Here is a 144179-nt window from a genome sequence, read left to right as displayed (position 1 = left end):
GAGGGTAAAAAGTGTAGAGGGATACTATGGCTTGAAGACAAGAAGCAAGTTCAAATGGATGTAGGAGGTGGCAGTCATCAGAGATTAAGAGGTTTGTGGAGGGTAGTCTAGCATGGGCAAGTGCATCAAGCCAATCTATATTATATTCACCAAAACTGAGCCATAACATAACACTGCTTAATTTCATACAGTTACACAAATTCTAATTTTAAGTCTATGATACTTCCAAAGAATAAATGACTCATTCTCTTCAGAGTGGCCTTCTTAGTGACTGTCAGTAAGGTACATTTCAATGGTTGTGATCTAAAAGTTATATGAATGATCAGAGACAAGAAATTTGAAAATTTATTAGCATCTTGCACTTCATTTTCCTATGCTGCTACTTTGAATCATATTAACTACTCCCATAATCTTTAGTTACTTATCGGTAACTATTTTATACAAAATGTGCTTCATCATATAAAAAAAACAATAGTTTAGTGAAATCAGTGGGTACAACCAGAATCTTTAATATTGAAATCAACAATACCCACACCATACAACTAATTGTAACATCGATTTTCTATTAGCCAATCACACAGTTTTATTTTGAAATTTTAAAATGATGTGGATGATGCAGGGAGGGAATAATAAATAAAACTTTTGAGGTCATTCACTTTGTGAGAGTTTCCTGTTCTTGCTAGGCCATGCCTTGGGATGTCGACGTTTGCATTACTTACAGTATCTTGTTTGTAAACTGTGTCCTGGCAACACATTTACCATTCTTCCTGATGCCAACAGCAGAGTCATAGAGATATCAAAAACTATTAGTATTCTAAGCCTGGTAAACAAATGCAGGCACCACTATATGTTCTGCCTAGCATATTCCACAGATTTTTTTATGCCACTGATATCAGCGCAATAAACATGTATCTGACAAAGGAACCAAAATATGACATACAGAGTGTGTTACAACCAAACACTACTCTCAGTTTACACATAAGGTACAACAATCTTAAGGGCTTTTCTTCCAGATTTGGTTGTTGTGTTTTTCCCAGTTCACTTTCCCATCAACATGAAATTTGGCACGTTTACTTTCCATACTGACTCACAGACATGTACAATGAAAGAGTGTTAAAAATTGAAATTCTGGACAAAGCCCTTCTTCTGAAATAGAAAAACACACACACACACACACACACACACACACACACACACACACACACACACACACAGAGCCACTGTCTCCAAGAACTGAGACATGATCATCTGCTTTTGGCATGAGCAACAATCTGTTAGGGTGGGTTGTGAGGTATAAGGCGGCACGGGCAGGAAGAGAGGGATAGCAATGTAAAGGTGGGCGGAGGGATGGGGGGAAGATAATGTGTATTGTAGGAGGGGAAGGGGAGGAGAGAAAATGAGAAAGGGAAAATAATGAGTGCACAGTGCACTGGGAGTGTGTGTGTGTGTGTGTGTGTGTGTGTGTGTGTGTGTGTGTGTGTGTGTGTGTGTGTGTGTGTGTGTGTGTGTGTTTTTAATTGTATTTTCGTGTTAGTGGTCATGTTTACGTAATGATATCATAGGCGGCATATTGGAGTCTTAGTGTATGGTTGCTTCTGCCATATTTGTGACATCATGGATCATAGTAGATGGGTGGAATTGGACACTTCTGTATTTGTGACTGACAAGACACGGCATGGGAGATCTGTTTCTGGGACAACGCTCTAAAGGAAATTTTAGGCTGTGCAGGCTTCAGTGTGACCCTTAGTATATTCCTTGCAACCACATTGTTTTCCAATATTCTTAGCTGGTGGAGTCTCCTTACATTTCCTTTCCCCATAACACACTGTACCAGAAAAAATCTACCTTGCACTCCTTCAAATTCTTTCATCACCACTACTAGCACCACTAGTGGTATCAACTGCAGTAGTAGAAGTACTGCCAGTATTAACTTTTAGTTCTTAATATTATTCACTGACATTGCTAATTGAGACACCCAAATCATTGTAATACTATTTGTCATTTTAAAACTTAGTTTCAGGAAAATATGATACAAAAAGGGTACAGTATTTGTGAAACCGTGGTCCAATTTAATACAGGGCCTGATGGACCTAATCAGATCATGTTCAATAAACAAACCAAGAAGATCATAAAAATGTCATCAACGAATCGATCTGGTGAAGGGTTTGTGATTCTGGGTGGTTAGAAAGGAATCCTGTAGGTGGCATATGAATGAACTGGCAGAACATGGTGCCACACAAATGCCCTTTGATGTGCTGTAGATTTGTTTGTAGGCGGTGCCTTCAATGGAGAATTGTGGGTGAGAATCTAGTTGGTCATGGCGACCAGGAAGGGGCTGTAGGTTAGGACAGAGTCAGATACTGGGAAAGGTACTGTTCAGTAACAGAAAGCCATGGGTGTTGGGGGATGTAATCATAGAGGGTGATAGCACTGACAATGATGAGCAGGGTGCCCAATGGTAAAGGAGCAGGAACTGTGGAGCTCAGTGAAGGAAATGATTGGTGTCTTTTGTGGCAGGGTAGGTTGAAGATGAGCAAAGATTCCATCTTTGGGAGCACATTAAAAAAAACGCACACACATAACAAGCTTTTCTAAATTGTGCAAATGGAAACTCTTCGTACAACGTATGTCATCCCCATAAGCCTCAACGTTCACTAGTCTGTATGCTCCACCCCACCTATTCCCTACCCTGCTCTCATTCTAGCACTGCACACACCTATCCCACAACTCCCCCCCCCCCCCATGCCCCACACAGCCTCCCAACACTCCACCTAGCAGCCCTATTCTGTCCCCCCATGTCCTTGACCAATACCACAGGCAGCACAGCATCACATCCACCCCTACCCTGCTATCCCTCACTTCCCACCCCACAGCTCCTCTTTACCTCTCACTCCAACAGATTTCTACTCACATTAGATGTGTTCATGGCCTAGTGTTGTTCTGTATTTCATGTGAATTACTTTGTCCGAAAGCTTAAATATTTAGCAGTCAATTCATTCTACCTACCTGCAACCTAAGGTCTCCTCAATGTGTTGAGTTGGAACGCATGCTGTGTATATCATTACTCTATCCTGACATTTCCCATGTTTGATTTTAATTTCTCTGTTCTTTGGAAAACACAACTGAGGCATCTGAATTCTGCTTGTCACCATTGGACCAGTTCAGATACAACCTCACATGAAAAGCTTGAACAGCAATTGCTCAGTTACACAGCTTTGAGCTAATGGAAAAACATACATTTACAATACAGATGTAACACATGATATGAAGGTGCAATATAGTACTCACTTCTGTAGTTGTTCCAAAAAGAAGTGATAAGATTGGTACAGCAAAGGCATGTGTGCTATATCTAAAACTACTTACCTTTACCAACTGCTGACATTTTGATATCAATGCACGAACTACAATATCACTAGAAGAATGAACATCCTGAATGTCAGCACGACACTACACACACCAAGTTCATAGAAAGAAAGGTAAGTGAGGAATTTGAATCACAAAGGTTTCTTTTTGGGGAGGGGGGGGGAGGGGGAGGAAGGTCCTACTTGACACAGACTTTGGCAGCTGACACTAACAAAAACCTGACAAGGCTACTTTTATAACATGACAATATCTAGCGCGAGTGTACATTTGTGTTTTCACTGCTTCTACAGAAACTCTCAAGATGAACGATTCAGAGCAAATGACATCTTTACAGTGTCACAGGAGTGTTTTGATCTAGCTACATAAAACAAATTACAGCACTTTGATGAAGAAAGAAATGAATGATATATTTTCAAAACAAGCTTGATGAGGAATGAACTTTCCATAAAATGTTGATGGCCACACACTGGAAAATTCAAAATCCTGCTAATCTCAGAAAAATTGAATCAAGGAGTGAGCTGTAACAGTAACTTCAGCATGTTTTAATTTGCCTGAAGCTGACAGTGACATTCTGCTATAATTACCTTTAAGCGTATGCTGTATGTTACAGACGGGCCATACTTGAGGGCGCACAGTTTAACTCTGTGATTATATTAACATTTAAGTAATTTATTTGATACTAAATATTTAGAGTGGTAATGTTAAGATCTACTCGTTAAAGAGCACTGCAAACATTCCAACATTCTGTAGTTAAAACTTTAACACTCCTTTTTTCCTGTTAGTATCAGCATCCTTTTTAGGGTTGTACATTACACTACCAACTGCTCTTTCATTTAATAGTATTTAAGCTCCTCAAAGGATTTCATCAACAACTCTTGGTCCCCTACCACTTCCCAATACTTAATAGATTCTGAATACCTACTGAGAAAATAAAAACAGATCAAGAATGGTAATATTGCTAACAATAACTTTGAGGATATAAAACCAATTAGATGAACAATAGTAAAAATTATGCCTGAGGAAAAAAATTTTTTAGGTCACGAGTTTAGATTTCTCCATCAGGCACCATGACGAATAGACTGCCAAATATTGTCTTTGCAATAAATCCACATATATATCCCTCGTCTGAGAAAGCAACTCTGGCTAACTTAAAAATTGACCACAAATATAGCGTATGATCAATTCGTCCAGTAAACCATACAACTGATCTACAGTAGTAGCTAAATCATCTGCACTCTAGCTAGTGGAGTCCATTCATATATTACTTTATCATATACATTAATAATACCTCTTTCTAAAGAAGGAAGCAATCTAGACATTAACAACACACCGAACTAAATCTCAAAGCAGGAAATCAATTTGTAACAAGTGACTGCTAACGTCACAACTCAAGAACATTTGACAATTTCTTAGTAGACAGCAAACATGTGATCATTGACTACTGAGATGCCAACATCACACTAACAATAAGCTGCAGAAATTTTGAAACATTAAATATTAGAGAGCAGCATCATATACTACAAGACACCAATCCATTGCAAATATGTTTCACAGCCAACAGTCAACTTCGTTTGGTCAAGAAGCAAAACCAACAGCCAATACCAAATTTTTCATCTGACAAACAGGACATGTAATCTCCTTGTTTACACACCACATTGCACAAAGAAATTAATGAAACAATGGTAAAAAATACAAGAAGCTATTTACCAAGGATTCTGGTTCAGCATATATTTCATTCTTCTCTTTTTTCACCCAACTAGCTCCCTTGCAGTCCATGATTGCCCTCCTAAGCCACTGAAAAACAAGAAAGCAAAAGTGATATGTTTACAGTGTCATTATTCAACATAGTGCACAGGTAGTATTTTCTGGCTGCAGCAAATGAGTCTATGCATATGAAAAATTCAAAAATGACTGAGGGACAAAGAACCTGACAAAATGAACTGATTGACAACTTGCTGGTTATGAGGACTCTGAAGCCTCAGTGTCATTAAAGGAAAACAAAACTCAATTTGAGAGAAAACAAAAACCCCCACACAATGGAAACAAATGACTTTCAGTTACTGCTGTTCCTTAGTAGCATTTGGTTGTGGTAATCAGTCTTATCCTGAATATGGTAGCTGACTTATCTTTCTTTTTCCACATAAATTTCTAACTGTCATGTGAAGCAACTAAGACAAAGTGAATTTACCAGACAAATCTATTTACTGTAGACAATTTTACGTATGAAGAATAAAAGATTAAAATGAGTCTCGAGCTGTATCTAAGCCTGTCAATGTATCCTGCAAATTCCTTAATATATAGAATAATGTAAGAGGTTTATAATTATGTTCTTAACAACATATGCAAGAACAGAAAAGAATTATTTCTCAATCATATTGGCTGCATTTTCAATCAATCTATAAACCCATATTTGCTCATGGTATTCAGGAAAGCAGAACATGAAAATCCACCCATAGAGGCAGAACTTGCTTGTTTTGAGTCAGTTTAGTATGTATTTTTAACAACTGTTTCCTTATACAGTCATCTATATTCAACGTTATCAACTCAATATAGAGCAATGCTGCAAACCTTACCCAGTCACTAAAAAACACACACTGCTGCCTGCACGTTGCATAGAAAAATAAAAGATTCTTCACTATCAAGATTTAACGATTAAATTCCTCTAACAAGACTTAGTGAATTTATTTTCTCTTAAGCGTCCCATGACGATGTTCTGTGGTTTTGGGATGCTATCGTCGGTGGCAATTACACATACCCATTAGGCCTTACAGAGTCAATTATATTTCCCATATCCTTCCATAGATTGAAACGTGCACATTACTACAAACAGCAATTGAACACTATTTACTAAACTACAGAGCACATAGGCACCTTGAAAATCCATGGAAAACGCAACACAATGAATTCCCTCTACAGCATTCTCTTTCATACCAACATAACCAATCTCTGATACTCTGTATTAACGTGTGCTAACGAATCTGGTGTATCGGCAGTTGTGTCTGCGCTACAACCCGGGCGAACTACAGATCAGATTACAATAAACTCTTACTGTCCCTATTCCTTCCTCCACGAATATTGTTACCGAACTTGGCATGCACAACACAAGTAAATATAACAATATGAATGCAGCATGTGTGTGAACTTCATGAGGGCCTTTTTTCGTCCATGACAAAGTATTTCACATTAACCTTCACTTTCTCTAACCACCACAGCATATAGACACTTTTCCGGTAATTACAGACAACACATCAAAATTTCTGGCGGTTCTTTTGCTAAATCGCGGGAAACATTTAGCAATTTTATCGGACAGAACTAAAACACCAAGCAGATTACATACCCACGCGTCGATCTGGTATTTTTCGTAATTGTCGAACAGCACAGGTACGTAATGTGCGCTAATATGTTTGTCTAAACACTAGTCACCTTCTGCTCGCAATGCGGAAACACAAGCTCACTAAAAGTAAGTGTTTGGTTCTGATACAAATAACCTGAAGAAATAATTACTTACGAAATTCTAAAGCTATCTCAAACCATAACCACAAGCGCCAAAGATGATACAAGAATTAAATGTGATACAAACTTATCGTTCAAATGTGCCCAATAAATGAAATTAAACTAATACAATAATTGTACGAACAGTTAATGTGGCATCATTACAAGGCATTGGCAAACTATGTCATTCGAGGCAATTAGCTGTAATGATAATAAAAATTAAGTATTGACTTAGTACCACACTCAATATGTGTCTTTCCGTGATTTCCTGTCTCCACCATCAAATCACTTACATATTACACAGAAAACGCAACACAATAACGTACGAACGCATGACACGAACTACTAAACTAGTAAACTCTACAGTCATCTGCTGCTGTGGTCAAAGTCAATAAATGCGGAAGAAAGAACCTACCACGGAGGTTGTTCTAACATTGTTGGAATCAGAGCTGCATATCGGCTAGGAAAAAAATTACAGTCGTTTGTTGGTTAATTTGGGGGAGGGCACCAAACAGTGAGGTCATCGGTCCCGTTGCTGAAGAAAGTCGGCCGCGCCTTTTCAAAAGAACTGTCCTGACATCTGCGTGAAGCGATTTAGGGAAGTCACTGAAAACCCAATCAGGAAACCTGGACTCGGGTTTGAACCGTGTTCCTCCGGAATGCGAGTTCATTGTGCTATAACTGCGCCACCTCGCTGTTTCATGAAAGTCGTATGGGAAACTATGTGTTTTTTATTAATTTTTTCATAGTTGCAAGTATGGTTTCGAAATCTACAAATAATTCCACAGTATTTATGGATACTATGGTCACACAAATTAAAAAAAAAAAAAAACATTATTCACCCAATCGGCTATATAACAAAGCTTCAACCAAAACTATATTGCGAAAAATATATGCTGTACTTACTAAATTTTAAAAATAATACTACTAACGAAAACAGAGACTCTCAAGGCTTGAAGTGTAGTGTGGAATGTATGATATGTCAGCTTAATACTGTCTTAAGGAACCATCTACCAGATTTTAAACAAATTTAAGTAAAGCAATGCTTTATACAATTTTAGCATTCAAAGAACCCTCATCCCTATCTTCAGAGCATATCAACATGAACAAAAGTGCATGTCTGAGAGTTTTCTTAAGTTATTAGTGCTGTACGTGAAATAGTTCGTAGTAAATCTTCGTTCATGATTTAAGCCCAGTGCACATGTGCCACTAATATGACGCCCCAGATTATGGAATACTGGACTGACACCACAGTTAAATGAGTAAAGACACGGTTTTCAGTTACATGGCAAAAATTAAGCAACATTTATCTTGTGATATAAAGTTCAACTCCATTCTACTTTGTGACTCCACTTACCAATCCCACCAGTGAATTGCGTCATTTGGCTGCGTCCTTTTGACTGAATTTCAAAGCACCATCCCTTGTGTGTGATGCGCATTCTGGAGTACCAAAAACGTTTAAAGACCTGTTGTTAGCAACATTATTACAGATCCTTAGCTGTAGGGAACGTTCTTTTTCTGGAAGTATAAGAACCATCACCAAAAATACAGAACTTTAGACATAAAAGTTGCTTAAATTATAGATGGCTGAGCCTGAAAATAATGGCAGTGAGATTTCTGGGGAAAATTTAAGAGTATATCGAAAGAATAGGCTAATGAGAAATTCGTTGCAATAGACAAAAAACTCAAAGCCACCATGATGGCAATTGAAGCTGCATGTGAGAATGTTTTGCTTGAACGAAAGTTTCCAAATCATACTGTACTCATTGGGGGAACTTTAGTAATTCAACAATCAACTGGAAAAACTACAGTTTTGTTAGTGATGGGTGTGGTAAGACACCCTGTGAGACATTACTAAATGGCTTCTCTGAAAACTACCTAGAACAGACAGTTAGGAACCTCTCTCATGATGAAAATATATTGTTTCTAATGGCAACAACAAACAGACCTGACCTCTTTGAGGATGTCCACATCAGTGAACATGGTATGGTTGTGACAGCAATAATTTTTTTATTTATTATTATTTTTTAATTTATATGTTGTTCCAGTGATCCATGTTGTGACACTATCACAGGACATGGAAGCTGCCAATTTTATAAGCTTTTGGCCAGAATTTATGGTAATACACAAAACAAAACAAAAACAGTAAACAGTAACTTAAGTCCCACTACAAAAAATACATTTTAGAGACAGATAAAGATTACAAAATAATAAGTGTTACAGAGAAATAGATATTACAAAATATATGTTTACAATAAAAATATTTGGTATTACAAATACAAATTTGGGCATACATTTGCAATTTACAATACAAGAAATGTTAAACACTGTAGTTCAATGACTCTTCTATTGTATAAAATGATCCTTGCAATAGGAACTGCCTTAAGGTTTTTTGAACAAGAGATCATCATCTATCAAACACTTAATTCTTGAAGGGAGGGCATTAAAAATCTTACAGCAACTGAAATGGACTCCTTTCTGCACCATACTTAGATTTAGCTGTTCATAGTGGATATCATGTTTCCTTCTAGTATTGTGTCTGTGATATGCAATATTCAGCTTAACAGAGTACAAAGAATAACTAAAACAAGCATATATATATATATATATATATATACATATATATATATATATATATATATATACGTGTATATCTCATTGAGGAACTGAAAGTTTAAGCACAGGGCAGGAGCATGTAGAGGAACGCTGGCCCAAGTTTAAAAGAATAGCTGAGCATGCACTGGATAGATATGTACCCAATAGAAGAGTTCATAATAGTAGGCACTGTCTACAGTATACAGTTACTGTAAAGAAACTGCTAAACAAACAGAGACTACCATGTAATAGATGTAAAACAAAGCATAGAGCTGCAGCTAGAGAATTGCTGAATAAAACGCATTTGTCTGTCAAGAGATCAATTTGTGAGGCTTTCAATGGCTGCCGTAGCAGTGTTCTGTCAGCTGCCCACGTCGAATATCGATGCTGTGACTCTGAAGTGGAGCTGTGAAGGAATAAACATAGCTGAACCCAGACCAGGCAGACCTCACGTACTGATGGACGGGAATTGCCGGGCATTGTTGTCAAATAATATTTCACAAAACCCAAAGCAATTCTGGTGGTACGTAAAGGCTGTTAGTGGCACAAAAGTTAGTGTCCAGTCCCTAGCGAATGAAACAGGAACTGAAACAGAGAGTAGCAAAGCTAAATCTGAAATGCTTAACTTTGTTTTCAGATTTTACATTGCAAAGAAAAACCCAGGAGAAATCCCCCAATTTATTCCTCATAACACTGGAAAGACGAGGGAAATAAGTACTAGTGTCAGTGGTGCTGATAAACAACTGAAATAGTTATACTTGAATAAAGCCCGAGGGCCCAATGGAATCCCTGCCAGATTCTATACCGAATTTACAGCTGAGTTAGCCCCACTTCTAACTAAAATCTGTTGCAGATGCCTCAAACAAAACATGGTGCTTAGTAGTTGGAATAAAGCACAGGATACATCCATCTATAAGAGGGTGGTAGAAGTGAACCACAAAATTACAGTCTCCAATATCCTTGAGACTGTAGAATCTTAGAACATATTCTGAGCCCAAACAGGATGAGGTATCTCGAACAGAATTACCTCCTCCATGCCAGCCAGCAACGATTCCGAAAATACCAGTCATGTGAAACCCAACTCATTCTTTTCTCACATGACATACTAAAATCTTTGGATCAAGGCAGTCAGGTAGATGCAGTATTTATTGATTTTCGAAAAGCATCTGACTCAGTACCACACCTGTGCTTGTTATCAAAAGTACGTTTGTATGGGGTATTAATTGAATTTTGCAACTGGATTGAGGAATTTTTGGTAGGGAGCGTGCAGCACGTTATTTGGATTGAGAGTCGTCGTTACGTGTAGTAATACACATGTGCCCCAGGGAAGTGTGTTAGGATCTTGCTGTTCATAGCGTATATTAATGACCTTGCAGACAATATTAACAGTAACTTCAGACTTTTTGCAGATGGTGCAGTTATCCATAATGAAGTACTGCCTGAAAGAAGCTGTGTAAATTTTCAGTCAGATCGTCATAAGATTTCAAAGGCATGTAATAACTGACGACTTGCTTTAAATGATCAGAAACATAAAACTGTGCACTTCAACATGAAAAAGCATAATATCCTATGACTATAATACCAATGAGTCACAGTTAGAATAGGCAAACCATAAAAATACCTGGGTGTAACACTTTGTAGCGAAATGAGATGGCTTAGTCGTTGGGAAACCAGAGGGTAGACTACAGTTTATTGGTAGAATACTGGGGAAGTCCAATCAGTCTACAAAGGAAATTGCTTACAAATCAGTCATGTGATTGGTTCTAGCATATTGGCAAGTGTGTGGGACACATACCAGATAGGACTAACAGGGGATATTGAAAGTACACAGAAAACAGCAGCACAAATGGTCACAGGTTTGTCTGATCTTTGTGAGAGTTTCACAGAAATACTGAAGAAGGTGAACTGCACAATTTGAAGATAGACATAAACTATCCTGAGAAAGGCTACTAACAAAGTGTCATGAACCGACTTTGAATGATGACTCTGTGAATATATTACAACCCCTTATGCATAGCTCACATAGGTACACTGAGGGCAAGATTGCTATAATTACAGCACATACAGAGGCGTTCAAACAGTCATGCTTCCCATGTTCCATGGGAATGAAATGGGAAGAAACACTAATAACTGGTATTTGGACATACCCTGTACCATTGACTTCAGGCTGCCTTACAGAGCATAGATGTAGACGTAGGTAAACAGGAACTGTCTACAGTTGTCATTTAGTTGTGCCAAAAGCTAAAATAAGAATTAATCACTATGTCTAAATCAATGAACATAACAAATTGTTAAAATCTTAGAAGACTGGCGTGTGTACAGATTTTCTGAAAATGTTTGGCACTACATGAAAAAAATTATACTTCAGAAACCCGTTATTTTATTTTCTGTGTGTTTACAAAAGCTGCTCACAGAAATTGACAATGGCTGGGAGAATGATGTATTCACCACATGCCCCTCCATTTCCGTATCTGACGATGCCTAAGGACAGAGGATGACACGGCAGCCAGTCAGTACTATTGAACCTTCAAGGCCTGTTTGGATGGTGTTTGTTTGTTCTTTGTGTTAGAAAAACAATCTGCATTTTCTTTAAAATATGGTGCGATAATTTGCGAAAGTTGGGTAGAAATACTGTTGTTACTCTGCTTAGCCGGTGTGACAACAAGAAGATATGAAATGTGGTATCATTCTGTAGGTTGGGTACAAGATGAGTACGCAGCAATTCTTACAACATGATCTGTGTGTTTTTAGTTAAAATATTTCAATAGAAGCATATATCAATTTCCTACTTTCGAAGCTGTTCATAGGCAAAGTTTTTGAGATAGCAGATATGAGCACAAATGGTTAATATATGTGGTGGAAATGTATCGTACCCGTGCTATCTGGTACACGGGTAGGTTCTGGTTGTGTGTAAGCATGTGTAATTGAGTAATTAGTGGAAGGCGATTTGTAGTTTCACTGCAGTTCATTGAATTCTACAAATGTTGAAAATCAATGCAATATTGGAAAATGTATTCAGATCATAGTACTGGCGACATACATTTGAGCATCTATCCAGTGAATTTCAGAAAGGAAGTAACAAAGGTTACTGATAGCAATATACTTTCAACTTGACTCTAGCTTTTAATACAGCAACATGGATATTCAATGTTCGATTATATTATAGTGCACTTAAACAAAGCATAGCTCCAAAATTTATTATAGAGTAACATTAACGTTTTGTCATTTTTAACTGACATTGGGTGCAAGGATGAAAAAATATTAGCTTTCAAATGTGTCTTCTGGTCATAGTAATCAGCATCCAACAGAACATGCCAGAATCCAAAAATTTGTATTTGGGGACATGATATAAATATTGGGGAGATGACAGGTAAATGCCACATGTGAAATATCGAAGTGTTATTTGCAGTTTTACTCGAACTTATAATGCATCTTTAATATGAGTATCTGATTTTTAAATAGTGTCCAATATGTAGCTCTACAGCTATGTAACATTTGTTCTTGTTATTCGAAATTGGTTCACAGATAGAAATTTTATTATGATTGCTACGTCTGTAAACATCATCCAGCATCTCATGTAAGTACCCCAAAATGTATTTTTGAGGATGCTGTAGAGGCACTATAGCGCTGACATGCCAGTATCTACCACCTGCAGTTTCAGGCAAACTGGGTTTGCATCCAAAATTTGTGTTCCTCATCTTTAAATGGAGCTTGATACATGATTCAAGAAGTACTCTAAATTTGTTTTTGTAATTCAGAAATGATTTATAAAACAATTTTCGGGTTTCAATGGTAATTCTTTTAAAGGTGAATGTGTGACTTCCATTTTATTCCTGCCTGAAATCCGTTTTGGTATCCTTTGCATTTTCTTTCATGTGTAATTAATTATTCGAATGCCACGCTCTGTACTACTACATAATACCTGCCTAAATAATTTCAGTTGACACTGATGCTATATAGGAAACTGTAACTATGCAGAAATTGTAGCACCCCGATTACTGTGGCATCACTCAAGTGAAGCCACTTTTAACTATGTCATAAAAGACAAAGTCGTTTTAACAATTTGGCACTACTTTCCTTCACCCACACTAATTAGTGTCAGAAGTAAATCGAGCAATTGCCATTATGATTTCAGTGATTCTGAAGCTAGTATGCAGTATTGGTAGCTTTGATATTTATACCAGTAAATTAGGATAATATGCAGATTCAGTTTTACACCATACCAAAGATCTCTACAAAAAGTGTCGGTTTTAGTACTGTTTGTTGTGCTACAGCCACAGGAAGTGGTGTGTCTGCCAGTCCAACTGGCTCTTATAAAGACTGACTTCTAAACATTGTGTTGCAACTGTATAGTGGCAAATAAGTTATATTATAGCCTACTTAAAGAAAGTACTAGTTAATTTTATGTGCATTTAGAAAAATATCCTACATATTCTTTGAAATGCAGAGAGATAGTTGTGAAAGTTTGATAACAATAATAATGTTACCGTACTTAAGCAAAAAAAGAAAAAGAGACGTGGAGCATGATTTCATTAATGGTGAGTACCAAGTAACTTTGACAACATCATGGGTGCTTTTATTCCAAACAGCATGTGCCCTGACTGTGACTATATGGTGTGTATTTTAACAGCAATATAACTTTCTACATTTGGGGTTGCTAGCAATGAAACGTTTGGCCACTGCAGTTGTGGGCATGTCAATGTTAATTTATACTGTTTATGATGTTCCATTATATGATGCACACTTAAGATTTCTGTCTGAGTAAGAAAGTATTATTGTATAATTAATGGAATGTGATTTGTAGTTGCACATTAGCGCACTCATTTCTACAAATGGTGAAACTAAATACAGAACTGGCAGTATATTCGGATTTTAGGTTTGGCAGCTTCAATCATCTCAATCCTTCCCACTCCAATGGCCAGTGACGCTCGATATTCCAAATATTGCTTTTCATAGCTCTTGTATGCGCCATTCTCGAACCTGATTGCTTCCAATTGAGGGAAGTCTGTGTCAACTCAGTGTCGAACTAGAGCCATAATGTTGAGAGAAAAGTTGTAATTACCATGTTCAAATAGGTGTGAAATGGCTAGTTCTTCACATACATTCCTTTCTGAGGTAGAGATTGCAGAGCTTTTACAGATATCTTAAAGTGAAAACTAGAACAACAACGATTTCCATGACAATGGTCTATATAGTGACAATGATTCATCTGTGAACAATTCGAGTAAAATGATAGTGGAAACACACCACCCTGAAGAGATTCAAAAAATATCACACAATGAATAGTTTTGGATTGTAATGCTTATGTAAATATGTTTGCAAAAAAGTGCACTTCTTGTTTTAATGTATATCCTAATTGTTGGTCAGTGACCTTATTGTTTCCAAAAAGAGTGAAATTCTCTGTGGCACACTCGCCACCAAGTGATGGCGATTTAAATATGAGTGTACACAGTTGCCCTATGTCTCCATTACGGAGTACAAAGCGTTAGACACTGACCTAGTGGATTTGAGGAAGGAAGTAAGGAAGTTTCTGGTGACAGTATAACTTAAGATGGTGGTGGTGGTGGTTAGTGTTTAATGTCTCGTCGACAACGAGGTCATTAGAGACGGAGCGCAAGCTCGGGTTAGGGAAGGATTATGAAGGAGGTCGGCCGTGCCCTTTCAAAGGAACCATCCCGGCATTTGCCTGAAACGATTTAGGGAAATCACAGAAAACCTAAATCAGGATGGCTGGAGACGGGATTGAACCGTCGTCCTCCCGAATGCGAGTCCAGTGTGCTAACCACTGCGCCACCTCACTCGGTTATAACTTCAGATCAAGTATACTTTTTAATAAAGGAAATGAACGATATTAGAGAGAATAAGTGTAGTTTTTGAGAATGCAAATGAATTGTATTAGAGTGTCTTTAAGTGCACCTGCACAAAGCATAATTCCAAATTCGTTATAGAGTAACTTTAATATTTGCTCTTATTTAACTGCTGTGGGGTGCAGGAGTGACTTGCAACCAATGTGATGCGACAGCAAGTTCCATGTGACTTTTCAATGTAAATACGTACATTACTTGTAACTATTATTAACAAAAGGTTTAATGAAGTAATTGTATTTTGAATGCTATTAATCGCTTCCTGAAGCGAAACACGAAACCAGTCACAGTTTTCTCCAGGAAGAAAAGTAGTCTGTAAACTTTTGAAGAGGACATGGCTCAAAAGACGTTAATGTTAGGTGAACCACGAAATTCTTCTATAATGTCGTTTGGATGATTCACCTTTCGAGACACACAAAATGTGGCTTCATCACTGAAAACCAACACTGTCAAAAACTGTCTTCCACTTGTAGTCGCTTGAAGTCGTCGCTTGTAGGTGGTATGGTTTTAAGCCTGTATTACATGATGTACCTAATATGTAGTACTAAGCCTATGCAGCAGAGCCCCAAGCGTACATGTTTGGAACTGCACATTGGTTAACGTCACTTAATTACATGATGCAGACAGAATAGTCCTAGTGTAAGTCCAGGCACTCACACTAGATGGTAATTATGTGCAAATCTTGAGGCGGGCTGTCTGATTTCTTGTAAAGGTGTTCATTCAAATTAAAAATGTCTGAGAACTCGAAGTTTCTATTTATTAAGTAATTGTTTGCATTTCTTGTTATTATTATTTATTAAGTCATTGTTGTTCACTTATGTAACTATCATGGAACTATATTATTTCTGTTCTGAATTATGGGCTTAACTGTTTGTTTTAAGTTATGACATATGGCATCATAAGAATACGTTTGTCTGAACTGCACTGTTACAGCATTATGCACATGGAGGATGCAGTTGTTTTTCAAGCTACTGGACAGGCAGTGTTTGTCACTCTTGGGATTAGGGGAGTATAATGAAGAGCACAAGCCAGATATTGTTGGGTTCAAACCAGGCTGGGAAAAAGGGAGGAAGGTGATGGCATGTATTCCCTATTGATGAAGGAACTGACGCACATCTGCAGGAATTCTGGAACTTCGTGAGAATGGGGTGGCTTATTTCGACAGGCGGTTGTCGATGAAGGAAGTAATTCACTCAACAGATACAGTAATGTTAGAGACACTTTCATCTAGACAGAAGTAAGACTTAAACCAGTATATCATTTTTTGCTCATTTTGTAATCGAGGACTCTCACCTACTCTTGGCAGTTTCTCCTTCCTGGCATGTTGAAATATACCAAAAGATGAAATCAAATCAAACGTGACCTTTCAGCAATTATGGCACTACATATAGAAATCTAAAGTACATATATAATGTTCTACACTTAATTACTCAGAACTAAACGTTTGCCGACGACTTTAATATGATACAGTGGGTTGTGATGACCATACAGACACGATTCTTCACCAAACACATGATTTATACCGCTAAATGCTTGTTTATTTCTTTCTATCTGTAGGATACGAAACAATCAGTACTAAGACTGATTTCCTGTAACAATTTCTCTAAAAGAAAGTTTGTTGGCAAAATATCGCTTTTGTTTAATTATTACGTTTATGGAAATGTAATCACTGAAAACTGTGGTAAATTTACACTATGGAAACCTGAAGTTTAAGTGCGTTTAAAATAAGTGGCGACTCACGACACTTCACTACAGAGCGAGTGGAGGGAAGTGCAGTTTGCCAGTGTGTGCTGGGCGGGTGAGCAGGTGACCACAGTGTAATGCCAGTACAGACCTACTCGGCGCAGAACCAGTCAGGCTCGCTTAACTGCCGCTCAAGCCGGCCAATCTGCGATCTTTCTGAAACGATTTTAAAGAAACTATTCGGTAGTAAATGCTCATTCTCGCGCATCTCATAGCTTAATTCGCCAGCTTCATGATGAACCATCTAGCATTTCGTTAATGGTTATATTTATTGTGATATTTCGCTAGTAGGTAAACTATTCAAGAAATTCTTAGTTTGCAGTGAAAAATAGGTACCGCTATGAATCTGTGTTTGGTTCGTGTCAGATGACATGTTGCTGTGTATTAAATGTAGATAATATATTGAGTCATTCTTTAAACTTGGAAGTATATCGCTGTCTGTTTCCAATCTCGAGATAATGGAATGTATGTAAAGCGCTCCATCACGAACTCGTGTGTCAGTGAAAAACTAGAACGACATATTCAAAATTTCCTCGTACGTCATTAATGGTCTGAGATATCGAAACAAGATTTTGGCAAATGATAGCACGAGAGTGTTTTGGCATATGATTAATATGTAAAATTCAATGTCTGCCTCGATATTCAAGCGACTCCAGACTTTTTCAATTAAATAATGTAATTATTGAGAACCATAGATGTCTTGTGAAATTAGAACTGCTGTAGGTTTTGTAACAGTACATGTAAAAAATTTACAAGTTTATTTCTATACTGAGACACGCCTGTTTCACAAACTATTGACCTGACTTGCACTTAGTTGTCAGTTTAATAATCCAATTTTTCATTATTCTGCTGCAATTTCAACTGTATTAGTCCGTAACGTGGTTTCTTTGCTTGCTTGCAAAAGCTGAGATAGAATATTTAATTTTTTTCATCTTTTGCATATAGTTGAGAGCATGTAGAATCCAAGTTTTCGACTTCCAAAACCCTCAGAACAATTTTTGTGGACAGAAAACCACAAAATTTGGGTACTTTTCTCGGGTTTTCACCTATTACTCGGTCACAATGCGTCCTACTCAGAATTTCACTACTAGCAAAATGAAGGAGCATTAAATTTTGTATCGAATTATTACGTAAATGCCAATATCGGTGTAGCCATCTGGCTGCATTTCTAGCAACTTGTCTAAAAAATCGTCTTCAACTCCTGTAACTCAAAAATGCCTACTCCAAATGGAAAACGTAATCAAAGTTGTAGAACATGAAATTTCATGTTACGAAAGCAGTTTTAGGTACTATAAATTGTTCATACTATTGAAACCAAAGGTATCTATTTTTCTTTTTTGCAAGTTATTCAATAAAATGAGTTTCCAGTGGGAAGACGGCTCTCTAATGAGCACATACGTGTTTCTATGTACATTTTTCATGTTTCTTCATTCGTGTGTATTTTTATCCATTTTTATGCATCGCTTTATTGGTGGTAGTGGATTGCTAAAATGAAAACCAAGTACATAGTAATGGCCAGTATGAGTTTACGTACGAGTAATACACAAGTAAGTACAAATTGCAACGTAACCTTCCAATACTGGTGGTTGTATAAGTCCACCTAAGTAGGTAGATTACCGTCGCTTTTGACACGTCCTACCGCTCCAGCAAGCTACCGTCTGCAGTAAATGGTTTCTTAAATTCGTGTGGTCCACGAAATTACTGGCCCCTCCGAGTTATTGCTGGGTATTAATAATTTCTAGCGGAAGGTTTTAACGAACCGGTAGAAATTTGAACGCAATGGATAACGCATTTTTTCAACCACTACAGAAGGCACCTATACAGGGCTTAATAGGCAATATATAGCTTTTATTTGCTTTCATGACCCACAATTCGACTGTGGTACTGACTGCCACCTATTCTTTATGATGGAAGGAGTAAATAATCAGTTGAGGGTAGAGATTAATTGATATTTATGCAATACCGATGGTATTTCAACAACTAGTCGTGTTTCTCTTGATATGTACATCATCAAAACCGGTCTCTAGTTAACATGCTTCAGTTTCGCCACGTAATTATGAAATGGGACAGATGAGCGCAGACCTGGCTTCAATGTAATTTTATACAACCGCACAATTACACCTAAACCCTCGGTTATTACATTCAGTTACTATAGATTACTCAGAAAAAGTTCCGCAAAGACAATACAAGCAAAACTAGGTCAGGGTGGAAGAGTATTTCGCAAATCTTAATCAAATCAGTGGGCATTAAAATCCGATACTTTTCCTAGTGGCACAAGTATTTTACCTAACGCACAACATCGCCAACAAATCAACTCGTTATGGGGGTGCAGAAGAAACATCACTTCAGTGCTGTTCAACCCACATGGCCAAGTTTCAGTAGCCAACAGAAACCCAGAAAAATATTGACCCACACAATTATTCCTTCCTATTTTACACTCGCTCACTATCGTATGATTATTCATAGTGTACAATATATTTGCAGACCGAAACTACAATTTATCAATGCGGCGGTTGCTCCAACCGACCACGTGGCGCGAAAGCAAGTTCACAAAGAAAACATATGGAAAATAAATAAAAATCCCAAAAATATTACTGTAAATGGAAGAGCACATTAAAATACATTGAATGAGTGAATTTCCGTTAAGCACAGAGCAGTAACGTGACCGTGAGCTTAAGGCACATGGTGCGTTGCCTGAACAAGGCACTGACGCAAGGTCTACTGAAATTCGAGTAAATTAAGAAAATCCATCCTCTTATGGGGTTCGGTGGTAATCTCGCACCTGGTTTCAACATCTGGACTTCATTACAGAGCAGATTTAGGACAATCTAATACCTATGTTAACATTACCAAGACGAGAGCTGCGTCTCCATGTCTGTCCGGCACCACGACCCAGGAACAAGCGCTCTTCCAACCGAATTCGCCTAACCGTTCCGCTTACAAACGTGGTGGGGGTGGCGCGCCAACCTGACAGAGCCAATACGCGCACCTACGTGTCATCTTTGCCCTGACCTGCAAACTTGGTCTCTGCTACACTTGTTCACGCTTGGGGGGTTGGTACTACCCTAAGCCAGAACGAGCATTCATGCAGTGTTACAATATGTGCCTAAAGCTTTCTGCTAGTTCACACACTCACTCATTTATACCGTCCAGGCCGCACAAACGAAAGGAAAATGGGAAACGTGGTACATAACAGAAAAAAATTCAATAAATAACCCTGTTTAGTCCATTCTCTCCTTTCGGACACCAGCTGAGGTATTACCTGCAAGAGAAGAAACTAATAATTTCTGCGTGCTAGCAATTTAATAAAACATTGGAACGGTACAACAAGTTCCGTTTCATCACACTCTGGTATCTTCGAAGAAAATGGACTTGGGGCTGTCTTTCCGATGGAGCGACAGTCCAGAACATTTTTCAATTGATGCCACGGGGAGGAGACCCTAATCTCCACGCTGCACCAATCCGTTTTATATATATAAATATATTTTTAACATGCTATGCTAGCCACTGTTCAAAGTACAACATTGGACAGTTAGTCTGCCAAGACCGCACAAAATAGTATCATTGACACGGTGACAATTGCAACAAATAATCTCAGCATTGTGAATGTTCTATAAGTGACATCATCTCAGGTAATTAATCTCAATTATTAAATACAGATGGGTACACATTATGCAAACATAATGAATTATTGCAACAAATATTCAGAGCATCCTTGAAGGTTCTAGAAACGATATCATCTTAAGTAATTAATCACAATTGTACAATACAGATGGGTACACATTGTGGAAACACACTTAATTGTTTTAACACACTGTGAATTGGAACACTCATAATAAGGGGGGCAGTTAGTGGTTCTCAATAGGCATCACAGAAGTAGTGTTCAAAATATTAAAATGAGTAAATATTCACGTAATTACAAAGACAAATAAATACACATAATGGAAACACTCTTAGCTATGGCAAGACACTGTGAGATGAAACATTTATAGCAAGGGTGGCAGTTACTGCTTAACAACACATCAAAAATGAGTAAACAATCACTTAATAAAAATATATCGCCTTCAGGGGCTACAAAACATTTTCTATTATTCGTCTTATCAGAAACGCTAATAAAAACTCTAATTTAAGTTTCATTAGTTATTGAGTCTGCTAGCCTATCACTAAACCCTTAATAAAGCATTCTCATTATTGATTGCAATAAAGCTACGTGGGCCATCAAAGCAATGTTATGAACAATTATATAGGCACAAATAGCTCACAAAACAATATCCCTCTACACATGTCTTAGGTCCAGTTAAAATCAAGTATCTTATCTCTGCTACACTGAGGCTTATGGCCGCCTTGTCATGACACACACTTAATTCTGGCCAGACAGGACTGAGAGAAACATTGTCGGCCTAGGTTCTGATTAACTCATTAGGCGTACATCTTGCTTTGGGTCAGAAAATTTACCCCATCTTACATCCCCAGTTTCAGGCTGGTAGATGACAGACTAACGACATGCACCTTACTATACTTCTAACTTGAGAGATAATACTTTATGTCAAAGCCAATGGTCCTCTCCTTTTCCTCTCTGCTCAGAATCTGCTACGAAGTCATCAAAGAAGGATACACCAATTACACGACTAACGTAGGACAAGTAACACTTTATACATCTTACTCAACAAAAAATGGTTCAAATGGCTCTGAGCACTATGGGACTTAACATCTATGGTCATCAGTCCCCTAGAACTTAGAACTACTTAAACCTAACTAATCTAAGGACTGCACACAACACCCAGCTATCACGAGGCAGAGAAAATCCCTGACCCCGCCGGGAATCGAACCCGGGAACCCGGGCGTGGGAAGCGAGAACGCTACCGCACGACCACGAGATGCGGGCCTTACTCAACATATTCACATGAATAAGATACAAGATTCTCTCTTGAGGTTAGAGTGGTATGATACAGAAACACTTGAAAGAAGGGGCTAGCTCTCTGGATAGGTCGGTTATCACTGGCACTTCCTACACTTCAGTAGCCACACGCCACTCTTAAGTCACACGCACACAATCTGGGGTTATCGTCGGGAAGGGCTTTCTTCCAAAGTAACTTGGGGGGTAGCCTATTACACTCTGCCGACTCTCATTCCTCACACGCTGTCTCCTTAAGTTTTATTGCGCCCAGCGCCATTGTCTCCTGCGAAATTCTGATGGCAAGCTAGTCATCCATTGGCAGTGAACACACTGTTAAGGGGAGCCGGAGATGGTCAAATCCAAAAAATTACGATTTTTTTTTGCTACCGAAAATTAATTGGAACTATCCTCTTTAATGTAAAGTTTGAATTATTGTTCTACTCGCCCTAGAAGTGGAGTTATTACCATTTTCCCCCACGCCTGCAGAGGAAATGGGCGGCCGCTGAATGGATCTAACACCCTCTCGTGACTTCCTGGCAAACTGCTTGGGATTTTCTCGGCCTGTCACGCATACAGCGAGTGTGCAAGGGTTGGCTACATTGTTTTCTGTGACAAATGAAGCGCTAAGGGCGCGGAACATCGTCTCTTTGCTGTTTACCGTTTCGAATTAGTTCAGTGTTGCGCCTGTTGTTGGTAGTATTATACTTCTTGTGTAAAGCGTTTTTCTGGTTACGATGCCACGTTTTAGTAACCGTGTATATAAGAAGAGGAAGAACGTAGGGAAAAGAAAATTAACACTAATACCAAGTTGCAATACTACAATTACTGAAACAGTGCGTTCTTCTGCTAAGCAACACATGGCTGGCCATAGCCCTGTGACATCTTCTAGCAAATACTACCTTGGTGATGGTGACTCCAAAGGTTTCAAGACTATAGAGGAACTGAAACCATATGGAAATCAATTTGTAGTTGAAAAGTTGGAATGCATTGGGCATGTGCAAAAGCGTATGGGTGCATAACTTCGAAGGCTCAGACAAACTTTGGGTTCGAGTAAGCTCAGTGACGGAAAGACAATAGGAGGGAGAGGCAGGCTTACTGATGAGGTGATTGAACGTCTACAGAGATACTGTGGGTATGCTATAAGGCAAAATACTTGTAATGTTAGTGACATGCGAAAAGCAGTGTGGGCATTGTTCCTTCATACTGCCTCTTCCAATGAATACCCTCAACACAGCCTGTGCCCAAAAGATTCCTGGTGCAAATATAACGCAAAAAAGAACTATGATCACAAACATGGTTTGCCAGCGGCTGTGATAAATGCAATAAAACCAATTTTTCATGACTTAGCACAGCCAGAAGTGTTACACAAATGTCTACACGGAAAGACGCAGAATGCTAATGAGAGCGTAAACAATTTGATTTGGAAAGTGATTCCTAAAAGGGTGTTTGTAAGCATAAAAACACTGCACTTTGGTATTTATGATGCAATAGCAACCTACAACCAAGGGAACAGTGTGAAGTGTGAAGTTCTGAAGGCATTAGGATTTACAGCTGGGGTGAACACTGTACGAGCACTAAGAAATATTGACAGAGAAAGGATAAGAGGAGCAGAAAGAAGAGAAAGGCATATAAAGTATGATGGAACAACAGGCTAGAAAAGAAGACAGAACAGGAAGCTTTTGGAGGATGAAGAAGAAGACCCTCATAATCCATCCTATAGTACAGGAATGTATTGAGAAACTTTGATAGCCATTTCCCGTAAATTAGAATTTTTCGAATATAAGGAACATTTTCTCAAAATCCACTCAAGCTAGAGAGATGAAATTTTTATACAGCACTCCTAGTGTTCAAACTTACATTGTAACACAGCCATTTGGCAATATGTTCAGTAGTTTCATTTCAGTTTAATTATAAAGCAATTATTTGTAAAAAAAATTTGGGTCATTAATAAAAAAATAATTGGAAGGAAACTAGAAGAGATACTCCAAAATCCCTCTGCCATAACTGTAATACTAAACCACTCTATATGTAAAAAAAAATTCAAATTTTTCTATTTGGTAGTTTATTCATAAATGTTCCTCAAACTTAGTGATTTTAACATGGCCAGCATAGGCACCTCCAGCTTCCCTTAAAGTGGTTGCCTTTGTTGTCCTGCAAGCACCATGACTAGTGGAATGGGCTGGACTAAAGGTAAAGCAGTTCCCGTAAGCCCACTTAAATCACCTGTCATACAATCGTTCTGAACGTTTGTTTCCCTTTATGGCTTGAAGTTTTCCTGCTGTCCTCATTCAACTACTTTACATCTTGTATCTAGAGTGTCATCATCTTACGTCAAGATGTCATTTGTGACTGCAGTCAGTACTCCCTCCTGTTACCTCTCTGGGGCTTCCTCTTCATTCAGTCGTGCCTTCATTCCTCTGGATGGTTTACCTCCAGGAACCTTAACTTGCCTCCGTCTGATTATCCTTGCTACGGTCTGTCACATACTCCTTACCAAGTTCAGCTCGCTCTCGGGGTCTCTCAAAGTCATCACCGCATAAGTCGGTAACACTTCATAGCGCTGCGTCTCTGCACAACACTAAAACACAAATACCACAACCACACAAAAAAATTCGGTGCCTTTTGCAACCGACAATTGGTCCCGTTGCTACCTCGGCGCGAGCCATTACTACCACATAAGCGCATCTATGGCGCGTTTCCCCATCAATATACTTTGCAAAGGTCTACCTTTCCCAGCGTAACACTTCTCGTTTCCCTTCCGAGCGATCCTCGCTTCTCCAGAGCAAATCACCACCATAGCGTACGAATATCTTCCTTCGACACTCGTTTTACCCACTTAGCTTCTAGCTTATGACCAGGCAAGGACAGCAAGAAGAGTACCAAATCCATTGCCCAAGATGTTGTGGAGTTCTATGATTATACTGAACTAAATGGTTGCCTGTACAGGATGACCTTCCTGTCCCTTGTTCTTACTCTATTTATTTTTTGATGTTGGATATGTGGTGCAAGCGTCTTGGCTTACGAGACCTGACAGTTTCGATTTCAATGGCGTTCCCTAAAGGGTCCTGAATACACGTTGAAAAACTTACTGCTAACATGCCGGTGTCTTTTGAACAATCTATGAGTCCTCACTATAATGTTATCGCCAATTTCCAGTACTAATTGTCTAACGCGTCCCTTTTGTCGCCTTTTTCTACTTAACGCCTCCTTCCTGATATTTGCAATTGCTAACTCTACTACTACTCTGTGTCGTTGTCGCCTTTCTGGTGGCCAATCAACCAGTTCCCTAATTCTGTTGGGAGGTGACTGATTCTTCAGGACCAGTGTAGGACTGAGCTTCGTCGTCCCATGTGGAATTTCGCTCAGGATTCCTTGGAAGTCTGCCAGATATTGGTCCCACTGACGGAGCTTATTGTGGCAGTAGGCTCTGCACAGTTTTACTACTTCCTTTGTCACCCTTTCTGCGGGATTTCCGGCGGGAAAACAGCGGGAAATGAACACCGGCTTTATCCCTTTCTGCCTCAGAGTGTTTACCCTACATCTCGACCGGAATAGTGGACCATTATCCGAAACTAGTTTTTCCACTCTTCCTACCTCTCTTAGGAAATGTCTCTTAAGAGCAGACACGACTGTTTTTCCGGTCGTAGAGCGCAATGGGGTAAATGTCACAAACTTGGAGACTAACTTCACCGCAACCAGAACATATCTATAACCCTGATTAGACTGCGGGACCGGCCCAAACAGGTCCACCGCCCCTAATTCCTTTAGCCGACTCCGTATTATAGGGTGTAAGAGTGCTCGACAACACTGGGTCGAGTGCTTTGCTCTCTGGCAGACTTACACGTTCTCAATACCCGTTTCATTCTACGCTCCATGCTGAAGCTGCATAAAGCACTTCCGCGCCCCGAAGTGGCTGTAACTGAGATGTGTATACCATATTAATTTATTGATTATTTCTCCCGGCACACAGACCAGCCATTTATCACTGTTGATTTCCCTTCTGCAAAACAACACGCCCTTCCTTAGCGCGTAAAACCGACGCCACTCTCCGGCGCTACCGTCCTGCAGCTGAGTCTTAATGCTGCCCCACACCTCATCGCTGTCTTGCTCTCTTGTCATGCTACTCAGCGCCGCTCTTGAATAGTTTTCAAATGTCACTGGGCTCATGTACATTACATCGAACCTATTGTCCTTGAATTCGTCATCTTTCCCTTACGTCAGTCCAATCAGACCTCGCGATAAGGCATCAGCTACCACGTTTTGCGGGCCAGGAATATGGAAGATTTTGAATGAAAATTCTTGAAAATACAGAGCCCAGCGCAGTAGGCGGTTGTGCGTAAGCTTCGCCGTCATGAGAAACTGCAAAGCCTTGTGGTCCGGATACACCTTAGTAGTTCGCCCAAACAGGTAGTACCGAAACTTAGTAAACCCCGATACAATAGCTAAGGCCTCCAGTTCGGTCACCGTGTAGTTTCTCTCGGCTTGGTTTAAAACGCGACTTGCGAAAGCCACCGTTTGCGTGACAATATTTCCGTCCTGGTTTGCCTCTTGGGAAATGGTGACGGCTATGCGATCACGCGAGCTATCGGACGACATGCAAAATTCCTTCCCCAAGTCGGGGTGAATCAGGATAGGCGCATTTAGCAATGCCCCTTTCAGGGCGTCGAACTCCTCTTGTGCCTTACTGTCCCAATTCCAGGTTGTTCTTTTGCCTGTTATTTTTCACAGTCTTGTGGTAGTAACACTTTCTATATTAATAAAACGTTTGTAGAAGTTGACTAACCGAAGGAAGGCGCGTAACCTGCGCTTTGTCCGTGGTGTCGCATATTTCCAAAGTGCTCGCAATTTCTCGGGGGCAGGACCGTTGCCTTCTGATGAGACTTTATGGCCCAGGAAGTGAATTTCCTTTCTTCCGAATTCAGACTTGGCCATGTTGACACTGACATTTCTATTTCTCAGAGCTTCCAGTAATGACGCCAGCACTTTGTGATGTTCTTCCCACGACTCTTCCGCGATTAACACATCATCGATGTAGCAAGTAATTCTTTTGCGGAGCGCCTCCGGTAAAAACGTGTCCAATGCGCGTCTAAAAGCGGCAGAAGAGACACTCAACCCGAACGGAAGCCGTCGGAACTGGCAAGATCTGCCAAAGCAGAGAAATGCCGTGTATTTCCTACATCCTTTCGCCAATTTTACTTGCCAGTAGCTTTTTCGCAAACAGATTGACGTAAGTACACGTACCCCATGAAATTTCTGGATCAGGGTGTCGAGCATGTCTGGCCGATCGGTTCCCGTCTCAATAATATTATTAATCTGCCTAGAATCCAGAACTAGACGGATCGACCCGTTCTGCTTCGCCACAATGTGTATTGGACTATTGTAAGAACTTATTGCAGGCTCTATTATGGCCTGCTGCAGCATAGTCCTGATTTCCTGTTCCACAGCCGCGCAGTGAACGGTAGGTATCGGATATGTTTTCGCTACAAACGGCGTATGGGGCTTCACTTTAAATTCATACTCGAAATTTTCGATAGGGCCAGGTGAATCTGCAAACACGGTTTGGTACGTTGTGAGAATCTCGCGTAGCTGTTCCCGCAATTCAGTCGAGCCTAAATGACGCGTTTTCTCGTCGATTACCTCCCCGACCGTTTTCGCGTAGGTCTGCTCACAGGCACACTTCGGCGCCACCATCCTCGCCGATCGCACACATACCGAGGGACGCACACCCATCTCCTTCTGCTACGTGACCTTCATCGAAACCAACTTCCATTTTTGTTTTATGACCGCTAAGATGGACGCACATCCTCTCAAAGTCGAGCACGGCCTTATAATGTTTCAAAAAGTCAAGTGCCAGCACTGCCTCAACCGCAAGTAATGGCACAATCAGGAACGCAGCCGTAAGTTCGCACGACTGACAAGTAAAGTCGATACACGCCTCCTCTTTCGTTTCTACACTTTTGTTTCCTACGGCACCCCTTACTCTTGTTTTCTGTAAAGGTAGAGTCGGCCACGTGTAAGTAGGCTGTTTCTGTTTACTTATTGGCAACGTTACGTAGCGCTCTATACGAAAATCACTGACTGTGCTGTGTGCGGTCTGTGGCTAGTTTGCATTGTTGTCTGCCATTGTAGTGTTGGGCAGCGGCAGCTGGATGTGAACAGCGCGTAGCGTTGCGCAGTTGGAGGTGAGCCGCCAGCAGTGGTGGATGTGGGGAGAGAGATGGCGGAGTTTTGAAATGTGTAAGACTGGATGTCAGTTATGACTATTAAGGTAAATACATTGTTTGTTCTCTACTAAAATCTTTCATTTCCTAACTATGCCTATCAGTAGTTAGTGCCTTCCGTAGTTTGAATCTTTTATTTAGCTGGCAGTAGTGGCGCTCGCTGTTTTGCAGTAGTTCGAGTAACGAAGCTTTTTGGTGAGGTAAGTGATTTGTGAAAGGTACAGGTTAATGTTAGTCAGGGCCATTCTTTTGTAGGGATTTTTGAAAGTCAGATTGCGTTGCGCTAAAAAAATATTGTGTGTCAGGTTAAGCACAGTCATGTATAAATTGTTCAAAGGGGACGTTTCACACGGACTGCCCACGCTGCATCGCGTGAAAACATCCTCCCTCATCACCGATGGCTCACTTCCCGAGTCTAGTAGACAAGGAACTGCAAGCCCATTAATTGTAATGCTGATCGCAGGGCACTTGACCGAGTTTACTACCACTGTCTCCTCCAGCAGTACGTCCCGTATGTCCTCGTACTCCAAGCACATTGCACTGACATGGTGAACTTCACCACTCGGCATGGCAATGGTGTCAGCCCCTGTCACCTCTGGTCACGCTTCTCCGTCTCCGCGCTCCGCCCCACCGCGGGAGATACGTGGCTCCTCTGGCCTCCCGCCCGCTGCGTGCCACGAATTCTGCTCGTTACGTCGGCACCGCTCTTCCCTAGGGCGTCCCCAGCCTCTGCTGCGTTGTCGCGGGCTCCAAGGGGCGCGCCCACGCCTGTCATGCCCACGACCGAGATTATTATTACCGGAAAACTGAGGTCTCCAACTCCGGTTGCGCCTTCGCCCGACATTCTCGTCGCGGTTACCTTCAAACCCAACGGCGTTTTGCTGCTCACCTATATTTCTTTCAGTACCCAACTCTTGCAGCAGGTTCTGAGAGCCACTAACTTCGTCCATGCCTCTTCCCGCAATTGTAATTTCTTTACGCAGTTTGCGCGGGAGTTTAGTAAGACAGATTCTATTGAGTTCCTTAGGATCATACGGTGCGTCAAGGAACTGACTGCTCTCGACCATGTCTTAGTAGTACTCTACCGGGTGTCTGAACGTACTGTCTACGTAGTTCTCTCGCATTAAGATGCCTAATTTCACCCGCTCTTGCATGCTCCGAGACCAGAACTCGCTGAGGAAAGCCGCCTTAAAGTCCTCGTACGTTCGACAGTCCTTAAGCATTATTTGCATTCGGTTAGCCGCTTCACCTCGCAGGTGACTGCACGAGAATTCTATTCTTAGCACATCTCCCCAGGAGCGAGGCAGTGAGTGTTCAAACTGATTGAGCCGCATCGAGGGCGCTACGTCGTGGTTCGGGTCGGGGAAAAGAAAATAAGATTGCACTGAGACAAAGTGTCTCCTGCATTCTTCCTCGTCAGTATCAAAAATTCATACCATCATCAGTCGTGCGGGTAGGCGGCTCCGGATTACGCCTTAAATTACCGACTCTCCCTTCAAAATCACGGAATTCCTCTTCTTCTCTACGTCTACATTCACATCTGGAACTTTCTGCTCCCCTAGCCGCATTACTAACAGAATTACTGCCGTTGGCGCTTTGATTTTCCTGCAGCTTATTATGCAGGTCAGCTATCATGTCCCGATTGCATTTGTTAATATCCGCCTGCACCCTTTTAAACTGCAAAAGTGACTGAATTTCTGCGGATTCCGCGACAGGTACTGGCCGTGTCCTATCCGAGTCCGTTCCATTATTCAGCGCGATTTCCTCTACCGCACTCGTCAGGACGCCTACCTGATTGACGACCTTATCAATCTCGTCTGCTTGCGCCGTTAGCTGCTCACCGTGAGCGGCCACCTGTTCGCTCATACGAGCAACCACTTCCCTCTGTTCCGTGCAGACGCTCTCCTATACTTCTCTAACTTGCGACTCGGAAGGAAGCACTATTTCTCGCAGGGACAGATCACTTTCAAGCACTGTGACCCGATTTTCGAGTCTGCTTGTGGCCTCACTGACTTCGGTTTGCACAGACTGTATCCCCTTTAACATGGAGTCAGCCAGTGCCTGGTTTCCAGCAGTGGCTGTTTCGACTCGGGTTTCTAACACTTCTAGGCGTTCCTGTTGGTGCCCTACCTTGTGTTCTTGTTCGTCGAAACGGCTATTAATTGCGGCTATCTGTTCATCTAATTTTCTTGTTAGTTCCTCTCGTAATGCCTTATTTGAGTTATTAATTTGTAAGGTCAAATTATATTATAACGCCTTGTTTGAGTCCAGTAATGCCTTATTTGAGTCTTCTAACGCCTTATTTACCCTCTTCTGATCATCAGCTTGCTGCTTCACGAATTGCAAAATACTTGCTAGCAGTGGGTTCTCGTGGCCCATATTTCCCGCGCTAGCCTGTGCTGTGAAAGTTGGCACGGATGCACATTCCTGAGTCGCACCCTCACTCATGCTGGTGGCTTCCAAGGTCGCCTCTGCACTATAGTCTGTAAACTCAAGAGCGAGCAGTGCTTTTGGTGGGGAAAGCGGCCTTTCCCAGAAGAACCCTGCCACTGGCCTACAGGGGCACCCAAAATCAGTTGCCCGTTACCTGCCTAGCGGTGTAGATCAGCGAGCAGTGATACACGTCGTTCTGTTCGTGGGATCTTAATTGCCAGTGTCAGACAGTTAATTTTGTGTGCTCACTGATATACTTCGGTATCCGGAAGTGATGGATAATCGCCCTGCATTGCAAGAAAATGTGCAGAATATGGAGAAGAGGAGGTATTTATGGAGTAACGAGCGTTCGATTGTCTGTAATGTTACAACATCATGTGTTAAAGAGGCGGCACAAAAGAACTGTGGGCTAATATTACCAGTCCCAATCAGAGGGCTGCAATTTATGCAAATGTCAGCCTCGCCACAATAGGACGCGTAAGGAAGAAACGCGAAAATAAACCGCGTGGTTTACTGGAACCGCCACGAAGGAAAACTGATAATTTTGGGAGGAAACTCTTCGTTATAGGCAGTTTCACAAAATCGGTCATTCGACAAACGATGGAGGACTTTCACATAAACCAAAAAATAATGACGACATTATGGACATTGCTTACTGCCGTCAAAAAAAAAAAATCTGTTTTCTTTGACAGAAAGATGTTTTACGTAAGACACAGTGTAAAATGGGATTTACTTGGAAATTTCTAGCTGTTAATAGAAACAAAGTAAGAACAAGGCTTAAATTCTACAGATTGATTGCACCATATGGGGTTCGTTTTGCGAATAGCAGTAGAGGGTACATACATTCACATGAACAGGCATTCGGTTCTGTATTTGTAGCAGAATCCTGACTTCCGTTCCTACGTTAATATTACTTGCTCTATAATGTTGTGTTTCGGAAGAAGCTATCGTCTTTTGGATTCATTATGGTCTTAACGGATTTGTCTAAAAATAAACGCTGCCCGGACGTATCTGTACACGGCGTCGACAAAGATTTAAAACGCGCGCCGCGGCAGGACCGGTACTAAGTTGTGAAACAGCCTGTAGAAGCGCCTCGTGACGTAGCTGGGTAGGCAGAGTGGGGACTCGCTCGCTCGCTCTTCAGTTTACGGACAGACTATACCTGCCTGGGGCCCGAGTCCCGCTACGAACGCACTGGGCTCCACTGTTTGTCCGTGGCCCGCGGTCAGCTCACCCTCGAAATTCATCGCCCCGGTTTGGTACTCCGCAACAGCCGGCAATCGCTGCATGCTGCACACACCACCATTTTAGTTGTGCAATGTATCCATCTCTGCTATGCTTTTCGCGCGCACTCTAGTAATAATCTGACTCATTACCTATGTTTACGGTTTTAATCACTGACCCCTACACACTATACAACGTACAATAAGATAACCCAGAAATATCTAATTAACCGATCTCATGTACCAAAACACCCGTAAATTCAACTATAGGCCAAGACACAACAAAATCAGCAGAACACAACAAAGATAGAAGCAACGCTGTATTCAGCACAAGCGGAATTGTGCTCCACTATACAAGAAAAAAAATTATTATTTCATTCAATTTTGTTAATTTAATGCAACCTAATTACTGATCAAAAGGACCTGTGACTCGATATCCAGGCGGGGTCACCACGTGCAACATAACCTTCTAGTACTGGTGGTGGTAAAAGTCTACCTACGTAGGTAGGTTACCGTCGCTTTGACATGTCCTACCGCTCCTGCAAGCTACCATCTGTAGTAAATGGTTTCTTAAGTTCGTGTGGTCCACGAAATTACTGGCCCCTGCGAGTTATTGCTGGGTATTAATAATTTCTAGCGGAAGGTTTTAACGGACCGGTAGAAATTTGAACGCAACGGATAACGCATGTTTTTTTAACCACTACAGAAGGCACCTATACTGGGCTTCATAGGCAGTATACGGCTTTTATTTGCTTTCATGACCCAGAATTCGACTGTGGTACTGACTGCCACCTATTCTTTATGATGGACGGAGTAAATAATCAGTCGAGGGTAGAGATTAATTGATATTTATCCAGTACCGATGGTATTTCAACAACTAGTCGTGTTTCTCTTGATATGTACATCATCAAAACCGGTCTCTAGTTAACATGGTTCAGTTTCGCCACGTAATTATGGAATGGAACAGATGAGCACAGACCTGGCGTCAATGTAATTTTATACAACTGCACAATTATACCTAAACCCTTGGCTATTACATGCAGTTGCTATATATTACTCAGAACAAGTTCCGCAAAGACAATACAAGCAAAACTAGGTCAGGGTGGAAGAGTATTTCGCAAATTTTTATCAAATCAGTGGGCATTAAAATCCCATACTTTTCCTAGTGGCACGAGTACTTTACTTAACGCACAACATCGCCAACAAATCAAATCGTTATGGGGGTGCACAAGAAACATCACATCAATGCTGTTCAACCCACATGGCCAAGTTTCAGTAGCCAACAGAAACGCAGAAAAGTATGGACACACACGATTATTCCTTCCATATTTTACACTCGCTCACTATCGTATGATTATTCATCGTGTACAATATATTTTCAGACCGAAACTACAATTTATCAATGCGGCGGTTGCTCCAACCGACCACGTGGAGCGAAAGCAAATTCACAAAGAAAACGTATGGAAAATAAATAAAAATTCCAAAAACATTACTGTAAATGAAAGAGCAGATTAAAATACATTGAATGAGTGAATTTCCGTTAAGCACAGAGCAGTAACGTGACCGTGAGCTTAAGGCACATGGTGCGTTGCCTGAACAAGGCACTGACGCAAGGTCTACTGAATTTCGAGTAAATTAAGAAAATCAATTCCCTTATGGTGTTCGGTGGTAATTTCGCACCTGATTTCAACATCTGGACTTCATTACAGAGCAGATTTGAGACAATCTAATACCTATGTTAACATTGCCAAAACGAGAGTTGCGTCTCCATGTCTGTCCAACACCACGACCCAGGAACAAGTGCTCTTCCAACCGAATTCGCCTAACGGTTCCGCTTACAAACGTGGTGGGGGTAGCGCGCCAACCTGACAGAGCCAATTCGCGCGCCTACGTGTCATCTTTGCCCTGACCTGCAAACTTGGTCTCTGCTAAACTTGTTCGCACTTGGGGGGTTGGCACTACCCTACGCCAGGACGACCATTCGTGCAGTGCTACAATCTGTGCCTAAAGCTTTCTGCTAGTTCACACATTCACTCATCTATACCGTCCAGGCCGGACTAGGGAAAAGAAAATGGGAAACGTGGTACAAAACATAAAAAAATTCAATAAATAACACTTAGTCCATTCTCTCCCTTTGGACACCAGCTATTACCTGCAAGAGAAGAAACTCTTGCAAATAATTTCTGCGTGCTAGCAATTTAATAAAACATTGGAACGGTACAACAAGTTCCGTTTCAATAGGAACAATGATACATTTCTGGAAGTCTGTCGGTATCTCTCCTGTGTTATAGATGGACCTAATAAGTTTAAGCAGCATCATTTTCGTGCTGTCACCAACGTTCTTTATTAGTTCTGCAGGGATGTCATTAATACCCATTGCTTTGTTGTCTCGTAGTTCTTTTAGAGCTCTGTAAAATTCTTCTTGCAGAATGGGTTCTCCCTTGTCATCTTCGTCTACTTGCTCTTCTCTTCCTATTACTTCCTCGGAAAGAGGTGTTCCAGCGTACAACTCCTCTATGTATTCTTTCCATCTCTTCACTAAGTCTTCACCAAACAGCAGTTTCCCCTCTTTATTTTCTATTGTGCCTAAGAGTGTTGTTTTACGTTTGTTAAAAAACTGATTTGCCTATCTGTAGGCTAAATCAGTTTCTTCCGTTTTGCATATTTTCTTCCACTTCCCTGCACATTTCTGTAGAGTGAAAATTTCATTCCAGAAACGTCCCCCAGCCTGTGGCTAAGCCATGTCTCCGCGATATCTTTTCTTTCAGGAGTGCTAGTTCTGCAAGGTTCGCAGGAGAGCTTCTGTAAAGTTTGGAAGGTAGGAGACGAGGTACTGGCAGAAGTAAAGCTGTGGGGACGGATCGTGAGCCGTGCTTGGGTAGCTCAGATGGTAGAGCACTTGGCCATGAAAGGCAAAGGTCCCGAGTTCGAGTCTCGGTGCGGCACACAGTTTTAATCTGCCAGGAAGTTTCAAATTTTCTTTTGCTTTCCTAGATTCTCTATTAACTTAATTCCTTAGTCTTCTGTATTCAGCTTTTCTTTGTTCATCAGTTGCATTTTTGTATAATCTCCTGTTTTCTATAAGCTCAATAATAATACAGGTAGTGCTTCATTAAAAAAAAGAAACAGAAAAACAGGGGATACTGGTAGTGGTCAAAATCACATATTTGTCTGCAATTCCGAGTCAAACCCTGATACATGAAATCAGCCCCTTGAGTATGGAGCATCCAAACTGACAACGTACAGACATCTGTTTGGATGTCTGCCACCAGTGCTGGTGCTATGGTAATGAACTGCTAACTGGTTTTCATCAGTCATTTTTAGCCTACCATGCAGTCTCATTATCATTCTACAGTTTGTTTGACCAGTACTTAATTAACAGATAGTTGCCTCATCGTTTCCAGTGCAAGAAACCGCCTGCTCTAATCCAATAGTTTCTGAGTCGCTGAGTTATTTTTCTGTGATGGACATTTCTATTGGTAATTCCGCACCTCTGTGTGATTGGCTGTTAAGAGGCGGTTAACTAGATTATGTGATCAAAAGTATCAAGATACGTCGCTGAAAATGACTTACAAGTTCTTGGCACTAGCCATCGCTAATACTGGAATTCAAAATGGTGTTGGCCGACCCTTAGCCTTGATGACAGCTTCCAGTCTCGCAGGCATACGTTCAATCAGGTGCTGGAAGGTATCCTGCGGAATGCAGCCCATTCTTCACGGAGTTTTGCGCTGAGGAAAGGTAGTGACGTGGGTCGGTGAGGCCTGGAACGACGTCAGCGATCCACAACATCCCAAAGGTGTTGTATAGGATTCAGGTCAAGACTCCGTGTAGGCTAGACCATTGCACGAATGTTACCGCCGTGAACCACTCCGCCACAGACCGTGCATTGTGAACAGGTGCTCGATGGCGGTGAAAGGTGCAATCGCCATCCCCGAATTGCTCTTCAACAGTGAGAAGCAAAGAGGTGCTTAAGTCATCAGTGCAGGCCTTTGCTGTGAGAGTACCACGCAAAACAACAAGGGGTGCAAGCCTCCCCTCCCGCCGTGAAAAGCCCGATCACACCGTAACACCACCGCCTCCGAATTTTACTGCTGGCACTGCGCACTCTGACAGATGTTCACTGGGCATTCGCCATACCCACTCCCTGCCATCAGATCGCCAGATTGTGTACTGTGATTCGTTACTCCACACAACACTTTTCCATTGATCAATCGTCAAATGTTTACGCTCCTCACACCAAGCGAGGCGTCGTTCGGCATTTACAGGCGTGATGTGTGGCTTATGAGCAGCGCCTCGACCATGAACTCTAAGTTTTCTCACCTCCCGCCTAACTGTCATAGTACTTGCAGTGGATCCCGGTGCAGTTTGGAATTCCTGTGTGACTGTCTGGACAGATGTCTGCCTATTACACATCACGACCCTCTTCAACTGTCCGCGGTCTCTGTCAGTCAACAGACGAGGTCGACCTGTACGCTTCTGTGCTGTACGCGTCCCTTTGCGTTCGAAAACATTGGACTTAGGGATGTTTAGGAGAGTGGAAATCTCGCGTACAGACGTATGACACAAGTGACATCTGTCACCTGACCATATTCGAAGTTCGTGAGTTCCGCTGATACGGAGTAGCTGGCAGTAGGTAGCAGCACACTGCACCTAATATGAGAAACGTATGTTTTTGGGGGTGTCCGGATACTTTTGGTCACATAGTGTAGCAGCGCTGGCCCGCCGCGGGACCGAATGACGTCATCTGGAACGAGGGGCCGGCGCCACGTTTGAAGCTGCCGCTCCCGTCTCTCTGAAAACGTGGAGCGTCCACCGTTGTTTCCTTTCAACATACAGTGCCCGCCCCCACGCCCTGACAACTGTGTTCCCCTCGTCTCTTTTAAAACTGTTGCTGTCCACTCTAATCTCATTCAAAAAATGGTTCAAATGGCTCTGAGCACTATGGGACTTAACTTCTGAGGTCATCAGTCCCCTAGAACTGAGAACTACGTAAACCTAACTAACCTAAGGACGTCACACACATCCATGCCGGAGGCAGGATTCGAACCTGCGACCGTAGCGGTCGCGCGGCTCCAGACTGAAGCGCCTAGAACCGCTCGGCCACCCGGCCGGCTAATCTCATTCATCTCTTTTATAACGGAATCCCAATATGTTGACGCGTGAGCTAGGACTCTCGTGTTTTCGAACTGTAGTTCACGTCCGTTTTCCAAGTAAAGTTCAGTTATGGTCAACTTGACAAGCTCCCTTTGTTTAATATCTTATGCTCAGTACAACGCTCTGCAACTGTGAATTGTCTGACGCATGTAAATGCTGCCACATTTACAAGGAACGCCGCACATACTGGGCACATGAACAGCTGTGCTGTCTTTAAGGGGGTAGGACGTCAAACGGCCCGACTTGTAACAGGAGAGGCACCACAGGACATTTTATTCAGAAATCACACTCATAGCAGTGGAAGTTCAAAAACAGAACAAAATAATTTTCTTCTTACTTGTGGAATTTCAACATTTTTCACCCACTATTGGCTGCATTTGTTGCTATAGGTATACTTTTCTTCATAAGTAAGAGAGATTCTACTATGAATTTGGCACAGCATACAAACCATACTTACAGCTGTATGAAGCTCTAGAGTTTACTTAATTTATGAAAAAATGAGTAAGCTGTTACATTTTAAACTTTATGTTTAGATAAAAAATCTAATTTTATTGTCAATTATCTCAGTTTCTACCAGAGTTTTTATAGATTTGGAAAATTCTAGATTTTCATACAGTTTGGTTTGTACGCTGCGCCAAATTAACAGAAGAGTCTGTCTTACCTATGAAGAAAAGCCAATAGCAAGTGAAAAAATGATGAAATTTAATTACTTTATTTTTTTGAATTTATCAGCAATAATAAAATTATGGGCGACAGTCTTCGTATTACGTTCGCATGTTCTGCGCGAGGTCCCTGGAAGCGCTGCCCCCTGTGTGAGGCCCCGTAGCAGGCTGCAGTTGGTACCTGCCGGCCTCGCAGCCGTTGGCAGCACTGACTGCGTGCCACAGCCCAGGCGACTGTCGCATTTGTAGCGAGTCGTGTCCGGTGTGACGCTCTGCGTTGGGATATCGTGCTGCTGTTTCTGCGCCGAGAATTTCTTCTGCTACACCCACACCCTTAATAAGGTAAGGACGACTGTTTTCATGCGTTCCCACAGTATTGAATTATTTTCTTTGTTTTCTTTTGGTTTGTTTCTGCAAAGTCATCGTAGCTGTAAGGTTTCATTTAGGTTCACTATGGAGACTATCGCGTATGAAACAAACCGCGTTCGTTTATTACGCTCTCAAAATACTAACGAATTTCGTATTACAAATCTTGATATTTTAAAGTCCTACCGACATTCCTATTAATTCTGTTGTTCTATGGACTTTAGACATGAGAGAAAAGCATAGGCTCGGACGAGATTTCTACTCGTATTCGCGCCATTTTGTTGAATTTTTTTTTCCCGAAATGTAGGTTCGTATTTGTACGCATGTGATCCATAAAAGGATTATTCTGCTTGTTAGGAATAACAGAACAGAATGATGGAACACTGCTTGTGCAAGTAGATAAGGTGCTATGGCAACTTCGACTATAGAGGAATTAAACAATTACTTTTCGTCAGGATAGTGCGTAGACCTTGGGACAGTCTGATCCTACTCCTAATGGCTTGAAATCAAACCAAGCGAGAAGCATTTTGACAGTTCCATAGTGGAGCATTGAATCAGATATTTCCCGAAGCAGTCGGCTCCACGAAAACTGCCGAATTTAGTACAACTAATCTGTTCGCGTCTTTCCCCCAGTCCTGCATTAGCAATCGTCAGCACGTTAAGTCACGCAAATGTGCTTTAGTACAGAACGCTGTTCCATTTAATTTCGATATCTTCACTTTTCTAGAGAAATGTTTTTGGTGACAAGGTAGTCTGTTGGGTAGTCAGTAAGACAGATAATGTTATCGTCCATTTCGTCTTTGTTCTATATGTGTAAGTGCAGAAATGAATGAATTCTTACGTTGACCTAAAATTGATCCTCTTGCTAGAAAAGTTGTCAAAATTCCCGGCGTTAGGGACTTAGTCTTCACTTCTGTTAATAATCGTGCATCTCCAGGCAGTGACTGTGCCGCAGTACACTTACCAAAAAAGTAGTCGGTTTTCTGCTGAGGGAGTATCTGGACGAGTGAAGCAGTGCCCCACGTAAAGGACCAGTACTGAAACACTTTGGCAGTAAAACCAGCCATCCTCAGAATCCCTTCTGACAAGTGTTTGTCATTGCTCAGAACGATATCAAAATACAGAGTATCAGTTACAAATCTCACTGCAGAACTCAACTATTATATATATTCTTGATGGAGCAGTCCATAGCTGTACTTTCGGTTCATAGCGTGCACGTTGGACACTACGAACAGGCAGTTCACCTGTGGACTGTTCCATCAAAAAATAAGCTGGGAGAAACTGAAGATTCACATACATGTTCTTGTCAAACCAAACGGGTGCTGCTGAGTAATACTTTATTACGACAAATAAAGAATTATTCAACTGTTGTGGCTTTAAGAAGAACGCATTGTTACATCTGTAGTTGCCTACAGTATAAAGTGTGTTGCTGTTGCGTAGAGAAAGGAATACACAGTTTATATCACAGCAAGCGGATCTCTTGACATCAATACGTTAAGAGTAATTTCATCGTCTTTTGTGGAAGTAAATGAAATATAGCAATGCAGGTGGTTGTAGACAAACTTCCACAAAGAAGGGCCGATACGATAGCCACCTCCTCACCTCCCTGAAATATGGGTTGTGTTGACAAATTGGTCTGCATACATACATACATACATACATACATTGATCCTTGTTGCATAGAGCATTAATACATTTCGTAATGATGTGGGATGTCACTTTAACATAAGTTTTCTTTACACAAAATAGTAAATATTTTTATAGTTAATACTTCATGTCTAAAGATTCATCTATTCAGTAGGAGCTGTCATTCAGGAATACTTTTATTTTCTTTTAAATGTTGTTTAGATATCTGCCGGATTTTTAATGCTATTTGGCAAATGACCAAATATTTTTGTGGCAGCATAATTCACACCTTTTTGTGACAAAGTGAGATTTAATTCAGAGAAGTGAAGATCTTCGTTTCTTCTAGTGTTGTAGCTATGCACTTTGCTGTTATTTTTGAATTGGGTTGGGTCATTGACAAATGTCATAAATGAATATATGTACTGCGAAGGTACTGTGAATATCTCAAGTTCATTAAATAAATGACCGCAAGGTCATCTTCGGTGAGCTCCAGCTGTTAGCCTGATGCTATGAATACTTTTCCTCTTAGTGACGAACTGCCCCCAAATACGATACCATGTGTAAGCAGTGAATGAAAATAGGCGTAGTAGGCTAATTTAATGATGTTCATCACCAATATTTTGCAATACCCGCAGTAGCGTAAGTAGCTCAACCTAATCATTTCAGCAGATCATTGATGTTTCTTCAAATTCAATTTCTCATGAGTGTACACATCCAGAAATTTTGAATACTCTGCCTTAGCAATAGACTTGCTTTCATAGCCTATATTTATCAATGGTGTTACGCCATTTACTGCACAGAATTGCATACACTTTTTTCTCAAAATTTAATGAGAGTCCATTTGCAGAGAACCACTTAATAATTTTGTGAAAGACATTATTTACAATTTCCTTGAGTGTGATTACTGTACTTGTATCACTAGCAAAAAGAACTAGCTTTGCATGCATTAATATATATTGAGAACAGTAAGGGACGCAAGACTGAACTCTGTGGGACACCATTCTTGATACCTCCTCAGTTAAAGGACTCTGCTGATTTTTGCAGACAATCTGTAGTGCTAATTTCAGCCTTCTGCATTCTTCCAGTTAAATATGAATTAAACCATTTGTGCACTGTCCCACTCATGCCACAGTACTTAAGCTTATGTAGAAGAAATTCATGATTCACACGATCAAAAGCCTTTGAGAGGTCACAAAATATTCCAATGGATCAAGTTCGGTTATTCAGTGCATTTAATATTTGATCAGTGAAAGCACATTTATAGCATTTTCTGTTGAAAAGTCTTTCTGAAAACCAAATTGACATTTAATTAGTACGTCATTTTTACAGATACGTGATGCTACTCCTGAATACATGGCTTTTTCAAAAATTTTGGATAAAGATGTCAGAACTAAGACTGGATGGTAGTTGTTAGCATCAGACCTATCCCCTTTTTTATACCGTTGTTGAACAACAGCGTATTTCAGTCCATCTGGAAAAATTCATACGTGGCTGAGAATCCTACTTATTTGTTGGGAACAAGCTTTCAGTACTCCGTAGCACAGCAAGAGATGTAGGTTGGTGTGGAATAAGAAGATACGGTTGAGAGACGGATAAGAGAATAAACGTGAATGCGAAATAAAGGGTGGGGCTACGGGGTTCGTATGTAGCATGTACTTCATCATAAGAGCAAACCAGATGTAAACAAACGCAAGCGGGATGACTGATCAGCAGCCGTAGCTCTCTTACCACTGGTGGTGTTCCGCTCTTGGAAGTAGGTCCAACTTAAGTGTTCGGTAGCTTATTAGTATGTCAGTGCGGAAGAACCTTTCAGACATTCTGACGTATTAACAGCCATCAACGTCTGTCTTAATCGTACTTTACCTACGTAACTTTTATCTTAAAAACTGTGTACAGTCACAGTCTCTGTAACCAGTACTTGTGCTCTGATTGTCTCGCTGTTCATACGTACCGCGAAAATGGACGACACTGCTTCGTAGTGAAACACGCGCGTGGAACACCGTTAATGGCGAGAAACAAGTAGTTAATGTTCTTCACAAGGTTACAGACAAAAATCAGCTTTTGGCTTTTTCGAGTAGGACTATGTATCAGAAATAAGGGAGGTGTTAACTGTATGCGTGGCGTGACAGACAGGGTCGTAGACTGACCATCGTGTGTGCCGGCAGGCGGTGGTTCTACGCTCCACGTGGTGCGTAATTTTCTTTGTTTGGTTTGAATACCTAAAGCATTTAAATATGAAACTCATCACATCCACATATACATCTATATGGTTTCTCTGCAATTCACACTTAAGTGCCTGGCAGAGGGTTCATCGAACCATTTTCATACTACTACTCTACCATTCCACTCTCGAATGGCGCGTGTGAAAAAGGAACACCTATATCTTTCCGTTCGAGCTCTGATTTCTCTTATTTTATAATCATGATCATTTCTTCCTACGTAGTTGGGTGTCGACAAAATATTTACACATTAGGGAGAGAAAGTTGGAGATTGAACTTTCGTAAATAGATCTCTCCTCAATCAAGACTGCATTTGATTCAGTGACTCTCAGACCAACTCGCGTATCATATCAGTTACACTCTCACCCCTATTTCGCGATAACACGAAATGAGCTGCCCTTCCTTGAACTTTTTCGATGTCCTCCGTCAATCCTACCTGGTAAGGATCCCATACCGCGCAGCAATATTCCAGCAGAGGATGGACAAGTGTGATGTAGGCTGTCTCTTTAGTGTTCTGCCAACAAAGCGCAGTCTTTGTTTCGCCTTCCCCACAATATTATCTATGTGGTATTCCCAATTTAAGTTGCTCGTAATTGTAATTCCTAGGTTGTTGTTGTTGTGGTCTTCAGTCCTGAGACTGGTTTGATGCAGTTCTCCATGCTACTCTATCCTGTGCAAGCTTCTTCATCTCCCAGTACCTACTGCAACCTACATCCTTCTGAATCTGCTTAGTGTATTCATCTCCTGGTCTCCCCCTACGATTTTTACCTTCCACGCTGCCCTCCAATACTAAATTGGTGATCCCTTGATGCCTCAGAACATGTCCTACCAACCGATCCCTTCTTCTGGTCAAGTTGTGCCACAAACTTCTCTTCTCCCCAATCCTATTCAATACTTCCTCATTAGTTGTGTGATCTACCCATCTAATCTTCAGCATTCTTCTGTAGCACCACATTTCGAAAGCTTCTATTCTCTTCTTGTCCAAACTATTTACCGTCCATGTTTCACTTCCATACATGGCTACACTCCATACAAATACTTTCAGAAATGACTTCCTGACACTTAAATCTATACTGGATGTTAACAAATTTCTCTTCCTAGATATTTAGTCGAATTGACAGCCCTAAGATTTGTGCGATTTATCGTATACCCAAAATTAGTCGGATTTCTTTTAGTACCCATGTGGATAACCTCGCACTTCTCTTTGCTTAGTGCCAATTGCCACTTTTCGCACCATACAGAAATTCTCTCTAGGTCATTTTCTAGTTGGAATTGATCGTCTGATGACTTTGCTAGACTGTAAATTACAGGGTCATCTGCGGACAATGTAAGGGGGCTGCTCAGATATCTCCATCATGTAGGTAAATCAGGAACAGCCTATGACACTACCTTGAGGATCGCCTGATATCACTTCTGTTCTACTCGATGATGTACCGTCTATCGCCACGAACTGTGACCCCTCTCGGAGAGGAAATCACGAATCCAATCACACAACTGAGACGATGCTCCATAGGCACGCAATTTGATTAATACTCGCTTGTGAGGAATGGTATCAAAAGCCTTCTGGAAATCTAGGAATATGGATTCGATCTGACATCCCTTGTCGACAGCACTTATTACTTCATCGGAATAAAGAGCTAGCTGTGTTGCACAAGAACGATATTTTCTGAATCCGTGTTGGTTATGTATCAATAAGTCATTTTCTTCAAGGTGAGTCATAATGTTAAAGTACAGTATGTGCTCCAGAATCCTCCTGCAAATTGAGGTCAGTGATATGGGTTTGTAATTAAATGGATTACTCCTATTTCCATCCTTGAGTATTGGTGTGACCTGTGCTGCTTTCCAGTCTTTAAGAACAGACCTTTCGTCAAGTGAGCAGTTGTATGTGATTGCCAAGAAAGGCGGCATTGTATCTGCATACTCTGAAAGGAACCCGATTGGTATACCATCTGGACCGGAAGAATTGCCTTTCTTAAGTGATTCGAGTTGTATCGCAACACCTAAGATATCTACTTTTATGTCACTCTTGCTAACAGCTGCTGTGGTTTTTCAGTGGCACCATCGTCGGTAACTTTTCTATCGCTAACGCGCAGTGACGGTTTGACTGTTTTCTGCCACTGGTGTACTTTACATAAGACCAGAATCTCTTTGAGTTTTCTAGCGAATTTTTATCTGCTGTTTTAAATATATTTTGCGTTTATTTTTAGTGGTTTTGGTTGATACGGTTTTGAGCCATATATGGCAATTAACTTGTGCATCACCAATTTTAAGAAAAATGCACATCTTGTAGTTTACAATTACATATCACACGAAAATTTATGGTTTTCATTGCAAGTATACATTCTTAATTACAGATATATTATAAAAGATTGTGAAAGATGGTTGAAGATAAAACATTACGTTATTAAATGTTTTGGAGAAAAATTAAAAAGTACTCTGTTCGAATATGCCCATTGTTTTGTACGACAGATATGTTCTCACATGAGCCAGAGTGATAAATGTCGCAGAAAGATGGAAGAAAATTTTCACGGAGTGGAGGACGCTGTACAAATGGCTCCATATCAATTCTGTCGGGTTCAGACTGCAGTGTTATGACCACAACCTTAAAAATAATCCAAGTTAAGGGATTTGTCGCGAGAAATAACAAGACATTACGCCGTCAAACGTACTGCAACTAATGCGCGAAGCTTTGTGACACGTCACTGCCTAACGATGGCGAACTGCAGAACAGCACGTCACGAAAGAGGAGGAGGAGGAGGAGGAGGAGGAGGAGGAGGAGGAAATGTGGACATTTTCCTGGCTTGGGGTTCTGTCTCTGATAGACTCGTTATCAACCTAGCTGTACTGAAGTGTGTTCAGCGGTGTCCGATGTGGAAGGAGTTCAGAGATTACCAGACAACTGACTCCGATACCTTCAGTGGCTTACGTATTTTACTACATTGCGCTTTTACGCCACACACAGCTCATGTAGAAAAATTACCCTCGTTAGTCACGAATTTTCATCACTCCTGCTTTTAATTAAAATACTATGTTCGCTAATATCGATGGCATGTTATATTTTCCGTCCGGTCACCTGAGGAGAAAATCACCCGAGTTTTACCATATATTATTTCCTTCTGTTTAAAAATTCACATCCAAAGCTGTGTTGTCCTCTGCTCGTCTCTGTTTACGTCTGAACCGCCACTGCTCACACCAGTGCACGTTAGCTGGACCACTTGCCCGGCCAGCGCTGTCAAAGCTAAACGCGCCGGTAAAGCTGTTGCCCCGTATTACAGCACAAGTCGATAGGCACAGCATAAAACGAAACCTCATTATCGTACTTGATTGCACTTGTGACCGCTTGGCATCTGCTCCACCTGAAACTAAATCCAGAGTTTCCAGCAAACGGCGGAAGAGTACATAGTGTAATGTTTACATGAAGTTTATTGTGATGAACGGAGTATATTCCGATGTCCAGATTTGCAATACATTCAACGCACTTTGCCGTATATATCATGCCTTCCAAATTAAAATCTTAAACTGCTAGGGCGCAACCACGTACCGTAAGACAAGACTCCCCACCGAGTGTCCTAGCGATGCCACACACTGGCTTTGACCTGTGCCATAGTTTCACGGGACTCTCTCTACTCCCAGTACAGAGGCAGAACACAACACTGACGTTCGTTTCCCTCCCACATTGTTGCTTGGAAGGCAGGGTGTGCTGACAGTATTCTGCAGCTGAGACTGAAAGGGCAGTTTGTGATTTGGTGAAGTGTATGAATGTGCTGTGATGGGAACAAACTAAATAGTTCTTGTTACTAGATGTCTTTTACGCTTACTGCATTTTGGTTAGTGGTTTATCCGGCATTTTCGTCGTCGGTCAAAGAAGATGGGCAGCGGTAGCAACAGGTGCGGTATTTTCTTATTCCTAGTGTGGTCACATCTCGTAGAGTACTGGTCCGTATTTCCTTTCACGAAATACGTGCAGCAAGAATCGTCATGTGCTGTTAAATGTGCATTCAGTCTGCGTCGGAAAACAATATCATTACTATTCACTCTTTAGGTGTTTCTGATCATGTGATCTTCTGATGCAAACCTGTAAAGTGTTAAATGGAACCCAGAATTCAAATGATGGTTCACTCATCAGTATGCAAATGAACAGACAGTAATAAATTTGTCATCGGGATGGAAATTTCATTTTTAGCTACGTAATGCATACGAAGTTGTACGGAGAATTTTCCCGTCATTTACAATTAGCGGGAAGTCAGTGAATTCTCCCATGACGTCAGTTGTGTCGTGTTGCGGTTGGTTGGAAACAGCAGTCGCAGTACATTCAGTTTCCTCGAAGCTTAAGTGGTGCATTTCGTAGTCCTTACTTACTAAATTGCACGCCACGAAACTCTTAGTGACACGTTTCAGGGTACATAGATACTGGAAAACGGAAACGTCCTTCGCAAGTGTGCAGTCCAGGCATGCAGTACGGAGCATTGGACAGCGTCTCCAGTACTTGGAGCTGCAACAACGGTTCTGCTCGCTTGGTCGGCTGTGTTCCTGTGAAGACAAACAAAGGAAATGGCGGAAGACCAGACTTTATGTGGGCCGTCAAGAATGGTTAAAAAAAGAAACTTATCACACTGTTACTCCGTGAGTTGACGACATTTGCACGTGACTGTTATAATTATTTATGCATGAAAAAAGTTGTCATTTGTCATGGTTGCTACTGGACATGAGGTCCTAAATTCCGTATTATGAAACCACACCGTTTCAGGGCAACTGTACATTGAAGATTTTTTAAAACACGTCACTTTCTTTCGAATGTGTTATAATCAGACGTCATGTAAGGACGTATCGGCTGCTAAAGCCTTCATTACATTCAGTTTACGGTGCGGGGGCTGATCTTCCAGCGGTTGATTGTGAGGCAGCGGTTGTAAGCGTTGAGTCACAGAGCAGAGGGGGGGCTACGGAGGTGATTTCGCGTCCTACCATCTCACATTCACGTTTGCAAGCTTCTGGGTCTTCTTTATTAAGTTAATTGCAGTTAGTTCTTAAATACTCGATATTGTGTACATACACTAATTCCCTCTCTCTGGAGGTGTGCGTATCAGGTCTGGGTTGTTATTACAACGATTACAAGGATTACAACGAAAAGCTCCCTAAGTACCATAAACACACTTCACACAAAATTCAAAACAGACATCAAAGACGACACTGTTTAATAAAGCAAGCAACAACGCGGATCAACCACAATGAAGAAATTCTGTGAGATCTGTAGAAAATAAAATTTACATGTTAGTGCACCCTAACAATGTCACAGCATCAACATAAGATCCCTGGGGTGACCGAAATCCTGTCCAAAAGGGTCTCGCCATTATGAACGCTACCTGTTCTCCGCAAAATTCAGATTTAATGGCAAAGTCGGTGTTCCGAATGAAACCTGTTGCTGACTTCAAATAGCAACAGCCACCAGGCAAACAGAGGTTATTTTCGTTTCATTGAGCACGCACCAGATACACAAACTTAGATTGTGGCTGAAATTCGTTCATGTACTGGCAAAATAGCAGAGAAAACCACCACCCGTCAGGCTGTTGTATGAGCTAAGGAATGAAATATCCTGTTACTGGATACACAAGACAACATATTACAATTTTATTGATCGCTATTAAGGGAGGATAAGAACTGAATGATTTTAGGGATATTGACTAGGAAACAGAGTGGTGCTGTGAGTTGGTATGTAAAGAGCCACTCGAAGTTTACGTCTGAATTAAAACACACGAAAATATTAAATGGTGCTTAAACTTCGACATATGGTACGTGTCTCTCGAATGCAGCCCCCAAATGCGGAACCCAATCTGCCAAATATGGGGTAGGATTTACTTGATGCAGACACTGACCATCCATACATTATATAGTTTTGAAGAATGCTTGCTTATTCTGCTTTTAAGTACACTGGCACGGAGAGCAACTACTTTAGACAGTCAACTTCTGAGGACAAAGGCCCGTTGCAAGAATTCACTATAAATCCAATAATTAGACAGTACAGTTACCGAATAAGAGCACCTCTACTCTGTACTTGACAAACAATTTTATGTTCGGATTTGGCCTCTAATATGAGGCACACAACACCTGTGGGGAAGGAAGTGGATCTAGCACTACACATTCCACCCTCAATTGAAAATATTCTTTCCACAACAATATTTATGTCTGGTACAGCAGGAGCAAAACTCACAAGCGTGTCTATATTTATACATGAAGTACCTGTACTTTTAAGTGTATTGAATACATCGCACAGTCTCTCATCTGTTTCCAAATTAGCTCTTTCCAATTCGTCAAGTTTCTGGGATACAATGTTGTTCCTTCTCGTCTGAAATGTTGCACATGAGTCTACTGCCTTAAGAATTATCAGAAAATTTAGAAGTTCAGCCCAAGAAACAGTATTTTTTTTTTTTTGGTGTTATCCAGTGAAATGATTTCAGAGGTTGAAGTGGAGAACTCTACTTTTCCAAACAAGTCTTAGAATTGGTAAAAGGCTCGTATTTGACTGAGTGAAAGTACTTTCTTTTCCAAGTTAATTAAAATGGTATTATTTCTTGAAGCAAGTTGAAACCGTGGTTATTTCCATCTTTTGGACTGAATTTAAACATTTTCAATGGGCATTGTGTGAAATGAAGCCAAAGAAGTGACTGTGTGTTCTCAAAAATTTGTTTCAGCAACGTGGGACACCTATTCTGAGATAGAAAACAATATTTCAAAGGTTCATACATATCAATAACTTTTGTAACTCCTGGCAACAATGACAACCATTTAGTTTTAGTACTACCTAGAACTTTCCTGTGTCGAGTATCAACGAAATCACAGAATGATTTCAGTTGGTCCACACGTTGAGGGTAAATGTGTGTCGTGCTCAGTGTAACTTATTTTAAGTTAAAGTAGTACGTGAGCCCAGGCACCGATGACCTCAACATTGATATCCCTGTAACCTTCTGTAACGAAAACTTGTCACACTCGTCCGTCATTTCTGGAGTAGCAAATGATCGATACGAATCGCGAAGCTCGCGCGTAAGTCACTGGCACTCAGCACGATGACGGAAGATGTTGTGTTCACACCTCTCCTCATCCCGTGACCAAAATGCAGCGTCTTTGTTCCAACTTTGCGTTCACCAAAAGCGGTACTGGGAAATCGGTTGACGAAATCCGGTTTTTGGGGCGCCAGGCGAAGGGGGTGTGTGTTGGCAGCTGTATAGCGCGGTTCGAGGTAACTGACTGTGGCGTGGATGGGACGCAGGCGGTCCGGCAGTGCCGACACAGACGTAGAAGTCCTGCTGCAGCCGTTCCCTCGCCTGCCGCGCGAGCTGGCAACGCCGCCCCGTGACGTCAGTGCAAGGGGGGGGGGGGGGGCAGCCGGCTGTCTGTGCGGCCCAGTTGTGACGCAGCAGTCTGGAGGGAAGCGGCGTGCCACGTTGTCCTGCCTGCCCAGACAGAGCTTGTGTATCTTGTGTCTCCACAGGAATAGCACAGAAAGGTAAGGCAGGAATCTATGGGAGCGGCGGATGTTCTGCACGCTTTTGTGTGGTTTGCGTCGCGTAACTCACTTACTGCTCATGTCTAATACTTTGTCTTACTTTGAAAAATTACGACCGCTACGAACAAAGGGGGTGGCTAACAGTGTGTTAAATTACCGTCTTGAGTGTTCAGTACTTTATAGCTCGTTACTTGTGGCATTGCGCCAGTCTATGAAAACTTGAGCGAGAATAACTTGGAACGAATGGAAAATTACGCCACATTCAGTCGGCTAGTGTTTCGATGTGCCAGTGTAGATTTCCACGGAATTCACGTACAACAGGCATTCAAAATGAAAACCTCGCGTTCTTGATTATGTTCGTAGGACGCAAGTTTACGAAAACCATCAAACGCAGAACTTTGCAGTAAGCGAGTTTTAGTGCGACAAGACGTATAGCGGCTTGCAGGCGTGCCAGAAATTTATTTTTTAATGTTTCGCGTAATGTGGCCGAATTCAGACATCTAAAATGTTGTCAAGATGTACTCATTCAGAGGTATAATCTTAAATTGCGGCTTTCACACAGTAAGAGAAGTACCGCAGTTGGAAACATTGCGCGTCGCGAGGTAACGTGACTAAGGGCGCTGAAAGACGCGGACGTTATTCAGACAGTATTTCAGAATGAGGGCAGTTACCGACTTCCAAGAAACTGCACGCAAGACTACAAAAACTGGAGAGATTGTTTCGCTACCCTCCCCCCCCCCACCCACCCACCCCGGCCACGTTGTCGCTGTTCATGGAGTCATCTTAGGCGTCAGACGTATCGTTGTAGTTTATCAGTACCTGTCTATTCGCGACGCAGTTTGCAGACAGTATCCCCACACCCCGTAGGGTATCTGCAAAAATTACATCGTCGTACGGCCCACACATCAGTAGACATGACGTGTCAAAAATTTAGACGCGCGATAAACGGGCTTTTCTTTAAAAAGCAGCGCAAATTAAGCAGACTGTGTTTACCCAGTATTTCGGAATGAGCACTTGCTTTCGAACACACATCAAGAACAATTTCAAACCGTTTGTAAACTTTCTCGCTTACATGCTTAACGTCACATGTTACTCGTCTGCAAAGTAATCAGACGTAGGAAGCTGTTTCGTGCGTGGGCGTTGCGGATCCTGATATCCGTTCGCGAATCACAACTCGTGGCGTCACGCCGACACGCTTGTGGCGATGAGACGCAGCACTAGCGTTCATTACCGTATTTTCACAATGTTCTGGAATTAAGGTTATGGTCAACGAGCAATCTGTAGCTTTCCCCAACACCCTCATTACAAACAGGCGACCATTTGCGTAGTAGTTGGCGAATTCTTGAGAATTTATCGTAATGTTTGTGTTTCACGAAATAAACATTTCGTGTTTTTTATCGCTCTGTCACGTCTCCTCGTTTGTGATTTGCTGATGAAATTTTTTTAGCACTCTACAACGCTGCATCGCTTTGTTTGGCTGTTCTCGTGTTACTATTTGCCTGATTAGAGAGCCCGTTGTGTCGACAAAGCAACGCGTCAGCCATCTGTGAGGCGCGTCGTGTTCTGTGCGGCCTGCGCTTCAGTCGTATATTATGTGAGGGAGGAATGAATGTCAGTGATTCTGACGCCGTCACTTACCAGCTTCTTTATTTGACGTTGAAATGACACGATTAAACTGCAGTGTAGATTTCTATGTGCAGCCTGTAACGGCGGCAGAATCTAGATTTAATTTGTGCCATTTCCAGTGCAACAATTGCGAGAATCGAGATAGATTTGTTGTTAGTTTCCGTCAGAGGGCTGAATCACGTCAAAATTATAACATTTGTGGGGGCATTTGCTAATTATGTTTGACAGAAGCCTACAGTAAACATCTTTTCGTTTAGCCAGATGCTGTTACAGAAGCCTTACCCGTTATTGATGGTAAGTCACAGTTTCGGAATCGTGGGTGGCCACTGACGTCACATTTACCGACACTTGGGCGTGACAAAGTACTTAAGACGACCTGTCTTGAAGAGTTCAGAAATCTCGTGTATCAGTTAGACTGCACATCGTCGTAAAACGCAAATTTGAATACCAAAACCATAAAATTGACAATTTTATCTTCGGAAACAGGTAGATCAACACGACGACTGTCCAGTGTCCTCCCTTCATCCACTGCCAGCAAAGAACGCGTGACGTCACGGAAAAGTGACTGTCGTCACACGTGAGGGACAAGATGATTTGATAAAAGTTGCGCGAATTTTATGTATAAAAAGCAACCCAGAATCAGTGCTGTAAATGCCCTTCACTTTCGTGACGTGGAACTATGTGTGGTGGTTTTCGTATTTATACTCGCCTGTCACAAAATATGCAACGCAATTGATGCACACCGTATTAAAGAGCTGTTCAAAACGTGTCGTGTGTAGCGAGATAAGATTTGCTGAACTGTAGAAAACTGTGGCGTTCACGGATGAGCAGTAGCGGCAGCCAAAACAGTTTCCTAAGAAGGCCGCCATTTAATCGCGAGTGTGTGGAATCGGCTCTTTAGGTCACACATAGATATCCAATAATAAGGGAGTAAGGTCACTCGTGACTTGGGAATGTGCACAGTGTTTCCGGGTGCTTTCAATTCATTAGGTGTTTCGTCCACCAGTAAAATGTGATAGCTGCATAAAATTTCACACTGTGGTGTGTCACATGATACTTCGGCCGGCAGTAAACCTGACTCAACGTGGAGTTAATGCATCTCGCATTGAAATTCGCACCAAATTTCGAGCCTCAGTAAAACTTCACCAATCTCGGAGATTTTGCGTTCGTCTAAGTGATACTTGCCTTTTTCGGTGCTCCGGCGGCAGCTTTCTGTCGTGTTTTGTGTACCATGAGGTATCAGTTCCGTCTCTTATTAATTTATTTGGTACGAATCTCTCGAGTGCTGTTGATAACATTTCTTTGAACTTTAAGCCTCATATGGTCTTCACTTACATAGTTTGGAAGGATTGGGGAGTGTCTCTTAGAAAGAAGTCAACCGAATTTTTAGCAGCTTTTATAAGTAGATATATTTCGCGTTTAGTTTTCCTGAATTTCTTTTTTACGGAATTGAGCCTCGCTACCACTGTGTGTTCACTAATCCCTGTATCCGTCTTGATGCTCAGGATTATTTGTGGCTAAGAGGTCAAGTGTGTTTTCGTAACCATTTCCAATATGAATGGTCTCGTGAACTAATCGTTCAAAATAATTTAGAGAGACCATTTAGAACAATTACAGAAGTTGTTTTGTATAGGGTCTCAAAATGAACTTCTGACAACATATGGAAGGTAGATTGAAGTCGCTACCAACTATAATTGTATGAGTAGCGTACCTATTTGTGATGCGGCTCAAGTTGTCTTTGAACTGTCCAGCAACTGTTTCATATGAGACCGGGGGTCGGTAAAAGGAGTCAGTTATTAATTTATTCAGGTTGTCGAATATAACCGCTGCCCACCCTAAGTGACAGGAACTATCTGCTTCAATGTCACTTGTGAGTTGGGACAGGCATTACATTATTTTTCCTTACGTTGTGCTTCTTGTTTCTGTTCTAGTGTAGATCATTACAATTACGGTTTTTCCCTCCAAAACCTAGGATGTTTTCTCTGTGACTCTGTAAATACCAGAGCTAAACAATGTAGAACAACGTACGTTACAAGCATAGCATTCTGTATTACCACAGTTCCTTATCTCTAACATTTTTAAAAATGTACGTAGACTTTAGATGACATGTCAATCATAGTTCTTAACTCTATTTAGTAGCGTATTTTCAGTCATGTTTTGAACATTGTCCCGCTACACTTTATTAACTAATGTTTCGCCGCAAGAGATATCGGATTTTAGAGAGTAAATTAATATGGAGTATGTCGTTCTTCTTTTCAAACGTTCACATACCCATTTCTTCTTTCCTTATTGTCTTTTGGGCATGCAGTTGTAGTAATTAAAGTAGGCACATTGCAGTGACCAAAATGAAATGATTAGCGTACATTCGCACTCTTTTACATCTTTCCGTTCTTGTTGTTCCCATGGTAATAGACTGTTTCTATCTCAATAAGTAAGCGTGAAAGGAAGCTACCGTACAGACAAAAAAAAAAATGGTTCAAATGGCTCTGAGCACTATGGGACTTAACATCTGTGGTCATCAGTCCCCTAGAACTTAGAACTAATTAAACCTAACTAACCTAAGGACATCACACACATCCATGCCCGAGGCAGGATTCGAAACTGCGACCGTAGCGGTGACGCGGTTCCAGACTGGAGCGCCTTTAACCGCACGGCCACACCGGCCGGCCCGTACAGATAGAGGGATCTGTATTTATACTTGGCACAACTAATCACATACTGACTTAGTCGTCGGTATTGCTTTCGTTTCTCAAATGTTATAAATGTTTCGATTTCGGAGAAGCAGCTCTGTATTTCCCCCTTACGTACTGGTTGCATCGAGTAAGATGGGAAGACGCCGGTTTGAAAGCGGACAGAAGTAGTACGAGGAAGGGCGTCCCTAACCTGAGGGATCGCTAGTCAAGCTACCTGGCGAAGGGGCAAGTGTGGCAAATGTCCAGCATGGCAAATGTCCGTCATTCGCTGTACCACTGTGTGCTTGTAATCTGAAGTTGAGCCACTCACAGAGGTCCATCGTGGGCTGTAACTGCTGTATGGCGGCGAAACTTGGTATGCTAATGCGCCCTTGGGGAACCGATTTACACTGGAAAGAAATGTTCCCATATATAATGCATTGGGAACGGAATGTGAACAGGAAGGGACAAACAAGTGAGAAAGGCAGAATGTCGATATTATTAACCGCCACTTGCAGAACTTGTTCAGTGTGAGCACCGGGGACTTCCGCGAGGTGTTGCACAGTGACAGATTCGCACCTGCTAACCAACATTGGAATTGATTTCCTCCGGCGCCAACTGGTTTCGCGTTAACGCATTAGCATGTCTACAGTGTTTCGCTGCCTTACCATACTCACAGACCACAGTGGACTTCGGTCAGTAGCTGCATTTTACTTATGAGCACCCGGTACTTCAGTGTCTCAGATGAAGAAATAAAAACGGTTCGCGAAAATTTCGCTGTCTCCTTGGTGGTCCATTTGGTGATACACCATTCAGTAGTTAATCAGTTAAAAAAATCTGCAGTTTTCTCAGACTTCCGTCGTGTGTTTCACTTTTCTCAAAGCATCAAGGCTCTGCAAGTACCCGTATTTCCAGTACAGGCGGCTGCCTAAACTGGAGCAGCTCGCAGCTGCTGATAGCGGCCGTCGACATTGACCCGTGGCGTAATGGTGTGCTGCGTGACGTCACACACACTCACGGATACAACAGAACGCGTGGCTGCTATATTATTTTCTGTAAAGTGTTGTGGAGGAAAAGTGATCCGTTGCTTGGCCAGAGTTCTGGTACAGGTTGTCAGGTTACAGTATGGTTGTCACTCAGCGGAGCCAAAGAAATGGAATGTTACAGTAACAATTTTTGTGTGGCACGTATTTCAGGCATGTTAGCTTTCGAAGAGTGTTGTACGTCCGTTTTGGTGACGCACATTTGGAATCGGCAGGTTGAGTGCTGGGCGCCGCTTGCCCCTGGTGTGGGGGCAGGTCAGGTCCACACCTGTGCAGCCAGCCGGCCAGCCGACACGTGAGCACAGAGTAACATTTGTCTGTGACGTGAGCACGGCGGCCAGCGGCAGCCCCCACTCTCCGGACGAGTGCAGACCGCGCTCTCCCGCCCACGGTTTTTTTGTCTGATTTTTCTACTGCGTCTCACTGTTACGTTCCTGTGTTTCGCGCCCTTTCAAATTTTCGCAAGCCCATTGGCCGAGTGGTCTAAACAGAAACAAAATGGCTCTGAAGATGATCGTGCATACATACGTGTGACGCGAGTTCTCGGTAACATCCAGTATGGCCTCTATTTTGTGTACTCAGTGATCGAGTGGCCTTCTGCTAATATTTAAAGTTCATTTGAGACAGCCACAGCGCAATGAAACCCTGTTTTAATCGCTAGATTTTCGAAAATAAACATTAAGAGAAACGGGGCTGTAGCAGAATTATAAACATTATAACTTAAATATAGGAGCCAACCGCAGTTACGACACTCACAGTTTAATTACGCAAACCCGTGACCAGTTTCAGATTTTCAAAAATCCGTTGTTAAGTGCTTTTACAAGCTGATCAATACTTGCGTTAACCGCCATTTAAATGAATATTCGTTTCTGTACAAAATATCAAATTTGCGCGATTGGTTTTTCTGTGGAGATGCGAACCACTTCGGAGCTTTGTTTTCGGAGACCACACTGTTAGATGGAAGGCAACAGTGACCTCGACTACGGATTCAGTGTGCTTTCAATGAAAAATGAAACTTGGAATTTAATCCGTATATTACAACCATCTCACTCAAGAAAAAGATAATCGCCCCTTCAGAATTGTATTCAAATTTAATGACTTCTCGTATTGTTCTTCTGAGGATCTCATCGTTTCACAAAATAAGGAATACTTCGCAAAGGGCAATTTAAGCTCAATTCGTGCTTAAAGTTGTCATTCTGTTACCAGCAATTCGAACTAAAAGCTGCAAAAGTTTGAGACTTTTTCTTCTGACTAAAAGGATAGTTGCTGATCCGTTTTGGTCTGAGGTGCACTGACGAACCCACCGTTGGCCTTCATCAAAAAGTCTCTTCGCAAACAAAAGTTAAATGTCTGGAATGATCGTCTTTCAATCCATTTCTAAAGCATTATAACATTTGAAAACACTGACAGGTTACTGAAACATTGATTGTAGAACATGGAGCACCAAAATCGTGATTTGGATGTGAAATGCTACTCCATGATTTAGTTGTTACGCACAACTAGCTCTTTATTCACACGAGGTAATGAGCGTTGTCGGCAGAGGATCTCAAATTGATTCCATATTTATAAATGTCGAGGAGGCTCTTTACGGTCAAGCGATAGCTTCTCACTTGTGCGACTGGATTCTTGGTTTCCTCTCAGAAAGGTCGCAGTTCGTATTAATTGACAGAAAGTCATACAGTAATACAGAAGGAACCTCTATCTTGCTCCGAGCAAGTGTTCAAGGCCCTCTGCTGTTACTGATCTACGTAAATGCTTTAGGAGACAATCCGAGCAACCATTTTAGATAGTATACAAATGGTGCTGTCATTTACCGTCTGGTAAGGTCAGCAGAACAGTGAAACCAAATGCAGAATGATTTGGAGACGATAACTTGATGGTGAAAAGTGGCAACTGCTCCTAGGTAATGAAAAGTGTGAGGTCAAATAGAGAACCGACTGAAATTACCATTACGAACAACTTAAATTGGAAAGAACACAAAGAAAATGTTGTGCGGAAGCCGAACCGAAGACTGTGTTTATTCGCAGAACAGTTAGGTGCAACAGGTCTGCTAAAGGGACTGCCTGCGCTACGCTTGTCCTGCCTCGCTGGGAGTGTTTGCTGTGCGGTGATGGACGGTGACCAGGTGCGACTGACTGAGGACGTCGAGTGTGTCCAAAGAAGGGCAGCTCGTTTTGTTTTATTGCCAAATGTGGGAGACAGTGTCACGGATATGATACGCGAGTTGGGCTGGCAATAAGTAAAAGGAGATTCCGTTGCGGCGAGATCCTTCCACGAAATTTCAGCCACGAGCTTTGTCCCGCGAATGCGAGAATATTTAGCTGACGACCACCTGCATAGTCAGGTGTTCACCGTAATAAAGCAAAAGACACTAAAGTTATCGTGGCACAGTTTGAAGTGTCCATTTTTCTCCCGCGCTGTTGGGAAGTGGAACGGGAAAGATGCCTAAATGGCTCTCAGCACTTAACTACTCAGGTCATCAGTCCCCTAGAACTTAGAACTACTTAAACCTAACTAACCTAAGGACATCACACACATCCATGCCCGAGGCAGGATTCGAACCTGCGACCGTAGCGGTCACGCGGTTCCAAACTGAAGCGCTTAGAACCGCACGGCCACACCGGCCGGCGAACGGGAAAGAATTAGTGGGAGTGTAATTGGATGAAACCTCTGCCAGGCTCTTAAGAGCGAATTGCGTGATACTCATGTAGATGTAGAAAATGTGGTGTGGCATAAACTGTATGAATACTAGATGTGAGCCCGCATCTCGTGGTCGTGCGCTAGCGTTCTCGCTTCCCACGCCCGGGTTCCCGGGTTTGATTCCCGGCGGGGTCAGGGATTTTCTCTGCCTCGTGATGGCTGGGTGTTGTGTGCTGTCCTTGGGTTACTTAGGTTTAAGTAGTTCTAAGTTCTAGGGGACTGATGACCATAGATGTTAAGTCCCATAGTGCTCAGAGCCATTTGAACCATTTTTTGAATACTAGATGTGAAAAACTTTGTTGTATATTGGGTGATGAAATAAACGTTTTTGTTACGAAATATCCTTACTGGTGCCACAGCACACTCACTGATCTCGCCGTAAGACGAGAAGCGCATGTATATGTCAGGTGTGTGTTTCGGAAATTAGTGGTAAGCTTCTGTGAGACGAACTGGTGAGCTGGTCGGTCCCTACATTTACGCACTATATAATCAAAATTAAACTATTTACGCTAAGGACCCCCTCCCCCCCCCCCCACACACACACACAAACACACGACGGGGAGTGCCGCGCAAACCGTGAAAAGACGCCACAGACAGGGCGGCTAGCCCACGCGGCGGGGTCACCTTTGGAACTACTCGATAAGCTTATACTTGAAATTTCATATCGGTTGAATTTACGGCAGCAGAGAAAAGTCACCTGAAAGTCGTCCAAAACGACTACAAATAATGGAGCCGCTGTTTTCTTAATATTGGAAAACGTGGGGAATGGTCGGATTCCATAATAAATATTTACGGCTGCCGAATGATAACGCAGCCTGATTCCTCACAGGAACTTGATAACTTTTCTGCACCGTTGTAAACTGGAACGACATAACACGACCAAATAGTACCAGGACAAGCGCTCCGCAAACCTATTCCCCTTCGTGAGCACGACGACTCCCACGCACGCCTGCCCTGCCGTGTTCCGTGTGTCAGGCAGGCAGGCAGAGGCTCGGGTGCGGCCCGTGTGTTCGCCGGCGTGGCTGCCACGCGGCCCTCACAGCGTCGACGCGGAGCGCAGATGGCCGTAGAGCGGGGCGGTGCCGGACACACACACACACACACACACACACACACACACACACACACACTGCTCTGCTGCGCGTCCAGTTGCGTCCGTTCGACGTGTCTTCCAACCGTTGTACGTTTTTAGGTGAATTTGTGCTCCGCAACCACTTCACGTCTGCCATTTGGGCGTTAGTGCGAAGACGGAGAGGAAGAGCCGTATTACGATCTTCCACTGTGCGGCAACTTAAAAAAAAAATGGTTCAAATGGCTCTGAGCACTATGGGACTTAACAGCTATGGTCATCAGTCCCCTAGAACTTAGAACTACTTAAACCTAACTAACCTAAGGACAGCACACAACACCCAGCCATCACGAGGCAGAGAAAATCCCTGACCCCGCCGCAACTTAAGAAAATATTGTAAAATATTAGTTTTCAGAGGTCCGTATTTTGCGAAGTATCGCGTGTACAAATATGATCGATCCGCGAATACAACTGTAAACTCACGAAGTGCACATTTTGCACTAAACAAACGTTCAGTGGGTGAGTCCTCTGCTGACATGAAAGTCGCCCAACCGGTAGTACTGTTTCTTCCGTACCTCACGCAGCAACGTAATGTCAGCGGTCAGCACAGAAACATTGAGGCGTTTCTGAGCTGTCCCCGTGTTCTTGGCAGTGGGGGTACGGCCCCTATTGAACCCCTAAGGAGAAAGTCGTTAGATCAGTCGACATGGAGGTCCAAAGGAACAGAGCCACATCATGTTGCACCCCTACGGCCAATCCAGCGATGCGAAAGTTCGTCGTTTAGGTAGCGACAAACATCGATGCTCCCACAAGGGTAGTAGGCTTGTCTTGCTGGAACATGAAATTCCTGGAATCCGGAATGAGTTGTCGAAACAACCACAACTGCAACATATCGAGCTAAGATGTACCCGCCACAGTTGCCTCACAGTATTAAAACGGCCCATTCAGCTTCGCCTGTCACTCGGCACAGGATACATTAACCCTCGGCGAATCTCCTTCATGCGCCGAAATTACGTGAGGTTTTTCAGTACTCCAGTCGCTCACATTGCGGAGATAAACTTTTTCAGAAAAGTGTTAGTTGCTTTGTCGCTGAATATCAGCGTGGGGGCGAAATGTCCATCCTCAATCCCTGCAATGTGGGGCAAATCTGAAGGCGCCGGCCATAACAGTCCGCTTTTAATTGTTGTTAGGGATCCAGACGGTACGGTTTGGAGTGTGACCGCCGACGCACTGTCTTCCACACACTTTGCTGCGGTGTTCAGAGTTCGTGGCTTCTGCGTGCTATTGACTTGTGTCGACTGCGTACAAAAATCTCGTTCACGCCCCTACACGGTTTTTTGCAGCTGCCACATTTGGTCAAATACCTCGCATGTTCCAACACACGAAAAGTCTTCCCTTGCCTCGTCGGCATTTTGGCAAGGCGCTGAATTCGTAATGGCATGCAATCATATTCGTACACTTAATACTGCGGAAAAATGTGAATTCTGGAAACGAGTGAATCGTTGATGGTAGCCCTCTGTCTCGCCTTTTACCCGTCGTCCTTAGTTTCTGCACAAGTACGGTACTGAGCAGCCCAACTCATGATCTCGATCCCCTTGCTCATCTTACACAAGGCCAGGAAGTCTTTAAATTCCTAGTCAGTCTGGTTGACAACATTGCATTTACGAATTATTTCAATAACGTACGTAATATCTGTACACGTAATGTGCCTCCAAGAACACCCGCGAAATGTTAACCATCAAAGTACTTCTGTGCCCTTACAATTAATCACTGCAGCGCCTAATATTTAATTCACAGAATCTGGTACTTTGTGAACACGCTTGGTTACACTTCACGTGCTGACTTTAATCCCAGTACATACACTGTGTACCGCACTGTCGGGAATCTTTCCGTAAGCAGCGAAAGACAATGTACGTAAATGAAGAGTATGTGCCTACTTCTACTGAACTCATATTACTCCTCTGTGGTACACAATTTAATTCTGTACGTACATGTAACCGATGCAGTTCCGCGTGTAACTGACGTATACAAAGACGCTGGTATCTTTAATACGTCGAGTGTAAGTGTTTGAATTCTAAAATTGGATGTAGAAGTTCGTTATGTGGAGAGCCAAGTACGGAAAACCACTGCATCAATGGCTTTATTCTTCTTTCAAAATAATGCTGAGAAATTTATACACAAGTGCTTTCTAACGCGTAAATACCTAGTGTATGGTAAGCTATCAGTGTTGCTGTTCATTAACTTGTAATTCACGCCCTGCCTACCCTTAGTTCACTTACAGTATCACTGAAGCGTCGTTCCTTTCCGTACGTAAAACTGCGATTACAAGTTACGAAATGCCACAGTAGGTGAAATAACGCCCTCTATAAAGCACTGCAGGACCTTTGCTTGTCTCTGAGTTGCACAGCTGATACAATGAATTTTCGTTACCACTCACGAATAATTCCGTCTCTCGTTTATTGACGATTAAAATGCTTAATACTTGGGCAAATCTGCTGATAGAAAATATCGTTCTCCTTACTGTTTATCTAAATATGCCCCCGACCTTCATGCCTTCTTTCTTCTGTCGTGTAAATTTTGCCAACTCCAAGGAAACAAGACGACCGGCAAGTCAGGGATTTCAGTCCGCTTATCTGTCAGTTTCAAACAGCTGTTTGTCTTTCTTTTTCTCTTACAGAAATTATTATTGCGTATTTCTTTATACTTACCGCGTGTACAAATTATTTCCTCTTTACTTATTTACATAAAAATATGCGAATAATCGTTACCACCTAGACGCTCGTACAACATGAAAATTATATCTGTGGACGGTTAGTCTCTAAATTGGTTAAAAGAGAATTACTACCATCTTTGTAGCCTCTTTCATGTAGGTGCTTTAAAAATATATTCATTACGTGATGAACGATGCAGTTTTTTATAAACACACGCAAATATTTATTAACGTGACTTTTCTCGACCGAAATATTTCAGACAGGACTAAAGAAAACAACGATGGCGTCAACTCTTGACAGTTTTTGTGTGGTGATCCACAGTGAGGACCATACTGTAGTTAGTTTCTTACTGTGCTTAGTTTGAAGCGTCAGAAATTAAACTTGGTATTTGAACCTAAACTAAGTGCAGCTTGCGGGGATGACGTCATACAGCGATATTGTACGCGGGTATATTGTAAGAATTCGTACCTGTAACTACGAGATTTAGAGGGATTTTTTCCTTGCTCTTTGTTCAATACAAAGCCACAAAATGTGGCACCAGTGCTCCGGTAGTATAAAACCGAATACGGCGACCGGTCAGTCTCTTCTGCACCAACGAATCAGAGCGCAGACAACAGCCACTTACTGGAAACTGTTGAAAGTGACCAGCGCAAATATATAAGGGTAACTGCAAAAAAACAGCCGCCACAGAATAACAGTTCCGGCCATCGTACTCGGCGCAGCACGAGGGAACAGACAGGAAAAATTTAGGTTCCTCTTCCGCCCACGAATGGCGCGTGGGTGGGGTGATCCTCCGTAAGGCGTCTGTATTGGCCGCAGTTTCTCGATTTTTCTCGTCGTCGTCATTTCGCTGCAAGCCTGGAAGCTTCGAGGAGACGCGCTGGCGCTGCGGAACAGCGGTTGGTGGGCAGGAAGCGGGCGTCCGCGCACTGCAGATAACCGCGGGTCGCCAGTCCAGGGTCAGCGGGTGACGTCACGCGGCGAGGCTGGTGGAAACCGGCTGCTGCGTGCACACTGGTGTGTGGGGGGGGGGGGGGGGGGGGGCGACGGCGGCAGCAGCAACACTGACGTCACGGCGCAGCGAAGAACGGCTTCGGTGAACAAAGTACCCACCACCATTCCGCAAAGTCGTCTCAGGTTTGGATCTGTAGGTGGTTACTTAGTTTCACTACATGCCCCATCACGATATTAATTTTGTGGTGCTTTAGGTTTAGATTTGATTGATACACGAGAAGTGTGTTGGAAAAGAGCACTGTAACGTATTACGATTATGCACATGACTGTATACAGGTACATTCATGACGGTGCATTTTGTGTACTTCATATCGTTTGAAAGCGATGTTTAACGCTGAGCCGGAAAACATTGGCGCGTAAAAAATGTGTACGCCACAGGAAGTTTTTAGGCAGAAGAACGTTTCCTTCAGCTTGGCCGATCTGCTCGGCGGTGGAGATGACCCGAAGTTACGGGGGCGGCGCAAACACCCAGACCCCAAGAGAAGGAAATTAGCGACTCGGCCGGGAATCGAACCTGGGACGCTAACCACGGACTGCGGACACTGCTGCACGGACCGTGAACACGAGTCGGTCTGGGATACGCTGTGCGGGGCTCACCACCTCTCTTTCCTGCTAGGAGTAGTCAGTGTTCCGAAATTCTTCCGTTTTATCTCTGTGGAGGGCGGGGCACCAAGGGGGGGATGTGAAGATGTTCTACAAAACAAAAATCTACTCGCATTTTGACCTAGAACATGCGAATTTCTTCTCAGATGGGTCTCTGATAAGAGACGTGTTGTCCGTTCAACGGAAAGAACGATTGTGTTTTGCGGCATGGAATATCCGCTGGCAAACTTCGGGGTCACGTTATTCTGTTTACACTTGTTAATAAATGAAATTACCATGCTAGTAGTCGCAATTATGTAGGAAAATTATATTACAAATCGCCTACTTTCAAAAAGAAATTCATAGCTTAGATCCTCAATAACAGAATTGTGGTTGTGGAATTGCATACAAAGAAAGATTAATTAAACAAGAAAGCTTATTAGGTGTATCTTGAAATATCGATGCACTATTCGAAGTCTTAAAATTATCGAATAGATGATTTTTGGGCACAGGCCACTGATGTCATTGCCAAACAGAAGGAAGAAATCGCTGCAAGGCATGCGAAAAAACTGTCAAATTTGTCCAACAAGGATGTTCCAATAATACAGGTTTCACACACACGTTCTGTGAACGTGTTATTAATAAAACTTCTATAATGTTTTCAACAGCTAAGACGCAGTTACTGTCCAAAGCGCTGAAATTCAATATCGCACCTGCGATTAAAGAACCACACGTGGTAGACAATTTCATAGTAGGCCTTAAATTAGGTTTGGAGTGTACCAAAACGCCAAAGAATGTTCAAACGCGGTTTGGCTAATAATCCTGTAAAATCTTAGAAAATGAATGATCTGTCGCTCAATCAAAGCATTACGTTATAGAACCGTGAAAAGTATTAATCGTAAACTGGAGAATAATGGCGCCCTAATTACGAAAGCCGATAACGCGAACTCGTTAATTATAGCTTCCAAAGCGGAATACATAGAAAAAAACAGGCATTTTTCGATCAAAATGGCATTACTTCCATCGAATCAGATCCTACTCAAGCGTTACAGAAAGAGATAAGAACAGGTTTGCAGAACACTAATAAATTAATAGGAGTGATTCTAAAGAAATGACTACTGAATATGAAACCGAAGCCTCCCATACTAACGAGTCAAGTCAAAGTTCACAAAAACTTCCATCCGATACGTCCTATCGTGGACAGTGCAAACAGTACGTACCACAAGCTGGCTGTCTGTTTACATTACAAAATAAAGGACAACTTCGCTTTCCAGAAAAATTACTTTCAGAAACTGTCTAATGGTAAATAAACTGAATAATGTAATCTGCCATGCCACATCCGAGCTGGCCCCCTTTGAGGTTTCCAGCCTCCGTACCAACGTACCTGTAGATCGGACTTAAGCTTCCATAAGAAATTAACAGATATTGAAATTGATGTGCTCATGAATCTCCTGCGCATTGTTTTGAGATACAATTACTTTTCTTTTAATGACAAAATATACTCACAAGCGTACGGGTTAGCATTGGGTAGCCCTCTAGCAGGGATTCATGGATACGATAGAATCTCAATTTTTTGTTAATAATATAGAGATGGCGGAGAAAATAAAGTTATATGCCGAGATACGTGGTTGATATTCTCTTGGTGATTGACTCGTCCCAAGAAGACATAGATCAGATACTGGTACTGTTTAACGATCTCTTCGAGAAAATTATTTTTAGTCTTGAAAACGAGTCACCCAGTAGGACGTTGAACTACTTATATCTTACGTTATCTATAGTAGATGATCACATTGAATACGACATCTCCAGGAAGCATAGGCTGAAAAAATGTCATACCGGCCGATTCTGCACACCCGCTGGCGCATGAAATGGCACTTTTCACTCTAGTATACATAGAGCGATATCCATTCCCCTATCCGCAGAAGCCTTGGAACACGAACTGGCAACCCTTGAAACAACAGCGCGAAATAACGGTTACGAGCTTGAAATGAAGAGACGGCTCTAAGACAGGAAAGTAAATAATAATGGGACTAAAAGTTCCACTTTAGGTATCATGCCAGAAGTTAGTCCCTTCATAGGTAAAGTTTCATATTAAATAGGGCGTCTTCTAAAGAACCAGGGGTTAGAGACAATTTTGCCTACTAATAGCAGGCTGCAGAAGAACCTGATTGACACTTTAAAAAAGCCTAAATTGTCATTATCCGGAGTTTACAAGATTGCATGTGACAATTGTCCGAAATTTTACATCGGCCAAACAGGAAGAGCCTTACTAACGAGATGTAAGGAAGGAGCCTATCCCTACTTAAATTGCGGATGGCAAGCGTGGTTCGACATTCGCTGAACACTTGGTGCAAACGGCTCACGCATCCAACCCTCCGAATAATACTCAGCTCTTGCATTGCGAAGTTCACGTACTACACGACAAAAAATAACCTTCTTAACGACCAGCTGCAGCTGCGAAGCAAAAACTTTTTTGAAGGTGTTCAACCGTTATTCCATCCGCCATAATCGTAGGGAGTAATCAACATGTTTTAGCACTCCCGTTTTGCCGAATAGCTGGGATCATCCGGTATTTCAAACACGTAGTTATCCCCAAGCGGTCAAGTTCGATGTTTAGCTCAAATATGCTAGGTTGGCTTAAAATAGTAAACGCATTGGCCCCTTCACTTTTGACGTCCAACAAATTATTACAAATGTCCTTACAGGACAACGTGTACGTCAGTTTCGTTAGCCGCACGCGGTTGTTCCTAAAATTTTAAGTTTAGGAGTACACGTTGGTATGAGTGTCAACACACACTGTCGCGCATGCGCTCTCGATGCTGTGGACAGTACCAGTACAACGTCCGTTGCTGCCGTACAGCGGTCGCGGAGTGGGGACGTGGCTGTTTCCCGGATAAGTTGTTACAACGTGGCGACGTATTTCTGTATTATAGTTTTTAGTTTCTGACGTTGCCCGGTATGGACAAATCGTAGTTCCTTTTATTCTGAAGGAGGCTGGGTTATCCCAACTGAAACCTAGGTAAACATTGCAACTGAGGCTGTTGTTAATTTCAAATTAATATTTATACAGCTGCTGACAGGGCCGCGAAATGTTGAAAATGTTATAATGTCATCTCCTCTTCATTACTGCTCATACATAAGCAGCTTATTTTCTGGAGTTGGGCTTTAAGAGCGTCGTTGGTGGCTGCTCCACACGCCGGGCAGGGCGGCGTGAGGCGCACACAGATCGTCCCTGCAGCTGAAAGCAGCGCCGTGCCGTATTCGCGGTGCGCACTAAAGGCTGCCGACGCCGACTGCCGCATATCGGCGGCCATATTTGTCTGCACGGCATGCAGCCCGTCTTGTTCTCTGGAGTGCGTTAGCTTTATTCACGAAAACGTGATACCTGGTTTTGGTAGTTATATGGGGACATCAGTTTGAAGAGGTACGGGCACAGACAAATTTCGAAATCACCGATACCGGCTGTGTTTTACACATAAGGACGACGTCGTTTTGAGATCTCGTGATACCAGAAGACAGGAATGTGCAGTTAGCTGCTGAGCTCGGAATAGAAATGAAAGAAAACTACAGGTTCCCCTAGAAACGTCCTTTCGTGCAAGAAATACAACTGCGTCTTTGCAAAACAAAACGGAAGCTAATCCTACCGCTGATGAATAACAGAGCATACTTTTAAAGTGGGCCAAGCCATAGATCCAGTCTCGTATTTACGCCGTGACAACAGTATTGTGGGAAATCGTAACCCATTAGTCTCCGTCAATGCACGATAATTCCAATTGCATATTCCAGTGTACTCAACGAGATTCTAAATCGAAATACAGTGATACGTAGTTCTGAAATAAATTCAACTCCATGTTTGCAATGTACGTGTTAATTCCATCTCCGGATCACACTTCAGCGCCCTTGAGAGCTGCAGACACACTCTTCTCACGCTTACAGCTGTGGTAAACATTACCAAATGGTTTCGCGTTTTACGAACCCGGATTGACGTGAGCTGTGGAAGTTTGTGCGGTATTCGGGTTAGTTCAGATCCGGCCCAAATTTTCGTGTTTCGCAAACAGCGGCGGTCAGTCCGGATTCGCGAAATTCGAATACAGTACCCAATAAATGTAAAACTGTTTCCCATCTACACGAACCTACCGTTATATGTAGGGATATGTTTGTCAAGCCCTAACAACTTGTGTATCGGAAAAAAAATCCGAATGGCGATTTCGTAAGTTTCTCATTACTGTGTCAGATGTTACGCTTGCACATGTTCTGTATAAAGGAGATAACTTAAAGTGAATCGTTACCACTGCCTGGTTGCTTATACTATTGTAAAACTTGCTGACACTTTAGTTTTGTGAAGCACGATGGATGCAAAGCACATGAATCGGCAGACACGCTACAGTTCCATACTCTAGAGACCAGACCTCTACAGTCATGTTGTATAGAGGTGACCGGTTTTTGAGCACTGACTGTAATAAGTGTACCGGTACTTGTTGTGTCCGCCATCTTGCGTATTGATACACCCTCGTTCTTTGCAACGCGAACTTCGCAATCTGACGCCAACAAAAGAATTGGTAGACAGTTCCAGTATCCCTACCTTGCGCCAGTTACTGTAAGCAACCTTTTTCCATGCAAAACCCAACTTCTGTAAAAATGAGGGTTGCAACCTTGTTCTGGGTGACTATTCTATGTGCTCAGTTTAATCTCAGAACGAACGAGTTTTCTCGTTGTTTCGGTGATACCACAAGGCAGCTTTGACCTTTATACAGGTCATGTAGGTAGGATAGATTCAGCTTGCTATTAAGTGGCAGAACAGAAACGAGAGAGAATTACGGGTTCCCTCAGGAATGCTTTTTTACGAAACAGATGTTATTGTACGTTAAGAAGTCGAACTATGGCAGTGTTGACGATGAAATAGGTAACATAGTTTGGAGTACGTGCTGACTGAGTAAAATACCCTCGTATTTCTGTTCCTGGCCTAGAATGCAGCCGATGTAATACTGCAATAATTACCAACAGAGGGGGGACCCTGTCGGTTTCGGATAGTATCACAGCGGGCATTAGTGGCAACTAAGATACTGATCTAGACAAGATTTCTCTTGATATTATCTTTTCACTCCTGTTGCGCTCGCGAATGGCGCGTGGGTAGGGTGACCCACGGTAAGCCGTCTTTATTGGCCGCAGTTTCTCGATTGTTCTCGTCGTCGTCGTCATTTCGCTGCAAGCCTGGAAGCTTCGAGGAGACGCGCTGGCGCTGCGGAAGAGCGCTTTGTGGGCGGGAAGCGGGCGTCCGCGCAGTGCAGGTAACTGCGGGTCGCCAGTCCAGGGTCAGCGGGTGACGTCACGCGGCGAGGCTGGTGGAGACCGGCTGCTGCGAGCACAGTGAAGAGGCGTCCGCATCTCGCGGTCTTGCGGTAGCGTTCTCGTTTCCCGCGCACGGGGTCCCGGGTTCGATTCCCAGCGGGGCCAGGGATTTTCTCTGCCTCGTGATGACTGGGTGTTGCGTGTTTCATCATCATTTCATCCCCATCGACACGCAAGTCGCCGAAGTGGCGTCAACTGGAAAGACCAGGCGAACGGTGTACCCGACGGGAGGCCCTAGCCACACGGCATTTCCATTTATAGTGAAGAGAGGGGGGGGGGGGGGAGGGGAGCAGCGAGACTGACGTCAGGGCGCAGCGAAGAACGGCTTCGGTGAACAAAGTACCCACCACCACATTCCGCAAAGTCGTCTCAGGTTTGGATCTGTAGGTGGCTACTTAGTTTCACTATATGCCCCCATCACGATATTAATTTTGTGGTGCTTTATGTTTACATTTGATACACGAGAAGTGTGTTGGAAAAGAGCACTATAACGTATTACGGTTATGCACATGAGGGTAAACAGGTACAGTCATGACGGTGCATTTCCTGTGCTTCATATCGTTTGAAACCGATGTTTCACGCTGAATCGGGAAATACTGGGAAGTTTTCAGGCAGAAGAACGTTTCCTTCAGCTTGTATAAATCATACAGAAGTGTACATGTTGGCATAATTTGACAACAGCAATTGTATAAATTTTTCGTTCTGGCATAGATATAGTGAAAGTTGTCTGTGGACTGGCGCGGACACACACCCACACCCACACACACGCCCGCGCCCGCGCGCACACATTAGAGTGGTCCTACAAGGGTTTAGTTTTTACCGACTGAGCTGCGGAACCATGGAAACGGACTGAGGTGGCGACGTTTCGGTGTTGGCCGGGAGATTTGCACCGGGGGTTGCTCTGCCGGTAGGAGAAAGCCGTCCCGTTTCACGCGACTTGGCCGATCTGCTCGGCGGTGGAGATGACCTGAAGTTACGGGGGCGGCGCAAACACCCAGACCCCGAGAGAAGGAAATTAGCGACTCGGTCGGGAATCGAACCCGGGACGCTAACGACAGACTGCGGACACTCAACTCGGAATCTGCAGGTGGTGCGGACCTTACACTGTGCGCGTCGTCTAGGAAGGTATTCCCCGAAATTTCAACCTGGAAGGGGGTGAAAAGGGGATGAAGGATGTGTCGAAAAATGTCGCTATTAAGGCAGTGTTGAGGGTAGAAATGCGAAAACTGGAATCTAGTTTCTCTGTCAGAAAGTAATAAAATACGTGTCTCAGTGTTGCTGAAAATGCAGCCCCGAAGAGTCCAATAGCGCATGAAAATCTTTTAGAAAATATTTCGGTACATTAAATAGTTGTAAAGCTAAATTTATGAAAACTATTTTTGCTCCCCTGTTAGATGTAAAGGAATATTTGTTAAAGGATGAAAGTTGGTGTGGAAATATCTACACAACGCAAAAGGTGTGATTTAGAAAAACTCGGCACTCCAGCTTCCAGAATAGCTTTTTGGTCAGAAATACATTGTGAAAAGACCATTCTTACATGTGTAAGTAGGCTGTTTATGTTTTCTTATTGGTAACGCCACATAGCGCTCTGTATGAAAATCACTGGCTGTGCTGTGTGCAGTCTGTGGCTAGTTTACATTGTTGTCTGCCATTGTAGTGTTGGGCAGCTGGATGTTAACAGCGCGTAGCATTGCGCAGTTGGAGGTGAGCTGCCAGCAGTGGTGGATGTGGGGAGAGAGATGGCGGAGTTTTGAAATTTGTAATACTGGATGGCATGAACTGCTATATATATGATTATTAAGGTAAATACATTCTGTTCCCTATCAAAATCTTTCATTTGCTAACTATGCCTATCAGTAGTTAGTGCCTTCCGTAGTTTGAATCTTTTATTTAGCTGGCAGTAGTGGCGCTCGCTGTTTTGCAGTAGTTCGAGTGAGTAATGAAGATTTTTGGTGAGGTAAGTGATCTGTGAAAGGTATAGGTTAATGTTAGTCAGGGCCATTCTTTTGTAGGGATTTTTGAAAGTCAGATTGCGTTGCGCTAAAAATATTGTGTGTCAGTTTAATCTCAGTCCTGTACAATTTTTCTAATGGGACGTTTCACATGGCCTTAATTCTCGTGAAAAGCTAAGATGCTGTTTCAGTTGGTGAAGAACATGAAAATTCTATTAAATAAGAACAAATAAGTTTCTGCAGGCCACACATTCCGCGCGATCAAAGCGGCGGTCGCTCGGCCAGTTGTTTCTGGACTGCAGCCGCGGACCGATCATCCGACTGTAGTCGGGCGAGAACGGAGCCAAAAGCACTGATTCGAGCTCAGGTATCAGAACATGATTACTGCCGCGATATAAAGTCAGTCAGAAATCCAGGGGAACAGCTCGTACTGAACACAGGCGTGTAAAAGTCAACCTTTTACAAAACTGTTGGCGCAATGAACAACTTGGCGTTACTCGCTGTAATAAGTGCTACTGATTTTAGAAATGCAAGTGTTCAGAAACACTCGTTTTCTGTTACAGTAAGGGATCACAAATGTAGCATTGTAGGGCAGCGTGGAGGGTAAAAATCGTAGAGGGAGACCAAGAGATGACCCAACTGAATTACGATCTGGTTGATTGTATTGACAGCGGCATTCGACTGTTTGCCGGTGATTCTGTAGTGTACAGGAAAGTGGTATCACACGATAGTTGTGAACAAGTCAATGAGGATTTGCAGAAAATAAACGTGTGGTGTAATCAACGGCAGTTATCTCTCAATATCAGTAAGTGTAACTTACTGCGTATAACAAAGCGAAAATCCCCATTAATATAACAGTGCAAGATAAATGACCAATCTTTGGATGCTGTAACATCCGTCAAGCATCTGGGTGTGACTACTCGAAATGATCTCAAATGGATCAGATTACACAAGTAACAGGTAAGGCGATTGCGGTTTATTGGTAGACTCCTAAAGCGATGCAGTCCTTCAACAAAGGATTTGCTCACAATACTTCAGTTCGTCCAGTCTAGTATTGTTGGTCTGTATGGGAGCCTAATCAGTTGGGTCTTACTGAAGAGACAGAGAAGGTCCAAAGAAGAGTGGCAAGATTCGTGACTGGTACGTTTAGCCATCCCGAGAGCGTTACAAATCCTATAGAAAGTTGGAAGTGGTCTTGTGACAGCCAGAGCGAGAGCACCAGCAGCAGCGAGTACTGTTTGTATAAAGCGTTTATTTTGCATTTTGTTTACGACCTTCCACTAGGGAAGGGATTCTATTTGTGTTTATCTGCTCTGCATAGCAACTAACAGTTCTTGATAAAACTTTACGTAGTTTTCGTGTTAGATTTCTTAGTGTTTCCTTGATCGTTTAGAACAGAAAGCGCCCTAAAACCGTCTTTGTTTGTTTCGCGGCCGTTAGCCACTAGTCACTTGAATCAGCAGTTGTCTTGTGGCAGCCAGAGCGAGAGCACCAGCAGCAGCGAGTACTGTTTGTATAAAGCGTTTTTGTACTTATTTGCTGCGCTTAGCTTTTAAATAGTTTTTCTGGGAAAACCTAGCGTAGTTTTCGCGTCTCGTATTTCAGTGAGTGTTTCTTGATTATCAGAGTAGCTCATCAGAAGATTATCTTGGGAATTTGTCACCGTATAGGGTAGGGTAAACATAGTCATGTGTAGGGACTGTGGTTGTTGTGAGCGGACGCAAGGAGAATTGGCCACTCTTCGGGGGCAGGTGGAGGCTTTGTCTGTTAGGCTCATCGAGCTCGAGGCGCAGGCGTCGGCTCGTAGTGGCGTTGGGGCAACTGTGGTGAGGCCTATGCCTACTTCGGTGGCCTTGGAATCACATGGAACCCCTGATGTCGCTGCGTCTTCCGGCAGTGAGCATCTTACCGGTCAGCCATCACTCCAGGGTGAATGGCGGACAGTGGTGGGCTCGCGCGTGCCTGGCCGAAAGGCGAAGGTGGGATCTGGCCGCGTGGCAGCTGCCTTACCCCTTTCCAACAGGTACGGGGTGCTTCCTAGTGGTGATGACATCGTTTCCGAGCCACCACAGGATGCCTCGCCTGTTGGGCCAGTGGCCGATTCTCCGGGAAGGTCCCGACAGTCACAGAGGGCGGGCCTATTAGTTATAGGGAGCTCCAACGTTAGGCGGGTTATGGAGCCCCTCAGGAAAATAGCGGGTAGGTCGGGGAAGAATGCCAGTGTGCACTCTGTGTGCTTGCCGGGGGGTCTCGTCCGTAATGTGGAGGAGGCCCTTCCGGCAGCTATTGAACGCACTGGGTGTGACCGGCTGCAGATAGTAGCACATGTCGGAACGAATGACGCCTGCCGCTTGGGTTCTGAGGCCATCCTTGGTTCCTTCCGGCGGCTGGCTGATTTGGTGAAGACAACCAGCATCGCACGCGGAGTGCAAGCTGAGCTTAATATCTGCAGCATAGTGCCCAGAGTCGATCGCGGTCCTCTGGTTTGGAGCCGTGTGGAGGGTCTAAACCAGAGGCTCAGACGACTCTGCGACTATAATGGTTGCAAATTCATCGACCTCCGTTATTGAGTGGAGAACTGTAGGGCCCCCCTAGACAGGTCAGGCGTGCACTACACACCGGAAGCAGCTACTAGGGTAGCAGAGTACGTGTGGCGTGCACACGGGGGTTTTTTAGGTTAGAGGGACCCCCCCCCCCCCCCCTTGGGCGAAACGATAAAATACCTGACGGCTTACCAGAGAGGACATTATCATCGTTGATAAAGAACGTCCGTCCTCAGAGACCAAAAACAGGAAAAGTTAACGTAATATTGGTAAACTGCAGGAGTATCCAGGGCAAGGTTCCTGAATTGGTATCTCTTATTGAAGGAAATAGTGCGCATATAGTATTAGGAACGGAAAGTTGGTTAAAACCGGAAGTGAACAGTAACGAAATCCTAGACACAGAATGGAATATATACCGCAAGGATAGGATAAACGCCAATGGTGGAAGAGTATTTATAGCAGTAAAGAATTCAATAATATCCAGTGAAGTTATTAGCGAATGCGAATGTGAAATAATCTGGGTTAAGCTAAGTATCAAAGGTGGGTCAGATATGATAGTCGGATGCTTCTATAGACCACCTGCATCAGCAACCGTAGTAGTTGAGCGCCTCAGAGAGAACCTGCAGAACGTCGTGAAGAAGTTTCGTGATCATACTATTGTAATAGGGGGAGACTTCAATCTACCAGGTATAGAATGGGATAGTCACACAATCAGAACTGGAGCCAGGGACAGAGACTCTTGTGACATTATCCTGACTGCCTTGTCCGAGAATTACTTCGAGCAGATAGTTAGAGAACCAACTCGTGAGGCTAACGTTTTAGACCTCATAGCAACAAATAGACCGGAACTTTTCGACTCCGTGAATGTAGAAGAGGGTATCAGTGATCATAAGTCAGTGGTTGCATCAATGACTACAAGTGTAATAAGAAATGCCAAGAAAGGAAGGAAAATATATTTGCTTAACAAGAGTGATAGGGCACAAATCGCAGAATATCTGAGTAACCACCATCAAACGTTCATTTCTGAGGAAGAGGATGTGGAACAAAAATCGAAAAAATTCAGAAACATCGTCCAGTACGCCTTAGATAAGTTCGTACCGACTAAGGTCCAAAGCGAGGGGAAAGATCCACCGTGGTATAACAATCATGTACGAAAGGTACTACGGAAACAAAGAAAGCTTCATCATAGGTTTAAGAGTAGTCGAATCATAGCTGATAAGGAAAAGCTGAACGAAGCGAAAAAGAGCGTAAAGAGAGCAATGAGAGAAGCATTCAACGAATTCGAACATAAAACATTGGCAAACAATCTAAACAAGAACCCTAAAAAGTTTTGGTCATATGTAAAATCGGTAAGCGGATCTAAATCCCCTATTCAGTCACTCGTTGACCATGATGGCACCGAAACAGAGGACGACCGAAGAAAGGCAGAAATACTGAATTCAGTGTTCCGAAACTGTTTCACTGCGGAAAATCGTAACACGGTCCCTGACTTCAGCCGTCGCACGGACGCCAAAATGGAAAATATTGAAATAAACGATATCGGAATTGAAAAACAACTGCTATCACTTAGTAGCGGAAAAGCATCCGGACCAGACGAGATACCCTTAAGATTCTACAGTGATTATGCTAAAGAACTTGCCCCCTTTCTATCAGCAATTTATCGTAGATCGCTGGAAGAACGTAAAGTACCTAGCGACTGGAAGAAAGCGCAGGTCGTTACCATTTTCAAGAAGGGTCATAAATCAGATGCGAATAATTATAGGCCTATTTCGCTTACGTCAATCTGTTGTAGAATAATGGAACATGTTTTGTGTTCTCGTATTATGACGTTCTTAGATAATACAAATCTCCTTCATCATAACCAACATGGATTCCGCAAACAGAGATCATGTGAAACTCAGCTCGCCCTATTTGCCCAAGAAATTCACAGTGCCGTAGACACTGGCGAGCAGATTGATGCCGTATTCCTGGACTTCAGGAAGGCATTTGATACGGTTCCGCACTTACGTTTAGTAAAAAAAATACGAGCTTACGGAATATCGGACCAGGTTTGTGATTGGATTCAGGATTTCCTAGAAGAAAGAACACATGTCATTCTTAACGGTTCAAAATCTGCAGATGTAGAGGTAATTTCGGGAGTACCGCAAGGAAGCGTGATAGGACCTTTATTGTTTACAATATACATAAATGACTTAGTTGACAACATCGGTAGCTCCGTGAGGCTATTTGCAGATGACACGGTTGTCTACAAGAAAGTAGCAACATCAGAAGACTCGTACGTACTCCAGGAAGACCTGCAGAGAATTAATGCATGGTGCGACAGCTGGCAGCTTTCCCTAAACGTAGATAAATGTAATATAATGCGCATACATAGGGGCAGAAATCCATTCCAGTACGATTATGCCATAGGTGGTAAATCATTGGAAGCGGTAACGACCGTAAAATACTTAGGAGTTACTATCCGGAGCGATCTGAAGTGGAATGATCACATAAAACAAATAGTGGGAAAAGCAGGCGCCAGGTTGAGATTCATAGGAAGAATTCTAAGAAAATGTGATTCATCGACGAAAGAAGTAGCTTACAAAACGCTTGTTCGTCCGATTCTTGAGTATTGCTCATCAGTATGGGACCCTTACCAGGTTGGATTAATAGAAGAGATAGACATGATCCAGCGAAAAGCAGCGCGATTCGTCATGGGGACATTTAGTCAGCGCGAGAGCGTTACGGAGATGCTGAACAAGCTCCAGTGGCGGACACTTCAAGAAAGGCGTTACGCAATACGGAGAGGTTTATTATCGAAATTACGAGAGAGCACATTCCGGGAAGAGATGGGCAACATATTACTACCGCCCACATATATCTCGCGTAATGATCACAACGAAAAGATCCGAGAAATTAGAGCAAATACGGAGACTTACAAGCAGTCGTTCTTCCCACGCACAATTCGTGAATGGAACAGGGAAGGGGGGGATCAGATAGTGGTACAATAAGTACCCTCCGCCACACACCGTAAGGTGGCTCGCGGAGTATAGATGTAGATGTAGATGGAACACACTTGCAGATAGACGACGCGCTAAACGGAAGGGGCTGCTCACTAAATTCCAAAATCAGATGTTCGCCGAGGATGTAGAGCATGTATTATTACCCCCAGCTTTCAAACCGGGCAATGATGACGACTCGAAGATACGGGAAATTAGAGCTCGCACTGAGGCGTTCACAGTCGTTTGGTGTGCGGACATTGCCGCGCCGGGCATTTGCCGCGATTTTACGTGTTCCACAGGGTTGGGTCCCTTGTCTACCCCTCCCCCTCCCCCTCCTCCTCCTCCTCACCCGCCGCCGACCCGCAGTAAAGGTACTTACTGAGCCTTTCCGCTGGTTTTCTTAAGCCAGCCGGTGTGGCCGAGCGGTTCTAGGCGCTTCAGTCTGGAACTGCGCGATCGCTACGGTCGCAGGTTCGACTCCTGCCTGGGGCATGGATGTGTGTGATGTCCTTAGGTTAGTTAGGTTTAAGTAGTTCTAAGCTCTAGGGGACTGATGACCTCAGATGTTAAGTCCCATAGTGCTCAGAGCCATTTGAACCACTTTTTTCTTAACATAGGACCAGAATCTCTATGGATTTTTCGCCACATTTCTAGAGTGTTTCGTTGTGGAAACTATTAAATGCATCTCGCATTGAAATTCGCACCAAATTTCGAGCCTCAGTAAAACGTCGCCAATTTCGAAGATTTTGCGTTCGTCTAAATTATACTTGCCTTTTTCGGTGCTCCGGCGGCAGCTTTCTGTCTTATTTTGTGTACCATGGGGTATCAGTTCCGTCTCTTATTAATTTGGTACGAATCTCTTGAGTGCTGTTGATACTATTCTTTGAACTCAAGCCTCATGGTCTTCACTTACATAGTTTGGAAGGATTGGGGAGTGTCTCTTAGAAAGAATTCTACCGAATTTTTAGCAGCTTTTATAAATAGATATATTTCGCGTTTAGTTTTGGTGAATTTTTTACTGAACTGATCCTCGCTACGACTGTGTTCACTAATTCCTGTATCCGTCGTGATGCTCGGGATTATTTGTGGCTAAAAGGTAAAGTGTGTTTTCGTAACCATTTACAATTTGAATGGCCTCGTGAACTAATTGTTCAAAATAATTTTATAAAAAGCCTTTAGAACAATTACGGAAGTTGATTTCTTTCTACAGTAGGGTCTGAAAATATATTTTTGTCAACATACGGAAAGTAGATTGAAGTCACTGCCAACTATAATTGTATGAGTAGGTTACCTATTTGCGATGATACTAGAGTTTTCTTTGAATTGTTCAGCAACTGTTTCATCTGAGACCGGGGGACGGTGAAAGGAGCCAGTTATTAATCTATTCCGGTTGTCGAATATAACCTCTGTCCATACTAAGTCACAGGAACTATCTGCTTCAATGTCGCTTGTGAGCTGGAACACACATTACATTTTTCCTTAAGTTCTGCTTCTTGTTTCTGTTGTAGTGGAGATCATTACAATTACTGCTTCTCCCTCCAAAGCCTAGGATGCTTTCTCTTTGACCCTGTAAATACCAGAGCTAAACAATGTAGGACAACATACGTTACAAGCATACCATTCTGTAATTAGTAAATTTCCTTATTTCTAACATTTTAAAATTGTACGTAACTTTAGATGAGGTGTCAATCACAGACGTTCTTATTTCTGCTTATGAACGTACTTTGTCATGTTTTGAACTTTGTCCTGCTACACTTCATTAACTAATATTTCGCCGAAAGGGATATCGGATTTTAGAGAGTAAATTAATATGTAGTATGTCGTTCTTCTTTTCAAACATTCACATATCCATTTCTTCTTTCCTTATTGTCTTTTGGGCATCCATCTGTAGTTATTAAAGGTGGCACAAATGCAGCGATCAAAAAGATATCGTTAGCGTACATTCGCATTCTTTTTACAGCGTTCCTTTCTTGTTGCTCCAATGGCGATGGACTGTTTCTATCGCAATCAGTAGGCGTGAAAGGAAGCTACCGTACAGACAGAGGATCTGTATTTATACTTGGCAGAACTAATTACATACTGACATAATCGCCGGAATTGCTTTCGTTTCCCAAAAGATATAAATATTTCGATTTCGGAAAAGAAGCTCTGTATTTCGCCACGATGTCGAAGAAGGTCCCTTAAATACTGGTTGTATCGAGTAAGATGTGGAGAAAGCGGTTTGAAAGCGGACAGAAGTAGTACGAGGAAGGGCGTCCCTTACCTGAGGGATCGCTACGTGGCGGATGGGCAAGTGTGGCAAATGTCCGGCATTCCACTCGCTCGTTTTTCCCACGTGCTATCCGCGAGTGGAACAGAGGACGGGGGAGGAGGAAGGAATATGACTGGTGATGCGAATAGTGCCCTCCGCTATGCACGGCGATAAAACCCAGATCCAGGCAGTGCCTGTGAAATACCATCCTTACATCGTGTAAGGATCATCAGTTCGAATGCCACTGTGGCCTCATCTGGTCTAGTTATTGCTTAACTCGCTCCCTCCGTTTATTCCTATATACAGGGTGGCCCATTTTAATCCATAATGTCGAATAACTCGGGATGTTGTTGTTGTTGTTGTTGCTGTTGTTGTTGTAGTCTTCAGTCCTGAGACTGGTTTGATGTAGCTCTCCATGCTACTCTATCCTGTGCAAGCTTCTTCATCTCGCAGTACCTACTGCAGCCTACATCCTTCTGAATCTGCTTAGTGTATTCATCCCTTGGTCTCCCTCTATGATTTTTACCCTCCACGCTGCCCTCCAATACCAAATTGGTGATTCCTCGATGTCTCAGAACATGTCCTACCAACCGATCCCTTCTTCTAGTCAAGTTGTGCCACAAGCTCCTCTTCTCCCCAACTCTATGCAATACCTCCCCATTAGTTATGTGATCTACCCATCTAATCTTCAGCATTCTTCTGTAGCACCACATTTAGAAAGCTTCTATTCTCTTCTTGTCTAAATTATTTATCGTCCATCTTTCACTTCCATACATGGCCACACTCCATAAAAATACTTTCGGAAACGACTTCCTGACACTTAAATCTATACTCGATGTTAACATATTTCTCTTCAGAAACGCTTTCCTTGCCATTGCTAGTCTACATTTTATATCCTCTATACTTCGAACATCATCAGTTATTTTGCTCCCCAAATAGCAAAACTCCTTTACTACTTTAAGTGTCTCATTTCCTAATCTGATTCCCTCAGCATCACCCGACTTAATTCGACTGCATTCCATTATCCTTGTTTCGCTTTTGTTGATGTTCATCTTATACCCTCCTTTCAAGACACTGTGCATTCCGTTCAACTGCTCTTCCAAGTCCTTTGCTGTCTCTGACAGAATTACAATGTCATCGACAAACCTTAATGTTTTTACTTTTTCTCCATGTATTTCAATGCCTACTCCGAATTTTTCTTTTGTTTCCTTAAAGTAAAAATTTGCAACTTGGACTGGTTTTTTATGCTACTGCTGAATAGTAGTTGTTGCCCTAAGGTACTGCAGCATGCTGGAAGTTGGGAAAAGAAAATGTGTTTCTAAGATGCAGTAGCTGCTGTTAATTTTTTCCAGAGGAAATCTGTTTCTCACATGTAGAACACTAAAGCTTGCCATACTTCAGACATTTGGTGGGTGATTTGATAAATGTAATAGATACCTCTTGACTAGCTTTTTCCACTCAAGTGATTACTCATTTGACGGCTCTTCACTCATAAGGCATCTGACTTTGAGACACGAGCAGTTTTTAAGCAGTTTAAGGACTGCATGGTTTTCGTAGGTTGGTGGTTACAGTGGGGAACCAAGTCACTTTGCCCAAGGACAGGAGAATCTCGCATGTGTCTTTTCCAGCAGGAAGGGCGTCCTGCTTTTTAGTCAGGCGAAGTCTCTCATATGTTACTTACAATGCAATAGTGTTGCACAATCGCAGTTCCCCGACTAAGTGCATAATGAAACTCATCGTATGTGTCAGTATGGGCACTGACTCTGTTGAGTAATTCTGCCCATTGATCACTTCACGATGTCTGCATACAGCGAAAAAAAAAAAAAAAACCAATTGACAGCCGACCATTTATGTAGCCTCACAGTTGCATTTGTGTGCGCTGATGATGTGATGACGTTCAGACAGAGCACATGGTCGTAATAGGACTCAAAAAGCCACTCACTGTAGGTTTCTTCCAGTATTTAACGACCGTTAAGTTCTGAATTTTCCTTCCAGCTCTGGAGGAAGTTTAAATATAGTAATGCAATAATTATAGATAACGCAGATGGATGATGTATTGTTCATTATTACGGACTCGTTATGAATTACCCGGGTTCTTTACATGTGAGAGCAGCAAGGTCCTTATATTTACTGGAGCAACCAATCAGTTACAGTCACTTAAGAGATCAAGTGTGATTCTTCCTCCTCCCAAACTGAGTCTCACTTATCTACACCCTTGAAACGACTGTGAAGTGTATGGCAGTTGGTACATCCATCGTATCACTTACTAGGACTTTCTCATGGTCCATTCACGTCCAGGGGTGTGTGAAGAACCATTAAAGTGCCTCTGTGTGTGCAGTAATCAGTCTAAACTTGCCTTCGTGATATGTGCAAGAGCAATACGAATGGAGTTGTGATGTATTCGCAGAGTCAGGATTTGACGTTGGTTCACTTTCTAAATGTGTTTTTATGGAATGTTGTCTCCTCCGGAAATCACCTGCACTCAGTGCAGTCCTTAGCTCCTCGAAAAGCATGCAGAATGGCAAAATTCTGGGCTGATTTAACAATTGCAGCATTCCAATAAACCCTCACTCACCCAGACTCAGTACAGAAACATTCCTATAATGCATATAATGTCTCGTAATCTGCACGAAACACGCCGCGCAGTGTTTGTTTACGAAATAAAATGTTCACATGCGAATATCTCCTAAAATAAATCACTCACAAATCTCAAGCTCTCACAAAATATTCAGTACTGTAGTCGCTCTTTGTCAACGGCAAGAGAAGCAATAAAAAGCGCAAATTTCTTTACTTTGGAATAAACATAGGCTTTTACCAGAAGATGGTTCCCGAACGACTTAATAGACTCCTAGATCGGAGGCACAAAGCCATACTCGTACACATGGGATATGCTTAATTCCTATTGGCTAATATGTTAAACAGCCAATCAGATCATTTCGAACACTTCTATACTTCAGGTATTTTTAATGACAGCCAATCAGATTACTGCATGTAATTTAGACTAGAAATCACGTAATTCCAAAACTAAATAAAATTTAATGAAGACAAAATTAGATTCCATTCTGCAACATAAATTACTTACAGATTTAATACTCAGCGCCCCTTCTGGCTGCCTTTTACAAAACCAAAGTAAGTCGGGCATACGTCACAAATTCCACTATTGTACAAGAAACGTTCTCATACATAGATTTACTTAATTTCCATAAAATTTCAACGTATCTCCTCAGATCCTGCAAAACACTTACATAACGTAAATACTTACATAACGTAAATACTTACATAACGTAAATACTTACATAACGTAAATACTTACATAACGTAAATACTTACATAACGTAAATACTTACATAACGTAAATACTTACATAACGTAAATACTTACATAACGTAAATACTTACATAACGTAAATACTTACATAACGTAAATACTTACATAACGTAAATACTTACATAACGTAAATACTTACATAACGTAAATACTTACATAACGTAAATACTTACATAACGAAAATACTTACATAACGAAAATACTTACATAACGAAAATACTTACATAACGAAAATACTTACATAACGAAAATACTTACATAACGAAAATACTTACATAACGAAAATACTTACATAACGAAAATACTTACATAACGAAAATACTTACATAACGTAAATACTTACATAACGAAAACACGTACTTACATAACGAAAACACGTACTTACATAACGAAAACACGTACTTACATAACGAAAACACGTACTTACATAACGAAAACACGTACTTACATAACGAAAACACGTACTTACATAACGAAAACACGTACTTACATAACGAAAACACGTACTTACATAACGAAAACACGTACTTACATAACGAAAACACGTACTTACATAACGAAAACACGTACTTACATAACGAAAACACGTACTTACATAACGAAAACACGTACTTACATAACGAAAACACGTACTTACATAACGAAAACACGTACTTACATAACGAAAACACGTACTTACATAACGAAAACACTTACTTACATAACGAAAACACAATGCGATAATAATTTTCCGAAGTACTTTTTATTTAGTCAGAAATCTGTGGTAATGAAAAGAAAGAAAATTCCGGAAATTAGCTCCGTGGTAAGCTACGCTTTCGATGTAAGATGACAATTCATAATAATTAGCTACATTGAAAACCCAGAGAGTGGTCGAAAAAGTTTTCATATAGCTGACATGGCCAGTTTCATCTGGTTGTTTCATTAAACTGACCGAGTGAGTAAACAGTTGATCAGCCACTCACGTCTTGCTGCATCAGTGACCTGCCAGTCATCAGTGTACTGCTTGCCGTGGAGTGCATCCTTCGTTGGACCAAACAGACGGAAGTCGGAAGATGCGAGATGCGGGTTGCTCAGCTCTGAGTGATCCACCGGTCACCTTGAATGAGAGCACGTTCCCACATCGCAGGAGTCACAGCCGTCTGCAGCTGACCGACACGTGGGGGGTCGGCCAGATATGCACAACCTTGCTGCGACGATGACGCTGCTAGGCCAGGCGTTGATCACCAGTAAGCCCTTCTGACGATGACAGACACCTCGCACTAAGACTCGCGGTGCTTCTGTTCACTGCCAAATCTCCTCAGACATTCTGCAAGCGGATATGAAGATCTCCGATGCTCTGGTTTTATCCGAAAGAAACTCAGTGACAGCTCTCAGCTTGGGTCGCACCTCCTTTACGGACGCCATTTTGGAGGCTACATACAGTGCTGTCAGCTGATGGAATTCCATGAAGCTGTAGGGGCTGAATAGGGAATATTCCACGATGTCTCACAAATTTCGCATTTTTCCAACAGAAATTGGCCGACAAAAAAGTGTAGTGTCGCGCCCCCAGAGTTTTATAATTAGCTCAGTTGGATGATTATGCTTATGTATTTTAGTCAGGCTGCTTGATCTTGGTGTGGCTAGATTCTTCACAATGCCTGTCTTCGTCTCAGAATTTGGTAGCAAGAAATGCGTGTTTTTGAGAATAGCTCCTCCTTAGATTTCTCCCTGAGGTCGGTGGAAATTTAATATCGTTCTCGGCCGAAAACACTAACATCTTATTGATATCTGAGCTGCTATCAATTGCACAGTGAAGCCGTTACCACAGCCAGGACAGACACACAGCCAAACCAGTTACAGAAGTACTGGCTTGCACGTCAACTACCGAAAATGACGAAGAGATTAAGAAAATGCTTTCTACATCTACATTTATACTCCGCAAGCCACCCAACGGTGTGTGGCGGAGGGCACTTTACGTGCCACTGTCATTACCTCCCTTTCCTGTTCCAGTCGCGTATGGTTCGCGGGAAGAACGACTGTCTGAAAGCCTCTGTGCGCGCTCTAATCTCTCTAATTTTACATTCGTGATCTCCTCGGGAGGTATAAGTAGGGGGAAGCAATATATTCGATACCTCATCCAGAAACGCACCCTCTCGAAACCTGGCGAGCAAGCTACACCGCGAAGCAGAGCGCCTCTCTTGCAGAGTCCGCCACTTGAGTTTGTTAAACATCTGCGTAACGCTATCACGGTTACCAAATAACCCTGTGACGAAACGCGCCGCTCTTCTTTGAATCTTCTCTATCTCCTCCGTCAACCCGATCTGGTACGGATCCCACACTGATGAGCAATACTCAAGTATAGGTCGAACGAGTGTTTTGTAAGCCACCTCCTTTGTTGATGGACTACATTTTCTAAGGACTCTCCCAATGAATCTCAACCTGGTACCCGCCTTACCAACAATTAATTTTATATGATCATTCCACTTCAAATCGTTCCGCACGCATACTCCCAGATATTTTACAGAAGTAACTGCTACCAGTGTTTGTTCCGCTATCATATAATCATACAATAAAGGATCCTTCTTTCTATGTATTCGCAATACATTACATTTGTCTATGTTAAGGGTCAGTTGCCACTCCCTGCACCAAGTGCCTATCCGCTGCAGATCTTCCTGCATTTCGCTACAATTTTCTAATGCTGTAACTTCTCTGTATACTACAGCATCATCCGCGAAAAGCCGCATGGAACTTCCGACACTATCTACTAGGTCATTTATATATATTGTGAAAAGCAATGGTCCCATAACACTCCCCTGTGGCACACCAGAGGTTACTTTAACGTCTGTAGACGTCTCTCCGTTGATAACAACATGCTGCGTTCTGTTTGCTAAAAACTCTTCAATCCAGCCACACAGCTGGTCTGATATTCCGTAGGCTCTTACTTTGTTTATCAGGCGACAGTGCGGAACTGTATCGAACGCCTTCCGGAAGTCAAGAAAAATAGCATCTACCTGGGAGCCTGTATCTAATATTTTCTGGGTCTCATGAACAAATAAAGCGAGTTGGGTCTCACACGATCGCTGTTTCCGGAATCCATGTTGATTCCTACATAGTAGATTCTGAGTTTCCAAAAACGACATGATATTCGAGCAAAAAACATGTTCTAAAATTCTACAACAGATCGACGTCAGAGATATAGGTCTATAGTTTTGCGCATCTGCTCGACGACCTTTCTTGAAGACTGGGACTACCTGTGCTCTTTTCCAATCATTTGGAACCTTCCGTTCCTCTAGAGACTTGCGGTACACGGCTGTTAGAAGGGGGGCAAGTTCTTTCGCGTACTCTGTGTAGAATCGAATTGGTATCCCGTCAGGTCCAGTGGACTTTCCTCTGTTGAGTGATTCCAGTTGCTTTTCTATTCCTTGGACATTTATTTCGATGTCAGCCATTTTTTCGTTTGTGCGAGGATTTAGAGAAGGAACTGCAGTGCGGTCTTCCTCTGTGAAACAGCTTTGGAAAAAGGTGTTTAGTATTTCAGCTTTACGCTTGTCATCCTCTGTTTCAATGCCATCATCATCCCGGAGTGTCTGGATATGCTGTTTCGAGCCACTTACTGATTTAACGTAAGACCAGAACTTCCTAGGATTTTCTGTCAAGTCGGTACATAGAATTTTACTTTCGAATTCACCGAACGCTTCACGCATAGCCCTCCTTACGCTAACTTTGACATCGTTTAGCTTCTGTTTGTCTGAGAGGTTTTGGCTGCGTTTAAACTTGCAGTGAAGCTCTCTTTGCTTTCGCAGTAGTTTCCTAACTTTGTTGTTGTACCACGGTGGGTTTTTCCCGTCCCTCACAGTTTTACTCGGCACGTACCTGTCTAAAACGCATTTTACGATTGCCTTGAACTTTTTCCATAAACACTCAACATTGTCAGTGTCGGAACAGAAATTTTCGTTTTGATCTGTTAGGTAGTCTGAAATCTGCCTTCTATTACTCTTGCTAAACAGATAAACCTTCCGCCCTTTTTTTATATTCCTATTAACTTCCAAATTCAGGGATGCTGCAACGGCCTTATGATCACTGATTCCCTGTTCTGCACTTACAGAGTCGAAAAGTTCGGGTCTGTTTGTTACCAGTAGGTCCAAGATGTTATCTCCACGAGTCGGTTCTCTGTTTAATTGCTCGAGGTAATTTTCGGATAGTGCACTCAGTATAATGTCACTCGATGCTCTGTCCCTACCACCCGTCCTAAACATCTGAGTGTCCCAGTCTATATCTGGTAAATTGAAATCTCCACCTAAGACTATAACATGCTGAGAAAATTTATGTGAAATGTATTCCAAATTTTCTCTCAGTTGTTCTGCCACTAATGCTGCTGAGTCGGGGGGTCGGTAAAAGGAGCCAATTATTAACCTAGCTCGGTTGTTGAGTGTAACCTCCACCCATAATAATTCACAGGAACTATCCACTTCTACTTCACTACAGGATAAACTACTACTAACAGCGACGAACACTCCACCACCGGTTGCATGCAATCTATCCTTTCTAAACACCGTCTGTACCTTTGTAAAAATTTCGGCAGAATTTATCTCTGGCTTCAGCCAGCTTTCTGTACCTATAACGATTTCAGCTTCAGTGCTTTCTATCAGCGCTTGAAGTTCCGGTACTTTACCAACGCAGCTTCGACAGTTTACAACTACAATACCGATTGCTGCTTGGTCCCCGCATGTTCTGACTTTGCCCCGCACCCGTTGAGGCTGTTGCCCTTTCTGTACTTGCCCGAGGCCATCTAACCTAAAAAACCGCCCAGCCCACGCCACACAACCCCTGCTACCCGTGTAGCCGCTTGTTGCGTGTAGTGAACTCCTGACCTATCCAGCGGAACCCGAAACCCCACCACCCTATGGCGCAAGTCGAGGAATCTTTTTGAGAGAAAAGAAATTGGTCAGATCGTTAAGCGAGATCAAAACTTGATTGTGATGGGGCACTCGAAATATAGTCGGAATACAAAGTGGAAGAAAAGTTGGAGGAGAAAAGAACTGAAGTAAGGGAATGAAAGGGGCAGCTGCCTGGCAGAATTTTGCACAGAGCACAATTTAACCACTGCTAACAGTTGGTTTGAATCATGAAAGACAATTGCGTACATGACAAGAGTCAGAATGCACCTCACTATTTGAGACATACTATATAGTCCTAATATTTACTATTACTTAACAAATGAAAATAATGTGCTCGGATCGAACCTTCTTCTCTCATAATGACTCTGGAAGTTGCTAATGTCCATTCCAATCAGCTGGAAATTTATTTCCTGAACCAGAGATTACGAGTTGCAATTTTCATTTTAAACAACGTGGAAAGAAGTCCCCTCTTAAGAAAAACTAAGAAAGACATTGTTACCTAACAATCTATCCGGAGTACGATATATTGTCTTAGAAATATTGGACCATGGTTGGATGTCTATTCAGAAAATACTGTCTGAAAAACTAGTTTCGTCGATTATTGGACTATTTCTGGACCAGTTGGTTCATAAAGACCAGATGCCATCAGACATGTGGAATTGCAGTGGAAGGCCCCATCACATCGAAAACGCCTCTGAGGGGTGGAAGAAATTGATATTAATATATCAAAAGCTCAGCCAAGTGTTTATTCATAAAAAAAACCTTCGAGAAGGCTGATTAATTTCTAATTCGGATGGAAAAAGAATAAAGAAGTCTGCAATTCATACTGATGAGGCGACTGTAAAGATTCCAAATTGATGGCACCGTGATATCGTTTCTGACTTGTGTGACCCACACACGGAAATTGCACTGAAGAAGAAAACATCACCACCATTGGAAGTTATATAAATATTGAAAAGTAGTTTAATGCACGTCGTATTCATTGGAAAGCTTGTAAACAACTTTAATGATGGACGAAATGAGACCACTTCCTCACGGTTTTCCTGGGAAACGACACACCGACAGCTAAATACCTGTTGCAATTTGTGGAACATCCGGTAATGAAGACCGGTAGGGCTACCTTAAAGGTCATGCCTCTTCTAGGGCACCATCACGGCACTCCTATTGAGAGAGACTCTATGAAGAAAAACCTGTGTGGGTGGACAGCAAACAGAAAACCGGTGCAGAAGACACAAATGACAAGCAGCCACATCCAATGATTCACCCTTAGTCTGCAGACCTGCTGCAGACCACTGCACAGTGTGTGGTCGAACCACTGTCCTCCCAAATGTGAGTCCAGAGTGTCTCACCGCCGCGCCCTGCATATCCAGTCCACTACTTGAGTTTCACACACGTTTCTGTCGGTTACATGGCGCCGACACGCACGAAGATTGTGTCTCCAAAATATGCTGAAGGTCTGTTTCTTAGACAAGGAACATGTCGATGCTCGAAGACTGTATGGAAATGTAAACGGCTTTACAGCTTTTACCACTTCGTTTATTGACATGCAGCAGCACTTGGATGTAGGAAAATACGGTAACAATACCTGTAAACAACAGTGAAAAGTCGTTCATTATGTGATTACAGCGCCAGTGTCAAGAGTTTTGAGCCTGTAACATTGAGTGCATAAAAAAGACAAAGCTATATAAAACGGAAACAAGTGTCCAACTAACTAATGAGGGATGGGGAAGGAAGACTTGGGTTGGTCGGGTGGCTTCCAGAAGCCTGCAGTGTACGTGTTGGCCTGCGACCCTGCGCTGACTTCCGGCGCTACGCTCTGTGCAGCACTGCCTCGGCGTCTCCATCCACGTCGAGCTGGCGTGACAGAAGCCTTGGGACGAATTCTTTGGCGCTCTGCTAGCACCGTAACAATCCGGCAGACCTCTTACGCTGGTGTAATGGAGATGCTAAGTCGGCACGTTTCGGAAAAAGTGGACGCCGTGCTCGTGAAACCCACTTGTCTGAATTTCGGAAACCAGTTTACACTGTAGGGTGTGGAACTATTTCACTGACTCCGTCGTTTGCCCCCTCATACAACCAGGAGAATCAAGAGTGATGTCGGAGCTGTGATAGAGCTTACTTTGGTTTAGCCATGACGTATCTGTCATCTAATAAGTATCCGAACGTTCTGTGGGGCAAAGATGCTATACAAACACGTCCACGCCAAAAGGAGATACAAATATATATTTGTGCAAAAGTTCCACAACACACGTTCTGGAAATGGAGGCAACGAGTTTCATTTCTAAACTGCTCAACCTGGAAATACCTTGGTACACCATAGCTCGCAACAATCGGATAAAATGACGACATGATTTATGATTGTATTATGCAGCATTCTTTACCACGGAGGTGGGCGCTGCATCTTTTTCTTAAGAAAGAAGACGCAGATATCAATCTGTTCAAAGGAGATTTAAACATACCAATGAATTTAGACAGTTACAGTGGTTCAAAACGGTTCAAATGGCTCTGAGCACTATGGGACCTAACATCAGAGGTCATCAGTCCAATAGAACTACTTAAACCTAACTAACCTAAGGACATCACACACATCGATGCCCGAGGCTGGATTCTAACCTGCGACCGTATCAGGCGCGCGGTTCCAGATTGAAGCGACTAGAACCGCTTAGCCTCCATGGCAGGTCAAGTTTAATCGTGCCTACCCTGAGAAATTCACCGAGGAAACTGATTTCTGTATTACATGTACATTGCTTCTGATGAGGTGTCACGGATCTGAGGAACCTGAGATAAGGAGGAAGAAAATTTTTCTCAGAGGTGCCACTAGCTTGGATTTAAATATGTCGTGTAACTTTAGGGCTGAAAGAAGTTTGTTGCTTTGCCAATTTTTTTGCTGAGACATAAATAAACCATCTTTTGACTGAGAACGATAACATTTTTAGAAGGTGAAAGCAGTCTATCATAGCACCACACTGGTAGTTACAAACCTTAGGTGATCACGAAGCAGTACGGACCCTTGTCATTTGAAGGAAACTGGTGACGTTGCAATTGATTTAGGGTGTACAACACTTTAACAGCTGTTGTTTCATACAGGTATGCATGCGCCTCGTACAAGTGTTGAGGGTGCAGTGTGAGGGCTGCTCAGTGGTACTTTGTTTCAGGACCACCCACCATGTTGGCAGTTACGGAGGTTCAGAACAACACAACCGAGGCCCTGGCCGCTCTGGTAGATGGGGGTGAAGACGACCTGGTGACGCTGGTGGCGGGCGAGACGAGGGTGGCGGCTCACAGGGCGGTGTTGGCAGCTGCGAGCCCCGTGTTCGAAGCGATGTTCGCGCACGACATGCTGGAGGCTAGCTGCGGCCAGGTGAGCATCGACGACGTGGAGGGCCCAGTGCTCAGGCTCCTGGTGGCCTACACGTATACCCTGCAGGCCCCCCAGCTGCCCGACACGGCCCTCCAGCTGCTCTCGGCAGCCGACAAATACGGCTTGTCGGCCCTGAAGGCTGCCTGCGAGCGGCAGCTGATCTCGCAGTTGGCCGTCGAGACCGCAGCGGCGACGGCCATCAGGGCAGTGAGGCACTCGTGCCCGGACGCCACGAGGGCTGCCGTCGCCTTCATAAAGGACCACCCGCAGGTGATGGCCACACGGGGCTGGGCGGACGCTGTGCTCGAGTACCCGCAAGAAGTCATTGAAGTCAGCAGTATGCTTGGTGAGCCTCCAGCAGAAGCCAGGTAAGCACGATTCCCTTTTTGGCAGTGCTAGTGTGAATTTGACGTCATCCTTGGTTTGTTCGTCCTTGGTTTGTTCGTCCTTGGTTTGTTCGTCCTTGGTTTGTTCGTCCTTGGTTTGTTCGTCCTTGGTTTGTTCGTCCTTGGTTTGTTCGTCCTTGGTTTGTTCGTCCTTGGTTTGTTCGTCCTTGGTTTGTTCGTCCTTGGTTTGTTCGTCCTTGGTTTGTTCGTCCTTGGTTTGTTCGTCCTTGGTTTGTTCGTCCTTGGTTTGTTCGTCCTTGGTTTGTTCGTCCTTGGTTTGTTCGTCCTTGGTTTGTTCGTCCTTGGTTTGTTCGTCCTTGGTTTGTTCGTCCTTGGTTTGTTCGTCCTTGGTTTGTTCGTCCTTGGTTTGTTCGTCCTTGGTTTGTTCGTCCTTTTTTTGTTCGTCCTTGGTTTGTTCGTCCTTGGTTTGTTCGTCCTTGGTTTGTTCGTCCTTGGTTTGTTCGTCCTTGGTTTGTTCGTCCTTGGTTTGTTCGTCCTTGGTTTGTTCGTCCTTGGTTTGTTCGTCCTTGGTTTGTTCGTCCTTGGTTTGTTCGTCCTTGGTTTGTTCGTCCTTGGTTTGTTCGTCCTTGGTTTGTTCGTCCTTGGTTTGTTCGTCCTTGGTTTGTTCGTCCTTGGTTTGTTCGTCCTTGGTTTGTTCGTCCTTGGTTTGTTCGTCCTTGGTTTGTTCGTCCTTGGTTTGTTCGTCCTTGGTTTGTTCGTCCTTGGTTTGTTCGTCCTTGGTTTGTTCGTCCTTGGTTTGTTCGTCCTTGGTTTGTTCGTCCTTGGTTTGTTCGTCCTTGGTTTGTTCGCTGCCTACATAGCGTAACACCTTAATGTCATCTACTTACTGATCGTCGGTCACGATGCTAAGTCTCTCGCTGTTTTCACTTCTTCTGCTTCTTATCAATTTCGCCTATTTCTGATTTACTCTGATTCCATATTCTGTACTAATTAGACTGTTCATTCCATTCAGCAAACCCTGTAATTCTTCTTCACTGTCACTGAGGGAACCAGTCATCAGCAAATCTTATGTCATTTCACCCTGAATTTTAATTCCACTCTACAATCTTTCCATTATTTCCGTCATCGCTTCTTCGATGTATAGATTGAACAGTAGGGGTGAAGGATTACATCCCTGTCTGACACCCTTTTTAATCTGAATACTCCATTCTTGGTTTTCCACTCTTATTTTACCTTCTTGCCTCTTGTACGTATTGCAAATTACTCGTCTTTTCCTATAGCTTACATGTATTTTTGTCAGAATTTCTAACATCTTGCACCACTTGATATTGCCGAACACTTTCTCCAGGACCACAAATCCTATGAACGTCACGGAACTTCAATTTTCTTTTCCATTCTCCTGTGTATTATCCTTGTCAGAAACGTGGATGCTTCAGCTGTTAACCTGACTGTGCGATAATTCTCACGCTTCTCTGCTCTTGCAGTCTTCAGAATCGTGCAGATTATATTTGTCTCAGTCAGATTGTATATTGCCAGACTCATACATTCTATACACCAGTGAGAACAGACCTTTTGCCACCTCCCCCAGTGATTTTAGAACTTCTGATTGAATGTTGTCTATACCTTATGCCTTCTTTGATTTTAAATTTTCCAAAGCGCTTTTAAAATCTGATTCTAATCACCAATATTTTCCATACCGACACCTCTTTGTTCTTCTGTCACGCCATCGGACAAGTTGTTCCAATAAGAGAGGCCTTCAGTGTACTCTTTCCAACTATCCGATCTCGCCTCTGTATTTAACACTGGAATTCCCATTGTGCTCTTAATGTTACCACGCTTGGTTTTAATTCCGTGGAAGATTGCTTTGACTTTTCTATATGCTGCGTCAGTCGTCCCAAGAATCATTTCTTCTTTGATTTTTCACATTTTTCGTGCAGCCAATTCACCTTAGCTTCTCTGCACTTCCTATTCATTTCATCCTTAAGTGACATATTTCTCAATTACTGAATTTTCCTGAATATTTTTGAACTTCTTTCTTTGATTGATCAACTGAAGGATTTCTTATATTTCCATTGTTTCTTTGCAGTTAGCTTCTTTGTACCTACGTTTTTCTTTCCAACTTCTGTTACTGTTGTTGTTAAAGATATCCATTCCTCTTCAACTGAACTACCTATTGAGCTGCTTATTATTGCAGTATCTGTAGCCTCAGAGAACATAAATCTCATCTCTTGTTTCCTTAGTACTACTGTATTCCACTTCTTTGTACATCGATGGCTGCTGACGAGTCTCATAAAATTCAGCCTACTCTTCATCACTGCTAAATTGTTATGACTCTATATCTACTCATGGGTATGCTTTACAGTCCAGTATCTGATTTCAAAATGTTTGCCTGACAATAATATAGTGTGACTTTAAATCTCCCATATTTCGGTCATTTTCCACGTATACCCCCTCGTCTAGTGATTCTTGAATATACTATACCAGCTATTACTAGGATAAATTTACTGTAGAGCTTAACTAGCCTTTCTTCTCTCCTATTCCTATTATCAAGTACATATTCTCGTGTAACCCTTTCTTCTACTCCTTCCCCTACGATCGCATTTCAGTCCCTCCATGACTATTACATAGTACTGAATTACCTGTTCAATATCCTCACTTTTTCTCTCTCTTCACCTTCAACTTGCGACGTCATCATGTATACCTGAACTATGCATGTTGTTGGTTTGCTTTTGAGTCTCAAGAGAACATATCTATACTCACTTTCTGTCCTGCCTTTCTATTGATACTGAATCCTACTGCTGTTGCTACTACCCTATTCTCATGTGACCAGAAATCCGTTTCTTATTTTCTGGCTTCCCAACCACATTCGAACTCCTCACTTTCAACTCCCAAATCATAGAATGTTATCCTTTCGTTGGTTACTCAACCTTTTTCTCGTGGTCACCTCCCTCTTGGGCCTCCTCGCCTGGAGGTTTGAATGGGGAACTAGTCTTCTGCTAATGGAGACTGTTATGGCTCGTATTGAATCACATGCCACATGTCATGTTGATGCACGTTACGTATCTTGATGCAGTGGTTTAAATTGCCTTCTGTATCCTCACGTTGTTGATCATTGCCAATTCTTCCTCATTTAGGACCAGTTTCCGACCTCAAGGGAAAGAGTGCCCTGAACGTTGGTCGGCCCCTCCGCCCTCTTTGGAAAGGCTGTTCGCTGAAAGAGGGTGACACCTGATGCTGGCAGTCTTCAGACACCAATGCTGATTATTCATATTCAAAATTCAAGTGATGGTGAGGTTCAAACCTGGAACTGAAGACTTTCCTGATTACTAAAAAAGACGCTACCCCTGGGTGACTGGCCCCAAAGAGCAGGGTATGACTCCCTGAGATATCCAGTAAAGCAGGAGCTATGAGCGCTGGGGCTAGTCATGCACACCGGGGGCAAACAAGAAGAGAATACTCCAGCCAGCACAATAACATTGTCACACTCAATGCTGTGCCTTAGTCACATTTCCTTCTCGTCTCTGTTCAGCTATCGCCCTGAGTATTTTCTGTGCATTCCCTTTCACCAAACAGACAGGAAATCTCTGCCCCCCCTGTCTTGTTTGGAGTTCCCTGTGGCGTTACCAGAGGTCATCCAGGGAATCCTATCAGGTTTCCTGCTACTGGGATACAGCAGATTATATTCGCTGTCCACCTACAGGTGTACGACAAACCTCCCACGACGTCAGTATTGATGTGACGTTTTCATCCAGCTATCATTTGTTGCCTCTGTCTCTCGGATACATATGCTCCATAAAAGTCTATTTTGTTTCCTTTTCAATTTAAAAAGATCCATATTCAATAGACTACAGGTTACTTCACCCCCCCTGCGTGTCCGGGGATTAGAATAGGCCCGAGGTATTCCTGCCTGTCGTAAGAGGCGACTAAAAGGTGTCCATCCCCCTCACGGGGGTAGTTAGTGCCTGCGTCTGGAGACGGACGGTTCCACGACCTATAATTGTGGTCTTTTTGGTTTTTCTCTTCTCGTTTCTTCCTTCCTTTGGTTGGTTCCTTTCTTTGTTCTTCTCCACCTCACTGTCTTCCTTACTCTTTTCCTTGACTTCTCCTTGCCTTCTCATTGCCTTCTTTTCCTTGCCTTCTCATTGCCTTCTTTTCCTTGCCTTCTCATTGCCTTCTTCTCCTTGCCTTCTCATTGCCTTCTTCTCCTTGCCTTCTCTGATCTCCGTCTCGGCGTTTGAGACAGTCTGTCCTCTTTCTCCCTCTCTCTCTTCTTTTTCCTCTTCTTCCTTCCTCCCTGTGCATGCCTGAAGGCCGACCCACGCGTTCGCACGCGTAGTCGGTGACGGGGTAACGCGTAAGTCCCCGCCCTGGGTAGACATGTAAGGCACGAGCGTACCCCCTGGTAAAGGCCAGGCCCGGGGAGGGGTGATTGCCTGAGCTGATACCTTCTGACCATGCCGATTGGTCCCTCCGTCTGTTTCTCGGGAGGTGTGACCTGAGGTGTAAACATTCACCTAAGGCGGGAGTGCCCTCTGAGAGGGTCCCCACAAGGAAGGAGCGCGCCATCGGAGACGCTGGCAATCATGGGGGATTCCTCCGCAATGGATTCCACTCTATCTCTCTCGACTTCTGCCCAAAAACGGAAACGTGACCAGCCACCAGTGACAAAAGTACTACCGCCTGCTCCACAGTTCCTCGTCGTTTCTCGATCTGAGGACGGAAAGGATTTTTCCTCTGTCAACCCTTTCGTTATCCAGAAGGGCATAGATGCCATAGCCGGATCTGTCAAATCTTGTACCAGGTTGCGTAACGGTACCTTATTACTAGAAACTGAGAGCGCCTTTCAGGCACAAAAACTGCTTCGGGCCACACTCCTGTACACGTTCCCTGTCCGGGTGGAGGCCCACCGAACTTTGAATTCGTCTCGTGGTGTAGTCTATACTAGCTCCCTCGACGGATTGACTGACGAGGAGATTCAATCTTTCCTCGCTGAGCAGGGCGTGACGGCTGTCCATAGGGTCATGAAAAAGGTCAACAATGACCTTGTACCGACCCGGACACTTTTCTTGACCTTCGATAGTGTTAAGCTGCCATCGCGCATCAAGGCGGGCTACGAGGTTATTTCTGTTCGCCCCTATGTCCCGACACCTACGCGCTGCTACCAGTGTCAGCGTTTCAATCACACTCGACAGTCTTGTTCCAATGCGGCTAAATGTGTCACTTGTGGCAGGGATGCCCATGAGGGTGACTGTCCACCTCCGTCTCCTCGTTGTGTGAACTGTCAGGGTGACAATGCCGCATCCTCCCGCGACTGTCCTGTCTATAAGGAAGAACGCTGTATCCAAGAAATTCGGGTCAAAGAGAAAGTGTCCACCTCAGCTGCTCGCAAGCTATTGGCTAGTAGAAAGCCCACGCTGCTCCCAGCGGGGAAATACAGTACTGTCCTCGCCTCTCCTCGGACTACCCGGGAGGTGGCAACCCAGACATGCGATCTTACCTTCAGCACCACAGTCGCCCGTTCGGCCAGTGCTAAGATCGCGCGGTCGACGTCTCCTCTTCCTCCCATCACCCCACAGACACCAGCCCCTTCATCAGCTTCTGCTAAGACGAAGACCCAGAAGTCCGATGCACGGGCCTTCAAGAAGGAACCATCCCGTGCAGACTTCCTACGTACCTCGACCTCCCAGCCTTCGACCGGTACTTCCACCAAACGTCCTTCCAAGAAGGCTCCTAGGAAGCACAGTTCTTCTCCGCCACAGCGCATTTCTTCTCCTGCGCCACTCAGCGGTTGAGCCCCAGGCCGTCATCCGTTTCGCCTGGCCGCACCGCTGGTAGCCGAACATCTGGCCGTTCACCGGCGGAGGAAGCTCCCCCTCCCGGCCATCCTCCCGAGATGGCCGATGACCCTATAGACCCAATGGACGATGACTGTCCGCCTACTGATAGCGGCGGCAGTGCTCGCTCGAAGCCAGGCCCTCAGCGGCCTTCGAGGTGACCCCTTCTTTCATCTTCCTTTTCTTACGATGGCACTTATTCACTGGAATATTCGCAGCATTCGCTCCAACCGAGAGGACTTGAAGTTGCTGCTCCGCTTGCACCGTCCGCTCATTGTAGCCCTCCAGGAAACGAAGCTACGCCCATGCGATCAGATTGCCTTGGCACACTACACCTCTGTGCGTTTTGACCTACCCCCTGTGGTAGGTATCCCAGCTCATGGAGGGGTTATGTTGCTGGTCCGGGATGATATTTACTATGATCCCATCACGTTGCACACCGGCCTGCAGGCAGTTGCCATCCGCATTACTCTCCCCACTTTTACATTTTCCATTTGTACCGTTTACACTCCGTCATCTGCCGTTACCAGGGCAGACATGATGCAACTTATTGCTCAGCTACCTGCACCATTTTTGTTAACTGGAGACTTCAATGCCCACCATCCCCTTTGGGGCTCTCCAGCATCCTGCCCGAGGGGCTCCCTGTTAGCAGACCTTTTCAACCAGCTCAATCTTGTCTGCCTCAATACTGGCGCCCCTACTTTTCTTTCGGACACATCTCACACCTATTCCCATTTAGACCTCTCTATATGTACTCCCCAACTTGCACGCCGGTTTGAGTGGTATGCCCTTTCTGATACATATTCGAGCGACCACTTCCCGTGTGTTATCCATCTCCTGCAGCATACCCCCTCTCCGTGCTCCTCTAGTTGGACCATCTCCAAGGCAGACTGGGGGCTCTTCTCTTCCAGGGCGACCTTTCAGGATCAAATCTTCCCAAGCTGCGATCGTCAGGTCGCACACCTCACGGAAGTCATTCTCGCTGCTGCTGAATATTCCATCCCTCACCCTACTTCTTCTCCACGTCGTGTACCGGTCCCCTGGTGGACCGCAGCATGTAGAGACGCTTTACGTGCTCGTCGACGTGCTTTACGCACATTTAAACGCCACCCTACAGTGGCGAATTGTATCAATTATAAACGATTACGTGCTCAGTGTCGTCGTATTATCAAAGAAAGCAAGAAAGCCAGCTGGGCTGCTTTCACAAGCACCTTCAACAGTTTTACTCCTTCTGTTGTCTGGGGTAGCCTGCGCCGGCTATCTGGCACTATGGTCCACTCACCAGTTTCTGGCTTGAAGGTCGCGAATGACGTCCTTGTGGCCCCTGAGGCTGTCTCCAATGCCTTCGGTCGCTTTTTTGCAGAGGTTTCGAGCTCCGCTCATTACCACCCTGCCTTCCTCCCCCGCAAACAGGCAGAGGAGGCTAGGCCACCTAACTTCCGCTCCTCGAATTGTGAAAGTTATAATGCCCCATTCACCATGCGGGAACTCGAAAACGCACTTGGCTGATCACGGTCCTCCGCTCCAGGGCCTGATTCTATTCATATTCAGATGCTGAAGAACCTTTCTCCTGCGGGTTAAGGTTTTCTTCTTCGTACTTATAATCGCATCTGGATTGAGGGACATGTTCCCGCATGCTGGCGCGAGTCTATTGTTGTCCCGATTCCTAAGCCGGGGAAGGACAAGCACTTGCCTTCCAGTTATCGACCTATCTCGCTTACCAGCTGTGTCTGTAAAGTGATGGAGCGAATGGTTAACTCTCGATTGGTTTGGCTGCTCGAGTCTCGACGCCTACTTACCAATGTACAATGTGGATTTCGTAGGCGCCGCTCTGCTGTTGACCATCTGGTTACCTTGTCGACCTTCATTATGAATAACTTCTTGCGAAAGCGCCCGACCGCGGCTGTGTTCTTTGATTTGGAGAAGGCTTACGACACCTGTTGGAGGGCGGGCATTCTCCGCACCATGCATACATGGGGCCTTCGCGGTCGCCTCCCTCTTTTTATTCGTTCCTTTTTAATGGATCGACAGTTCAGGGTACGTGTGGGTTCTGTCCTGTCCGACACCTTTCGCCAGGAGAATGGGGTGCCACAGGGCTCAGTTTTGAGCGTCGCTCTCTTCGCCATCGCGATCAATCCAATAATGGATTGCCTCCCAGCTGATGTATCAGGCTCCCTTTTCGTGGACGATTTTACCATCTATTGCAGCGCGCAGTGTACACGTGTCCAGGAGCACTGTCTTCAGCGTTCTCTTGACCGTCTTTACTCCTGGAGTGTCGCCAATGGCTTCCGTTTTTCTGCCGAGAAGACGGTCTGTATTAACTTCTGGCGCTACAAAGAGTTTCTCCCACCGTCCTTACGACTCGGTCCCGTTGCTCTCCCAATCGTGGAGACAACCAAATTTTTAGGCCTTACATTTGACAGGAAACTTAGCTGGTCTCCACATTTGTCATATTTGGCCGCCCGTTGTACCCGTTCTTTAAATGTCCTCCGTGTTCTCAGTGGTATGTCGTGGGGAGCGGATCGAACCGTCCTACTTCGTCTACATCGGTCGATCGTCCGCTCCAAGCTGGATTATGGGAGCTTCGTCTACTCCTCTGCACGGCCATCCATCTTACGCCGCCTCAACTCCATACAACATCGGGGTTTACGACTTGCGATCGGAGCATTTTATACTAGTTCCGTAGAGTGTCTTCATGCTGACGCTAGCGAATTGCCACTCACCTACCGGCGCGATATACTGCTTTGTCGGTATGCCTGTTGGCTACTGTCAATGCCCGACCATCCGTCTTATCGTTCCTTTTTTGACGACTCTCTCGACCGTCAATACGGGTTGTTTGTCTCTGCCCTGCTACCCCCTGGAGTTCGCTTTCGTCGCCTCCTTCAACACCTTAATTTTTCACTCCCTGCAACCTTTCGAGTGGGTGAGAGCCACACGTCACCTTGGCTCCAGGCTCAGGTCCGCGTTCACCTTGACCTCAGCTCGCTCCCAAAAGAGGTTACCCCCGGTTCGGTCTACCACTCCCGTTTTTTGGAACTTCGTTCGAAGTTCATCAACATGACTTTCATTTATACAGATGGCTCTAAGACCAATGACGGGGTCAGGTGTTGCTTTATTGTCGGGGCACAAAGTTTCCAATACCGGCTCCATGGCCATTGTTCGGTCTTCACAGCTGAGCTCTTTGCCCTCTACCAGGCTGTTCTTTACATCTGCCGCCACCGACATTCTGCTTATGTCATCTGCTCCGACTCCCTGAGCGCCATCCAGAGCCTCAGTGATCCGTATCCTGTTCACCCTTTCGTGCACCGGATCCAACGCTCTCTTCGGCAGCTGGTGGACGTCGGTTCTCCGGTTAGCTTTATGTGGGTCCCTGGCCATGTCGGTATCCCTGGGAACGAAGCTGCAGATGCCGCGGCCAAGGCTGCGGTCCTCCAGCCTCGGACAGCTTCTTGTTGTGTCCCTTCGTCAGATTTTAGCAGGGTTATTTGTCGGCGCATTTTATCGCTGTGGCATGCCGATTGGGCTGCCCTTACAGCCAACAAGCTTCGGGCCTTGAAACCTCTTCCCGTGGCTTGGACGTCGTCCTCACGTCCTTCTCGGTGGGAGGAGGTAGTTTTGGCCCGGTTAAGAATTGGACACTGCCGGTTCAGCCATCGCCATCTGCTGACGGCTGCGCCGGTGCCGTTCTGCCCATGTGGACACTTGCTGACGGTCCGCCACATTTTAATGTCCTGTCCGGATTTTAACGCACTGCGTCTCGATCTTAACCTGCCATGTACTTTAGATGCCGTTTTAGCGGATGACCCACGAGCAGCTGCTCGTGTTCTTCGTTTTATCAATTTGACAAACCTCACTAAGGACATTTGATGATGCTGTTTTTTAATCCTATGCCTGTCAGTCTGTCTTTTATCGTGTTTTCCCTTTTAGTTGTTGTTTTAAACTTGTGCCTCGCGGTGCATTCTTAACGTCGTCAGGGCGCTAATGACCATTGAAGTTGTGCGCCCTAAAACCACAAAAAAAAAGGTTACTTCACAACTTGTAAACGTTGTCCATCAGATAAAATTGCATACACTGTGTAACCCATTTTTTTCTTTTAATGGTGGCCTGTACTGCAAACTGCTCAACACGAAAATTGTTGTTTAAGAAACACATCACCACTGCTGTCCTTTCAATGAATCGAATTGTGGAGACATTACATGCATATATATAGTTCTATTTGCTTTACTCAAATGCAAATTTTGAATATACTCTTGATAACTTTTATAGCATAGGTCTTGTAATTCTTGTTCATCTTCTTCATTCCCTTGGGTTTCACATCAAACAGCCCTTGCATATCCATGACCATATAGTTTCAACAGTAAGTTGATACCCCAACTTACCAGTTTGTTTCTCTATCGCTGGATCTCTCTCTCTCTCTCTCTCTCTCTCTCTCTCTCTCTCTCTCTCTGTCTCTCTCTCTCTCTGTCTCCCTCTGCCTCTGCCTCTGCCTCTGCCTCTCTGCCTGCCTCCAGTGATATAATTCAGCATGCATACATCAGTTTTCAAATTACCTCACAACCAGAAGTAGCTGCCAGTTGACTGTAACTGCTTCTAAATTCTGTCTGATAGTTGTTCTGTCAGGGCAGCAAAATTGTTGGTCCTTATGTTTGGGATTTGGTTTGTGGTTCATTGTGAACAATGTGTTGTTTTGCATCTTAAGCTATGCCAGTGGAGAATATAGCAGAAGTAGTGCAGAAAAAGACCAGTTAATTGGTGGTACAGTCACGTTAAGTGACAGGTTGGTGTTGTTGGCACTGAGTGTTCTGTTGCCCCGGTGGACAGTCCCTCAGCTGGACCGCCTGCAGTGAGCCCCTGTGTGAACACGCCCACCCACACAGTGTTTCTCTGTGCAGCTCGCCGACCGCCACAGGGGGCGGGTCCACCCCCAACTCTGACCATCAACCCCACAGCGGCCACAGCCGGACTCCTGCTGCAGCTGCGCCTCCCACGTCTGCCCGACACACCCCTCCACCTGATGCTGCAGCCGTCTCTCGCTTCCGGTGAGTTGTGTTGCCACACGTGCCCAAGTCTTACCCTCACAGTACTCCTTATTTTGGCATTAACCAGCCGATATAGTAAATAAAATAAAATACAGATTCCTTCAGTTTTTGGATAGAGGTTACAGTTGCCATTTAACATTACTCCTTTCTCACTTTTTTGGCTATGATATTTTGAAGACTGAGCACATATGCAGAAGATTTCTCGTTCTCTGTATTTGCCGTGAGAATTACGTTCAGTTCAGAGTCACTCAACTGTAGTTACGTAGGAAGTGTCCCATTCAAATCATACCCATTTCCAAATTCTTTATGTATTGATGTGTTTAATATAGATTTTGTTTTTAGTGATGTTTGTGTGTCTTACAAATTGATTCTGAAGTAAATGGGTGTGGAAACGGGATTTTTCACACAATTCCACTCAACAAAACCTATGTGAATGGTTGTAGATATAAGTTATTGAAGACACTCGGGAAGAAATGGCGAAAGAAAGGTAAACAGAAATACAAGTAAGAATGACAAAGTTAATATTTAGTACAGTAATGAGGATACTGCTTGTTTTGGGTATGTCTTAAAATGTAATTCGAATATTCCTTAAATGGTTCTCTGGTCAGTTACATCTGTAGTGACTATTGGAAATCTGTGCCGCACTGGAACAGGAACCCAGATTAGCTGCTTATTGCAGGCAGTCTCCTTGAGCAGTAGGCTGCCCGAGCACACCTCATCGACACTTGCACTAGAGTTTATCCACTTTTAGGAAGAGTAGCAAGAGGGAAATTGAATCGGTGGATGTGTTATCTTACTTCAGAGGATGTACATCAGAATCTCTGGTGGTAGTGTTAGCAAATCATGGGTAAAAAACATCATCCACAATGGTAATTCCATCTATGCCAGCAAACGCACTCAGCTGGTCTAATGGTTGAGGTATCGGCTCTCGAGAAGGGAGAAATGCAGTGGGTGTGGCTGAGTGGAGATGCGTACAGCACTGTATGGCTCGTCACTCGCAAACAAACTCCTGTATTCAATGGAGGTCACCTGGTGTGATGAGTAGTGGATTTGATTCACCGAGGGGAAGTTTTGCATAATTCCATGGTATAGTTAACTATTATTTTTAGAAAAGGGCAACTGACGTGGGCAAAGATAGTTGGTCCTACTGAAAATATACTGCCATCTCAAAGTGAACTGACATGTTTGCAAGATGACTCAATAGCTGGTGGATTTCAAAATAAAGTATGGACCAATTTATGCTTCAGTAAAACACACACACACACACACACACACACACACACACACACACACACACACACACACACACACACACCTGGGACCAACAGCAGTGAGACTCTTCGACATGCCTATTGAAATTAACCAGAGCAGAATGCAATAAGCTATTGTATAATACAGAAATTTCTCCCCTATACAAAGGGAAACGTGGGAGCCAAACAAGTAATTTAATGTGGATAATGTGGCAGGAGTCTTTTGAATGGACTTGACTTATTCCCTTTTAATAGTTTCCACAATGAAACATTGTCTCAAAATGTGGTAGAAAGCCCAAAGACATTCTGGTCGTATGTAAAGTACACCAGTGACAAAACAGTCAACACTGTCACCGTGTGACAGCAATGGAAATGTTCCCGATGGTGGTGCCACTGCAGTGGAGTTACTAAATACAGTTTTCCTTAATTCCTTCACGAAAAAAGGCAAAGTAACTATTAAAGAATTCGAAACCTGAACAGCTGTTAGCATGAGTGACATAAAAGTACATATTTTAGGTGTTGTGAAGCAACTCAAATATCTTAAGAAAGGCAAGTCTTCTGGTCCAGATGGAATACGAATCAGGTTCCTTTCAGAGTATGCAGACACAATAGTGCCTTTCTTAGCAATCATATACAACCGTTGACTTGACGAAAGGTCTGCTCCTAAAGAATGGAAAGTAGCACAGGTCACACCAATACTCAAGAAAGGAAATAGGAGTAACCTATTGAATTACAGATGCATATTACTGACCTCAATTTGCTGTAGGAGTTTGGAGAATATACTGTACTCTAACATTATGAGTCATCTTGAAGAAAATGACTTTTTGATACATAACCAACACAGATTCAGGAACTATTGTTCTTGTGAAACACAGCTAGCTCTTTATTCCCATGAAATAATGAGTGCTGTCGACAAGGGATCTCAGACCGATTCCATAATTCCTAAATTTCCAGAAGGCTTGTGAGGAATGGTATCAAAAGAAACTGTTACAAGGTGTATACGTCCCGGGACATCTGGGAAAGACTCGGGAATTTTTTCATCCGGAAGAAAACTGGGAAAAACCTGGGAATTTTTTAGAAATCTGGGAGTTTTTCATTGCTTTTGTTTTCAGTTAATTTTTTGTCATTTTGACTGTTAAGAACCGATACTCTAACAAAGGGTATTACTGTATCCCGCTATTGCAGAATAATACTGCATCTACAAAATATGAACGAGAGAATGAAACTTAAATTGCAAAGGAAATGAGTCATATATATATATATATATATATATATATAAAAAGAAAGATGATGAGACTTACCAAACAAAAGCGCTGCCAGCGCTTTTGTTTGGTAAGTCTCATCATCTTTCTTTTTAAATATATTTTTCCCACGTGGAATGTTTCCCTCTACAGTGCTCATACAAGCATCTGCCAACAGCAAAATGTGTGAAAGGCTGTAGGAAGACAATGCAATGCTTCGTAACAACAAATTACCTCCGATGAGCGTGACATCACAACTGTTTACATCAGATTCATTTAAGCAGTTACAAGCGGAACCACGCGCATGCACAGTTGAGTCGCGTCTGAGTAGTACCTTCTCCCGCTTCTGGAAACAGGAATGTCGCTGTTAGTTGTGTACGCAGCAAACCGGAGTATCTGAACCGGGCGGCAATTTCGGTGGCGAAGGGGGGGGGGGGAAATTCGTATTGTTGAGGAAAAATAACCTTGTTTCACAAAGCGGCTAGGGTGGCGCCACCATCTAACCGTCCAGTATTGCCCTGGTACGAAATATCATAGATCCGGGGCTGATGCGCAGAGCTGTTTGACTTACAGTGGTTTGGCGGGGGGGGGGGGGGGGAGCTCCACGTGATGCGTGTTTACATTTAGTGATTTTGCTGTTTCCTCTTCGTTTACTGTTCTCACGCGAATGGAAAAAAAATGATTTCTGTCGTTGGGAACTACCAAGTGAATTAAAATACATTCACATAATTATGGAAGGCTAAAATATGTTACTAGTTCCAGATTTTAATATAATATCCACCTTTCTGACAGTCAAGCATTAATCGCCTTGCATAACAACGAAGTTATTTTTGTCACTTTGCTAAAGAAATTCGGCTTCTATTTATCTTTTCCACTGAGTCAGCCAGTTTGTTTGAAACAATGTGTTTAATTCCACACTATCGGCTAGATTCAACTGTTCGCTCCATTTCAAGTGCAAGTTTTCATTTTTTAGCGCGTATGGCATTATGCCATAATAAAGAACCAAACATGTGACAATACAGTGCTGGTACTTCAAGAAAATTTACACCCCGAAAAGCACACTGAAAAGCTTAATATCAGATCGAAGCCTACTTCGTTGGGAATCTGGACATACGCATGTGCACTTCAACGCAAATTATTCATTTCAGTGTGGTTCAAGAAATTCCGGGTCTCTTGTAGTATCCTCTGATCCCTTGTTCCTTTTATGACATAATGTAAGATGTTTTAATGTTTTGCTCATAAGAACATACGGGCTTCCTACGTCGTCATAGCTGCGCAAGCGCGGGGACGCTTCTTACCTGAAGCTCTCTGGCAGCTGCTGGAACAAATTTATTTCTGACAGATCGAGGGGAAATATTACGAATTGTGGTTTGAAAAGCATTATCTTCAAAGTAAATTTCCTTTTACGCAAGATGAACAGTTGTTGTGGTCTTCAGTCCTGAGACTGGTTTGATACAGCTCTCCATGCTACTCTATCCTGTGCAAGCTTCATCATCTCCCAGTACCTACTGCAGCCTACATCCTTCTGAATCTGCTTACTGTATTCATCTCTCGGTCTCCCTCTACGATGAACTATGTGCGAAAATTTACGATGAATTTCTTAAATCGCAGAGCGTTTGGCTCTAATTTAAAGACCAACTCTTTGATGATCAGCCATTTAGAAAAATTTCGAACCCAGAACATCAGAGATTTATGTTGGTGTTAAACATTTTACTGGCACATTGTGTGATGTATCTTAAAGTGCAAACGCGCAAGAAAGATCGACATTATATGTGAAAGCTTAGCTTCTCTTGTAGCTTATTAATCTTCGCGAGAAATATTATATATGAAAGCTTTGCTTTACCTGTACCAACACTATGTAATTAGTTTAAACCATTAACTTGTCCAGTTTGTGTGTTTGCCCTAATTGAGTGATGTTGCTATTCGCTGACTATATCACGTGTCCTATGTTCTGAATACCCGCTGTCATCGGCTGGCGAGATCACGTGACACGAGCTGTGACTGCTTACAAAAGCGCATAACAATGTCCATTTCAATGCTTCGGAACGTAACATGCAGTGTCTTGTGAAATTCGAATTTGTACTTTTGTAATACTAAAATCATCAAAGAACTTCCCAAAACGTGTTTTTTTCCCCCCTGTGTTCTCTTTTCTGAAGAACCGGGAAATTCTAATCCGCTGTATAAAACCATAACCATTCAAATGATTGATAAATTTTACAGTTTCAAGGGAAAGTATACTCTCACTTAACACGGAAAAAGTGTATTTTCACATGGGAGAAAGTCTTTTTCACCCGGAGGAGTGTGTATTTTTAATTGGAAGATCTGGGAAAAACCCGGGAATTTTTTTCCTTCTGTGCGTAGACACCCTGCATTAATCAAATTGGGTGCGTGTGAAGTATCGCCTCAGTTGTGTGACTGGATTCGTGATTTCCTCTCACAGAGGTCACAGCTCAGATAGACGGCAAAACATCGAGTAGAACTGAAGTGATATCAGGCGTTCCGCTAGGTAGTGTCAAAGGCCCTCTACTGTTCCTGATTTAAATAAATGATCTATGAGATAATCTGAGCAGCCCTCTTAGATTGTTTGCAGATGACACTGTAATTTACAGTCTACTAAAATCATCGGATGATCAATTCCAATTACAAAATGATCTAGAGAGACTTCTGTGTGGTGCGACGAGTGGCAATTGGCACTAAGCAAAGAAAAGTGCAAGGTCATCCACATGGGTACTAAAAGAAATCCGATACATTTTGGGCATACAATGAATCGCACAAATCTAAGGGCTGTCAATTCGACTAAATACCTAGGAATTACAATTACGAGCAACTTAAATTGGAATGTCCACACAGATAATATTGTGGCAAAGGCGAAACAAAGACTGCACTCTGTTTGCAGAGCACTTACAAAAGGCCACAATGGCATTTTATTAAATTTCAATACATTGGAATCTACATTTTAAAAATATCAAGATGGAAACCCTTTCCCAGGAGTCACCTCAGTACAGGTGACAGCGCCGCCAACACGCTGCCCTTTTATACCTTGCATACGCAATACTGTTGCCATCTGTATCTGTATCGCTATCCCATGACCTTCTGTCAGCTCAGCCTGTCTCTGCCTGGAAGCACCCGGGTGGTTCTACAGCGCAAAAGACCTGCTGTCAGTTAGAAATTAGAAACTGCTTGAAATTGTACGTAGACGGAATAGATTTTAAATAAGCTAAACATTAATTCAAAACAACTGATGCCTTGTCATCCACAAACTAAATACTTTCCTTAGTGAAGTGTGGTTTCACATTTTAATGAACAATATGGTGAAATTGCACACCATCAACTGCTAGACACATTTCGAATGGCTGTTGGAGAGAGAGAGAGAGATGAACTGGACAAGCTACATTGGATGATACGTCGTTGTGTGGTCTGGCGCGCATCATCTGACATACCTGGTGTTCGTGTCACTCTATCTTTCAGTGCTCCCCGTGGAAAGAAATCCATTTGAGTCAGATCAGGGTACCTGGCTGGCCTTTGTACTGCAGCATTCCGTCCCATACAACGGCCGGGAAACTTTCCATTCATTGGTCACTTTGGAGCAGGTGAGGGTCTGGGCAGCGGCCGTGTTCGATCCACATACACTGTCGCTTGTCCACGGAACTACCTCTACGAGAACAGGCTGAATGTTAGTAAGAATATGTGCATACGTATTTCCATTTAATCACCCCGTGGATGAAGTGAGGTCCCACAATGTAATTTAGTATCGTGCCAAATCATACATTGGTTAATTCAAGACCGTTAGTATTCTACCTGATGAAGCGATTTTCAGAATCGTCTGCCATGCACTGCAGCGCAGAAAGACAAAATTTTAAGCCACGTTCAAAATCACGTCCTCAGGAGTTCCCTGTGGAGTGTCAGATGGTAAGGGTGGCATCAATGTAAATGCGGGGTGGGGGTGACTCTAGTCTGCTGACCCCTCATTCCTCGGCTGTACGTCTGGTGCCACTGTGCCAACTGATAGGCGTCGCAGCCAGAGCAGCTTCCTCCAGTGCCCTGTCGGCTGCAGCCTTCGCCCTCGTCCTCTGTGTGACGTCGAAGCTGCGTCTTCGCACTGCTGACCTAATAATGCGTGCAAGGGTCCGGCGCGATGAACGACGACGGAAAGGACAGACATTCCTGTTTCGACAGAATTTCTTTGATATTCGCCATATAAAAGTAGCGGTCAAACTTCGCCTCATTGGTGTACACGTCTGCATGCAACATAAATTGTACCAGAAATGACCTGCATATAGACGACACAGTTGCTCGGTAGTTCTGCGTACAGACAAGTAAACAGTGGAGGGGTCTGGTACAGTGGCGTAGCCTAGCCTGGCCGTGTTTTGTTTACAGCGGAGTACCGTGTGTCTGGAACCTCGTGAGCGAGCGAGCTAGCGAGTGCCCGTCCTGCCTACCCGGCCACGTCACGAGGTGCTTCTACGGGATGTTCCGAAACGGGCGGGGGGCACTCAGGCGAAAACGCTTGCTATTGGGTGGAGCGCCGTGACGTCACAACGAGGACCCTGGCGCGGCCCAGCCATGTGCTTACACGGCAAGTGCGCAGCACCACAGACTCGGTGCCATGTTACTCGTTCATTTTACTTTTGCTTTCATTCGATACGCATCTGTACAAGTCAAAACAAGGGGCACGACAGGTTTTGTACACATTAAGAGTAAATAAATGATAATTAAGTTGAAAAATAACTCGCTCGTTTGATGAAGAAGCAGATATGAATGTAGTCTGTTTCTACTGCCGTTTACCAGACGACGATGCAATCCATAACTGCTTCCTCTTTGCAACACATTTCTTCATTGCTTCCATCTTTGCTTCTTGATTGAGATGCCTAATCGTTATAAATATTCTCGTTTTTACATAAAGAGTAATAACTGCTTCATGAACCTCAGGAAACTTTTGTTTTGTAATAGACCACAGAGACTTTACGACATTTTTTGTTTACACAGTCCATTTCCGTGAAAAGCAGCAAATTCTTCTTCAAACAGCAACACTGTTGTTTTCCCATGCTGGCGTTGGAGTGTAAAGACCACCACTAGATGTAATTGATATCCAGTCTGCAGCATGATCTCCTTCACTTTTTGCTCCTGGAAAGCCCAGTGATTTATCAATGTTGTGGCACTTAAATGCAATATAGCCTTCAATGTATTTTACCGCATCTGGAAGAACATTTGAGGTTACAGAGTCGTCCCCCATTGTTACTACATGTCACTAAATTTTCTTCCACATTCACAGTTTCTGGGATTTCTCATAGTGGCGCTTCGTCAACAACATACACACAGAGCTCACTGGTAATGAAACTTGGGGATGCAGGATCCGGGTCGACGTCACACTGGGAAGACTCCGTGTTTAATTCTTTAGTAACCGGCGTGTTCCCAGAGAGAGAGATATATCACTTGCATTACCTGTCAGTATAAGGAGACTTGCCCTGTTCCTTACTTAAATAGCTGTAGGATTGTTAAAAAATATATCTAATTCTTGTGTTCTAGAGAAAAAGTTTTCCAGGCAATCTTGATTCAGTCTACAAGTTAATATATAGCTAACTTACACACTTTTCATACTTTCGAGAAGACCAAAGAGAGAGATTTTATTAAAGTTATAAAACCTTTTTGGAAAGGCAACATTCTTTCTTTGTCACCAACACGCATTGCTGGACAGATATCTAAGAATCTGTTCAAAGTATTTTCTCAAATTGAGAGATTGATTCCAAACCCACTACGCAGGGATGATCATTCCTATTTTGGAACTCTAAGAGTTCAAGACATCAAAGACGTCGTTAACAAGTTCAATAAAATTACTTTCAACGTCTTTATGGAGAATATACTTCAAAGCCTGAGCTGTTTGTCGTGAAAATAGTCGCGCTGCCGTCTGTACATTCTGCCTTGCTTGTCGAGCTATGTTTAAGAGCGCTTCAGTAATGTGGTGTGTTATCGTTAAGTCACTCTTCTGGTGCTTTAAAAGTTCCTGTAGAGCTGCCCGAGATACTTTGGACCCATCAGGTAGCGTAATGCCTGTATCCAAGAAACGGTTCCGTAGTAACTGTATCAGGTGTGGTACATCGAAGAAAACCTATACACTCGTGGTGTCATCTGCTTGATTTACGAAATAAGTTCTGTGTATCGACACAGTTCCTTCCAAACTTTTATATTTTTTCCGCCCAATGCACACGTCACAGCAACAACACCGATTCCTGATTCCTCAACTGCCTTAATGATGCTCTGAAGCAAATTACTGGTCATCACAGTGTCGAAGTCATAGTAAACTGGTGGTTTCCACTGCTTACACAAGCCACGTATCGTGCAGACTTGTGCATTGGAATGTGGTCCGACTACTACGTCTTCAGACGAATTGTAACATATGCGGCCATCAACATTGATTCCGTGAAATGTCAGAACAGCTAGTCTCTCTCTCTCTCTCTCTCTCTCTCTCTCTCTCTCTCTCTCGAGTAGTAAAAGTGTGTGACTTGGCTTTCAATAAACACAGGATATCTTCAAGAATACCAAGTCTGCATTTAAATTCCTTTGTCCATTTCTGAAGCGTTGCCCTGCACTGCAAAGGAATTTTTCGCTTTCGCAAATACGTGTATGCTTTAGGTGACAGAGCTCTGAAAGTAAATGCATGGGCAATGTCCTCTGAATTCCACTTTACCCTTTTATTTTCGTTTAATAGGCATCTTATTTGCGCCAGTGTAAAACACTTTGACAATACACTATTTACACTTTTGTGCAATTTTACTTTTTCTTTCACGTCAGATGACTTTTCTACCCGCTTCAGCGAAAGAACACGTCGGAGATCTTTCGTTTTACTTCGTAAGGATGCGTCACATTTTCTTAGTGCCGCGTCTTTCTGTGCATTCAGTTTTTTAAAAGTTCAATCTCGGCCCTCAGTTCCTTAATTTCCAAATCCTTATTCACTACTTCAGTGGGTTCATGAACGCAATTTGTACATGTGGTTCGGTCGACTTTGTTTTTTTTTTTTTCGGTGACAGTTTCTAAAGCCGTCAAAGCTCGCTTTTGCAAACTACTTGCTCCACAGCGTTGTGCACGACTTCCGGATCCCTAAGGAATGAATTTGATTTTAATTTTATTATTCCTGAAATTATTTACCGAGTAGGCCTACTATTCCTAAAATTTTTGACCAAGTACTATGCAACTGCATTAATTTCTCACTAAAAACCAGATAAATTTACAAAAGCGGTTAAATATCACCGGCACAAGCGGCTACAATAGCCTAGTTTGATAAAATGTAAAAATACAATGTAAGAGGAAATACAGGTATACGAACCCATAACCTCCAACATGGGAGTCAGAAACCACACCACTACGCTGCGAAGTCAACTGGTCAGCATCAGCTATTGCTTCAGAAGTAAATGTAAACAAATTACGCGAAATACGCTGATTTTGTCATTTGAACTATATACTAGCTTTAAAATAGTCAACATATCGAGAATACTTAAAGAAACGGCTATTTCTAAGACAAATGTAGCTATTATATCCAGTAGGAAAAGCAAATACACTTGAGCAACATTATTTAATGCCTGTACAATATAGCGAGTCATTCACTCCCGTAAAGCAATATAGTAATGTGTCAAAAAGCATTCCATTTATGTGATGTCGTTTGTATTACGGTAATTTTTCAGTTGCAATTATTGAAGGTGTTTTGTATGTGCAGACGTCTTACCCTTTCGTTTGCATCACCGCTTTCCACAATTTCTTGTCCACGCCAGTTCGGAATGTTTATGCAGGGGATTGCTGCTGGTGACAACTTCTTTCTCGAAGGTAACCCTAGAAGCTCATTTCTCAAATCCCGTTCACAATCTTCTGGCCGATAAGGAGCTGACCACACACGTGCAGTTTTCACATTCACTTTGTCCTTGCGTTTGCATCGAACCATCCATTCACGTTGCAAGTGCTCATCCTTGGGAAACACGTCATAAGTAGTGTCCGTCGTCGTTCGAGCACTGTTAATGCAATGTGCCACGACACCGTTAGAGCGAGTCTTGCTCGTGACTTAGAGGTCTGTTCCAGGTAAATCGCATTTCATGCAGTGTCTTACATTAAACAGCTTTCTTGCAAGGAAAATATTTTTTTTTTGTTTTTACGGCAACAACTAATTTGTGTAATGTCAGCACTACTTTTTAGCCATACAAAAGTCACTATGGTTGATCAAATTACCTATTACCTGCCTGCAATGATGGATTTATTCCCCAAATTTTGTAGTGCACTTTCTTGGCGGTTCTGGCAAACTGTGTGATTTATTTTCGGTCGCCTTTCTGATGTGTCCAATAGCGGCAAGGCTGACTTGTGTGTAAACTACAATCCTTTTTTTTTGAGACGGGCAACATTAGCCCCAGTTCTTTGTGCCGACTCTTTAATACAATCTGTGATTGCAATAGAGGTGACTGAGCCATTTTTACCCCAAAGATCGGAATTCTTTGCATTGTGCAGATTTTCCTGTGATGTGGTGCGCTTATCCATCACCTCTGAATAACATATACGTACACGTCCACAGAGAATTTCACACGGTGGATCACTGTCGACTGTTGAAGGAGATAGAAACGTATGGAATAGGTTCACATGTATGTGAGTGGACCTCAGCTCTTATGTGACAGAACCCAGTATGTTTTCCTCAGTGGCGAGTGTTCGCCAGAGGCAGGAGTGCTCCAGAAAAGGGTGGTGGGACCGCTGTTAATGTCTGTATACATAAATGGTCTGGTGTACAGGTATCTGCAGCTGTTTGCTGATTGTCCCCTAGTGTACAGTAAGATGTCGTCGTTGAGTGAGTGTAGGAGGACACAAGGCGAGTTGGACAAAATTTCTAGTTGGTGCGACGGATGGCAGCCATCTCTAAATGTAGAGAAACGTAAGTTGATGCAGGTGAGTAGGATAAACAGACACGTAATGTTGAGGTACAGCAGTAGAGGTGTTCCGCTAGTCACAGAGGCGTCGCTTAAATTTCTGAGCGAGAGTTCGCAAAGTGATACGAAATGAAATGGAACGAGCGTGAGAGGACTGTGGTAGGGAAGGCGGGAGGTCGACTTTAGTTTGCTGGGAGAATTTTAGGAAAGTGTGGTTGGCCTGTAGATCAGGCTGCATGGAGGCCGCTGGTGCGACCTATTCTCGAGTACTGCTGGAGTGTTTGGTATCGGCAACAGGTAGAATTAAAGGAAGACAGCTAAAGGACTGAGAGCTGAGCTGCTAGATTTACTACCGGTAGTTTCGAGTGGCGCAGAGGTACTGTGCAGAAGCTTCACGAACTCGAATCGGAATCACTGGAGGGGAGGCGACGTTCTTTTCGAGGAATTCTGTTGAGAAAATTTAGAGAACTGTTTTTTGAGGCTGATTGCAGAACAGTTCTAGTTCTCGCAATGTACACTGGAGACAAGGCGTGTGAAGATAGGGTGAGAGGCATTGTCGCTCGTACAGAGGCACACAGGCAGTCGTTTCTCCCTCGCTGTATTTGGGAGCGGAACGGAAAAAGCAGATGACTGCAGTCGGTTGAGAAATTTTCATGTGTACCAGTTGTTACTTTTGTTTCATATGGTTGCTGCTCCACCTACATTGATTATTTTGTACTGAATGCAGCAGTTATATTACCTCTGTAGTTTCTAGTTGGTATTTCATTTGTCTTTGGAGCTTCTTACTGGCTCTCTCGCTTGGGATTAGCCTTTAACTTGCATCAACTGTGGGGAGAGGTTCCCGCGACATTGGTTCAACTTCAGCAATGCCAGATCTATACAAGTATTTCGATATTTGTAAGTGAATATGCAATAATCAATTAACACTGTGTGTTTCTATTTCTTACAAACACCTGATTCCCTTCTGGCATGATCTAAATTTATGCACAGCTTCAGATATAAGAAAAATTGTACACTTTTGTTACGGTTAGTGACAGTGTAACTTTGTACTACTACTACTGAAACAGAAATTTTACTCGAAAGCAGTGTAGTTGTTGTACATTGTGAGTTTACTAAGACCTTTTTAAATATAAATGTAAAGTTTTACGCTTTCTGTAGTGGTGGCACAAAGTTAACATGACTGAGTACAGTAGTTGTGCAGGATACCGTCTGCCACAGACCATATGGTGGGTTGCAAAGTTTGTAAGTAGATGGAAATGAATGTTCCAGTTCATGTATCTCTTGTTGCATGCATGATTATATGAGCATATGTGACGATTATCATGCAGCGGTTAGTTTGTGTGTGTGTGTGTGTGTGTGTGTGTGTGTGTGTGTGTGTGTGTGTGTGTGTGTGTGTGTGTCAGGGAGAGTCGAGCTGGTGCCCTTGTTGTATTTCAAATATGTCGACCGACTTATTGTGTACGAAGCAGTGACTTTTATATTTTTCGTCGGTATGTCAGAAAATTTCCATGTTACTGGTCTGAATCACTTAGCTGTCTGGTGAGAAAATTGTATTTCAGTACTTACAGATGCATTTAGTTTCTAGTGTTTTCTTCCTAAGTGACAGAAGGAATTGGTACCCAGAGAAGGTAGTTTTAGGGGTGTGTTTGAATGTAGATGAAGGATTGGGCGGCAACTGCATGCCGAGGTGAAAGCAGGCGGATCTGTCGAGTGAATTATGAGGAAATGTGCCAAATGAATTTAAGAGATGGAGTGGACCTATTTTTATTGGCAGATGGCTGAAGTTTTTGATTATGGGCTAGTGCTGTGGATCTGTCTGTAATACGCTAGTTAACCCATATCGCAGAAGCGAGATTTCTAGATTTGTGACTCGTTGCTCAGAAGAAGTGTATTCCGAATTGTTGGCAGTTTTGCGGCTGTGACAGTTTCTTTCATTTGGTGTGTGTGTCTCAATAGTATAGAGTGTGTCGATGTTTTGTGCAGGAGCCTTTCTGAGGAGGAGCGAGGCAGGAGGCTGAGAAAGGCGGCTAAGGAGGGGGCGGTGGAGGTGGTGCGGGCGTTGCTGGCGGCTGGGGCGGACGTGGGGGCGAGGGGCGGGGGCGGGCGGACCGCCCTGCACTGCGCTGCATGGAACGGCCACGCGGCTGTGGTGCGGCTGCTGCTCTCTGCGGCGTCCGACCCCAACGCCAGGACTCTGTGGGGGGAGACGCCGCTGCACTGGGCGGCACAGAATGGCCACGCAGAAGCGGCGGCTGCGTTGCTGCAGGCCGGAGCCGACAGGGGGGTGAGGACTGATAAGGGGAACACCCCCCTGGACATCGCCAGGCTGTGCAACCATCAGCAGCTCGTCGAGATGATAACAGAGCGTTAATACGTGCCAGTAGAGGAAATGTCATCATGTACTTCATTGTACAGGATATTAAAATAAAAAATTTAAAAAAAGAACGCTTTCTATATTCATTTCTATCTTTTGCAGTCCACACAATTACGCGAGTAACACCACAAGTACTGCAACAACAGGAGATACCTGTAAACCAACGTGACAAAGCTTCCTTTTGAGAATTCACTATGTAAAACATTTCACAAGCAATTTCTGCAAAAGTTCAGCAACAATTGACAAATACTCAATGATTAATAAACTCCACTTCTCTCTCCCTCTCGGTCTTGTGTTTCTCGTCCCACATACAATATTCAAACAGCTTACAAGAATACAGCCGACGTCTCTCACAACTGCCTGTATTTCGAAACGTAAACACCCAATCTCTTCCAAGCCACAAATGCGAGAATACCGGTTATTGTGTAACACGTCGCCCAGCCGCAATAACGTCACTTCTTCCCACCACTCCGCTACATTACCTAATTACTGCAAACCATTTGCTAGCAGTGTCTGTGTTGCTACATTACATCACTGCGAACTGCACCATACTCAAATTACTGCCATATAAGCTGTTCAGTTAGAATGTACCTTCACTTGCGACCTCACACTGAATTCACTTCTGTGCGTGCACTGCACAAGTACTTTTCGTGTTTAATTGCAATGTCACATTGGTAGCAGTACTCACACCACATCATGCTCACACCATCTGCAGGATTCTTGCCAGCTCACCATCAAATAAAGAGAATTGAAAAACCACCTAAAATCATTAGACTCCCACACATCTCGCTTGCTGCTCTTACAGAACAAACTACCATCTCTCAGGGAATTATACTCAATCACGTGAGACATGCAGCCATCACTGGAATTATACGGCAGTTTCGCCAAATTACACTTTTGCGTCTCTGTACACGCTTTGGAAGCAGACCACACTTCGAACATTCATTCCCCTGTCTGCTGTGATACAATTAGACTTGGCATACCCGTGCGTGCACGTGTGACCAAAGTGGCAGACTGCATTCTGAACAAGAGCTTCTGTGGCCCTCATGTGGCGGCGTTACACACGGAAGCTCCTCAACATTCTCTGTGAGGAAGCAGTGGCGCCAGGAGACAGTATTGACTTGGTGAGTGACCTGCACGGCATTGATGAATACTTCAGGCTCTGCCAGTTGATCCTCAACATAAATAAATGTAATATACTGTGCATACACAGGAAAAGAAATCGACTACTGTACAATTACACTGCTGATCACAAATTGCTGGAAACAGTAAGTTACCTACCGTAAAATATCTAGCAGTAACTATCAGGAGCCACGCTACGTGCAATGACCAAAAATACCAATTGGTAACAAACTGCAGTACATCTTTTCTCAGCGATTCCATAATCATATGTTTTGGGCTCCTAAATCCAAATTTCGTGCTTCCTGCCCTGTAGTATGTCGACTTCACAACGAAAGCCTCACAATTTTCCGACTTTTCTCAGATTTTCATTTATTTCACAAAGACTACGTGTTTCACAAAGTTGAAAATCCAACACAAAATTAAATTGGACAAACTCTTCTACAACATGCAGCAATCAGCAGTGATTTTCTGACGGCGAGTGGTGACCGCGCTAGAGCGTCCTAAAAAAACGGCGACTCCCCAAAATTCGGATCGCGCCTAACGCCATTCACCTGTTGCACTCTATTACGGCACTTTGGAACGGTATGGCACGCTTCAGCAGACGGAAAACAGCCCAGAACTCCATCTGCGTTCCTCGCATCGTCAAACACAATAGCACTCATGGCAGACATCCGCTGTCGAAGCGGACGTCATACATTTTGAAACGTGTTCGCATTTATTTAAACTAGTGCTTGTAAGTGTGTGGTTGGTATCTGAGAAATTGCAAAAATTTATTTTGATATCGAAATACGAAAATCTCAGTCCAGTGCGACAGAACTGTGTAAAAATTAAATTTTGAATGGAAGTATGCGACGCACATGCTACACGATGCGAAATCCAGGCTAGCCAGTACATCAAACAATTCGCCTGCGAGAGAGCAGGTCGTTTTCAATGTAATTTATACATATCATTTGTCTGCAAAACAGATAACTGAAATTAAAATATTGGTCCTGAATACTGTAAATCTTTATCTTCAGACTTGTAAACAATAACTACACCAGATCTGCTGTCGTATCTGTAGTCCAAACAAAGATAAAATGTAACGCATCCCACTTTGTGTCAAAACTGCTTGAAAGTTCACAAGATAACGCCTTTCTGAAATAACTTCCCGATTTGGAAAGTCTGAAATGATAATTTCACAGATACATTCTGGTGTGTGGCGGAGGATAGTTTGAGTAGCACAGCTGTTTCGGCCTTTTCCTGTTGCAGTCGCGGTGTGGAACACTGCTCGTAAGCCACCGTGTGACCTCCGTTCTCCTTAATTTTTACTTTCACGTTCCCTCCTTAATTTTTACTTTCACGCTCCTTCTACCGAGACGCGCGTTGCAGGTAGAAATATATCGGTTGAGTCAGGTGTAGAGAAACTGAAATAGAGCTCAAGTCTTCTTCATGTCCCTGTTGTACTCTCATAAAAATGTTTGCAATCGACTGAAAAATTTCACGTCGACAAGAATAAACAGTTTTGATCTGTCTTTGCTCAACTTATCGGTTCCCGTTAAGACTAGCAGAAGGGCCGAGTACGTCTTTCAAACACTGATTGTGAAATTGCATTGTCCTGCTTTTCCTAAGAGCTGCCTCAGAACAGTGGCAGACAGGGTCCTTTCGCACACTAGGCTTACTGTAACTCAGCCACCAATCAAGAACCGAGCTGAAATTTTGCCATTCGAATTGACATGCTTCCCAGATATCAGTGATTTCGGAATGGAGGATTGTAGAATATTAACTAAAAGACCGTCTCAGGTTAGTCCTCACTGACGATGCGAGAAATATCGTCTATGAAGAGCTCTGAATAGGAAGTAAGAAACCAGGAGAACATCTGGCGTGCATTTCCTCGCCATACTACAGTTTTAGGTGGAACCTTTAACCTGCCACCTCTTCAGTGGGCGACATAGGTGGCTGAGCCTGTTGGCAGGGCCAGGGAATCGTGAGAAACTGATCCAAGTGCTTCACTCAAAAACTACCTCGGGCCATTAATCTGAGGAACGAGTCATGAAGACAGCATCTTAGGCTTGCAAGTGACAGACCCGAACTTTTCGTATCTGTTATGGTAGAACGGGGAATCAGCTATGACAAGAGCGTTACAGTGTCACTGAATACGACCGTAAAGAGAAATAGAAAATAAGTAGGGAATATTATTGTGCTTAGCAAGAGCGACGAGAAACAGGCTTCAGCTTTCCTTTCCTCTGCAGCACCAACAGCGCGGGTATCAGTGGAGGGAGTGGAAGAGCATTGTGAAATACGCTTCAGACAGGTGTGTACCTACCAAATGCGTTTCAAGCCCAGTTTCACAGCGATGAGTTTACGGCACTTTTTTTCATTTACGTGCGCGTCTGCGCGCGCCAGATCACGAGATAACAAAGAAATTTCCGAGATCCGAATTTCATCGATAAAAATGACGCCAAAGTAACAGTTATTTCCGGGAAGAGCAACATAATTGTAACATGTTGCATTACTCTCTACGTAACGAAAGCCTGTGTAAACATTCGGTCTCGTCTCTTAGGCAGAAACTGTTATTCCCATGCAAACAGCAACAGGTGGCGTCAGACAGCCCGCGCAAACGGCCGGCGCAGTCGCCGAGGGGAAACTCGCAGGTGGGGGCGCGACGCAGAATGCGGGCAGCGAATCCGGCAGAGGGCCGCGCATGCGCAGAAGCAGCGGCGGGGCGGGAGCAGGCGGTCCGACCACGGCGGCCGAGAAAAGACCAGCCACACGACAGGGGGGCCGAAACTAAAAAGGTACAATCACTTCCCACATAAAATGTGTAATACTGTTTCGCGATTAGAGCTCCAGTTGTGATCAACAGTTTCAAAGTCGGTGATGATCGCAGACACCAGCGTCCGGCTGCCATTTAATGTCCCGGTATTACAAAGATATTTTCTCCCACTCTCGTAGCAATTTCGCAGTTACGTCACAGCACGCTACATCTGTCTAATGGCAGTCCACTATGTACTAACACTAAACATTATTTCGATAACAACCTCTGTTAAAATTAGTGCTCTGGATGATTTAATACATGTAATGTATTATTTTTGCAGCAAGTCTCAATGACAGGTATAGGAACATCCGCTGGCTTTCAAGCTGTCATTACTATCGATCCAGAAATCAACAGCGCAATGGCGGATCCTTCAAGGGGTGGGTTTACACTTCAAAACGTCCAACTTTATCCCAGCAGACGTGCAATTGCATGTTCTGTCGCTGAGACATTCCGCTTAAATATTTACGCGCCATGCGGGACTGACGTTACACATGCACGGTCGGACTATTTTTTGATCAGGATCCCCCACGTCTTTTGGCAAATACGTGCATTTGAAGCACACGCTACACTATGCGAATTAGAGGCTAGTCAGTACATTGAACAATTCGCCTGCGAGAGAGCTGGCCGATTTCAGTGTAATTTGTATATGTCATTTGTCTCAAAACAAATGACTCTGATTAAAATGTTGGCCCTGAATATTGTTAATATTTATGTTTAGATTTCATTTACGTATTTGGAACCTCTGAAATGATACACTCCTCGAAATTGAAATAAGAACACCATGAATTCATTGTCCCAGGAAGGGGAAACTTTATTGACACATTCCTGGGGTCAGATACATCACATGATCACACTGACAGAACCACAGGCACATAGACACAGGCAACAGAGCATGCACAATGTCGGCACTAGTACAGTGTATATCCACCTTTCGCAGCAATGCAGGCTGCTATTCTCCCATGGAGACGATCGTAGAGATGCTGGATGTAGTCCTGTGGAATGGCTTGCCATGCCATTTCCACCTGGTGCCTCAGTTGGACCAGCGTTCGTGCTGGACGTGCAGACCGCGTGAGACGACGCTTCATCCAGTACCAAACATGCTCAATGGGGGACAGATCTGGAGATCTTGCTGGCCAGGGTAGTTGACTTACACCTTCTAGAGCACGTTGGGTGGCACGGGATACATGCGGACGTGCATTGTCCTGTTGGAACAGCAAGTTCCCTTGCCGGTCTAGGAATGGTAGAACGATGGGTTCGATGACGGTTTGGATGTACCGTGCACTATTCAGTGTCCCCTCGACGATCACCAGTGGTGTACGGCCAGTGTTGGAGATCGCTCCCCACACCATGATGCCGGGTGTTGGCCCTGTGTGCCTCGGTCGTATGCAGTCCTGATTGTGACGCTCACCTGCACGGCGCCAAACACGCATACGACCATCATTGGCACCAAGGCAGAAGCGACTCTCATCGCTGAAGACGACACGTCTCCATTCGTCCCTCCATTCACGCCTGTCGCGACACCACTGGAGGCGGGCTGCACGATGTTGGGGCGTGAGCGGAAGACGGCCTAACGGTGTGCGGGACTGTAGCCCAGCTTCATGGAGACGGTTCCGAATGGTCCTCGCCGATACCCCAGGATCAACAGTGTCTCTAATTTGCTGGGAAGTGGCAGTGCGGTCCCCTACGGCACTGCGTAGGATCCTACGGCCTTGGCGTGCATCCGTGCGTCGCTGCGGACCGGTCCCAGGTCGACGGGCACGTGCACCTTCCGCCGACCACTGGTGACAACATTGATATACTGTGGAGACCTCACGCCCCACGTGTTGAGCAATTCGGCGGTACGTCCACCCGACCTCCCGCATGCCCACTATACGCCCTCGCTCAAAGTTCGTCAACTGCACATACGGTTCACGTCCACGCTGTCGCGGCATGCTACCAGTGTTAAAGACTGCGATGGAGCTCCGTATGCCACGGCAAACTGGCTGGCACTGACGGCGGCGGTGTACAAATGCTGCGCAGCTAGCGCCATTCGACGGCCAACACCGCGGTTCCTGGTGTGTCCGCTGTGCCGTGCGTGTGATCATTGCTTGTACAGCCCTCTCGCAGTGTCCGGAGCAAGTATGGTGGGTCTGACACACCGGTGTCAATGTGTTCTTTTTTCCATTTCCAGGAGTGTATATTTTCACAGATACATTGTGACAGTCACTGTACCTTACAGTGGACATGAACATTGATTGTAATGAAATTTGTTGGCCTAGCTGTCCGAACGGAACGCTCCTCTGTTCTGTAACCAGTTATTATTAAGATAGTGACGGAACTGTCAAAAACGTACGGTGCAGGTCCAGCGCGACAGCCGTCTGGAGGCAGAAAGGGTACCAGCATCACAGAACCAGCAGACGGATTCGGTACGCCCACGCGTGCACAGAAGTACCCGTTCTGCTTCTCGCTCGGGTGGCCACAGGCCAAGTGCAGAGTTTCGTAATGCAGATTTTGCGCCTTTTTCAGAGAGACTCTTCACGAACACAGTAACTAAAGGATGTAGAAAAAGAGCCAGGACGACGTATTGTGACAGGCGTTGTGAATGTGGTCACCTCTCTAAACCTCTGCACTCCCTCCGCGTCAAACTGCTGGGGAAAGGTTTTTCAGCGATCGAGTCCCGTATTTTCTGAGACAGGCAAAAGGCGGCTTCGTCAGCGCAGGACATTTTAATTGTATTTTAAGGGCGATAGACTCAGAAGGCGCGACACCCTTCTGTGGTGCCCTGCAAAATCTGACTGCTGGTCTGGACACGGAAGATGTAGCTGAGCGGCGCGCCGTTACACGTACTCACTGCACGCACGTCTCGCCAGTGTCAGCTTCGAGGCCAGACTGACTCCACATCACAGCGGGGTGTGAGTAACTGTGCAGGATTACGACACAGCCCAAGTCAGCTTTTCCGACTGTGACACTGTGATTGTGAATGCAAAAGGTCTACACAGTCCCAAAATAATTCGCAGAGGATACTTGAAAGGTGGCTACACTGAGCCACAGCGCCAGAGATCGCGCCAGAGAGTATTGTTCCGCCGCCTCCACTGGCAGTGATTATTGAGAAGTAGCGGCAGGCAGTTCTTGCCGAGAAGTTGTGGTGGACACTGCTTGTCGTGAAGTCGGAGTGAGATGTGATAGTGGAGAGTGTTGTTCCATGTTTTATGCAGTGGTTTGATGGGAGAGATAGCAGATGTTGTTCCAATGGAGATATTGTAATGATCTGAGTGCTTTTCGTCAATATATATGAAGGTAACAAATTCCCTGTTTTTTCTTTTTAATATTTCTGTATCTCAAATAATGCACCATTACAGGATCAGTCAACATAGCATCTGGCTTGTGTTCTTGTATTAGAGTGTCATTCTGCTTTCCTTACGCAATTATAGTATTTCTAATTTTCTTTTATCACGTCAGTATAATTGGTATTTAAAAATTCTTGTCTTGTTGAAGAAGAACCGTGCCAGATGTGCATTGAGTCACACTACCACACACAAAACAGCTACACTTGTGCTTTGTTGGCTTCGTAGATTTTATAGTTGCTGGGGACTTAATTAATTAACTGTGTTAACGAAAATTTTCATTTCATTCTTTGTTGTTGTTCCATGCAGTCAGATTGCGTACAAAAACTAGTCAGGGCCAGCCGTTTACGAGACTTGCGTAAACGGACTCACAGCCACTAAAAAGATTTGCATTTTTATTTAAATTAAGCCCCCATGCACGTGGCGACCCTGCCAGGATCGTCCCTTGGAATTCTTCGGATTGTAAAAATAGTAGACAGTGGTATTGTAGTAGTAATTTGTAGCTTAGTAATTGTAGTCTATTTTGCATGTGTAGATTTGGTAATTGGCATTCTTCTAATGGTATTTTTCAAAATTTAATTTTTATTGCCTTGTATACGTGTTTGACGATTTGGTGCAATTATTTCAATTGTTCGATTAATCGTGTTTGAGGGAAATATTTCGTGTGAATGGGATTGTTGAAGACGAGGAGTCATTGTGTGTAATTTTCGTACAGTGACGAATTTTTTATGTTTTGTAAATGATTACGCGATCGATGAAAAAGGCGAAAATGATGAATAGTGAGAATGACGAAATTGTTGACATGGCGAACTCGCCAACACAGGACAACAGTATGATGAATAATGAAGTGGAAAACAATGTAATAAGTCGGGAAAATAGTCCGGAACCATTTCAAAATTTTTCTCAATCAGAAAATTCACAGAATACGAGATTAACGATAGAGGATTCTGGAATAGTATCGAACACAGATAGCTTTACAGCTATGACGAAGGAAACTGGTTTTGCGGGAAATGTTCGGGGCGAAAGGAATTTTGAACTAGTTCATACGGAGCAGTTGATGGGTGCAATATTAAATTTGGGATCTGAATTAAAAAGAGTGGCAACACGTTTAGAAACAGAGATAGGAATAATTAAAACAGAGATGGGAACTTTGGAAACACCGTTAGATTCACGAATAGGGACATGTTTCAAAAATATGAAAGATGAATTAAAGAAAGAAATCAGAGAAGAAGTACAACCGATTTTGAATGCTCACAATAATAGATTAGTTGCAGTAGAGATTAGACAAAGGGAACAAGATAGAGAACAGGAAGAAAGAGATTGCGTGATAGTACAGAAATTTTCAGAGTTAAATTTACAATGTGCAAAAGATAAGGAAGAAATATTTGAGAGAATCGAGGAATCCGTACCAGATGACAGATTAAATAACCTAACACAACAGTATGAACAGTTAACTACTAAATGTGTTAATACTGAAACCCGAGTCGCGACACTTACGGAAGACATAAATAAACAGAAAGAACGAATAGGTGATTTATCGGAAAGAGTTGAGGAGATTTCAGACAAATTGACAAGTCTTAGTTTAAATGGGGACAGAGATTCAGATGATACAGCTCCATTGCCATTTTCAGAAACCGAAGAGTACCAGAGCATAAATAAACATGTTGAAAATCAGGGAAAATTTAATGAACGTGTTAAAAGGGAGTCCGAGGCATTAGGAAAGCAAGTCAAACAAATTGAAAGCAAAATCGTAGGAAAGGACGGTAGAAGAAATTTGGAATCACCGATAGCAGCGGGTTTTGAAGAAAGTAATTTATTTCATTTACGAGAAGGAACAAGAGAGCGCCAGGTGCGCGAACTTGACAATAATCGACATTGGGACTGGGACAGACGCATTAGGTCTTTGTCGCCACGAGGCGAAAACTTCGACTATAAACACTTTTTGACTGTTCGGAAATTTAATATCATCCGCAATTCTAAGAATAACATACAGCCATGTTCGTGGTTAGATCAATTTACATACGCAGTTCCACCAAATTTGCCACTAAGTCACAAACTGGAATTTATGTGCGGCTATTAAGGTCCTCAGGGGATTCACTACTCTAAGTGAAGAAGTGCCGTAGCGAGCATAGGGCCCCGAGCTGTAGTGGTGCTATTTCCCTTTTAGTTTTCTGCACTGCTACCTACTCTTTTACTATTCTTTGCATCCATCGAAACAACTCTTCGACTATTAATCTATCTAGAGAACGTGTAAAAAATAACTGGATATGACTATTTTACCCAAAAGTGACTTCGGAAATTACCGTTTGGACTTACTATATTTTCAGCAGCATTCATTCGTAGTTTAAACAAAATTTTACCTGTTTATCTTCGTGACAATATTACTTCATATGTTGACGACATTCTTATTGCTAAACGTTCTTGGAGTGAGCACAACAAAATTTTGGATTCATTATTACGTATTTTTGCAAGAGTTGGCATTACAGTGAACTTAGGAAAATCTGAATTTGGTCGTTCTCAGGTGAAATTTCTCGGTCACATTATTTCTACAGAGGGTATTCTTCCTGATCCACAAAAATTAGACGCTATTCGTAATTATGCTGTTCCTACCACAAAACGTGATGTTCGTAGTTTCCTTGGTGTCTGTAATTTTCTTAGACGCTTTGTTAGATTGGACAATTTGGCCACACCTCGTTTATGTGAACTATACGGAAAGAAATCTAATTGGTGTTGGGATGAGGAAGCTCAGTCAGAATTTGAACAACTTCATGATGCTTTAGTTGCTGCCCCACTTCTTTCACACCCGGATTTATCTAAAGATTTTTGTTTGGCGACGGACTCATCATACAAAGGCCTAGGTGCACACTTATTTCAAGAGATAGAAGAAAACGGCGTTGTAGCTTTAACTGTTGTATGAGCTTTCACAAAATTTCGCACATTTTTGTTTGGCAGACATACTAAGGTTTATACCGATCATCGAGCTCTGGAATGTCTTATGTCGACAAAATTAACTCATGGCAGATTGTCACGATGGGCGTTGTACCTACAGGAATTTGATTTTAGTATTGTTTACATACAGGGTTCTTCAAATATTGTTGCTGATGCTTTATCACGTGCACCTATGGGTTTCAAACAAAGTGCTGAAGAGGACTGCAAGGAAAACAATTATTGTTTGATGTATATTCAAGGTGTTGCGTTTGAGAACTTTATTTCGTCTTCGCTCCAGGACATTGCTAAGGAGCAAAATAAGGATCCAATCTGGAAGGACATTAAGGATAGGTGGAGGAGAAAGGAAAGCGTAGCGATTAGACAGCATTATTTAGTTCGCAATGACATTCTTTTCAACCGAAAATCGGTCGACAACTCTGTTTGGTTAGTTTGTATTCCTGATGAGTGGGTTAATAAGCTGATTTGGTATACGCATTTCAGTTATGCACACTTTGGTCCCAGAAAATGCTTTCATAAATTATGGGAAAATTGCTACTTCAGTAATATGGAAAAACGTATTAGATCTGTTCTGGCCAAATGCAAATTATGTCAAAAGGCTAAGCCGCCAACAATTTCTCACAGAGCACCGTTGTTTCCTATCATTCCAGCGAAATTAAAGGACATGGCTGCAGTTGATTTGTTTGGTCCAGTGGTTCGATCTACTAATGGTTTTGCGTACATTTTCGTAGCAGTGGAATTGACATCAAAATATGTGTGTTTTACACCGTTACGCAAAGCAACAGCTCGTTCAGTATCTAATGCTTTCATTAACCATTTTCTTAAAGAAGTTGGTCATGTTGATAAGGTTATATCAGATAATGGATCACAGTTTCGCTCTAAAATTTGGCTTCGTACTCTATGGCGTCGTAAAATTAAACCAATCTTCATTTCACTTTTTCACCTTCAATCTAACGCTTCAGAGAGATGGATGAAGGAAATCAATGAATTGTGTCGTCTTTATTGTCATCAGAATCACAGAACTTGGGATCAGTATCTTCATATTTTTCAAAACATTCTGAATGAACTCCCTAATGATTCAACTTCTTTACCGCCTATACTGCTATTAAAAAACAAAGCACCGACAAATCACATTTCTGAAATCGTTCCTTTTCCGCCTACACGGAAACTGCGGCATTCTGAAGTTGTCAACCTGGCTCTACAAAATATTGCCTCTGCGGCTGCTAAAAGAGAGAAATCAGCTAAGCATCCTGGTCGTTTAAAAATCTTGTCAGTTGGTCAAAAGGTGTTAATTAAGTCTCATCGTTTGTCTCACAAAGGAAAGGGATTGTGTCGCAAATTTTTTCTGCTTTATAACGGCCCATATAGAATTCGCAAAATTATTCATGATAACACTATTGAAGTAGAAACTCTTAAATCTCGACGCTCTAAGGGAATACATCATATATGAAACGTTAAAATTTTTGTGGAATGACATACTTGTGAGAAACTAACAGCTACATGTAAACATGCAGAGAATACAAGGATACCGCCCTGTGTTTTGGCGGCGGCACATACTCAAAGCAACAGTCAAGTCTGCGCGCCGCACAGGGCAGTCGTTGACCGCAAACAATCACTTCCTACGTCACGCGCCTACAGCTGATCGAGCGCTCAGTGCGAATGCACTGACAGCCGTGAACAAATACACAGTCTTTCTCCGAATAAAATCAGTATAAAGCTATAGTGACGTTATGAATTATTAACATTCAGTATTTTTCAGGATACGGTTCTATAAAGTATTTAAGAACTTCAGGTAAATTCTGTGCATGTCCGACGTTAAGACGACTTGCTATCGAGAAATTTTCAGGAAGAATGTAATTTCCAAGAAGAAACTAATAAACTAAAAAAAAGGTAACTGTTAATTGAGATCATTTTCAGGTAATATATTTCCACTTAGGTACGTACTTTAGACGTAATTTGCTGCTCGCGATTACGTGATTCATACTTTGTGCTAATTTCATGTTCTATGAATTTACTTGTGAAGCGACGTGCTTGCGTACGTTAACTGATTTTGACAATGATTATTAATGAACTGGATTGTAACTTGTGTATATTATGCATCGCTTGGCTGCACTGCTTTTTCACTGATGTCATATTTTTTTAATTATGTGCCTGCTGTGCTTATTTATTTAAATTATAATTGTCACCTGATTAATTGTGCTCATATGGTTAGGTATGTAAGTTATACTTTGTGATTTATCTGCTTGCGCCTTCATGTTTACTTATTAAGATGACATATGAACATTTATTTGCTTACGCTGATATGATGCTAATGACCTGTTTATTACGTAAGATATATGTTTACTGCTATGCGTATGAATTGCATATTTTACATTTCTGTTTGTCGTCACAACTACTCTTTAATTTGGTATATAGCAATGCTGATGTACAGTGTACGGACATGGAGTTTGGGTTATGCAGTGGTATGGGTTATGGATTGTTCGCTTGGCGAAGCCTCGTTGTAGAAATTGTGCTGCATCCACTTGTTGACATTCTGTTCACTACTGGTATATTTACTCGCTGTTGTTTGTTTTGCTTACGCTCAGTGATTTATATTTTAACATAAGAAAATGAACTGCAGTAATTCGGCGAGCGACTTTAGTACAAGAAACGTCATGGAAGTCACATGAGCTGGAGGTTTTATGGAAGCTGTATAAATTTATGCTAATAGGAAGGAAGCTAACGACATGACATACCAAAACTAGGTTTAGACCATTGACAGTTATTACACTGCATTTTTCGTGAGCAATTGAAATAGGAAGTGACACTTGACACAGAAATACTCCACCTGTTTGCTTCTGTTTGCCATAATTCTTGAAGTGGTGTACACACTGTGAAAAATTAGGATCATTTACACTCCGTAATCGTACTTAATTACTGAGAGTTATTCGAACTAAGTCTGTTAGAGGTCATATATGCATTTCTTTTGTTTATAATTCATAATGAGTAGAAGATTTTGGTCAGATGGATTACACAGAGGTTGTGTGTTGACATTGTGTCTTCAGATTGTATGGGATGATGAGGTTTGCAATAGGATTTTATCTGTACTTGTTCGAGGAGACTGACTAGAGGAAAGAGTTGTTATGGAAGTGAAATGATATTGGTAATAAGGTTTATATGTATTGATGAATGAAGAGGTATTATTGAGGTATTGAGATTGTATGAAGTTGATGATTATTGGAGTTTTTGTGGACAACAGGTAAGGTAAATGATATTGATGATAAGATTTATATGTATCGACGTAAGAGGTATTATTGAAGTATTGAGATTATGTGATGCTGACGATTATTGGAGTTTTGGTGGATAAGAGGTAAAGTAAGTGAGGTGCATATTTTTTTGTTGGTCTATATGGAACAAGGAGGATGAAGATAGCAGACTAGAACACTAAAGTGGAAGGAAGATTGTCTACACACACTTTGTTAAATCACTAAGCAGTACATATTTTTTTTTGGAGAGAGGAAGTATTTGCATATCTTGGCACACTGACAGTTGTTCAGCAACCGTACATTTTAGTCTGGCTTAGCAAACATTGGTCTTGACATGATGACTATGATGTTGACTTAACTATTATTGACTGTTATACACTGCTGCCACTACCACTTGATACACATGATGAACATCAAATTTTGACAGAATTGCAATTACACAGTTAACACTATTCAATTACACAGTAGTACTTAATGTGGATGAAAGATGAGTGAGTGTGTTTTGTGTGTTTTCCTTTCCTAATCCTACCCACCTATCTCCTAAATATTATTTTATTTGTTTGTAGTGGCTTGCACTGACACCCATAAATATTATAGGTTTACTGATGTTTGTGTACTTGTAATAGTTAATATGACAATTATCTGACATCATTTGTGTGTTTGTTATGATTTGTATGTTTAGTGTAAAAGCATTTGTATGTGTATTCAAACTATTGTTCATGCTTGAACTGTCTGAGTAGTGATGGTGAATATTATGAACTGTTACCTGCACTTTTCAACATGATGTGTGACACTTAGAAATGTTTAATTTCCGCTGATGAACAGTGTGATCAGTGATAGTGAATATTATGGACTGTTACTTGTACTTTTTCTACATGATTGGTGCCACTAGGACATGTTTAATTTCCGCTGATAGTGAATATTATGAACTGTTACTTGTACCTTTTCTACATGATTGGTGCCAATAGGACATGTTTACCTTCTGCTTATAAACTCTGATGAGCAGTGTGATCAGTGATAGTGAATATTATGGACTGCTGTCTGCACCTACTGAACATTGCTGGGTGCCTTTGATGGGCTGCTTCTACTGAAATGATGTCACCTGATGGTGTCTGCACCTACTCAACATTGCTGGGTGCCACTGATGGACTGCTTCTACTGAAATGAAGTCACCTGTTGGAGTCTGCACCTGTTCCACAATGCTGGGTGCCATTGATGGACTGCTTCTACTGAAATGATGTCACCTGATGGTGTCTGCACCTACTCAACATTGCTGGGTGCCACTGATGGACTGTGCATGGGGGGCTTAATTAAATAAAAATGCAAATATTTTTAGTAGCTGTAGTCCGATTATGCATGTCTCGTAAACGGCTGGCCCTGACTAGTATTATTACGCAATCTGACTGCATAGAATAACAACAAACAATGAAACAAAATTTTCGTTAACACAGTTAATTAATTAAGTCCCCAGCAACTATAAAATCTACGAAGCCAACAAAGCACAAGTGAAGCTGTTCTGTGTGTGGGAGTGTGACTCAACGCACATCTGGCACGGTTCTTCTTCAACAAGACAAGAATTTTTAAATACCAATTATACTGACGTGATAAAAGAAAATTAGAAATACTATAATTGCGTAAGGAAAGCAGAATTACACTCTAATACAAGAACACAAGCCAGATGCTTTGTTGACTGAACCTGTAATGATGCATTATTTGAGATACAGAAATATTAAAAAGAAAAAACAGGGATTTTGTTACCTTCATATATATTGACGAAAAGCACTCAGATCATTACAATATCTCCATTGGAACAACATCTGCTATCTCTCCCATCAAACCACTGCATAAAACATGGAACAACACTCTCCACTACCTTATCTCACTCCGACTTCACGACAAGCAGTGTCCACCACAACTTCTCGGCAAGAACTGCCTCCCGCTACTTCTCAATAATCACTGCCAGTGGAGGCGGCGGAACAATACTCTCTGGCGCGATCTCTGGCGCTATGGCTCAGTGTAGCCACCTTTCATATGCCCCTCCTCCACGGGCTAGAATTTGATGGTATTTTTGCCAGCATTGGTGGTGAAAATACCAGCAAATTCGTCAAAAAAAATACAGACAAAAATAAAAGATAATATTAATACGTAAATATCATATAACTAGATAAAATTTTGGCTTTGCACTGACCTTACAATAGCCTAATATATAAAATACAGTAAGGAATACAAATTCTTTCATACATATGACTTTACATAATAGTTCACACAAATATCATGTGGTTAAACAATTCAATCGATAGCGTCAGCAATGACGAATATGTGCAGGTAAGAGTCTCATAACTTTTCACAAACAGTAATACACAAAAAATCAGTTTATATAAATATTCACATAAAATACTTTCACAACAAGTAGTTGACAGTTCCAGCAGTAGCACCCAGCAATGTTGAATAGGTGCTACAGCAACAAGTGACATCATCTCAGTAGAAGCAGTCCATCAGTGGCACCCAGCATTGTGGAATAGGTGCAAACAGCATCAGGTGACATCATTTCACCAGAAGCAGTTCATCAGTGGCACCCAGCATTGTGGAACAGGTGCAGACTCCAACAGGTGACATCATTTCAGTAGAAGCAGTCCATCAGTGGCACCCAGCAATGTTGAGTAGGTGCAGACACCATCAGGTGACATCATTTCAGTAGAAGCAGTCCATCAGTGGCACCCAGCATTGTGGAACAGGTGCAGACTCCAACAGGTGACATCATTTCAGTAGAAGCAGTTCATCAGTGGCACCCAGCATTGTGGAACAGGTGCTACCGCAACAAGTGACATCATCACAGTAGAAGCAGTCCATCAGTAGCACCCAGCATTGTGGAACAGGTGCAGACACCAACAGGTGACATCATTTCAGTAGAAGCAGTCCATCAGTGGCACCCAGCAATGTCGAGTAGGTGCAGACACCATCAGGTGACATCATTTCAGTAGAAGCATTTCCACCTGTGGCACCCAGCAATGTTGAAGAGGTACACACAGCAACTGGTCACATTTCTCAGTAGAAGCAGTTCATCAGTGGCACCCAGTAGTGTTGAGCAGGTGCAGAAAGCAGTCAATAATATTCACTATCACTGATCACACTGTTCATCAGAGTTTATAAGCAGGAAGTAAACATGTCCTATTGGCACCAATCATGTAGAAAAAGTACGAGTAACAGTCCATAATATTTACTATCACTGATCACACTGTTCATCAGAGTTTATAAGCAGAAAGTAAACCAGTCCTATTGGCACCAATCATGTAGAAAAGGTACAAGTAACAGTCCATAATATTCACTGTCACTAATCATACAGTTCATCAGCAGAAATTAATCACTTCCTAGTGGCACCAATCATGTAGAAAAAGTGCAAGTAACAGTCCATAATATTTACTATCACTGATCAGACAGTTCAAGCATGAACAATAGTTTGAATACACATACAAATGCTTTTACATTAAACATACAAATCATAACAAACCCACAAATGATGTCAGATAATTGTCATATTAACTATTACAAGTACACAAACATTAGTAAACCTATAATATTTATGGGTGTCAGTGCAAGCCACTACAAACAAATAAAATAATATTTAGGAGATAGGTGGGTAGGATTAGGAAAGGAAAACACACAAAACACACTCACTTATCTTTCATCCACATTAAGTACTACTGTGTAATTGAATAGTGTTAACTGTGTAATTGCAATTCTGTCAAAATTTGATGTTCATCATGTGTATCAAGTGGTAGTGGCAGCAATGTATAACAGTCAATAATAGTTAAGTCAACGTCATAGTCATCATGTCAAGACCAATGTTTGCCAAGCCAGATCAAAATGTACTGTTGCTGAACAACTGTCAGTATGCCAAGATATGCAAATACTTCCTCTCTCCAAAAAAAAAATAAAAATATATATATATATACTGCTTAGTGATTTAACAAAGTGTGTGTGTAGACAATCTTCTTTCTACTTCAGTGTTCTAGTCTGCCATCTTCATCCTCCTTGTTCCATAAAAACCAACAAAAAAAACTATACTCCTCACTTACTTCACCTCTTATCCACCAAAACTCCAATAATCGTCAGCATCACATAATCTCAATACTTCAATAATACCTCTTACGTCGATACATATAAAACTTGTCATCAATATCATTTACCTTACCTCTTGTCCACCAAAAACTCCAATAATCATCAACTTCATATAATCTCAATAATACCTCAATAATACCTCTTCAATACGTCGATACATATAAACCTTAGCACCAATATCATTTCACTTCCATAACAACTCTTTCCTCTAGTCAGTTTCCTCGAACAAGTACAGATAAAATCCTAATGCAAACCTCCACATCCCATACAATCCGAAGACACACTGTCAACACACAACCTCTGTGTAATCCATCTGACTCAAATCTACCACTCATTATGAATTATAAACAAAAGAAATGCATACATGACCTCTAACAGACTTAGTTCAAATAACTCTCAGTAATTAAGTACGATTACGGAGTGTGAATGATCCTAATATTTCACAGTGTGTACACCACTTCAAGAATTATGGCAAACAGAAGCAAACATGTGGAGTATTTCTTGTGTCAAATGTCACTTCCTATTTCAATTGCTCACGAAGAATGCAGTGTAATAACTGTCAATGGTCTAAACCTAGTTTTGGTATGTCATGTCGTTAGCTTCCTTCCTATTAGCATAAATTTATACAGATTCCATAAAACCTCAGCTCATGTGACTTCTATGAAGTTTCTTGTACTAATGTTGTTCGTCGAATTATAGCAGTTCATTATCCTATCTTAAAAATATATGGCACTGAGCGTAAGCAAACCATGCAATAGCGAGTAAACATACCAGTAGAGAACAGAATGTCAACAAGTGGATGCAGCACAATTCTTACACCGAGGCTCTGCCAAGCGAACAATTCGTAACCCATACCACAGCGTAACCTAAACTCCATGTTCGTACACTGTACATTAGCATTGCTATATACCAAATTAAAGAGTAATTGTGATGACAAACAGAAATGTATAAATATGCAATTCATACGCATAGCAGTAAACATATATCTTACGTAATAAACAGGTCATTAGCATCATATCAGCATAAGCAAATAAATGTTCATATGTAATCCTAATAAGTAAACATGAAGGCGCAAGCAGATAAATCACAAAGTATAACTTACATACCTAACCACATCAGCACAATTAATCAGGTGACAATTATAATTTAAATAAATAAGCACAGCAGGCACATAATAAAAAAATATGACATCAGTGAAAAAGCAGTGCAGTCACGCGACGCATAATATACACAAGTTACAACCCAGTTCATTAATAATCATTGTCAAAATCAGTTAACGTACGCAAGCACGTCGCTTCACAAGTAATTTCATAGAACATGAAATTTAGCACAAAGTATGAATCACATAATCGGGAGCAGCAAATTACGTCTAACGTACGTACCTAAGTGGAAATATGTTACCTGAAAAATAAACTCAATTAATAATTACCTTTTTAGTTTATTACTTTCTTCTTCGAAATGACATTTTTCTTGAAATTTTCTCGATAGCAAGTCGTCTTAACGTCGGACACGCACAGAATTTACCTGAAGTTCTTAAATATTTTATAGACCCGTATCCTGAAAAATACTGAATGTTAATAACATAATTCATCAAGTCACTATAGCTTTATACTGATTTTATTCGGAGAAAGACTGTGTATTTGTTTACGGCTGTCAGTGCATTCGCACTGAGCGCTCGACGTAGGAAGTGATTGTTTGCGGTCAACGACTGCCTTGTGCGGCGCGCAGACTTGACTGTTGCTTTGAGTATATGCCGCCGCCAAAACACAGCGCGGTACCCTTGTATTCTCTGCGTGTTTACGTGTAGCTGTTAGTTTGTCACAAGTATGCCATTCTACAAAAATTTTTCAAAAGTATATCATTCCACAAAAATTTTAACGTTAGATATATGATGTATTCCCTCAGAGCGTCGTGATTTCAGAGTTTCTACTTCGACAGTGTTATCATGAATAATTTTGCGAATTCTATATGGACCGTTATAAAGCAGAAAATATTTCCGACACAAGCCTTTTTCTTTGTGAGACAAATGATGAGACTTAATTAACACCTTTTGACCAACTAACAAGGTTTTTAAACGACCAGGACGCTTAGCTGATTTCTCTCTTCTAGCAGCTGCAGATGCAATATTTTCCAGAACCATGTTCACAACTTCAAAATGCCGCAGTTTCCGTGTAGGCGGAAAAGGAACGATTTCAGATATGCGATTTGTCGGTGCTTTGTTTTTTAATATCAATATAGGTGGTAAAGAAGTTGAGTCATTAGGAAGTTCATTCAGAATGTTTTGAAAAATATGAAGATACTGATCCCACGTTCTGTGATTCTGATGACAATAAAGACGACACAATTTATTGATTTCCTTCATCCATCTCTCTGAAGCGTAAGATTGAGGGTGAAAAAGTGAAATGAAAATTGGTTTAATTTTACGACGCTGTAGAGTACGAAGCCAAATTTTTGAACGAAACTGTGATCCATTATCTGATATAACCTTATCAACATGACCAACTTCTTTAAGAAAATGGTTAATGAAAGCATTAGATACTGAACGAGCTGTTGCTTTGCGTAACGGTGTAAAACACACATATTTTGATGTCAACTCCACTGCTACGAAAATGTACGCAAAACCATTAGTAGAACGAACCACTGGACCGAACAAATCAACTGCAGCCATGTCCTTTAACAGACAACAGACCAACTTAAATTTCATTTGTCAAGGATACGAATTTTCTGCTAATTTTATTATTGTTCCATTACTCAGTACACAAATTATATTAGGTATGGAGTTTCTTAACGCACGTAAGACAATTTTGAACTTTAAAGAAAGAAGTGTGAATTTGACTGTTGCCGGAATGCCGAAATGTTTGAAATTTTTCGAGTGTTTAACAAGATCTGAGTCAGATACAAAATGTTTAAGGTTTCTTACTTCTGATGTTTTCGTTGAGCATTATGACGACAGTGTGTTTATTCATGACAATGACAATAGATACAGTGACGCGATGGATGATATAATTAATAGCGAAGAATTAATTAATGAAAAGGTTAAGAAAGCTGAAGTGCCAGATGACATTGCAAGAGAAGAGCTGCACCACATTTTGACTTCACATGCTACAGTATTTAGACATCACACACGAACTATACAAGGCTTACAATATTTATTTAAAGTAAAAGAACACACACCATTTCGCGGGAAAACGTACGCTATTCCTTTGGCTTACAGAGACAAGGTTAAGAATGAACTTCAGTACATGTTAGATCAGGGCATTATTGAGCCTGCAGTCAGTCCTTATACTAGCCCATTACACGTTGTTCTTAAAAAGGATGGGTCAATTCGTTTGGTTCCGGATTCCAGACAGATAAATAATATCATCATTCCTGAAACTGACCGTCCACAAAATTTAGATGAACTTCTTCAACATTTTCATGGAATTAAAGTTTTATCCACGATTGATATGCGCGCAAGTTTTTGGCAAATAGAACTCAACCCTGATTGTAGAAAATATACTGCCTTTTTAGCCTTTGGTAACTGTTACCAGTTTCGGAAATTACCGTTTGGACTTACTATATTTTCAGCAGCATTCATTCGTAGCTTAAACAAAATTTTACCTGTTTATCTTCATGACAATATTACTTCATATGTTGACGACATTCTTATTGCTAAACATTCTTGGAGTGAGCACAACAAAATGTTGGATTCATTATTACGTATTTTTGCGAGAATTGGCATTACGGTGAACTTAGAAAAATCTGAATTTGGTCGTTCACAGGTGAAATTTCTCGGTCACATTATTTCTACAGAAGGTATTCTTCCTGATCCAGAAAAACTAGACGCTATTCGTAATTATGCTGTTCCTACCACAAAACGTGATGTTCGTAGTTTCCTTGGTGTCTGTAATTTTCTTAGATGCTTTGTTAGATTGGACAATTTGGCCACACCTCGTTTATGTGAACTATCCGGAAAGAAATCTAATTGGTGTTGGGATGAGGAAGCTCAGTCAGAATTTGAACAACTCCGTGATGCTTTAGTTGCTGCTCCACTTCTTTCACACCCGGATTTATCTAAAGATTTTTGTTTGGCGACGGACTCATCATACAAAGGCCTAGGTGCACACTTATTTCAAGAGATAGAAGAAAACGGCGTTGTAGTACAAAAGACTATTGCATTTGGAAATCGTGTTCTTTCTAAATCAGAAAAGAATTATTCGATTACGGAACTTGAAGCTTTGGCTGTTGTTTGGGCTTTTACAAAATTTCGGACATTTTTGTTTGGCAGACATACTAAGGTTTACACCGATCATCGAGCTCTGGAATTTCTTATGTCGACAAAATTAACTCATGGCAGATTGTCACGATGGGCGTTGTGCCTACAGGAATTTGATTTTAGTATTGTTTACATACAGGGTTCTTCAAATATTGTTGCTGATGCTTTATCACGTGCACCTATGGGTTTGAAACAAAGTGCTGAAGAGGACTGCAAAGAAAACAATTATTGTTTGATGTATATTCAAGGTGTTGCGTTTGATAACTTTATTTCGTCTTCGCTCCAGTACATCGCTAAGGAGCAAAATAAGGATCCAATCTGGAAGGACATTAAGGAGAAGTGGAGGAGAAAGGAAAGCGTAGCGATTAGACAGCATTATTTAGTTCGCAATGACATTCTTTTTAAACGAAAATCGGTCGACAACTCTGTTTGGTTAGTTTGTATTCCTGATGAGTGGGTTAATAAGCTGATTTGGTATACGCATTTCAGTTATGCACACTTTGGTCCCAGAAAATGCTTTCATAAATTACGGGAAAATTGCTACTTCAATAATATGGAAAAACGTATTAGATCTGTTCTGGCCAAATGCAAATTATGTCAAAAGGCTAAGCCGCCAACAATTTCTCACAGAGCACCGTTGTTTCCTATAATTCCAGCGAAATTAAAGGACATGGGTGCAGTTGATTTGTTCGGCCCAGTGGTTCGATCTACTAATGGTTTTGCGTGCATTTTCGTAGCAGTGGAATTGACATCAAAATATGTGTGTTTTACACCTTTACACAAAGCAACAGCTCATTCAGTATCTAACGCTTTCATCAAACATTTTCTTAAAGAAGTGGGTCATGTTGATAAGGTTATATCAGATAATGGATCACAGTTTCGCTCTAAAATTTTGCTTCGTACTCTACGGCGTCGTAAAATTAAACCAATTTTCATTTCACTTTTTCACCCCCAATCTAACGCTTCAGAGAGATGGATGAAGGAAATCAATAAATTGTGTCGTCTTTATTGTCATCAGAATCACAGAACGTGGGATCAGTATCTTCATATTTTTCAAAACATTCTGAATGAACTCCCTAATGATTCAACTTCTTTACCGCCTTTACTGATATTAAAAAACAAAGCACCGACAAATCGCATTTCTGAAATCGTTCCTTTTCCGCCTACATGGAAACTGCGGCATTCTGAAATTGTCAACCTGGCTCTGCAAAATATTCCATCTGCGGCTGCTAGAAGAGAGAAATCAGCTAAGCGTCCTGGTCATTAAAAAATCTTGTCAGTTGGTCAGAAGGTGTTAATTAAGTCTCACCGTCTGTCTCACAAAGGAAAGGGACTGTGTCGCAAATTTTTTCTGCTTTATAATGGTCCATATAGAATTCGCAAAATTATTCATGATAACACTGTTGAAGTAGAAACTCTTAAATCACGACGCTCTAAGGGAATACATCATATATCTAACGTCAACATTTTTGTGGAATGATATACTTTTGAAAAATTTTTGTAGAATGACATACTTGTGAAAAACTAACAGCTAGATGTAAACATGCAGAGAATACAAGGATACCGCGCTGTATTTTGGCGGCGGCATATACTCAAAGCAACAGTCAAGTCTGCGCGCCGCACAAGGCAGTCGTTGACCGCAAACAAATGCTTCCTACGTCACGCGCCTACAGCTGATCGAGCGCTCAGTGCGAATGCACTGACAGCCGTAAACAAATACACAGTCTTTCTCCGAATAAAATCAGTATAAAACTAAAGTGACGTGATGAATTATTAACATTCAGTATTTTTCAGGATACGGTTCTATAAAGTATTTAAGAACTTCAGGTAAATTCTGTGCATGTCCGACGTTAAGACGACTTGCTATCGAGAAATTTTCAGGAAGAATGTAATTTCCAAGAAGAAACTAATAAACTAAAAAAAAAGGTAACTGTTAATTGAGATCATTTTCAGGTAACATATTTCCACTTAGGTACGTACTTTAGACGTAATTTGCTGCTCGCGATTACGTGATTCATACTTTGTGCTAATTTCATGTTCTATGAATTTACTTGTGAAGCGACGTGCTTGCGTACGTTAACTGATTTTGACAATGATTATTAATGAAATGAGTTGTAACTTGTGTATATTATGCATCGCTTGGCTGCTGTGCTTTTTCACTGATGTCATATTTTTTAATTATGTGCCTGCTGTGCCTATTTATTTAAATTATAATTGTCACCTGATTAATTGTGCTGATGTGGTTAGGTATGTAAGTTATACTTTGTGATTTATCTGCTTGCGCCCTCATGTTTACTTACTAAGATTACATATGAACATTTATTTGCTTACGCTGATACGATGCTAATGACCTGTTTATTACGTAAGATATATGTTTACTGCTATGTGTATGGATTGCATATTTACACATTTCTGCCTGTTGTCATAACTATACCTTAATTTGGTATATAGAAATGCTGATATACTGTGTATGAACATAGAGTTTAGGTCACATTATTGTATTAATTATAGATTGTTCGCTTGGCGAGCATCGTTGTAAGAATTGTGCTGCATCCACTTGTTGACATTCTGTTCACTACTGGTATGTTTACTCGCTATTGCTTGTTTTGCTTACGCTCAGTGCTTTATATTTTAACATAAGAAAATGAACTGCAGTAATTCGACGAGCGACTTTAGTACAAGAAACGTCATAGAAGTCACATGAGCTGGAGGTTTTATGGAAGCTGTATAAAGTTATGCTAATAGGAAGGAAGCTAACGACATGACATACCAAAACTAGGTTGAGACCATTGACAGTTATTACACTGCATTTTTTGTGAGCAACTGAAATAGGAAGTGACACTTGACACAAGAAATACTCCACATGTTTGCTTCTGTTTGCCGTAATTCTTGAAGTGGTGCACACACTGTGAAATATTATGATCATTCACACTCCGTAATCGTACTTAATTACTGAGAGTTATTCGAACTAAGACTGTTAGAGGTCATGTATGCATTTCTTTGTTTATAATTCATAATGAGTAGAAGATTTTGGCTCAGATGGATTACACAGAGGTTGTGTGTTGACAGTGTGTCTTCGGATTGTATGGGATGCTGAGGTTTGCATTAGGATTTTATCCGTACTTGTTCGAGGAGACTGACTAGAGGAAAGAGTTGTTATGGAAGTGAGATGATATTGGCGATAAGGTTTATATGTATCGACGTATTGAAGAGTTATTATTGAGGTATTGAGATTGTGTGAAGTTGATGATTGTTGGAGTTTTGGTGGGAGGTAAAGTAAGTGAGGTGCATATTTTTTTGTTGGTCTATATGGAACAAGGAGGATGAAGATAGCAGACTAGAACACTGAAGTGGAAGGAAGATTGTCTACACACACTTTGTTAAATCACTAAGCAGTACATATTTTTTTTTGGAGAGAGGAAGTATTTGCATATCTTGGCACACTGACAGTTGTTCAGCAACCGTACATTTTGATCTGGCTTGGCAAACATTGGTCTTGACATGATGACTATGACGTTGACTTAACTATTATTGACTGTTATACATTGCTGCCACTACCACTTGATACACATGATGAACATCAAATTTTGACAGAATTGCAATTACACAGTTAACACTATTCAATTACACAGTAGTACTTAATGTGGATGAAAGATGAGTGAGTGTGTTTTGTGTGTTTTCCTTTCCTAATCCTACCCACCTATCTCCTAAATATTATTTTATTTGTTTGTAGTGGCTTGCACTGACACCCATAAATATTATAGGTTTACTGATGTTTGTGTACTTGTAATAGTTAATATGACAATTATCTGACATCATTTGTGTGTTTGTTATGATTTGTATGTTTAATGTAAAAGCATTTGTACGTGTATTCAAACTATTGTTCATGCTGGATCTGTCTGAGTAGTGATGGTGAATATTATGAACTGTTACCTGCACTTTTCTACATGATTGGTGCCACTAGGACATGTTTAATTTCTGCTGATGAACAGTGTGATCAGTGATAGTGAATATTATGGACTGTTACTTGTACTTTTTCTACATGATTGGTGCCAATAGGACATGTTTACTTTCTGCTTATAAACTGTGATGAACAGTGTGATCAGTGATAGTGAATATTATGGATTGTTACTTGCACTTTTTCTACATGATTGGTGCCAATAGGACATGTTTAATTTCTGCTTATAAACTGTGATGAACAGTGTGATCAGTGATAGTGAATATGATGGACTGCTCTCTGCACCTGCTCATCATTGCTGGGTGCAACTGATGGAACTGCTTTTATTGAAATGATGTCACTTGTTGCTCTCTGCACCTACTCAACAATACTGGGTGCACAGATGGAGCTACTTCTATGGAAATGATGTCATTTGTCGGTGTCTGCACCTACTCAACATTGCTGGGTGCCACTGATGAACTGCTTCTGCTGAAATGATGTCACCTGATGCTGTCTGCACCTGTTCCACAATGCTGGGTGCCACTGATGGACTGCTTCTACTGAAATGATGTCACCTGATGCTGTCTGCACCTGTTCCACAATGCTGGGTGCCACTGATGGACTGCTTCTACTGAAATGATGTCACCTGATGGTGTCTGCACCTACTCAACATTGCTGGGTGCCACTGATGGACTGCTTCTACTGAAATGATGTCACCTGATGGTGTCTGCACCTACTCGACATTGCTGGGTGCCACTGATGGACTGCTTCTACTGAGATGATGTCACTTGTTGCTGTAGCACCTATTCAACATTGCTGGGTGCTACTGCTGGAACTGTCAACTACTTGTTTCTTGAACTATGGAAAGGATTTATGTGAATATTTGTATAAACTAATTTTTTGTGTATTACTGTTTGTGAAAAGTTATGAGACTCTTACCTGTACATATTCGTCATTGCTGACGCTATTGATTGAACTGTTTAACCACATGATATTTGTGTAAACTATTATGTAAAGTCATATGTATGAAAAAATTTGTATTCCTTACTGTATTTTATATATTAGGCTATTGTAAGGTCAGTGCAAAGCCAAAATTTTATCTAGTTATATGATATTTACGAATTAATATTATCTTTTATTTTTGTCTGTATTTTTTTTTTGACGAATTTGGTGGTATTTTCACCACCAATGCTGGCAAAAATACCATCAAATTCTAGCTCGTGGAGGAGGGGCATATGAAAGGTGGCTACACTGAGCCACAGCGCCAGAGATCGCGCCAGAGAGTATTGTTCCGCCGCCTCCACTGGCAGTGATTATTGAGACGTAGCGGCAGGCAGTTCTTGCCGAGAAGTTGTGGTGGACACTGCTTGTCGTGAAGTTGGAGTGAGATGTGGTAGTGGAGAGTGTTGTTCCATGTTTATGCAGTTATTTGATGGGAGAGATAGCAGATGTTATTCCAATGGAGATATTGTAATGATCTGAGTGCTTTTCGTCAATATATATGAAGGTAATACAACACTATGTTCTTTTATTCTTTCAGTGTCCTGAATAATGTGTCATTACAGGTTCAGTCAACAAAGCATCTGGCTTGTGTTCTTGTATTAGAGTGTAATTTGGTTTTCTTGCACAATTATAGTATTTCTAATTTTCTTTTATCACGTCAGTATAATTGGTATTTAAAAATTCTTGTCTTGTTGAAGAAGAACCGTGCCAGATGTGCATTGAGTCACACTCCCACACACAGAACAGCTACACTTGTGCTTTGTTGGCTTCGTAGGTTTCATAGTTGCTGGGGACTTAATTAATTAATTGTATTAACTGAAATTTTCATTTCATTCTTTGTTGTTGTTTCATGCAGTCAGATTGCGTAATAATACTAGTCAGGGCCAGCCGTTTACGAGACTTGCGTAATCGGACACACAGCTACTGAAAAAATATCTGCAGTATTATTATAATTAACCCCCCATGCAACTAATAGAAGCTAATATCACCGTATTTAACAGTTTCTGAGTCATTACTACCTAATCAGAGACGATATAAAAGGAGCAATGTGACTAACGCTGTTAAAAATTTTGTTTTGTTTTTAATGCTTTGGCAATTGACCAACGGTGCATAGTCTTTGCTTTCAATAATAGCGTTTCTGTAGGGTCTCACGTTTTGCCCAATAATAACATGACTGACACTTGTCACGATACTTATGCATTTGCTACATTACTAGAGGACTTTCTGTAATCAAGAAAAGAATTTTACATCTGTTTTCTTAGCGTGGTTTAAACGTAGCGTAGTTACCGTCTACTCAGTTTTAAAGTTACAGATCACTGCCAACGCATTCGGTCATTTTGCCGTTTTTAGATATTTCTACCAAAGATTAAGTGTACTGGACTCGCTGAGAATTCGACCAACATTCTGTCCGTGTCGCATATACACGGTGCGGACACACAATTTGACCAAAAGTGTAGGGCACAAAGAATGAAGGAACTGAGTATAGAAGCTAGAGGGTGTAAATGAATATCTAAGGCGCTGCGCCAGGGTGAAAATGGTGGTCACTTTTAACATTTACTACAAATAATTTTGTTAATTATTTGGTGGCTCAATTGCCATTCGTTTTTGCCCTTTAAAGAAATATTGAAGAATGAAACATGAACACGTTATTATCTTCATTTCTGAAAAAGGACAGTCTGGTGCGTCAGCCAAGTCCGATATGCGTGTAAATGATACTTTCAATTCATCAAGTTCTCACCGTGACGATTGGTTCTGTTTACGTATACATATTCTGCAAGTTACCCATCACTTTGAGTAAACACATCTGAATGTCAGATTTAAATTACGTTCCTGTAGCGCTGAAAATATGCTGTTTCGTCCCGTAGTTGCCGTACACAAATTCCTGTGTTTCATGCTGTCTCTCCACCCTGCACTTTTGGTCAAATACACTCCTGGAAATTGAAATAATAACACCGTGAATTCATTGTCCCAGGAAGGGGAAACTTTATTGACACATTCCTGGGTGCAGATACATCACATGATCACACTGACAGAACCACAGGCACATAGACACAGGCAACAGAGCATGCACAATGTCGGCACTAGTACAGTGTATATCCACCTTTCGCAGCAATGCAGGCTGCTATTCTCCCATGGAGACGATCGTAGAGATGCTGGATGTAGTCCTGTGGAACGGCTTGCCATGCCATTTCCACCTGGCGCCTCAGTTGGACCAGTGTTCGTGCTGGACGTGCAGACCGCGTGAGACGACGCTTCATCCAGTCCCAAACATGCTCAATGGGGGACAGATCCGGAGATCTTGCTGGCCAGGGTAGTTGACTTACACCTTCTAGAGCACATTGGGTGGCACGGGATACATGCGGACGTGCATTGTCCTGTTGGAACAGCAAGTTCCCTTGCCGGTCTAGGAATGGTAGAACGATGGGTTCGATGACGGTTTGGATGTACCGTGCACTATTCAGTGTCCCCTCGACGATCACCAGTGGTGTACGGCCAGTGTAGCAGATCGCTCCCCACACCATGATGCCGGGTGTTGTGATGATGATGAGGATGTTTGGTTTGTGGGGCGCTCAACTGCGTGGTTATCAGCGCCCGTACAATTACCCAATCTTTGCTCAGTCCAATTTCGCCACTGTCCTGGATGATGATGAAATGATGAGGACAACACAAACACCCAGTCATCTCGAGGCAGGTGAAAATCCCTGACCCCGCCGGGAATCGAACCCGGGACCCCGTGCTCGGGAAGCGAGAACGCTACCGCGAGACCACGAGCGGCGGACAAACCCCGGGTGTTGTCCCTGTGTGCCTCGGTCGTATGCAGTCCTGATTGTGGCGCTCACCTGCACGGCGCCAAACACGCATACGACCATCATTGGCACCAAGGCAGAAGCGACTCTCATCGCTGAAGACGACACGTCTCCATTCGTCCCTCCATTCACGCCTGTCGCGACACCACTGGAGGCGGGCTGCACGATGTTGGGGTGTGAGCGGAAGACGGCCTAACGGTGTGCGGGACCGTAGCCCAGCTTCATGGAGACGGTTG

General features: G+C 42.6%; 1 protein-coding gene and 1 long non-coding RNA gene across 2 annotated transcripts in view; one reads left to right on the top strand and one right to left on the bottom strand.

Moving 5' to 3' along the window:
• Window positions 1-7224, bottom strand: part of LOC126159830 (uncharacterized) — a 14287-nt gene extending 7063 nt beyond the window's left edge. The window contains exons 1-2 of the long non-coding RNA XR_007534635.1: window positions 7094-7224; window positions 5071-5157 (exon numbers count right to left, since the gene is read on the bottom strand). This is a non-coding gene — a long non-coding RNA (uncharacterized LOC126159830). The remainder of the gene's footprint in view (window positions 1-5070; window positions 5158-7093) is intronic.
• Window positions 7225-49232: 42008 nt separating this feature from the next.
• LOC126159855 (ankyrin-3-like) lies at window positions 49233-114390 on the top strand. Its single transcript, XM_049916665.1, has 4 exons — window positions 49233-49356; window positions 89209-89782; window positions 100488-100634; window positions 114003-114390. The coding sequence occupies exons 2-4, from the start codon at window positions 89220-89222 to the stop codon at window positions 114388-114390; spliced, it is 1098 nt and encodes a 365-aa protein (XP_049772622.1). The 5' UTR covers window positions 49233-49356; window positions 89209-89219.
• The last annotated feature ends 29789 nt before the right edge of the window (window positions 114391-144179 follow it).

Source organism: Schistocerca cancellata, unplaced genomic scaffold, assembly GCF_023864275.1.
Source record: "Schistocerca cancellata isolate TAMUIC-IGC-003103 unplaced genomic scaffold, iqSchCanc2.1 HiC_scaffold_1148, whole genome shotgun sequence".
Lineage (NCBI taxonomy): Eukaryota > Metazoa > Arthropoda > Insecta > Orthoptera > Acrididae > Schistocerca > Schistocerca cancellata.
Note: the sequence above shows the minus strand (reverse complement) of the source record. Positions and strands in the feature narration are given on the sequence as shown.

What these genes read in the sequence shown, in the direction of transcription:
- LOC126159855 (XM_049916665.1), top strand. Translation starts at nt 89,220, where the DNA reads ATGTTGGCAGTTACGGAGGTTCAGAACAACACAACCGAGGCCCTGGCC. An exon ending in GAGCCTCCAGCAGAAGCCAG is followed by an intron (nt 89,783 to 100,487) that starts GTAAGCACGATT and finishes TTCTCTGTGCAG; the next exon opens with CTCGCCGACCGCCACAGGGG. An exon ending in GCAGCCGTCTCTCGCTTCCG is followed by an intron (nt 100,635 to 114,002) that starts GTGAGTTGTGTT and finishes TGTTTTGTGCAG; the next exon opens with GAGCCTTTCTGAGGAGGAGC.